General features: G+C 66.1%; 11 protein-coding genes across 19 annotated transcripts; 7 read left to right on the forward strand and 4 right to left on the reverse strand.

Moving 5' to 3' along the window:
- The first annotated feature begins 4,646 nt into the window (after positions 1-4,646).
- On the forward strand, positions 4,647-8,656 carry LOC121160424 (myocyte-specific enhancer factor 2B-like). The gene is made up of 8 exons (XM_040986211.1): positions 4,647-4,714; positions 6,152-6,355; positions 7,032-7,166; positions 7,403-7,553; positions 7,692-7,846; positions 7,948-8,041; positions 8,144-8,252; positions 8,449-8,656. The coding sequence occupies exons 1-8, from the start codon at positions 4,661-4,663 to the stop codon at positions 8,654-8,656; spliced, it is 1,110 nt and encodes a 369-aa protein (XP_040842145.1). The 5' UTR covers positions 4,647-4,660.
- Positions 8,657-9,990: 1,334 nt separating this feature from the next.
- TMEM161A (transmembrane protein 161A) lies at positions 9,991-17,760 on the forward strand. Its single transcript, XM_040986212.1, has 12 exons — positions 9,991-10,010; positions 11,950-12,053; positions 12,792-12,872; positions 13,094-13,194; positions 13,271-13,427; positions 14,534-14,685; positions 15,207-15,267; positions 15,432-15,575; positions 15,676-15,789; positions 15,888-16,062; positions 16,882-16,978; positions 17,261-17,760. The coding sequence occupies exons 1-12, from the start codon at positions 10,008-10,010 to the stop codon at positions 17,509-17,511; spliced, it is 1,440 nt and encodes a 479-aa protein (XP_040842146.1). The 5' UTR covers positions 9,991-10,007; the 3' UTR covers positions 17,512-17,760.
- A 416-nt stretch (positions 17,761-18,176) lies between these two features.
- SLC25A42 (solute carrier family 25 member 42) lies at positions 18,177-31,481 on the reverse strand. The gene is made up of 8 exons (XM_040986213.1): positions 31,442-31,481; positions 25,123-25,237; positions 24,386-24,491; positions 23,434-23,459; positions 22,118-22,284; positions 21,593-21,709; positions 20,759-20,910; positions 18,177-19,173 (listed from the first exon to the last, which is right to left on the reverse strand). Exons 2-8 carry the CDS (start codon positions 25,201-25,203, stop codon positions 18,866-18,868), a joined length of 957 nt encoding a protein of 318 aa, XP_040842147.1. The 5' UTR covers positions 25,204-25,237; positions 31,442-31,481; the 3' UTR covers positions 18,177-18,865.
- A 3,846-nt stretch (positions 31,482-35,327) lies between these two features.
- Positions 35,328-41,939, reverse strand: ARMC6 (armadillo repeat containing 6). 2 transcript variants are annotated; one of them, XM_040986214.1, is made up of 7 exons: positions 41,425-41,939; positions 40,862-40,944; positions 38,801-39,371; positions 37,080-37,238; positions 36,646-36,803; positions 36,347-36,484; positions 35,328-35,980 (listed from the first exon to the last, which is right to left on the reverse strand). In XM_040986214.1, exons 1-7 carry the CDS (start codon positions 41,543-41,545, stop codon positions 35,768-35,770), a joined length of 1,443 nt encoding a protein of 480 aa, XP_040842148.1. In that variant the 5' UTR covers positions 41,546-41,939; the 3' UTR covers positions 35,328-35,767. The 2 variants fall into 2 exon arrangements, with proteins under 2 accessions (XP_040842148.1, XP_040842149.1); XM_040986215.1 differs by having other exon boundaries at positions 36,646-36,777; positions 37,093-37,238; positions 41,425-41,935.
- A 1,548-nt stretch (positions 41,940-43,487) lies between these two features.
- SUGP2 (SURP and G-patch domain containing 2) lies at positions 43,488-55,003 on the forward strand. The gene is made up of 9 exons (XM_040986217.1): positions 43,488-43,822; positions 44,999-46,489; positions 47,741-47,861; positions 48,510-48,940; positions 49,622-49,733; positions 51,093-51,535; positions 53,109-53,170; positions 54,402-54,538; positions 54,889-55,003. Exons 1-9 carry the CDS (start codon positions 43,702-43,704, stop codon positions 55,001-55,003), a joined length of 3,033 nt encoding a protein of 1,010 aa, XP_040842151.1. The 5' UTR covers positions 43,488-43,701.
- A 10,437-nt stretch (positions 55,004-65,440) lies between these two features.
- On the forward strand, positions 65,441-70,354 carry HOMER3 (homer scaffold protein 3). Of its 3 annotated transcripts, none has more exons than XM_040986218.1 (9): positions 65,509-65,522; positions 65,619-65,775; positions 65,888-66,019; positions 67,779-67,886; positions 68,155-68,276; positions 69,045-69,201; positions 69,313-69,423; positions 69,632-69,718; positions 69,888-70,354. In XM_040986218.1, the coding sequence occupies exons 1-9, from the start codon at positions 65,509-65,511 to the stop codon at positions 70,077-70,079; spliced, it is 1,080 nt and encodes a 359-aa protein (XP_040842152.1). In that variant the 3' UTR covers positions 70,080-70,354. The 3 variants fall into 3 exon arrangements, with proteins under 3 accessions (XP_040842154.1, XP_040842152.1, XP_040842153.1); XM_040986219.1 differs by having other exon boundaries at positions 69,641-69,718; XM_040986220.1 differs by lacking the exon at positions 67,779-67,886 and having other exon boundaries at positions 65,441-65,522.
- A 419-nt stretch (positions 70,355-70,773) lies between these two features.
- On the reverse strand, positions 70,774-75,060 carry DDX49 (DEAD-box helicase 49). Its single transcript, XM_040986377.1, has 13 exons — positions 74,880-75,060; positions 74,669-74,792; positions 74,329-74,414; positions 73,984-74,105; positions 73,522-73,709; positions 73,288-73,428; positions 73,115-73,190; positions 72,864-72,940; positions 72,671-72,768; positions 72,171-72,245; positions 71,425-71,513; positions 71,261-71,332; positions 70,774-71,168 (listed from the first exon to the last, which is right to left on the reverse strand). The coding sequence occupies exons 1-13, from the start codon at positions 74,992-74,994 to the stop codon at positions 71,001-71,003; spliced, it is 1,431 nt and encodes a 476-aa protein (XP_040842311.1). The 5' UTR covers positions 74,995-75,060; the 3' UTR covers positions 70,774-71,000.
- A 213-nt stretch (positions 75,061-75,273) lies between these two features.
- COPE (COPI coat complex subunit epsilon) lies at positions 75,274-82,355 on the forward strand. 3 transcript variants are annotated; one of them, XM_040986378.1, is made up of 10 exons: positions 75,274-75,428; positions 76,230-76,292; positions 77,407-77,507; positions 77,910-78,062; positions 79,251-79,304; positions 79,676-79,757; positions 80,310-80,465; positions 81,303-81,371; positions 81,945-82,019; positions 82,234-82,355. In XM_040986378.1, exons 1-10 carry the CDS (start codon positions 75,309-75,311, stop codon positions 82,279-82,281), a joined length of 921 nt encoding a protein of 306 aa, XP_040842312.1. In that variant the 5' UTR covers positions 75,274-75,308; the 3' UTR covers positions 82,282-82,355. The 3 variants fall into 3 exon arrangements, with proteins under 3 accessions (XP_040842312.1, XP_040842314.1, XP_040842313.1); XM_040986380.1 differs by lacking the exon at positions 80,310-80,465; XM_040986379.1 differs by lacking the exon at positions 77,910-78,062.
- Positions 82,356-84,416: 2,061 nt separating this feature from the next.
- Positions 84,417-91,546, forward strand: CERS1 (ceramide synthase 1). Of its 3 annotated transcripts, XM_040986221.1 has the most exons (7): positions 84,495-84,743; positions 86,739-86,898; positions 88,416-88,596; positions 89,410-89,571; positions 90,028-90,175; positions 90,505-90,614; positions 91,504-91,546. In XM_040986221.1, the coding sequence occupies exons 1-7, from the start codon at positions 84,495-84,497 to the stop codon at positions 91,544-91,546; spliced, it is 1,053 nt and encodes a 350-aa protein (XP_040842155.1). The 3 variants fall into 3 exon arrangements, with proteins under 3 accessions (XP_040842156.1, XP_040842157.1, XP_040842155.1); XM_040986222.1 differs by lacking the exon at positions 91,504-91,546 and having other exon boundaries at positions 84,417-84,743; positions 90,505-90,623; XM_040986223.1 differs by lacking the exon at positions 91,504-91,546 and having other exon boundaries at positions 84,417-84,743; positions 89,455-89,571; positions 90,505-90,623.
- A 328-nt stretch (positions 91,547-91,874) lies between these two features.
- GDF1 (growth differentiation factor 1) lies at positions 91,875-93,310 on the forward strand. The gene is made up of 4 exons (XM_040986234.1): positions 91,875-91,992; positions 92,041-92,319; positions 92,406-92,852; positions 92,997-93,310. The coding sequence occupies exons 1-4, from the start codon at positions 91,875-91,877 to the stop codon at positions 93,308-93,310; spliced, it is 1,158 nt and encodes a 385-aa protein (XP_040842168.1).
- A 900-nt stretch (positions 93,311-94,210) lies between these two features.
- Positions 94,211-107,157, reverse strand: UPF1 (UPF1 RNA helicase and ATPase). 2 transcript variants are annotated; one of them, XM_040986382.1, is made up of 23 exons: positions 106,777-107,157; positions 101,333-101,472; positions 100,862-100,951; positions 99,718-99,885; positions 99,457-99,637; positions 99,054-99,215; positions 98,887-98,971; positions 98,687-98,785; positions 98,394-98,502; positions 98,039-98,317; positions 97,800-97,964; positions 97,614-97,728; positions 97,370-97,513; positions 97,074-97,287; positions 96,452-96,569; positions 96,174-96,330; positions 95,958-96,100; positions 95,546-95,720; positions 95,371-95,452; positions 95,028-95,189; positions 94,707-94,924; positions 94,510-94,632; positions 94,211-94,311 (listed from the first exon to the last, which is right to left on the reverse strand). In XM_040986382.1, exons 1-22 carry the CDS (start codon positions 106,999-107,001, stop codon positions 94,513-94,515), a joined length of 3,351 nt encoding a protein of 1,116 aa, XP_040842316.1. In that variant the 5' UTR covers positions 107,002-107,157; the 3' UTR covers positions 94,211-94,311; positions 94,510-94,512. The 2 variants fall into 2 exon arrangements, with proteins under 2 accessions (XP_040842316.1, XP_040842315.1); XM_040986381.1 differs by having other exon boundaries at positions 98,394-98,520; positions 106,777-107,032.
- Positions 107,158-110,259: the final 3,102 nt, after the last annotated feature.

Here is a 110,259-nt window from a genome sequence, read left to right on the forward strand (position 1 = left end):
TGGACGCCTGCCCGGCGAGGCCCGCCCACCCCAGCGCGGGTTCCCACCTCTGCAGCTGGCACCCTGGCACCTAGGCGCGGGTGGGGTGGGCAGAGACCTGCAGGAGGCCAGGCTGCAGGTGGGGGTGGTCGGGCACCGTCCACCCCTGCACTGCGCAGGCGGAGGGTGGGCCGCGCTGCGGGGGTACCGCGTGCGTCATGGCTAGGGCCATTTGGGGTATATATGCAGGGTTTGGGGGAGCGCTGGGTGCCTTGGCTTTCTGTGTTTTAAAGAGTTCTACATCCAGGGTCCTCATGCGTTTCGGGGTGCACATGTGTCTGAGGGGCCCGTGTCCCCCATTCTGGCTGTGTGAGGGTGGGCACAGGGCTTTCAGCTGGGCCCACTAAGGAGAGGTGACCCCCACTCCCATTCTCTACAGCAGGAAACCAAGGCAGAGAGAGAATGGGGGGCCCTGTGACCAAACCCCCCTCCAATTCCCCACTCCTCAGAAGCAGGTGCAGGGCCCCACGGGAGCCACAACCCCAAGTCCCCCTCAGCACCCCAACCTGGTCAGCACCTCACCGGGGAGGGAGGAGGGTCAGAGCCCCCCAGAGAGGGCAGGGGTCCCTGGCTTTCCAAGGGGCGCTTCCCGGCACGCTTAATGAGGTACTTGGGGAGCCAGTGATGAAATTACAGCCGAGGTTGCGTGAGGCGGGACGCCAGCCCGCCTTGCTGTGCGCATGGGAGCCGCGACGCCCCTCCCCGCTAGGCAGGGTCACCCACCTGCCTCCCATTTGTCACTTCCAAGCCCGGGTCCCCCACCGCCTCTTCCAGCTCCTCCGCCCCGGGTAGGGGGAGGGTGGCGGTGGGAAGATTTGCTGCTGAACTTGGCTCGGGGAGGAAGTGGGGACGTGGTGTGTCGGAGTGTGGCGCCGCCGTGGTCTGCAAGGGGGGCATGCTGACTCAGCGTCCGCCAGTCCCAACGCCTCCCTCCCCCAGCTCCCCTCCCCCCGCCTGCCCCCCCACCTGGCTTATAGGAAGTGAAAAAATCAAGCTCTATAGATGAGGCATATCTCCCCCACCCCAGCCTGGCTCCCCCAGCGAGCCCCTCTTGTCCTCTCAGAAGGGTTTGTTGATCGACTTACTGTTCACAGAAACCCTGATCTGGTACCTGGGCCTTGGACTGGCACCCCTTCCCACTGCACACAAGCACCAGCCCCCACTCTCCCCTAGGGTCAGCCAGCGGTTTCTCCCTCCCCCCCACCTCCCCAGCTGCACACTTTCTGGCCTGGGGGTGGGGAAGTAGTATTCCCATCTTGGCGACTGACCAGGACCCTGTGGGCCCAGAGGAGACCGCAGGAGCCGGAACCACCTCGGGTCCCCTGGCCCCCCACGCCCCGCGCTGCTCCAGGGCCCCACCCGGCCGTGCACGCCGTCTGTTCAGGTCACCCAGGACACCCATTATAAGCAAGTTTATTTTTGAAAGAATTATTTTTCATTAGAAAGGTAGATTTACAGAAAGAAAGAGAAGAATCTTCCATCTGCTGGTTTACTCTCCAAGTGGCTGCAACAGCCGGAGCTGAAGCCAGGAGCCAGGAGCTTCTTCTGGGTCTCCCACGCGGGTACAGGGTCCCCAGGCTTTGGGCCGTCCTCCACTGCTTTCCCAGGCCACAGGCAGGGAGCTGGGTGGGAAGTGGAGCAGCCGGGATTAGAACCCACACCCTTTGGGAGGCTGGTGCATGCAAGGCAAGGGCTTTAATCACTAGGCTACCACATTGAGTCTCGAATCAATATTAAAAAGAAGAAATTGGGGGAGATGCTAGCCGCTTGCCTGCAGACACCCACTTGCTTCGGGCACCTCCCTGAACACCGTTTAGCTCCCCTGACATCAGGCCCAGGGCCTGACTTCCTCCTCCGGTGTGATCTCCTGGGTTTCCCCTGCACCTCTGTCTCTGCCGGATGCACCCCAGGGGCAGGGCTAGGTGGGTAGGGAAGAGGCCTCCCCCACCGCAGCCGACTCCCTCCCACGTGCCCGGCACATGCAGTGGCCTGCGGCCTGGCCCTCCCCAGCGGCCTGCCCCGGCAGTTCCCAGCACGCGGCCATCTGGGGCAGGGACGCCCGGGCAGTCTGCGGCCTGGCCCGGCATTTGCATGTGAGGACAAATATATGTGAAGCAGCCAGGGCCGCCGCCTCCGCGCTCGCGGCTGCCCCTTCGCACCTGGCCCGCGACACGGTCACTGCGGAACAGCTGCATTTGCATGCGCGTGTATTTCTGGGCAGCCGGGAGCTGGGGGCATCTAAGAGGAAGTTGTTGAGGGAAGGTGGGCCCGGGCGGCGGCGACGGCGGTGGTGTCACCCGGTCTGCCTTGACCACATCTTTCTGACCCCGCCCGGATCAGACGGAGGCTCAGGGGGACAGCGAGGGCTCCCCATTACCACCACCACCACCACCGAGTCCCACCATCAGAGCTGGAAGGGACGGCTGAGGATGACAGGAGATCCATGGGGTCTTCCAGACGGGTTTTGCAGTGTGCATAGGAGTTGGCCAAGTGAAGATGTTGGCCAAGGAGTTCCTGGGTTTATTTAAGGGAATGTCCTCAAGGGTCGGAGGCTGGGCCAGTGCAAAGCCAGGAGCCAGGAGCTTCTTCCGGGTCTCCCACGAGGGTGCAGGTCCTAAGGCTTTGGGCCGTCCTCCACTGCTTTCCCAGGCCACAGGCAGAGAGCTGGATGGGAAGCGGGGCCGCTGGGATTAGAACTGGAGCGCATATGGGATCCTGGTGGATGTAAGGCAAAGACTTCAGCCACTAGGCCATCGCACTGCAATGGCTGGAGCTGGGTCAGGAGCCAGGAGCCTCTTCCAGGTCTCCCACGCGGGTGCAGGGTCCCCAGGCTCTGGGCCGTCCTCCACTGCATTCCCAGGCCACAGGCAGGGAGCTGGGTGGGAAGTGGAATGGCCGGGAAATGACCCAGTGCTCCTATGGGATCCCGGGCTTGCAAGTGGCCTAGCCACTGAGCCATCACGCTGGGCTCCCTCCACTGAGTTTTAAGGTGAGAAACCAGTGGTTAATCCCAAGCCCTGCTCCGAGGGACTGGGTTCCAGTCTGGCAGGCAACAGGTGTCAGCTTGAGTGCCTTGGGCCTCTGCCACCCGCGAGGGCGACCCAGACGGAGCTCCTGGCACCTGGCCCAGTTGTTGTGGGCACTTAAAAAAATAGTTGGGTTTCGAAACTTTTTCCATGTTTCAGAGAAAAATCGCTTTAACTGGAAATTGGCCTGGTCCCATGAATGGCTCCGAACCTGCTGCCTTTGGCTCAGGCCGCCCTGGGGTGGGGGCGCCTGGCGCGCGGCTGTGGCTGCTGGCCCTCCTCTCTCCCCTCTCACACCTGCTGCTCCCCCGGCCCGGAGCTCACTTCCTCTCTCAACTCTCGGTTCAGCATGAGTCTGCTGCTCCCCAACCCCCTAACCCCATCCTGGGGGGGCCTGCCCAACCCTGGGACCGCTGAGTCCAGCCCCAGCCTGCGTGTCTAGAATGAGGACAGCCTGGGAAGGGGGCGCAGAGAGCTCTGTCCGGCCACAGTGCCCCAGCCCTTCGTCCCCCGTCTCCCCTGGGATCCCAGGGCGTCAGTGGCAGGGCAGCAGGGCTGGGGGCAACTGCCCAAATCATGTTGGCATGGAGTGTGGGAAGGGCCCTCCGGACCAGCAACACGCCCCCTTCACTCCCCTAAGGAGCTGCTAGCCTGGGGTCAACCTCTCCAAGCCCGTGGGAGCGTACCCGATTCTGGTGGCTGCAAGTTGAGTGCAGCTGTGAGAGTGAGCCCCACGGCCTGGGCTTTCCCGTGACAGCCCCGAGACCTGACCCAGAAGCCCACGTTGTACGGCCTGCTGGGGACCCTGGGGCCTCCCTCCTCTGCCCTGCCAGTGCCAGGAGATGAGAGCCAGCAGGCTGACGTCTGGGCGGTTCAGCTGCTCTGAGAAACACTTGGAACTCATTTAAAATAAAAGAAAATGAGTTGTCGGGGGCAGAGTGGTGGCACAGCGTGTTCAGCCACTGATGCCAGCATTCCTGCAGCTGAGTCCCAGCTGCTCCACTTCCCGTCCAGCTCCCCGCTCATGTGTGCACCCGGGGAAGCAGTGGATGGCTCAAGGGCTTGGGGCCCTGCCACGTGTGTGGGGAGCCGGCCGGAGCTCCTGGCCTGGCCCTGGCTTCCCCTAGCATCTGTGGAGTGACCGAGCACGGGGGAGATTTCTGTGCTTCGCAGATAGGGCATCTATTGTCAAAGGCAAATGGACTTTTTTTGGGGGGGGGGGGCTGTATTTCCCACAGCCCTCCTGCTTGCTGGCAATGGCTGGCAGAACCCCAAGTGTGGAGGTCCAGCCCAGCTGGGCATGGAGTCTGGCGGCTCTTGGGCACCACTGTTCCTGCACGCTGGCCAGTGGGGGGCTCCAGGCCTGGGGTTTTCCACACCTCCCCTTCCCGCCCTGGCTCCTACAAGGTGATTGATCCTTAAACAAGGGGGGAAGGCGGGCCAAGGCCCCTCAGCACCTGGGAGAGGTGGGGAGTGGGCAGGAGGCGCAGGGCGGGGATGGGTTTCCCCTGCCCGCCCTGCACCTGCCACTCACCCTCCACCCGCACCTGCTCGCACTCAGATCCACCTCGGGTCGCTCCGCCCAGCCTGGCAGCATGGGGAGGAAGAAAATTCAGATCTCGCGCATTCTGGACCAGAGGAATCGACAGGTGAGCGAGCGGCGGGCGGGCCAGCAGAGGTGACCGCAGCGGGCAGGGCGGGCGCGTGGCATGGCTGTTCTGGAAGCTCTCAGAGGGTCGGGAAACACCAGGACTTTGAGATCAAACCCTCCATCATTATTTATGGGAAAAGCAGAGCAGCATAGAGAGGAGTGACAGAAAGATGTTTCATGCGTAGGTTCCCCCCCCACCAGATGGCCACCTGCCAGGCTGCAGCCAGGAGCCTGGAACTCCATCCGGGTCTCCCCCAGAGGTGGCAGGAGCCCCAAGCACTTGGGCCATCTTTGGTCACTTCCCCAGGCTGGCCGCCGGGATTCGAACTGGTGCCCACGTGGGTAGCTGGTGACGCAGCAGGACCTGCTGTACCATAGCTGGCCCCAGCGCCTTTTTAAAGATTTATTTATTTTCATTTTGTCCGCAAAGGTTCATTCCAAGCCAGGGAGCATCATCCGGGTCTCCCACGTGGCTGTGGGGGTCCGGGCGCCTGGACCAGCCTGTGCAGCCTTTCCAGACACAACGGCAGAGAGCTGGGCCAGAAGAAGCCGGGATTTAACCTGAGCCCTCTTGGGATGCCAACGCCACAGGTGGTTGCTTAAGCTACTATGCCACTGTGCTGCCAGTTCCTCCAGGCCCGTTTTAATTCAGTTATCTTCCCTGATGGCTAGAGTTCAAAGAAAACAGGCATGGGCCTAGTGCAATAGCCTAGTGCCTAAATCCTCACCTTACACATGCCGGGATTCCATAAGGATGCTGGTTCAAGTCCCAGCTGCTCCACTTCCCGTCCAGCTCCCTACCTGTGGCCTGGGAAAGCAGTGGAGGACGGCCCAAAGCCTTGGGACCCTGCACCCGTGTGGGAGACCCGGAAGAAGCTCCTGGCTCCTGGCTTCAGATCGGCTCAGCTCTGGCCGTTGTGACCACTTGGGGAGTGAGTCAGCAGATGGAAGATCTTCTTTCCTGTCTCCACTCCTCTCTGTATATCAGCCTTTCCAAGAAAAACAAACAAATCGTTAATAAGCAAATCTTGAAAAAGAAATAAAGAAAACAGACACAGCAGGCATGGGGGAAGCCGGGAGAGTAATCCATCCACACTCCAGGGGGCATGTGAGCCGGGTGTGGGCGCAGGCATAGGAGTTTGCCCCTTGGGACAGGGAGAGCAGCCGCCCCGTGCAGGCAGGAACACGGAGTGGGGTGAGGGACCCTCATCCTCATCCCCCGTGAGGGACCCCCATCCTCATCCCGCCCCCGTGAGGGACCCCCATCCTCATCCCCCGTGAGGGACCCTCATCCTCATCCCGCCCCCGTGAGGGACCCCCATCCTCATCCCCCGTGAGGGACCCCCGTCCTCATCCCCCGTGAGGGACCCCCATCCTCATCCCCCGTGAGGGACCCCCGTCCTCATCCGCCCCCTCTCCGCTCCCCTGCGCGCAGGTGACCTTCACCAAGCGCAAGTTCGGGCTGATGAAGAAGGCGTACGAGCTGAGCGTGCTGTGCGACTGCGAGATCGCCCTCATCATCTTCAACAGCGCCAACCGCCTGTTCCAGTACGCCAGCACCGACATGGACCGCGTGCTGCTCAAGTACACGGAGTACAGCGAGCCGCACGAGAGCCGCACCAACAGCGACATCCTGCAGGTGGGGGCGGGGCCGGGGCGGGGCCACGAGGGTGGGCGGGGCCGGAGTACAGCGAGCCGCACCAACAGCGACATCCTGCAGGTGGGGGCGGGGCCGGGGCGTGGGCGGGGCTGGGAGGGCGGGGTCACGAGGGTGGGCGGGGCCGGAGTACAGCGAGCCGCACCTACAGCGACATCCTGCAGGTGTGGGCGGGGCCGGGGCGTGGGCGGGGCTGGGAGGGCGGGGCCACGAGGGTGGGCGGGGCCGTGGAGTGAGGGGCGGGGCTGGGGAGGGCGGGGCCAGCACAGCTGAGCAGGCGCTGTAGGGGCCAGGGGACCGGGCGACACCCCGTGACCAGGGGACCGGCCTGACCCCGTGACCAGGGGAGCCACGCGTGCCCCCAAGTCCCCCGTGCCCCGGTGCCCGGGAACCAGCCTGACCTGCGGCTGTGCCCTGCAGAGTTAGGGTACAGGGTTATGGAGCGTTAGACACAGTGCAGACAGAAGGAGGGGACGCAGCGTGGGGGTCGGCCTGGAGCGAACCATGCCTGCACTCCACGCCCCGCAACACACTGGCTGGTTAGGTGTGACTGCTGCTGTCCCCCACCGCCCCGTGACCCCCAGCACCGGGCTCCCTCCTGGGCTCCCTCCTGGGGTCCCTCATGCTGCTCTGCCTCCTCCCCCCGTCCCCACCCCAGACGCTGAAACGCAGGGGAGTGGGCCTCGACGGAGCAGAACCGGAGCCCGAGGAGGGGTCTGATGCGTCCAGGGAGAAGCTACGGAGGCTGGCGGGCGACGGGGGCGACCCGACCTTGCCCAGGCCCCGGCTCTATGTAAGTGACCCTTGGGAATGGAGCCCTGAGCCCCCCGCCTAGGCCCACGGGAGAGGGGCCCGAGATGGGGAGATCCTAGAAGGGTGGGGGGCATGTGGCTGGGGCTTTGAAGGACGCAGAGGACTTCGGTAAGTCCTAGCCCTCAAGGAATGACCTGGGGAGGCAGAGGGGACACAGCAGCCAGAGGGGTGCCCAGCTCTGGCACCCCCACCCATGCACCCCACTTCACCCTGCAGCCGGTGGCCCCTGCCATGCCCAGCCCAGATATGGTCTACGGGGCCCTGCCGCCGCCCGGTTGCGACCCCTGCGGGCTCGGGGAGGCCCTGCCGGTGGCCCAGAGCCGGCCATCTCCCTTCAGGCCCGCAGCCCCCAAAGCGGGGCCCCCAGGTGAGCATGGGGCAAAGGTGGGTGGTGCCCGGTGGAGGGGGCTGTGGGCGCTATGCCCGGTGGCCCGGTGGAGGGGGCTGTGGGCGTGAGGCCCAGTGGCCTGGCATGACACCGTGTCCCCCACCTCCCCTTCCCCAGGACTGCCTCACCCTCTGCTCGCATCCTCAAGCCTCCTGGCCCCCAAGACGCCCCCACCCCCGCCCCCAGCACCGCTGTACTTGGCGGCAGCGGACAGCAGGCGGCCAGACCTGCCCGGGGGCCTGGCGGGGAACCGAGGGACCCTGAACACCCCGGTAAGCGGTGGGCGGACGTGCGGGAGTGGGTGAGGGGGCCGTGGGGTCTGCTGGGCACGGCCTCCGTGTCCCCCAACACCCCCGGGCCTTCGTTTCCACAGAGAAACCTCTACAGCAGCCTGCAGAACCCAAACTCGGCCACGCCGCCTGCAGCCCCACTGGGCAACTTCCCCTTTCTCCAGGCAGGCCCCCCAGGTGAGGCCATGCCCCCTCCTCACCTGGGCCATGGCAGTGGGGTGGGCGTAGCGTGGGCATCCCCGTCCACCTGGCCCTGCCTCTCCCTCCTCTCCCCTGCAGAGTACAGCTTGGGAGATCCCCCGCCACCCCCTGGCTTGCTGCAGCCCCCGGCCCTGGTCCCGTGGCAGGCGAGAGGGGATGGGCCTCCCGTGGCCCCTGCCCCGCATAGGTGAGTGACCGGGTCGGGGGTGTGGAGCTGGGCACGGGTGAGGGCCGTGGGTACCTCCTCCCCGACACCTGGGCACAGGTGAGGGCCGTCCCCCCTCCCTCACACCTGGGGACAGGTGAGGGCCGTCCCCCCTGCCAAACCTCTCCCTTCTTGGCGTTCTTCCGTCCTCCACCTCCCCTTCTCTCTCGTCCTACAGTGGGGGCCGCAGCCTGGGCGAGGAGGGACCCCCGGCCCGCAGCGCCTCCCCGCCGCCGCCTCAGGTCAACATAAAATCCGAGCGCCTGTCCCCTGTGCCCCCCGGCGGCCCCGGCGACTTCCACAAGGCCTTCTCCTACCCGCTGCTCCTGGGCCGGCCCGGGCCCTCGCTGCGCCGGCTGCCGTCGGCAGAGGGCTGGCCCCGGTAGGGCTGTCCCCCGGAGGGATGGTCCCTGGAGGACTGGCCCCTGGAGGGATGGCCCTGGGAGGACTGTCCCCCGGTAGGACTGTCCCCGGGAGGGCTGTCCCCGGTAGGACTGTCCCCGGGAGGGCTGTCCCCGGGAGGGATGGCCCCCGGAGGGATGGCCCCTGGAGGACTGTCCCCGGGAGGGCTGTCCCCGGGAGGGCTGGCCCCGGGAGGGTTGTCCCCTGGAGGACTGTCCCCCGTAGGACTGTCCCCGGGAGGGATGGCCCCGGGAGGGTTGTCCCCTGGAGGACTGTCCCCCGTAGGACTGTCCCCGGGAGGACTGGCCCCAGGAGGGCTGGCCCGGTAGGGGGACCTCCCCAGGCCAGGGGGGCCTTCCAGGACAGCCCTGCGCCTCGGGGACCTGGAGGGGCGGGCAGCACCTGCATCCCGGACTGTGGTTTGGGGTCCCTTACCCCCTTCCCGTGTGCGCCCCCCAATAAAGGACAAAGCTGTCGCGCTGTCGGAGTCTCCTGCTGGAAGTGTGGGGTGCACCCTGTGCACGGCCGACCTGCAGCGGGGTGGGGTGGGGGCCTGCAGGTGCGGCGTGGGCGGGGCCTGCAGGTGCGGCGTGGGCGGGGCCTGCAGGTGCCGCTGGGCGGGGCTTTGCTCTCCGCCGTCCCCGCCGTGTGTGGGGTGAAGAGTCGCCGCACCCCACGGTGTCACACCCAGCTAGCTTGCTGTCGGGGAGCAGAGTGGCCAAGGCGGTGGTGGGTGGGCTGGGGAGTGAGGCCCGGCCGGGGCGCCGCTCGTGGGGTGCATGGAGGTGCAGGCTCCCGTTTGGGGTTCAGGGGTGCCCAGGGGCATGGGGGAAGCAAAGCTCGGCTTTCTCCAGCTGGGGGGAGGCTGCGCTTTCTCCGCCGGCCCAGAGGAGGCGGCGACACCTCCAGCGCCCCAGGAATCTGCTCCAGCCCAGGGGAACCCTGCTCTAAATCGGGGGACCCCTATTCTAAATCGGGGGTGGGGGCGTTGCATCCCCCTCCCTCCGCCGACAGCGAGGGAGCGGATGGGCCTGAGCGCGGCGAGCCTGTGGGGAAAGCGCAGGGACCTGGGCCGCCCCCTCACCCCGCGCCCCGACACGCAGCCTTCTCCCACTGAACCCCAACTCTGCACGCGCCCCGCCCGTTCGAACTACAACTCCCGGCATGCGCCGCGGATGGCGGCGGCGCTCTCCTGAGCGAGTAGGCCGCTTCCTGTGTGTTGATTGGGCGCCGTGTATGCTCGTCACAGCAGCGAGGGCTCTGATTGGTGGACAGCCCCGGGGCGGCCTGGGCGCGCAGGTTCCCGGGTGCGCGCGCGGCGCTCCCGCCGGCGACATGGTGAGCTTGCGTCTCCCCGTGAACCCCGGGGTTAGGAGGGTCGGGGGGTCCCGCCGAGGGCCCTGCGGGGCTGAGCAGTGCTAGTCGGGGGCTGGGGCCGGGCCGGGGGTGGCCCGGAGCTGCGCTGTCCCAGGTTGGGTTGTCCTGGAGTTGCGGTGTCCCTGGGTTGCGGTGTCCCTGGGTTAGGGTGTTCCTGGGTTGGGGTGTCCCTGGGTTGGGGTGTCCCTGGGTTGCGGTGTCCCCGTGCTGGGATGTCCCTCCAGCTGGGAGGTCCCTGGAGTTGGGGTGTCCCCGTGCAGGGAGGTCCCTGGAGTTGGGGTGTCCCCGTGCTGGGAGGTCCCTGGAGTTGGGGTGTCCCCGTGCTGGGAGGTCCCTGGAGTTGGGGTGTCCCCAAGTTGGACTTGGGACTGAAGTGGGGAGCGCTCTTGCTGGATGGGTCGGTGAAAAAGGGGGGCCGAGCTTGCAGGCTGGGGTGCAGGCGCAGAACGGCACCCCCAGACCCCAGTGGGACAACTGGGCTCGGTTTAGGGAGGGGGGTTCGTAGGTCCAAAGGAGGGAGGAATCTGTGGGTTGCTTGGAAGGTTCCGGAAGACCGCTGCCCCCAGGCAGGGGGTGCACAGGGAGGCAGGGTGGCCTCCAGCCGGGCCCCCCATTTGGCTTTGCAAACTGCTCAATCCCAGGGAGGGATGGGCTGGCGTTGGGGGGCGGCTTCCGCGCTGGGGGTGTAGGGCCAGGCAGGGGGTGCACAGTGAGGCATCGAGCTGTTTGGGGTACCCCCAGGTGCTGAGGTCTGGTCTGTGGGAGATTCCTGCACTCCCCCCCACCCCGGGTTAGCAGGGCAAGCAGGGGCACGTCATGAGAATTTAGGGGTTCGTACTTGGCACCTGCAAACCTCATTTTATAAATAAATAAATAAATAAACTAGATTTGTGACTTCTGTGTGCAAATCACAGACACGGTTTCACGAATCAGTACTATATTTTTAAAATTCTGAGTATATTTCAAAGGCAGAGAGGAAGTGCGATTGTCCACTAGCTTGCCCCAAATGCCCGCAACAGCTGGGGGCTGGGCCAGGAGCCAGGAGCCTCCTCCGGGTCTTCCACGCGGGTGCAGGGTCCCAAGGCTGTGGGCCGTCCTCCACTGCTTTCCCAGGCCACAGGCAGGGAGCTGAGTGGGAAGTGGAGCTGCTGGGACACGAACTGATGCTCCTATGGGATGCTGGCAAGTGCAAGGCGAGGACTTTAGCCACTAGGCTACGGCACCAGGCCCTCAAGCCTTGTTCTACAAAATCTCTCTGTCTCCGAGACATCTTGATTTCTGGGTAGCCGCTGGTTGTCCCCCTCATGCTTCGGGCTGTTTCCTCCTAAACTGTTTGAGAAGCTGTGGCCCGTCAGCCGGCCAGCTGTGAGGTCACGCTGGGAGACGGGAATTCCTGGTACCAACGGTGTTTGCCAGAGAGGTCGATTTCAAAGGCAGAGGGAGGACGAAGGAGTGAGCCATGGAGGATCGTTTCACGGGGCCTTAGCCTCGGCACCCAGCGGGGCTGAACCATTGCCGGGGACCCCAACATCCCGTCTGAGTAGTTCCAGTCCCAGCTACTGCACGAAGGTCGCGCGCCCTGCTCATGTGCCTGGGGAGGCAGCGGGAGGACGGCCGCAGTGCGAGGGCCCCGTCCCCACGAAGGGGGCACCTGGCGGAGGTGCTGCTTGTCAATAAGCACCCCAGGAAAGCTGGGCCCCGGGAGCCTCACTTCCTTGATGTGGGTGCTGGGCCACGGGGTGCTCGGTCAGCGTTGGCGTCCGGCTCCGCTGGACGTGCGGGAAGCAGGGACAAGTGGCCTTTCTATAAATAGCCTGGCTGCTGGGGAGGGAGAGAGCTGAGCGAGCGAGCCAGCATGCGTGTGACCTTCTGGCCAGCACTGCCCCGTCCGTCCCCGCAGGCCGTCCTGGGAGTGCAGCTGCTCGTGACGCTGTTCACGGCCACGCTCATGTACCGCCTGGCGCCCCACTGCTCCTTCGCGCGCTGGCTGCTCTGTAATGGCAGGTGAGCTGGGCAGCGGGACAGGTGAAGACAGGACCTCCACCAGGGAGGGGAGGTGGGAGGAGCCTGCACCAGGGGGGGAGGAGCCTGCACCAGGGAGGGAGGAGCCTGTACCAGGGAGGGAGGAGCCTGCACCAGGTCTGGGAGGAGCCTGCGCCAGGGGTGGGAGGAGCCTGCACCAGGGAGGGAGGAGCCTGCACCAGGGGGTGGGAGGAGCCTGCACCACGGAGGGAGGAGCCTGCACCAGGGAGGGAGGAGTCTGCACCAGGGAGGGGGGAGCCTCATGGGCCGTCCCCCCTTCTCCCAGCCCTGCGTCCACGTGGCATGTGGTGTTTCGTGTGTATTTGTGTTTTTGCTCTGGCCCCCGTGGGAGCCCAGCACGCTGCGTTTATGTGGCATGAGCGTCGTCCGCCCCCGTCATGTCCCTGCTTGCCCCAGCTGCCTTCTCACCCGTTATGTCTCAGAACTTGTCCCCTTTGCCTGCTTCAAGTTTTGTTTTGTTTTGTGTCTCTGACACTTTCTAAGAATCCGTTGAAAAGATGAATTTGTCTCCCTGCAAACATACACCTGTTTCTCCTGGGAGAGTGAGCCGGCCATCTCGGGGGGTTCTGGGAAGCCCCAGAGTCCCCCCTGGTTAAGGGACCCCAGGCCAGACCTGTCCCTTCAGCTCCCTGGATTTGGGTGGCTACCTCGAGCGCCCCCTGCTGGAATTTCTCTAACTGTCCACATCTTTGTGTCCAGTTTATTCCGGTACAAGCATCCATCCGAGGAGGAGCTGCGGGCTCTGGCCGGGAAGGCAAGGCCCAAGGGCCGCAGGGAGCGGTGAGTGGCGCCCCTGTAATGCCAGGCCTGCCCCTCCGCCCCGGGAGGCTGCAGGGGGACGGGGCCCCGGGCAGGGTCAGGTTGGCAGCCAGTGCTGCTGGCAGGGTGGGCAGGGCGGTCCCCTCGTTCTGGGGTGCACAGATTATCAGCTGGGACCCGAGTGCCTTCGGGGGAGCCAGGAGGGTGGGCTTAGCCCTGAGTGACAGATGCCATGCCCCCAGGTGGGCCAGCAATGGCCTCAGTGAGGAGAAGCCTCTGTCGGTGCCCCGGGACGCCCCGTTGCAGCTGGAGACCTGCCCGCTCACGGCCGTGGACGCCCTGGGTAACCGCCCCGCCCGGTGGGGGTGGGAGGGGAGGGCGCTCGTGGCCAGGGGCTGAGCGGGTGGCGTGCCACGCAGTCCTGCGCTTCTTCCTGGAGTACCAGTGGTTCGTGGACTTCGCCGTGTACTCGGGCGGCGTGTATGTCTTCACCGAGGCCTACTACCACCTGCTGGGCCCCGGCAGGGAGACCAACCTGGCCGTGTGCTGGTGTCTGCTCACCGTGGCCTTCTCCATGTATCCTGCCTGGGGGAGGGCCGCGGGGGGCAGTGGGGGCCCTGGTGTCTGAGGACAGGCTGGAGGTGGCGCCCTGGCGGGGGGGGGGTAGGCAAAAAGTACCCGGGAAACACATAGTTATAAACACACCGTGTGAACGTCACAAAGGCTTTTTTCCCCCAAAATAAACCTGTGAAAACTTTTGGGCCAGGTGCACAGCGCAGTGGGCTTAAGCCGCCCCCTTGCAACACAACCTCAGGCTGGCCTCCACTGCTTTCCCAGGCTTGTTGCAAGCAGGGAGCTGGATGGGAAGTGGAGCAGCCGGGACTCGAACCGGCGCCCCTCTGATATGCTCCTATGGCAGGCAGTGGCTCGCCTGCTGCACCACAGCCCCGTCTCCTACATAATGCTTTATAGGGTTTTAAAAAAGTGTTTGAGAGGCGAGAGAGAGGGAAAGACAAAGATCGCCAGCCACGGCTTCACTCCATGTGTGCTGGGCCGGCAAGCTGCTGTGGCTTTGGTGTGGCGGTCCCTGGGTTCGAGTGCGCCAGCTCCCTGCTGCTACGCACACCGTGAGGCAGCAAGCACGGCTCCACTAACTGGGTCCCTCCCACCCCCAGGGGGGCCCGCATCGAGTGGCGGCTTTACAGGGAGTGAACCAGTGGGTGGGAGGTCCTCTCTCCCCACTTACTTCCTGTCCACCCCGCGTTTCAAACGTAAAACAAAACTAGTGTGGACCGGGTCAGGGACCCAGAACTCCGTCCGGGGCTCCCTGGGTGGGTGGGAGCGGCCCCCGCCGCCCCCCAGGGTGCCCGTGAGCAGGGAGGGCAGCCGAGCTGGGCACTGACGGCATCCCCACTCCTGTGCCACACACCTGCTCCCCAGACTTCCCGCGGCTCTGACGGTCCGCACAGCTATGTGCACGTAGCCAGCGTGTCAGGGCTACCTTGCCGGGGAGCGGCCGCTCTGAGCGGGGTCTGATTGTCTGCCAACACGCTGAGCTGTCCCCTGGAGGGAGGCCGGGCTCGAGCAGGCCGGCACTGGGAGAGGGGAGAGTGTGTGTGTGTGTGTGTGTGTGTGCAGGGTCGCCTGCTGTGCATGCCGGGTTTCCTTAGCTCCACTCCCAGCAAGATGTTCCTGACCGTGACCCGCCTGTACTTCAGCGCCGAGGAGGGCGGCGAGCGCTCCGTCTGCCTCGCCTTCGCCTTCCTCTTCCTGATCCTGGCCATGCTGGTGCAGGTGGTGCGGGAGGAGACGCTGGAGCTGGGCCTGGAGCCGGGTGGGTGTGGCCTGCGGGTGGGCGGGGTCGTGGTGGGTGTGGCCGCCGCTGGGTGGGGCCTGCGGGTGGGTGGGGCCCTGGTGGGCATGTCTCCGTGTGGTGGGTGGGGCCACCGGTGGGTGTGCCTCCTTGTGGTGGGTGTGGCCTGCGGGTGGGTGGGGCCCTGGTGGGCATGTCTCCGTGTGGTGGGTGGGGCCACCGGTGGGTGTGCCTCCTTGTGGTGGGTGTGGCCTGCTGGGTGGGTGTGGCCTGCTGGGTGGGTGGGGCGCTGTGGGCGTGTCTCCTTGTGGTGGGTGTGGCCACCGCTGGGTGTGGTCTCTGGGTGGGCGTGTCTCCGTGTGGCCACTTGGGGAGTGAACCAGTGGATGGAAGATCTTTTGTCTCTCTGCACTCGCCCTGCGGCCTGGCATAGGACCCGGCCCCCATGAGTGCGTCCCAGCTGGAAAGCAGGGTGTGTGTCAGGGTGACTCGGGCACCGTGCAGTCCACTCCAACCCCTCCATGTCCCCCCGTTTTCCCCAGGCCTGGCCAGTGTGACCCAGCGTCTGGAGCCGCTTCTGAAAGACCAAGGCTGGGACTGGGCGTGAGTCAGGGTCGGGGAGCTGGGACGGGGGTCCCCCTGGCCGGGGGAGCTGGGATGGGGGTCTCCCTGGCCGGGGGAGCTGGGACGGGGGTCTCCCTGGCCAGGCTGCGGGCCAGGCTGCAGGGCCTCTCCGACCGCGGCCTCCCCTGCCCTGCCTTCCCCAGGATCCCCGTGGCCAAGCTGAGCGTCCGAGTGGGGCTGGCAGCGGCGGGCTCAGTGCTGGGCGCGTTCCTCACCTTCCCGGGCCTGCGGCTGGCCCAGACACACCGGGACGCGCTGACCCTGTCGGAGGACCGGCCCCTGCTGCAGTTACGAGGGTGCTACCCGGTGGGGGCGTGGAGGGCTGGCGGGGTGCCCCGGCCTCACTGAGCCCCCAGCCTCACTGTGCCCCTGCCCTCGGCCGCCCAGGTTCCTGCTGCACACCAGCTTCGTGTCTCCCCTGTTCGTTCTGTGGCTCTGGACCAAGCCCGTGGCACGGGACTTCCTGCAGCAGGCGCCTCTGGGCGGGACCTCGGTCTCCCTGTGCGTGTGGGGCTGGCCGGGAGGGCGAGCAGTGAGGGGACCCCAGCCCGCCATGCTGCCCCTCGGAGACCCCACCAACCTCCAGCCCTGCCCCCCAGGCTGTCGGACGCGGCCTTCGACTCGGTGCGCCTGTGGGTGCTGGTGGCGCTGTGCCTGCTGCGTCTGGCCGTCACGAGGCCCCACCTGCAGGCCTACCTGTGCCTGGCCAAGGCCCGTGTGGAGCAACTGCGCAAGGAAGCGGGCCGCATCGAGGCCCGGGAGATCCAGCAGCGGGTAAGGGGGATTGGGGTGCCCCCCAGCGCCCCGCTCCCTGCCCCCAGGTGGTGGGACACAGGGAGAGGGGTGCCCCCTGGGAGAGGGGTGCCCCCAACGCCCGCTCCCTGCCCCCAGGTGGTGGGACCCCGGGAGAGGGGTGCCCCCCAATGCCCCGCTCCTTCCCCCAGGTGGTGGAACCCTGGGAGAGGGGTGCCCCCAACGCCCACTCCCTGCCCACAGGTGGTGGGATTCTGGGAGAGGGGTGCCGCCAACGCCCGCCCCCTGCCCCCAGGTGGTGGGACCCCGGGAGAGGGGTGCCCCCAACGCCCGCCCCCTGCCCGCAGGTGGTGGGACCCAGCCCAGGGAGAGGGGTGCCCCCAACGCCCGTCCACTCCCCCAGGTGGTGGGACCCAGGGAGAGGGGTGCCCCCAACGCCCTGCTCCCTGCCCCCAGGTGGTGGGACCCCGGGAGAGGGGTGCCCCCAATGACCTGCTCCCTGCCCCCAGGTGGTGGGACCCCGGGAGAGGGGTGCCCCCAATGACCTGCTCCCTGCCCCCAGGTGGTGGGACCCAGGGAGAGGGGTGCCCCCTGGTAGAGGGGTGCCCCCAACGCCCGCCCCCTGCCCCCAGGTGGTGGGACCCCGGGAGAGGGGTGCCCCCAACACCCTGCTCCCTGTCCCCAGGTGGTGGGATCCTGGGAGAGGGGTGCCCCCAACGCCCTGCTCCCTGCCCCCAGGTGGTGGGACCCCGGGAGAGGGGTGCCCCCAACGCCCGCCCCCTCCCCCAGGTGGTGGGACCCTGGGAGAGGGGTGCCCCCAACGCCCGCCCCCTCCCCCAGGTGGTCCGCGTGTACTGCTATGTGACCGTGGTCAGCCTGCAGTACCTGACCCCGCTCATCCTCACGCTCAACTTCACACTGCTGCTCAAGTCGCTGGGTGAGGGGGCGGGGCCTGGGTGGGTGGAGCCTCTTCTAGGGGGCGGGGCCTCGGGTGCAGTCACGAGGGGCGGGGTCTGAGCGTAGTGGGGGCGTGGTCAGCACTTGAGGGGTGGAACTGAAGGCTGGGCAGGTGGCAGGGGCCCAGCCTCTGCTGGAGGCCGACTGGAGCAGGATTAGGGGACGGGGAGGTGGACCCTGGATTCTGGGGGTGTCCAGGCAGGTGGTTACAGAACCGGGCCCCGCAGGCCCCACCCTGAGGCTCCATTCGCACCTTCTGCAGGTGGCTACTCCTGGGGCCTGGGCCCGGCTCCCCCACTCTCCCCCGCCACGCCTTCCCTCACTGACCCGGTCAGCCCCGGGGAGGACTCGGCTCAGGAGACGGCGGCCCGCATCGCGGGGGTCCTGGGTGGCCTGCTCACGCCGCTCTTCCTGCGCGGGGTCCTGGCCTACCTCATCTGGTGGACGGCTGCCTGCCAGCTGCTGGCCAGCCTGTTCGGCCTCTACTTCCACCAGCACCTGGCCGGCTCCTAGCCGCCTGCAGTGCTCCTGGACCTGCCCTTGTGTGCGTGCCTCAGGGTCCCCCGCAGGTCAGTGCCTGAGCCACTCCGCCCCGGATCCTGGGGGCTGCATGGAGGTCTGTCGGACTCAACCTCGGGCCCTGCAGCGTGTGGGGACAGCTTGGACTGGAGAGATTTGGGGAGCAATGGGGTGCTGAGCCCTAGCAAGTTCATGTGGCACATGTTTGGGCAGGAGGGAGGGGAGGCAGAGGGAGAGGGCCAGGACTGGCATGGCAGGCCAAGCTACTCATGGCTGCTTTGAGTCCCGGCTGCTCCACTTCCCACGGGCCCTCGTGCTGGCGCCCGTGTCCCCCCTGTGGGAGAGGCCTGGCTGGAGGTCCTGGCTGCTGGGGATGGGAGCACCTGGGGTCCGTCGCTCCGCCGTGCCCCTGGGACCACGTGGCAGCCGATGGCGGCCCCTTGGGTGCTGTGCAGGGCGGCTGGAAGTTCAGAGGCAGGGGTGCGAGTGGCAGAAGTGATTCGGGTTTTTATTAAATATACTCTCTTGGCACAAATCTTTAAAATATATAAACATTATATATAACAAAGTGTCTTTATGGCATCAAAATAGAACTCAGGACCAGGCTGGGAGCCAGCAGGGCAGGGCAGTCAGCAGAGCTGGGAGCCAGCAGGGCTGGGCGGTCAGCAGGCCCTAGGGGCCTTGGCAGACCCCCACACTTGCTTGGGGTGCTCACCAGAGCCCCTGCAGGTAGTGGGGGGCCCTGGGAGGGGTCTCCACCCACACCCCTGGGCTGTGAGGCAAGAAGTGCAGCTGAGATAGGTGGGGATGGGGGGGTCCCTGGGCAGGTCTGCAAGGTGGCCAGGGCCAGGAGCAGACCACGGGGTCAGCCAGGTTGGGAAACGCCACCCAGCTACCTCCAGGAACCCCAGGCAGGGGGTGCATCATGGGCAGGGTTAGTCTCCGCAGCCTTGGGGAGCCCCCCCACCATCCTGCATGGAGGCCTTCAGCCCAGGACCCTGCCAAGCCTGGGGACCTCAGGGCGTGTGGATGGGCCAGGGTGCTGTCCCCTGGGCCCGCTGCTGGGGGCTGCATTCGGAGCTGAAGCTGAGCCCGAGGCTCCTGCCGTGGTGGGCAGAGTCCGGCTGCTGCAGGGAGCGGTGCCCGGCCACCTGGAGGCCAGGCAGGAGGAGGGAAGGAAGAGGCGGCTCTGAGCCGGCTGGACCAGGGGCACTTAGCAGCAGAAGCGTTCTGGGTCCTGGAGCCGGGGGCAGGGCTGACCTTGCAGGCCGTGCCCCACTCTCCATCCACCCACATTGCACGATCCGGGCCGGGCGGGCCCTGCGTTCCACCGAGGGTCCCCGACCCCCTAGCTCTGCAGGCGCCTCAGCAGGATCTGCGTGAGGTCGAAGGTGGTGAAGCTGATGCCCACGGCGATGGGGCCCTTGAGCCAGTTCATGCTCAGGCCCTTGTACAGGCCGCGCACCGCGCCCTCCTCCCGCACAATGCTGCGCAGCGTGCCCACGATGGAGGCGCGCGGGTGGCCCGTGACGCCCGCCGTCTGCATGCGCCGCCGCACCACGTCCAGCGGGTAGGACGCGGACTGCCCGATGAGGCCCGCGCACGCCCCGAAGATCATACGCTCGACCGGGTAGGGCTGCGGCCGGCCGCTGTACTCTGCGGGACGGGGCGGGGGCGGTGAGGGCAAGGGGCGGCGCCAGGGACGCCCCCGGGGCGCGCAGCTGCATGGCCAGCTTGGGGACGGTGCGAACCCCCACCTGGGCTAGCGGGAGGCACGCGGGCAGGCAGCGGGGTGCGAGGCACGCCGTGGGGGCTTTAATTCCTCCAGCCCCTCATGTCCCCAAGCCATCGGGCAGCAAGTGCGGCTGAGCCCCCACCCACCCTGCACCCTGGGCAGCTGCGGCTGAGCCCCCACCCACCCTGCACCCTGGGCAGCTGCGGCTGAGCCCCCACCCACCCTGCACCCTGGGCAGCTGCGGCTGAGCCCCCACCCTGCACCCTGGGCAGCTGCGGCTGAGCCCCCACCCACCCTGCACCCTGGGCAGCTGCGGCTGAGCCCCCACCCACCCTGCACCCTGGGCAGCTGCGGCTGAGCCCCCACCCTGCACCCTGGGCAGGTCCGGCTGAGCCCCCACCCACCCTGCACCCTGGGCAGGTCCGGCTCAGCCCCCACCCTGCACCCTGGGCAGCTGCGGCTGAGCCCCCACCCTGCACCCTGGGCAGGTCCGGCTCAGCCCCCACCCTGCACCCTGGGCAGCTGCGGCTGAGCCCCCACCCACCCTGCACCCTGGGCAGGTCCGGCTGAGCCCCCACCCACCCTGCACCCTGGGCAGGTCCGGCTGAGCCCCCACCCACCCTGCACCCTGGGCAGGTCCGGCTGAGCCCCCACCCACCCTGCACCCTGGGCAGCTGCGGCTGAGCCCCCACCCTGCACCCTGGACAGCTGCGGCTGAGCCCCCACCCACCCTGCACCCTGGGCAGGTCCGGCTGAGCCCCCACCCACCCTGCACCCTGGGCAGGTCCGGCTGAGCCCCCACCCACCCTGCACCCTGGGCAGGTCCGGCTGAGCCCCCACCCTGCACCCTGGGCAGCTGCGGCTGAGCCCCCACCCTGCACCCTGGACAGCTGCGGCTGAGCCCCCACCCACCCTGCACCCTGGGCAGGTCCGGCTGAGCCCCCACCCACCCTGCACCCTGGGCAGGTCCGGCTGAGCCCCCACCCACCCTGCACCCTGGGCAGCTGCGGCTGAGCCCCCACCCTGCACCCTGGGCAGGTCTGGCTGAGCCCCCACCCACCCTGCACCCTGGGCAGGTCCGGCTGAGCCCCCACCCTGCACCCTGGGCAGGTCCGGCTGAGCCCCCACCCTGCACCCTGGGCAGCTGCGGCTGAGCCCCCACCCTGCACCCTGGGCAGCTGCAGCACTGTGGCACCACGTCCTTCCCTTTTCTCGGCTCCCCCACATCCCCCAGGTGCCTCCTCTCTGCCAGGTTGGACCTGGGTGTTTTGTGCCCATAGCCCTGTCCCTTTGCCTGGACCCTGCGTCCCCTGGCCCCATCGGCCTCCCCTGGCCTCTCTGGACCCTGCGTCCCCTGGCCCCTCCGGCCTCCCTGGACCCTGCATCCCCTGGCCCCTCCAGCCTCCCCTGGCCTCCCTGGACCCTGCGTCCCCTGGCCCCTCCGGGCTCCCCTGGCCTCTCTGGACCCTGCGTCCCCTGGCCCCTCCGGTCTCCGCTGCCCCTCACCTCGGTGCAGGGTCTTGAGCGTCTCGTAGGTGAAGAAGCTGAGCCCGGCATACGGGATGACGCCGAGCACCGTGGGTGTGAAGCCGTGGTACAGCGTCTTGAGGCCCTCCTCACGCGAGATGCGGATGAAGACGTGGAAGATGTTGCTGTACCTGCGGCCCGGCCAGCCATGGTGTCAGTCCACAGCTCCTGGGTCCTCCCTGGCGGATGTGCCTAACGCCGGGGACCCCAGGACCCTGCCCCGGGCCCAGCTTACCCGTGCACTGGGCCTGCTCCCCGCGGGCCTGGCCCCTCACTGCCCGGTGCCCAGCTGCACCCGTGGGCCTGGCCCCCCACTGCCCGATGCCCAGCTGCACCCCGTGGGCCTGGCCCCTCACTGCCTGATGCCCAGCTGCACCCGCGGGCCTGGCCACCACTGCCTGATGCCCAGCTGCACCCCGTGGGCCTGGCCCCTCACTACACAATGCCCAGCTGCACCCGCGGGCCTGGCCCCCCACTGCCCGATGCCCAGCTGCACCCCGCGGGCCTGGCCCCCCACTACACAATGCCCAGCTGCACCCCGCGGGCCTGGCCGCCCACTGCCCGATGCCCAGCTGCACCCGTGGGCCTGGCCACCCACTGCCCGATGCCCAGCTGCACCCTGTGGGCCTGGCCACCCACTGCCCGATGCCCAGCTGCACCCTGTGGGCCTGGACCCTCACTACCCGGTGCCCAGCTGCACCCGTGGGCACTCCCTCTGTGGCCAGGGTGGGATGAAGGACAGCTGGGCAGAGATGCTCCGACCCCAGGCCCCGGGTGGGGGACCCACGGCCCCCAGGGCGGCTCAGGACTCACATTTCCTTGGGGGTTACGGCCATCCGGGCTCTGACCAGGTCCAGGGGGTAGGTGAGGGACGCGGCTGTGGTTCCAGCCAGGGCGCCGGCCAGCAGGCGAGGCCAAGGCGGCAGGGCCCTGCGGGAGGGGGAGCAAGCTGAGGGGCTGCAGGGGGCGGGGCCAGGGGCGGGGCGAGGGACAGGAGTGGGCGTGTCCCCGTCACAGGGGGCGGGGCCAGGGGCGGGGCGAGGGACAGGAGTGGGCGTGTCCCCATCACAGGGGGCGGGAGTGGGCGTGTCCCCGCCCAGAGGGTGGGGCCGGGAGTGGGCGTGTCCCTGTCCTGAGGGGCGGGGACAGGGTGGGCGTGTCCCCGTCACGGGGCGGAGCCGGGAGTGGGCGTGTCCCTGTGCGAGGGGGCGGAGCCAGGGTGGGTGTGTCCCCATCGCGGGGGTGGGGTCGGAATGGGCGTGTCCCTGTCCAAGGGGCGGGGCCAGGGTGGGTGTGTCTCCGCCGGGGCGGGGCTAGCGGGGCGGGGCGGGGCCTCACTCTCCCCGGAAGCCGTAGTAGCGGCCCAGGACCCGCTTGTACTCCTCGTGCGCGCTGAACTGGATGGCGGCGTAGGGCACCACGCGCACCATGGTGGCCGAGTTACCGCGCCACAGGCTCAGGAAGCCCTCGTTGAGGTAGGTGAAGTAGAGGAGCCGCAGGGCCTCCTGAGGGAAGGGAGGTCGGGTCAGTGCACCTGCCTGGGGCCCCAGCAGGGCACCCCGGGACGGGCTGAGGCCGGGCACCCCAGGACAGGATGAGGCCAGGCACCCCGGGACGGGCTGAGGCCGGGCACCCCGGGACGGGATGAGGCCGGGCACCCCGGGACGGGCTGAGGCCGGGCACCCCAGGACAGGATGCCAGGCACCCCAGGACAGGATGAGGCCAGGCACCCCAGGACAGGATGAGGCCGGGCACCCCAGGACAGGATGCCAGGCACCCCAGGACAGGATGCCAGGCACCCCAGGACAGGATGAGGCCAGGCACCCCGGGACAGGATGAGGCCGGGCACCCCAGGACAGGATGAGGCCGGGCACCCCAGGACAGGATGCCAGGCACCCCAGGACAGGATGAGGCCGGGCACCCCAGGACAGGATGAGGCCGGGCACCCCAGGACAGGATGAGGCCGGGCACCCCGGGACGGGATGAGGCCGGGCACCCCAGGACAGGATGAGGCCGGGCACCCCAGGACAGGATGAGGCCAGGCACCCCGGGACGGGCTGAGGCCGGGCACCCCAGGACAGGATGAGGCCGGGCACCCCGGGACAGGATGAGGCCGGGCACCCCAGGACAGGATGAGGCCGGGCACCCCAGGACAGGATGAGGCCGGGCACCCCAGGACAGGATGAGGCCGGGCACCCCAGGACAGGATGAGGCCGGGCACCCCAGGACAGGATGCCAGGCGCCCTGGGAAGGGCTGAGGTCGGGTCCCCATGCCCTCTAGCGTGTATCCTGCCTCATTCTGTCGAGGAAGTCCTAAGTTCTGACTGGGGCCAGCGCAGGGAGCCCAGCTTCATGGGGCCCAGGTCTGTGGGGGCCCAGGAACACGGGGAGCCCAGCTTCATGGGGGCCCAGGAACACGGGGAGCCCAGCTTCATGGGGCCCAGGTCTGGGTGTGTGGCCACTGACCCTGGACTGAAGAGTGCCCCTCTCCAGTTGTCATTTTTCGTCTCCCCCAGGGGCTTTACTCAACAAGAAGCCCACCTGGAAATGACCGCCTGCCCTCACCCCCACCACCCCAAAGCCAATGGGGTGTCCCCGTGTGGACTCTGCCCCTGCCCTCCCCAAGTCCTGGGGGTCAGGTGGCCCTGGCTTACCTTGGCAGAAAACCTTTTCGAAGACACTGCAAAGGCGAGATGAGACTTTCAGAGGCAGAGTGGAGCACCGGGGGACTGCGTGCCTGCCCTGTCCCCCTCCAGCTGCCATGTGTCCCCACAAAGGAGCCCCCAGCGGTCACCCGAGGCTGCGGTCTGCTGAGTAGCCCCTCAGGACCCCCCTGGTGCTGCCCTCCAGGGTACCCCATCCCCACAGGCCTTGAGGGGTCTCACAGAGCACCCCACCCCCCCATGCCTCATCTGGACATGGGGCCTTCCCTGCGGGGCACAGCTTTACCCCAAGGGCCTGACCTTGCCCGTCTCAGCCCCCTGGGATTCTCATGCCCCCTGCAGCCCTGTGGCCTGGGTGAGGGCACCGAGGCACGGACAGGCCTGTGGCTGGGCCGGGCTCGGACGGGCCTCGGTCCCCATCAAGGCTTGACCAACAAGGCTTCTGTTGTGGGGTCAGGGTGGGGTGTCTCCCGGCACCCCGATTATGGCTACATTCTTGCCTCCACCAAGACCCTGTCTGCCTGCAGGGTCAAGGGCAAGCTGCAGTGGATTCAGGGTTTCCTATCCACAGACAGGTGGGGCACAAGGCCATGGCCAGGAGACGCCAGGAGCTGCAGGCCCCACCCTTGCACCCCCAGAGGGGCCTGCAGCTGTTCTCTTTTAAAGATTCATCTGGGAGCCCAGCGCAGTAGCCTAGTGGCTACCATCCTTAGGACCCTGCATCCACATGGGAGACCCGGAAGAAGCTCCTGGCTCCTGGCTTCGGATCAGCTCAGCTCCGGCCATTGTGGCCACTTGGGGAGTGAGGCAGTGGATGGAAGATCTTTCTCTGTGTCTCTCCTCTCTGTAGATTTGACTTTCCAATAAAAGCTTTGCAGTAGCCTGGAGGCGGGGCCTGGCACTCCTGCGTCGGTCTGCACAGACCGGGGGGGGGCACGTTTACCTTGGAAGATGATCTTCGTACGGTCCAAGGGGGCTACCGCTGTCTTGGCGAGCGCGCCCGCCAGGGCCCCGGACAGCAGGGAGTTGAGCACTTCCCTGTGGTCAGTCTGGAACAGAACCACAGGGTCAAGGCCATCAGGGAGGGGTGGGGGTCTGCAGGGGCTCAGGTCTCTGGAGGTGCCCCCCACTTCCGCGCAGCATCCAAGCTTATGACAAGTACGGTGGCCCTGAGGGGGTGCGGGGAGGGTCCAGCAGGTGCGGGCTGACAGCCTTGCCTGCGCGCACCAGGGCAGGGGTGGTGGCGGTCAGAGGTAACGGGGCGGCCAGCAGCGCCCCACAGCCCAAAGGCTGGCTTCCCTTGGCCCTGCCCCAAGCCACGCCCCGTGCCACCTGCAATTTGGGAGAAAGGTCAAGAGGCCCGGAGGGCGACAGTCGCCACCGCCGCCGTGGCCTTTCCCCCAGTGGACTTTGAGAGGAGCCCGGTGAGGGCCCGGGGGCGTGGACGGTGGCACTGTGCCCCACTGCTGCTCAGGTTCAGCTGGGAGAAGGTGGGGCGACTGGTGGATGCTGGGGTTCCTGCGGGGAGCTGGCACGGGGCACCTCGGCCCCTGTCCGTCAGGCGAGGGACTTGGGGAACTAGGAAGGCACCAGGGAGTGTTAAGGTCCCCCTGCCCACCTGCATTTTGGGCGAGGCCTGGCTTGGAGACGTGCAGGCGTGACACAGAGCAGGGTACTTGCCTTGGAGGACACGGGCGAGGGCAGGACAGCCTGGGCATTGTCTCGCAGCCCCACCGAGCTCTCCTTCACACCATTACCCATCCCAGGCCTGCTCGGGAGGGTGGGGAACCCGGACCTGGGGAGATGTGAGATGACGGTGAGGCGGGGCGGGGCAGGTGCGGTGTCCCACGTCCACCGGTCTTTCCAATACAAATCCCGAGAAGCCGTGCTGGGCCAAGGCGTGGGGGAGTGGAGTCTGCTCATGCTGTGTGTGGGGTCAGCTGCTGTGGAGATGGGTCTGGCCATCCCACAACCAGGGCTCGGTGGGCTCGGAGCTCCCTGACGGCCTGCGGGACGCGGGGAGCGAGCGGACAGCTAGGGAGCAGTCATCAGGGTTATCAGCTATTGGCTGAGTGGATCTGCAGTGAGAGGCGGAAATGGGTCCTCCAGTCTCGGCAAGCAGATGCCGTGCAGGGCACAACCGCGCTGCCCGGCTACGTCCCTTAACCTTGAGTGGTTCCCATCCCTCCCTGAGGACACGCCTTCTGCCCTCACTGCAAAGGACGATGTGGCCTTTCGGCGGGAGAGGGGGCTGTGGGGAACGAGACACGCCATGTTCTGGAAAGTTCCAGATCATTCTAGTGGGTCAGCATCTTTCAACACGCCATGGGCATTCGAGGGTCCTCCCCACCCAGTCTTCTGACTCAGGGAGGCCGTTCCCAAGATGTGCCATGTCGGGCTCGGCCGACAGCTTGTCCCCACGGCCGGCAGACTCCTTAGAGACCATTAAAGCCAACTCGAAGTGCCCCAGCTTTACCAGATGGCCGCCCGTTGACCTCGGACCCATGGGACCATGAGCCAGAACAGACTCCCTTTTCCTGGTGAGTTTAATGGAAGCCTCCCGTTGGCTCAGTGCAGCAAGAACACTAAGGCTTCCTTCTACTGTAAGAGACAGGGCAGGGCCTGGCGCGATAGCATAGCAGCTAAAGTCCTCGCCTTGAACCCGCCAGATCCCATATGGACACGGATTCTAATCCGGCAGACTTGCTTCCCACCCGGCTCCCTGCCTGTGGCCTGGGAAAGCAGTGGAGGACGGCCCACAGCCTTGGGGCCCAGCGCAGAGAGAGATCTTGTGCCCCCTGGCTCACCCAGCATAGGGCTGTAATGCTGGGCTGGACTGAAGCCAGGGCATTCATCCCGGATCTCCCACGTGGGTGCCAGGGCCCCCAGGATCATTTCCAAGGCTGCTGTTTGGAAACTGCATCGCAGGTAGAGCTGCGGGGACTCAAGCCCGGATGCTCCCTTAAGCGTTGAGAGTTGTACACTGGTTCTTCCCCCCACACCACCACTGCTGGTTGCGGGGCCAGCATGGTAGCACTGCCGGTTAAACTGCTCCCTGCCACACGGCGCCCCCATCAAACAGCCAAGGAGAGTATCCAGCTTCCTGCAGGTGCAACTTGGAAAGCTCCAGGCACTTGGACCCCTGCCCCCATGGGGGAGAGCCAGGAGTTCCTGGCTCCCCCTGACTTCAGCCTGGCCCGACCTAGCTGTGGCAGCTGAGGTCTCTATGCCCCACTCTCCCTTTCAAATAAATATTTAAATTCGAAGCCCCAGGGAATTCACCTCCAAGCTTTGGAGAGAAAGAATCTACATTGTTTCCAAATGTAGAAGAGCCTGGGCCGGCTCCTGGGCAGCCATCCTGGGGACAGACACAAGGTTTCTTTCCCCTTATCTGATGGCATCAGCCTGACACTTGCAACACCTCAGCTGGCCCTGCGGGCAGGAAACAGGACTTCCAGTTTGATGAATAGTAGGAAAGCCATGACCCCTGGCGTTGCCCCAGGACCTTCAGGACAAGCAGTGCTGGCGCTGTCTAGGCAGCGGCTAGAGCCTGCACCTGCTCTCTTCTGGGCTGACCACCACATCTGCCTGCTGCCATGGCCGGCTGACACAGCCACCGGTGAGAAACTGGCAGATTCTCCAGTGGCTTGAAAGGGCGTGGGGTGGGCACCCTGGCATGGACCTGTGGTGCCATCATCCCATATGGGTACAGGGTCTTGTCCCGGTGGCCCCACTTCCCATCCAGCTCCCTGCCTGTGGCCTGGGAAAGCAGTGGAGGACGGCCCAAAGCCTTGGGACCCTGCACCCGCGTGGGAGACCCGGGACAGGCTCCTGGCTCCTGGCTTGGGATCGGCTCAGCTGCAACTATTGGAGCTATCTCTTTCTCTCTCTGTGACTCTTAGAAATTAAATAAATAAATCTTTTTAAAAAATTAAAAGTGGTAAAATATAAGGGATCAGTTAAGCATACCCCCCATAATAACCTCCAAATTATTTTTGAAAAATCTCTTTTTATTGGAGAGGTATGTTTACAGAGTCACAGAGAAAGATCTTCTATCTGCTGGTTCCCTTCCCAAGTGGTCACTATTACGGGGTGTGACCAGGCATGTCTCAGGAGTCTTTATTAACCAAGCCTGGTGATAAGACAGCACGCTAGAAATAGCAAATCACGGCACACAGCAATCCAGCCAATCGTGACCCAGCCAATCACAATCCGGCAATCCTGACCCAGCCAATCACAATCCGGCAATCCTGACCCAGCCAATCACAATCCGGCAATCCTGACCCAGCCAATCACAATCCGGCAATCCTGACCCAGCCAATCACAATCCGGCAATCCTGACCCAGCCAATCACAATCCGGCAATCCTGACCCAGCCAATCATAATCCAGCCTATCGTGACCCCGCCAATCACAATCCGGCAATCCTGACCCAGCCAATCACAATCCGGCAATCCTGACCCAGCCAAACCCAAACCCAGGAGGAACAAATGGTCATTCCCCTCAAGTCCATCTGTTAGCTGAAGGCCTGTGTGCCAGTCTCCCCAACAATGTAAGTTATCTTAACAAACATGCAATGAATAACCTGGACACACTTCCAAAGCCGCAGTCACCTCTCCCTGGCTTCCCTGCCTGCATCCATCACCGCCAGGCCTCTCCTCTCCCGGAACTGCTGACAGCACACGGACCAGAAGCAACTGCTATATCCACCGTCCCAGCTAAGCGGTACACAGGGACCGTGCTCAGGGGTTACCCGTCCCGGGTCAGCCAGGAGTGGAGGTGCCACACAAATGCAAGAGCCCCAGCTTCACGGACCTTTCAAAGGGGCTTGTGAGGGGAGCGCTTCCACAGGAATGTAATACCGCCCCTCTCAGACGACAGGTGAGTCACAGGTGGGCGGGGGGAGGGCTGAGGATGGAACTGACATTGGGCCCACCTTCGGGACAGCGGCTGGGGCACCCAGCACACTTCATTTGCCGGCTGTCAATGGGTGCTGGCTGTCACTGGCTGAACCCCGTAACAGTCACACTGGCCAGAACTGAGTCGCCCCACTTCTGACTCTGCTCTCAGATACTACACTTGGGAAACCAGTGGAATGTGGCCCTACCACCCACGCGGGAGACCCCGACGGAACTCCTGGCTCCTGGTTTCAGCCTGGCCCAGTTGCGGCCATGGTGGCCAACTGGGGAGTGAGCCAATGGGCAGAAGATGAATCTTTCTCTGCCTTTCAAATAAATCACTCTTAAAATTAATGGAAGTTATTGGAAAATAGATAAAAAGCTATTTATGGGCCCAGCACCAGGCCTAGCAGCTAAAGTCCTGGCCTTGAATGTGCCAGGATTTCATATGAGCGCCAGTTCTAATCCCAGCTGCCCCACTTCCCACCCAGCCCCTGCCTGTGGACCGGGAAAGCAGTGGAGGACGGCCCAAAGCCTTGGGACCCTGCACCCGCGTGGGAGACCCGGAAGCAGTTCCTGGCTCCTGGCTCCGGATCGGCACAGCAGTGGCCGTTGCGCTCACTTGGGGAGTGACTCATCGGATCTGTCTCTCCTCCTCTCTGTACATCTGACTTTCCAATAAATAAATAAATCTTTAAAAAAAAGTTTCAAACCCAGGCATAGGGTTTTTTTTTAATACACATTTTTTTGGGGGGGAGTTTTTTTTTTTTAAAGACTCTAATCCAAAAAACTGCATGAAAATTAATTTATCTTGGAATTGCATTTCCAAGTCCTTGTGGAGTCCCGCGTACACACATATAGGACATACATGCACAGCATACATGAAGTGGCAACACACACAGTTTCCAAGTTGAACAGAAACCACCACTGGCTTCCATTCACACCACGACAGGACCCCTTCAGAACGTTCTAGCACTATTTTTTTTTTTTTTTTTGGAGGGAGAGGCAGTATGCCAAGTTTGCACCAAGCAACACCTCACTCAGTTTCTGCAGGACACTGTGATTCTAGGAAGTACAGGATTACAACCGCACATACCTTCTGTATAACCCTGTGTAACCGGTTGGATATTATTTGTATAACAACTGAATGGATAGCATTTGAATGAAAACACTTGGTGGCAGATACAAAACAGGCGTTCCAAACAGGGGTGTGGAAACAATTGCTGGGTTCTGTAGATAAGCTCAATACCTCCTCCCTTATCCGATAAGCCCCTCTGTGGAGTCGGATGCCGTTATTAAACGGGCTATTGACCACCCGTCAACAGTCCACCTGTGTTATGGTCACTCAGTGCGCCAAGTACCGGGATCACCTTTCCAACGACCAAACCCTCCGGCCCCCTGCTACGCCACGCGTTGAAGGAGAAACTTGCAAAATTCCAGAACCGTCCTTCTGGCCAGGCAGCCTGCTGCCAGCGGCTGCAACCTGAACCCCTCTCACGCGCAAGAGACGGTTTCTTTATTACGTGCCTTCCAAGGCATAGGGCACACAGCTCTGCAAAGGCCAGGGTCCAGCCAGCGCCCAGCGGTGCCCAGATGTTGCACCGCCCACGGTCCCCACCCCCAGCTCCTGCAGCGCCCCACCCTGCCGCCCCTTCCAGTTAAGCCAGGAAGGCTGCAGGCTTGAGCTGGGGTTGGGGGGCAGAGTTCCCCTCCGGTGGAGGGTCGGGGGCTCGGGGCACGTGGCTGCAGCCGGCTGTGGGCTGTGTGGCCTGTTCAACAACAACAATGCAGCGACACCTGGCTCCTTAACACTCCGGAAATCACTTGATCGATCGCCAAGCACTGATCACACACATTACCAGATAAACTCGAGTGTGTGGGGTTTTTCCAGGAGGGGAGGATGAGGGATCAGTGCAGGGGGAGGGTGCCCAAACAGGCGCACGTGTAAGCCAGCCCAGTGCGCAAGGGTGCGGAGGGGAGCGAGAAGGCAGGATGGGGGCTTCTGGGGGGAGGGCGGGTGAAGGCACAGCGGGGTGTGGGAAGGGGACGGACTGGAGGGCTTGCTCCGGGTTGTTTCCAAGGGGGCAGGCACGGGTCAGGGTGGCGGGGATGGGAGCAGGTCCAGGTGGGTGAGGGGTCAGGGGTCAGGGGTTCCCGGGGTGGGAATGGGGGCGGGGAGGGGGTGCCCGAGTCAGGTGTTAAAAGAGATGAGGCTCAAGCAATGTCAGACCTCCCCATACACAGTGTAGGGGCGCCAGAGGTTACGGGGAGCCCCGGCCCTGGGGTACTGGGGAGGGGGTGTCAACATGAAGGGACGTGAAGTAGGTGCATTGGGGGGAGGGGGATCCCGGTCCTTGGAGCGGACAGGGAGTGGGGTGTGGGTGTCTGTAGGGTGTCGGGTGTCAGGGGTATGTAGGGTATAGGGGTGTGGGGTGTAGGGGGTCAGGGCGTGGGGTGTCTGCAGGGTATAGGACATAGGGGCCTGGGTGTCTGTGGGGTATAGGGGTGTGGGTGTCTGTGGGGTATAGGGGTGTGGTGTCTGTGGGGTGTGGGTGTCTGTAGGGTGTAGGGGCGCGGGGTGTCTGCAGGGTATAGGACATAGGGGCGTGGGTGTCTGTAGGGTACAGGGGCGTGGGTGTCTGTAGGGTGTAGGGGTGTGGTGTCTGTGGGGTGTGGGTGTCTGTGGGTGTAGGGGCGCGGGGTGTCTGCAGGGTATAGGACATAGGGGCGTGGGTGTCTGTAGGGTGTAGGGGTGTGGGTGTCTGTAGGGTACAGGGGTGTGGGTGTCTGTAGGGTACAGGGGTGTGGGTGTCTGTAGGGTACAGGGGTGTGGGTGTCTGTAGGGTGTAGGGGTGTGGGTGTCTGTAGGGTACAGGGGCGTGGGTGTCTGTAGGGTGTAGGGGTGTGGGTGTCTGTGGGTGTAGGGGCGCGGGGTGTCTGCAGGGCGTCGGGGTGTCAGGGTGTAGGGTACAGGCGTGGAGGGTGTCTGTAGGGTGCCGGGGTCCTCCGGCCTGCCTCTGCTCCCCGGGACGCGGCTGTCACGCCCGCCCGGCCGCCGCCATCCCCCGAGCCCCGCGCCGGTCGCCCCCCGCGTTCCCCTCACCTGCCCGGCGCGCCGCCGCCTCCGGCCACCACAGCCCCGCCTCGCGCAGCCCGGCGCGCGCGCGCCAAGGGACGGCCCACGCCGCCAGCCCATTGGCCGCTCTCTGGCGGAGACGCTCGGGATTGGCCAACACGCCGTCGACGGGCAGCCTCGCCAGCCAACTGCTGAGAAGGAGAGGCGGGATTTGACCAGGAGCCCCCGGCATAGGGGCGGACCTTGCGAGGTCCCGGGAGGCAGAGACCTAGAGGCGGGATCGGATTGGAGCGCGGGTGGGAAACGGACAGCTCTGCCGACCAATCGCTGACGGGAAGGAAGGCGGTGCTTGGGGGGCGGCGCTGAAGCGAAAGGAACGGAGGGAGTAGCCCGGGGAGCCTCGATGATTGGCTGCGACGTCCGAGACGGACAGGCAGGAGGGCGAATCGCAGCAGCCGTTGGGCTGGAGCGCGCAAGGTGCAGTTTGGCCGCTTTGGTGCAGGAGGCTCCGGACGTGGCCTCGGCCGCCTGGTCACAACCTGCCCTTTAGCACGCTGACCATGAACTTGGCCCGCCACGGCTGGACTCTTGGCTAATGTTCCATCCCCGTCCTCCCAACCTCTGGCCCTCCTGTGAAGTGACAGCGAGAGCAGGGGGCAGGTCCTGGCCTCTCCCTGAGGACAGGGCAAGGGGCACTGCCCCTCCAGGCGTGGATCGAAGGCAGGGGGGCAGCCTCGGGGCGCGTGCCCAGTGTCCCCGGCTGGTCACTGGTTCAAGCAAAGTGGGGCCCATCCGCCTTGGGTAAAGGCTGCTTTCCTTAGCGGGGTGGGAATTCACAGCCCAGCTGTCCTGCGTCCCAGGCGGCCTGCGGGGCGCGGTGCCCCGGCCTTGCTGCTCGGGTCTGTGCTGTGCCCACCCCAGCAACCGCCACCCCGTTGTCGGACATGCCGGGTGCCCTCCCTTTATCTTCACCGAGGGCAGTAGGTGGCAAGAGTGGGTTGAGATGTTCCCAGTACAGGCCAGTTGGGGCTGGTGCAGATCAAGTTAAGCTGAGGGAGGGCAGGACGGGGCTGAGCCAGGCTCACATTTCAGGACGGTGCAAACCGCGCCACCCCCACCCCTTCCTCCAGCCCCAGGACTCTGCTTGATCCAGCTTTGCACCCTGAGAGTCACCGGACTTCTTGGGCTCCCACGGGACCCCCCCAGCCCTACACCCTCCCCCACAGCAACGTGTCCGGATCCCCTTTATGCCCTTCAGAGACTGGGAACCCGAGAGCCATACCCACTGCACAGACGGGCAAGCTGAGTCTCTCCTGGTGGAAGGGCCCCACGCAGGGCTGGGCAACTTGCAACCCACTAGCTCTTGCCTGCTGCTGGACACACACACACACACACACACACACACACACACGCACACACCCCTTCCCAGGCACAACAGGTGTGTTCATGAAACAAACAGCACGCGTACCATGTGGTAAGCGGCTTGGCTCAGCAGTGAAGATCCGGCTCTGAGATTACACACGGCACACCCTGAGCGGGGTCTGCGGTGGGCGACCCCAGGGGAGCTCCTGGCTTCAGCCAGGCCACTGTGGGGCATGGGCGGAGGGCACCGGCTAGCGGGCACGCTCTGTCCTTCTCTCTCGCAAGCTCTAGGACACTTTTCACAGTCGTGTTACGCCTGGACAAGGACCAGCTTCAGGCGCGGGGGCACCTGTGAGGCCCCAGGGCAGGGGAGGGCCCTTTAGCCTCGGGAAGGCGCTGCTGTGCTCCGTGTGGGCAGTGCCAACTGGGGCAGGGGTCAGGCGGATGCTGGGCTGCTGCACCCGGTAGTGCCAGAGGCGCAGGCCGGGCTCTGGCTCCTGTTGGCTGGTCAAGCAGGCTGGCACCGGCCAGCTGCCTACCAGCAATGCCAGGAGCGAAGCTCTGTGGGTGGGCGGGCCTGGGATTTGGGCTTTCCTCCACGAAGCATGTGACCCTGACTGACCCTGCTGGGGGCGGGGAGGACAGGCAGAGACAAAGGTGCCAGCAGAGAGGCCAGCACGCCGTTGGGCCTGGGGGGGGTCAAGGTCGACGAGGCTGGGGTCTCAAGAGAAGGGCAACGGTGACCCCTCTGCCAAGCCTCAGGTCGGGGTGGTCTTCCTCGGCTTCCAAGGCCTCCCGGGTCTGCACGCTCCCCGTCCCCGTGGGCTCCCAACCCCCCATGTCATCCACAGGGAGCTTCCAAGAAGATGGCAAGCGTCCCGCGAGCCAGATCCCACGCAGCAGCAGGTGCCACCGCGTCCAGATGGCACAGCTCCCAGCAGGGGGAGGGCATGCGAGCGGGGGAGTGACATGGGCCGAGCCTGAGGCCCCACGCAGCCCGCGGCTCCCATACGCTGGGGTGGGCAGCAACGATAAGGCAGGGCTGCCCAGCAGAGCTGGCTGCTGGCTGGGAGCCCGGGGCTGATGCGCAGCAGCTGTGAGACTGACAGCTGCCACGCTAAGCTCGGGCAGGAATGCTGGCGGGGGCTAGAAGCCAGCCTGCAGGGGTGTACCCTTTGGGTGGGGTCAGGGGGCCGAGGTGGCAAAGACAGGGGGAACCCCTTGAGATGAGCTAAGGCCTGAGCCTTGGGGGGGACAGCCGGGAGCAGGTGCTCCCAGCAAGGCCCTGGGGGTCAGGGTGCGCTGGGAGGCCAGTGCGATTGGAACAGGCAGTGTGGGGAGCTGTGGGGGGGAAGGGCAGGCCAGGTCTGGATGGCAGGGAGAGGCAGGGTGAGGCGAGGCCAGGGACTGTCTGGGCCTGCTCCTCCAGCTTCCCTGGAGACAGCCCAGAGTACCCAATCCCTGGGTGACGGACGGCTGAAGATACCCAGGAGGAGTGCCCAAGGACACACACACACACACGGGGGACCCAGCTCTCCAGGCAGGAGACCACCCCACATCTGCCCCAGCGGCCCCTGCAGGGCCAGGGGAGCGGGTCAGAGGTTTGCACACCCTCTGGTCTGGCAGGGAGGGTGGCGCTTGCAGAAGCCGCCCCCTGCCCTGCGTCCCCTCGCAGGGGAGTCAGGCAAGAGCACGGCCAGCGCCCCCTGCAGGGCCAGCCGAGACAGGAGAGGACTCCAGGCACGGGCGGCTGGGGACGGCCCCACCAGGGACGCCGAGGCGGCTGTGACGGGGACTGAAGTGGGACAGCTGGGGTCTACACTGCCGCCGCCGCTGAGGGGGCGGGCGAGTGAAGTGAGGAACAGGGGGTCAGCGGAGGAGACCCATGCTACACGTGGGGGACCGGAAGAGGCTCTGAGATTTCCCTGAGCAGGCCCAGCTTTTACAGCTACTTGGGGAGTGAATCGATGAATAGAAAATCTCTAAGTCTTTCTAAATCTTAAAAAAAAAGGAAAAAAAGGGGGGGGATTTATGTAGGGATTTCTGTGTTTTTTTTTTTTTTTTTTTACAAAAAAGCCACTTTTAAAAAAGAGTATTTTTTAGTATATATATTTGTTTTTTTGAACATTACAGTTGGGGTGGGGAGAGACTGAAGTTTTCTACCCATCGGTTCAGGCCCAAATTGCCCCATGGGCCACAGCCAGGGGCTGGCCAGGAGCCAGGAGCCTCTCCCAGTCTCCCACGCGGGTGCAGGGTCCCCAGGCTTTGGGCCGTCCTCCACTGCTTTCCCAGGCCACAGGCAGGGAGCTGGGTGGGAAGTGGAGCAGCCGGGACTCGAACTAGTGCTTGCATGACATACCACCAAAGCAAGTGGCAGTTTAACCTACTAGACCACAATTCTGACCCTCAATCTTGTCACTACGTTTTGCATAAACTTCCCACAGTCCCAAGGTCCATCGCAGACATGTCCAAAGCCGCCCGACTTCCCACGGCCACCCCGCAACCTCCCCCAGTGTCCGCCTTGGGCCCACGGCCAAGCACGCCTCCACTGTCCATCCTGTGGTCTTTTATTATCAGGCCCTGCGGCCTGCCTGGTCCCCAGAAACACACAGCCCGTGTGCCTGGTTTCCTGGCCGGCACAACAACCCGTGTGCCGGAGAGGCGTGGAGGTCTGAATGGCTGTGTGGGGAGCAGGTGCCGGGACCCCAGTCCAGCCAGCCGGCCAGCCGGCCCTGCTCCAAGACTGGCCCACAACAGGCTGAACTCGGTAGAGTGGCAGGGCAGCGGCGGGGGTGCCCTCTGCCTGCAGAAAAGGAGGAGCAGGGCCCTGGGGGAGGAGGTGGGTGGCTGCTTCCGCCCCAGAGACGCCCCCAAAATGCTGTTACCTGCTTCCTGCCAGGGCACCTTGCGCCACGCAAGGGGCAGAGTTAGTGGATCCCTTGTGGTCCCACCCCGAGCCAGGGTCGGGGCTGGGGTTGGGGGTGGCGCCGGTCACTGCGCCAGGTCCCCCTTCTGGCCGGTCCACAGCTCGCGCAGCTCCACGCGGCAGCCCAGGTCCCGCAGGGCGGCCTTGGCCACGTCCTCGCAGTCACGGTGGGCCGCCCGGGCCTGCGCGATGAGAGCCTCGGCGCCCAGCTCCAGGATGGGCTTGCAGAAGGCCTGGCTGCGGGCCACCAGGTTGCGGATCAGCATACAGGCCTGTTTCTGCAGCAGTGTGTGAAAGTGGGGGGTCAGACGTTGGGAACCCGCACCCTGACAGCCTAACGCCAAGGGCGTAGGGACAGGGGTGCCCAGGGGAGGCCCCCTGCTCCCACGCCAAGTTCTCAGCAGCCCTGGAGGGAGACAAGCTCAGGCAGCACCCGGGGCTGCCCCATCCAGCCTGACACCAGCTGTGCGGCAAGCCCGGGGGGGGGGCCCTGTGGGCCACGGCTGAGCTGCCGCAGGGCCTTGGGGTCCACAGTCAAAGGCCACTGTCCTCTGGAATGGGCCCAGCATTCATCCCGGCCAGGGAAGAGACTCAGGTGACCACCTGAGGCGCCAATGCCCCCCTTGAGCCGAGGCCAGACGCACCTGCACGCCGACCTCCTGGGGGTGCGTCTTCATGGCCCGCAGGGCCGCCAGGGCCCCGCCGCCCTCCACAATGACCCGACAGTTCTCCGGCTTGCGCAGGGCCAGGACGCACAGGGCCGCACAGCTCTGCTCACACACCTGAGGCAGGGCCGGGGACAGGGCACAGCTGAGGCCTCCGCCTCCTCGGAGTGTCAAACCCCAGAACAGCCCGACGGCACCATTCCCGGGACACCCAAGGCCACGGCCGGCCTGACGGAGGGGAAGTGTGCCATCCACCCCAGCCCCGCCAAGGCTGGTACCTGGGGGCTGGCCAGGTGCCGGGTCATGGCAGCCACGATGGAGTCGGTGCCGCCCGCACGGACAATGGCGTCCTTCACGTCATCGTTGCCCGCAATGGCCCGCAGTGCACTCAGCACCTGCTTCACCAGGTCCTGCGCACAGGCCAGGGCGCGGTCAGCTGCAGGTGGCGGGGGCACCCTTCCCCGTGGCTTGCTGGGTGCTGGGTTGGGAGGGGAGCTCAAAGGGCAGGGGTCGCGAGTCATGACCGTGGGGTGACGACTCGCTGCGCAGAGGGAGGCAGGCGTGGTGTGGAGGTGGACCCAGGGCCGTTTGGACCATCTGACTGCCCCCGTTGTGCTTGCTGGGGGCACGTAGGGTGGGCTTGTCGGGTTGCTGGCCAGGACTGGGGCAGAGAAAGGACAGGTGGAATTGGGGCGGGGAGTGGGGTATGAACGGGGAGGCCCCACCTGGTGCTCGCTGCAGTTGGCCAGCAGGGTGACCAGCACGGCCAGGCCCCCGAGGTCCACGATCTCCTGGCAGAACTCGTTGCGGACGGCCAGGCGGGCCAGGGTACTGCACAGCTCGCCCAGGACGCCAGGGTTGTCAGGGAACGCTGGGGGGCACAGGGGCACTCACTGCTGAAGCAGCTGTCTCCTGGGGGGGAGCTGGAGGGGTGGTCTACGACAGCACGGGGGAAGACGCCAGGGACCACTGGGGGCTGCCAGGAGGCGTGGGGTCCTGCTCCTCACCGGGGTGTTAGCAGGGAGCTGGACTGGAAGCGGCACGGCCAGCACACCAACCAGCATACTGTGGGACGCCGGGTGGCAAGCGGCAGCTTTACGTGCAATGCCACAGCATCCAGCCCCAGCTGTCTCAGGTCCAGCTTCCGGCCCCTGACCAAGGCTGTGGTGGCCATGCGGCCATTTAGAACGCGAGCCAGTGCATGGACGATCCCCAGCTTTCGTTTTCTTACGGCAATTCTGCCTTTCAAATCAATCAATCGGCAGGTGAAAGCTGGCGAAACGAAGGCCCGTGCCTCCGGCCGCACTCAGCTGCTGGTGGACACGGGCGGGGGGCGGGATACTGGGGAGTCCATCACGAACCTGGGGGGACGTGCCGTGGGATCATGGGTCATCGGGGGTCACTGTCCACTACGGCCTTCACGTCAACATGGCCGAGGACAGGGGGTGGGGTCTCTGGTGAGCTGATGGCCTGCAGGGCGGAGCCCGAGAGAACGCCCATGGGGTCTGGCGGGTGGGAGAGGCGAGTGAGGACCTGCCCTGCAGCCCCTTCAGAGGGGGAGACAGAGAGCAAGATCTTCCACCCACTGCTTCACTCCCCAAGTGACCACACGGCCGGAGCTGAGCTGATCCGAAGCCAGGAGCCAGGAGCCTCCTCTGAGTCTCCCACACGGGTGCAGGGTCCCCAGGCTTTGGGCCATCCTCCACTGCTTTCCCAGGCCACAGGCAGGGAGCTGGATGGGAAGCAGGGCTGCTGGGATTAGAACCAGAGCCCACATGGGATCCCGGCATGTGTAAGGCAAGGACTTTGGCTGCCAGGCTACTGTGCCAGGGACCCACCCGATGTTAAGAGCCACGTCCCCAGTCTGGGCATGGTGATGTGGCACAGCACATGAAGCTGCTGCCCCTGACCCTGGCGTCTCATGGCTGCTGGTTCAAGTCCCGGCGGCTGTACTTCCTAACCAGCTCCCTGCTAAGGCACTGGGAGAGCCAAAACAAGAGACCCCAAGTGTTTGGACCCCTGAGCCCCCATGGAAGACCCGGATGAGGCTCCAACTCTGGCCTGGCCCAGGGTGGCCAGGGTGGCCATTGGGGAAGTGAACCAGTGGATGGAAGATGGCAAAAAAAAAAAAACCCACTGTGCAGTTTTTCTTGTTTGATTTTTAAAGCCTTCGTCCACATGTGCACACTTCATCGCACACGTTCTGTGAGCTGAACCTTGGCCAGGCCTTCTCGGTCGGCTGCGCTGGACAGAGCAGGCAGTTCCAGAGCCTTCGGCCAGTAGGGGGGCCACGCAAGTTAGACTAGGCAGGGAAGGGAGTGGGGGCTGGAGCCAGCTGTGCCTGAAGCAGTCTCACATCCTGACTCACTTGTGCCAGGCTCACCCGCCGACGCCCCCGTTTCCCAGGCCGCCTTCCCGGCTGCCCCCTCCTACCTTTAGCGGCCTCGATGAGGACCTTCAAGCCCTGGTTCTCCTGCACGATCATCTTGGCGTGGTCGTGGGCGTGGCCGAAGGGCACCCGGATGTCGTCGTCGAAGGTCATGACACGCAGGGCCCAGCAGGCCTCCCTGACCACGTCGGCGTGGCGGCCGTGCCGGGCGACGGCCTCGGTGAGCAGGGGCAGCACGCCGGCCTTCACCAGGCCCTGCCGGTTGTGCTCGTGTTTGAGGCAGGCGTGGCGCACGCAGCGGAGCCCGGAGCACGTCAGGTCGGCCGCGTCGGCGTGCCGGGCCAGCGTGGTCACCAGCAGCTGCAGACCCTGGGGGTCCAGCAGGTCGGGCTGGCCGTCGGTCAGGGACGAGAGGGCGTTGAGGGCCGGGAGCACGAGGCCGGGGTCGCCGGCAGCCAGCTTCCAGGCGGCCAGGATGACGGGGTACGCCCCGTGCTGGGCTGCCAAGAAGTGGCTACCCTTGTGCGCTCTGCAGTGCTCACAGAAACGGGCGAGCTGGGCTGCCGCCTCCTGTGGCCGCGAGAGGGTCACCGACTCCTGCAGGTCGTCCAGGGCCTGCGACACACGGGACAGACCTCGGCATTACTCGGTGCGCGGAATAATGGCGGCCAGCTCCAGCCCGGCCCCTGTGCCTTTCGGAGCCTCGGACGTCAGAGGCCACAGAGGCGGTGGGGAAAGAAGGGACCACCGATTTCAGCGTCTACGAGCACCAGGGGCAGAACAGCGTCCCTGCGGAGCCCAGCCAGCCAGGCCGACTCGAGCTGGGCGCACCTCTGCTCGTCAGCACGTGGGCGTCACCAGCCGACACTCGAGAAGGACGCACGAGGCCGCCTCCCTCATACCTCATCCTTCACAAGTCTGCTCTTCACAAATATTTACACAGCAACCCCCAAACCAGACCCCCCGATGCTGCTGACGGAGCCCCAGTCCCAGCTCTAAGCCACAGGCGAGAAAAGCAGTGCAGTGGAGGCTTGGGAACGGACATGGCTGCGGCAGACCAGTCCAGCGTGGGCACGTTCAAGCGCATGACGCTGGCACTAACCAGGAACCAGAGAAGCCCCTAGCCTGGAGCCCAGGCGCCTGTGTGTGGGCTGGCACCCCCTGGGAAGGGTGGGGTGTCACGAGGAGTGCTATCAGCTTGAATGACCGGGATCTGTGGTTCTAACCGAGCAACCGCTAAGGCACAGACCAACGACATACGCCGTGCTCTATCGGGCAAATGCGCTGTCTGGTGCCGGCATCCCATTGTGGGCGCTAGTTCGAGTCCCGGCTGCCCCACTTCCCATCCAGCTCCCTGCCTGTGGCCTGGGAAAGCAGTGGAGGACGGCCCACAGCCTTGGGACCCTGCACCCGCGTGGGAGACCGGGGGGAGGCTCCGGGCTCAACCCTGGCTACTGTGGCTATGTGGAGAGTGAACCAGCAGACGGAAGATCTCTCTGTCTCTCCCCTTCTCATTAACTTTTCCAATTAAATACATCTTTCTAATTTTTTTTTCTTTCTTTTCTTTCTGTAATTTCCATCGTCAACCCTGGGAGGCAGCAAGCCGTGGCCAATCGGCGCTTGGGGCTCTGTGACCCGGGTGGGAGCCCCGTTTGTTGCTTCCGGCTTCTGCATCTGCCTTTCACGCCAGCAGAAAATGCTCTTTAACTTTCACTTTTGTCTGGCACCAACCCCCCACCTCCTGACTGCCACCCACCCGTCTCCAGCAGGAGTCCTTAGACCCTGGCCCCCCAGCATCAAGTGAACCTGGAGGGCAGAGCCTGCTCCGGTCACAGGGTGAACGGGTGTGGTGGTCAGAGCCCTCTGACCCATGTCCCCCAAAAAGCTGTGCCACCCTCGGATGTGGGCTCAACGGTGGGGACATGCGGCAACCTCAAGCAGCAGGGCTGACACCTGCCCCTGCCAGGCTCTGCCCCCATCGCCCTGCTCTGCCCTGCCAGGCCCCACCCCACCACGCCCGTGCCCTGCCCACCCTCATGTAACACCCCGCCCCTGCCCTGCCCCTCTGGGATCCGAGGACCCCCCTCTGGCCCCAAAGCTCCCACCTTCAGGACATCGTGGGTGGGTTCCGTGAGCCCGTCCGCTGACACCTTGGGCGCCACCTTCACAATGTTGCTCAGGTCCACCCCTGCAGGGGACGAGGGGACAGCCACCTGCTGGGGTTGTGTCTTCTCCCCCACTGTAGGGGCCCCCACCAGCGCCCCTCACACCTGGGCTGGGCTGGGGCTGGCAGCTGCGTGCGGGGTGAGCCCATCCAGGATGTGGGGGTGCATTCTGCCTTGGGGGCGCAGAGAGGGGGACACCCCCTAGCCCATCAGGTACCTCCCACTGCCCAACAGCCCAGCCGCAGACTGGGGGTACAGGGAGGGCGTGGTTGGGGGGTGTGCACGCCCACTTCCCTGCCTGCTGAGGAGCCCCTTGGCTTTTCTGACACTGTGCCCGCACCCTGCAGGCGGCCCCCTCACAGCTGCTGTACTCCACCCGAGAAACATGGAGGCCCAGACAGGACAGGGTGGCCAAGCTGTCCAGGGCAGGGAGGGGATGAGGACCCCTCCTGGGCACCCAGCTGCTGTGCTGCCCACAGAAGGGCCCACCCTCACGGCCCTACCTTGGGATTCGAACTGCTCCACCGCCTCCCTCACGGCCTCCTCCGGCTCCATCTCGAATTCCTGGATGTTTTCACGCACGGCGGCGTCAAACGTCTCCTGGGCGATCCGCTTGGAGGCCATGGTGGCCGGCACCACGCGCGGGCGTCGGGCGCGCCGGCCGCCCCTCCACAGAGAACTTTCCCTCTCCGGAAATCTACCTTTCCAAGGAAAATTTAAAAAGAAATTTCAGCTACCTACCTGCCACACCCACCTTGGTTCTTCCATTCTTTCTCCCTCAGGGTGGGCAGGGGTCCCCCAGAGCAGTCAGGAGGTGGACCCCGGGGCTCAGGCACTTGGGGTGGGGTCCCTCGGTACCCCCACGCAGGAGAGCCGGGAAGACTTGCAGATGCTGTGGGCACAGCCAGCCAAAAAAAGAGCTTTTTTCCCTCTCTTTCCTTTCAAATCAAGAATCGACTCAAAGCCCACCGGCTTGTTCGCAGGGCGGAGGCCTCGGCGTCCATTCATTCATTTGCAACGTACACACACCCTGGCCGTCCTAGCCCCGGCTCCCCAACAGGCAGGCAGGTCACCCAAGTGATGGAATGCATGATACGTAAATAAACAAATGAATAAAATAAATACATAAAACGGACGCCGGGCAAACAGGGAGGGCACTTTGTATTCCCACGCCACCCGTTCCCCAAACGCAAGGGCGGCCGCCGGGCACGCGAGCCCGACGCCTGCGGCGCCCACCTTCTCCCCCTGGACACTGGGGTGAGGGGCGTCCACCTCACCTGGCCGCCACGTGGGGCGGGGGGACAAGCTGTCACGGCCGCCGCAGGACCCTTCCCGGCCGCCGTCGGCGCGCAGGCGCAGGGACGCCGCCGCACTCGGGGCGCCCCTGCTGCCCGCCTCGACCCCCGAGCTGAGGTCACTCCAAGCGCCTTCAAAACGTGAGCGAGGACAGCGAGGGCAGCGAGGGCAGCGAGGGCAGCGGGCTCGGGGTGCCCGGTTTCCCGCGCCGAGGAGGAAAAGGACCCGCCCCGAGCGCAGCAGGAAGCGGGGCCGCCCCGAGTGCGGAGCGGCGTGCGCCTGCGCGGCGGCAGGCAGCAGCGGCGCCGGCGTGCGCATGCGCCGCGCGGCGCTGCGGAGACGGTTGGCGTGCGGCCGTGCGCGGGCCCCGCCTCCCGGGGCGGCGGCGGCGGAGGCGCCCGAGGCGGCCGGGGTGGGGAGGCCGGGCCCGGCGGCCGGCGTGGGCGTCGGGGTGGTGTGCCCGGTCCCCTCGACCCCCGTCCCCCGACCCCCGTCCCCCGATCCCCGAACCCCGATCACCGATCCCCGACCCCCGACCCCCGACCCCCTGACAGGCAGGCTGGGCGAGGGGCCTGGCATGGCGGCACGGGGGGCTTGCGGACCGGGGAGCTTTTCCTTCTCGAAGGCCGGGGTGTGCGGGTCGTCCCCTTCGGGGTGACCTCCCCCCCAGGGACCCCAGCCCGGCACCCTGCTCTGACCCCCTCCTGCCATGTCACCTCCCCCCTGGGTGCAGAGCGACGACCCAGCCCGGGAGTCCGCCTGCCCGCTGCATCCCCAGCCCCATTGTGGGTGGAGTGACCCCCGGGTACCTGGGACCACCCTTTTCTTTAAAAAAAAAAATATTTTAGAGATCCCCAGCGAAGTAGTCCTTGCCTTACAGGCATCAGGATCCTACAAGGGCACTGGTTCTAATCCCGGCTGCTCCACTTCCCACCCTGTGCCTGGGAAAGCCGTGGAGGACGGCCCACAGCCTGGGGACCCTGCACCCACATGTCTGACTTTCTAATAAAAAAAAAAAAAAGACCAATTAAAAAGATTACTTGAATTGGAAAGACAGACTTACAGAGAGAGGAAGACAGATCTTCAATCTGCTGGTTCACTCCCCAAGTGGCCACAGCAGCTGGAGCTGAGTTGATCTGAAGCCAGGAGCCAGGAGCCTCTTCCGGGTCTCCCACGCAGGTGCAGGGTCCCCAGGCTGTGGGCCGTCCTCCACTGCTTTCCCAGGCCACAGGCAGGGAGCTGGGTGGGAAGTGGGGCAGCCGGGACTAGAACTGGCGCCCCTATGGGATGCTGGCGGTTACGGGCAGAGGTTTAGCCTCCTTGCTCCCACCTCTCCGGTTAGATTCCAGGCTGAGCGCTCCCGGAAGGTTCCTCGGCCCCCCACGTCTCACCCCAGGGCTCCCACACACAGTAGGCTGAGCGAGCAGAGCGTGGCTCCTCTCACTGTGTCCGTGTCTCCTCCCCTGTCGGCAGGCACGGAAGGCATGACAGCCAGACGAATGACGCCGGGCAGCCTGGACACGGTGCTGCAGGAGAAAGCCCGGCGGTACCACGCGGACCCCGGCGGCGAGGCTGGCGGCGAGACGATGCCGTTCAAACCACAAGGTAGACGGAGGAGGCGTGGGGAGCGGGCTGGGCAGGAGGGACAGATGAGCTGCGTGGACAGCAGGGCAGCTGGGACGTGAACTGGTGCCCATGTGGGATCCCGGTGCGTGCAATGCGAGGACTTTTGCCACTAGGCTACTGCGCTGGACCCTCCCCACGTCCTTTCATCAAGGGAGGAGAGTAACCGCGGGTCAGTGTGCAGCGTAGCCTCCCCCCGCCCTTTTTCTTCTCTCTCTGCCTGTCTAGCACTGGCTGCCCTGCCCCTCCACCCGCCTCAGTCTGTCCTTTCCTGACAGAGGCGGCTGGGCCGCTCTGGGCAGCCGTGGGGCAGCCGAGGTGAGCGTGGCGTCGCGCACGGCCGTGGCCTCCCGGGTGCCCCCGCACAGGGACTGCGCCTCCGGCCCGCGAGCTAGCAGACAGGAACAGAAACATGGAATGTCCTGGACACGCTTCAACAAGTCCAGGTCACTCGAGGCCCAAGCACCTTGTCCTTGCTCTTGGGGGACTCAAGCCCAGATGCCACCAGGGCTGTGTGACTGTGGGGCGGGTTGGCTCGGGGTAGGGTGGACGACCTGGGGCAGCTCCGGTGCCTCTCAGGAAGTGCCCAGTGTTGGCATCCGACTTGTACTTGTCCTTCTACGTACCAAGTTTAGTATCAAGAGAATGGGGCACCCGATTTTTCAAAACTTTTATTTTAAATTTGGGAGGCAGCGAGAGGTTAACGACCCCCCACAGTGGCTCCAGCAGCTTAAACTAGGCCAGGCCGAAGCCAGGGGTCCAAACGCAGTGCGGCCTCTCCACGTGGCTGGCAGGAATCCCATCGTGGGTTCAACCTTGGCAGGTCGCTGGAGTCCCAAGCTGAAGCTGGGCGTCGAACCCAGGCCCTTGAGGGTGGTACCGGAGCGTTTAGACTGACACCTGCTCTAGGCTGCGTGCCCCCGCCCCCTCCCAGGGTGGGTGACCTGTGCCCAGTGCAACAGAAATGCTGTGTACATAGGGGGCTGGATGGGAAGTGGAGCAGCCCACGTGGGTCCGGAGTCGCAGGCAGTGGCTTGACCCGCAGTGCCCATCGCGTCAGTGCCAAGCACGCATGGGATCTTAGAGAAGGTGCCAGCTGGCTACGCACAGGCCGTCGTTGGCAGCGTCTGGTCCGCTGAGGTGTTCTGTGTTTTTCAGATATCTTGCGGACGCTCCCGAGACCCAGGGCGGAGGTGTACCAGGGCCTCCACGGCGGCTTCCTGGGCCCCTCCAGCGAGGCGGGCCGCGGAGGCGTGTTCCCAGGGCCCGCCTTTAGGCCCGGCACCCCAGCCTGCGGCGGTGACAGCTGCTTCCACCAAGAAGGTGCCCGCACCCTGGAACTGTCGCACCCTGACGCCCAGGAGCAGGTGTTGGGCCCCCAGAAGGCGGGGACATTGCGCCTCCAGGACCGGCAGTTTGCCTTGCGTGGCTCCTGGGAGCACGTGGCGGCCCAGCAGGCCTGGCCGCAGGCGTGTGGCCTCGGGCCGACCCGCGGCCTGGGGCCCTTCAGCCTCCCCAGGGTGCTGGAGAAGGAGGCTTTGGAGAAAGAAAGTCGGGGCGAGACCGAGGCGCTGCTCAGGGCCGCCAGTGGCCAGGGCCAGCCCAGAGGCCACGAGCTGGGCCTCCTGGAGGCGCGGGGCCTGCTCCCTGCGGACGCGGGCGCCGGAAAGCTGGGCTCTCTGAGGAATGTCAGCTCCAAAAAAGGACCCTCAGTCAGTCGGGTGAGCCCCAAAGCTCAGGGCACGAGCCAAAGCCAGAAAAACAGCCCCAGCCCAGATGTGCCAGGACCGGAAGAGCTCCAGTTCCCCGCGCAGCAGGTGCCGCCGGGGCTGGAGCTGAAGGGCGCTCGCTTCCGGCGCAGGAGGACGCGCTGCGAGGCCGCGGACAAGGCCGACGTGTTCTCCCACTTCGGCCTGGAGATCATCAGGTGGGCGGGCTTCCACACCGTCAAGGACGACCTCAAGTTCTCGCAGCTCTTCCACACCCTGTTTGAACTTGAGACGGAGACCTGCGCCAAAACCCTGGCCTCCTTCAAATGCTCCCTGCGGCCCGAGCACCGCGACTTCTGCTTTTTCACCGTCAAGTTCTTAAAGCACGCGGCCCTCAAGACGCCTCGGGTGGACAATGAGTTTTTGAACCTGCTCCTGGACAGAGGTGCCGTGAAGACCAAAAATTGCTTTTTTGAGGTCGTCAAGCCCTTCGACAAGTACATGATGCGGCTGCAGGACCGGCTGCTGAAGAGCGCCACGCCGCTGCTCATGGCCTGCAACGCCTACGAGCTCAGCGTCAAGATGAAGACCCTCACCAGCCCCCTGGACTTGGCCGTGGCCCTGGAGACCACCAACTCCCTCTGCCGCAAGTCTCTGGCCCTCCTGGGCCAGACCTTCTCCCTGGCCTCGTCTTTCCGCCAGGAGAAAATTCTGGAAGCGGTGGGGCTGCAAGACATAGCCCCCTCCCCGGCCGCCTTCCCCAACTTCGAGGACTCCATGCTGTTTGGACGCGAGTACGTAGAGCATCTGAAGGCCTGGCTGCTCGCCAGCGGCTGCCCGCTGCGGGTCAAGAAGGCCCCGGCCGAGCCCACGCCAGAGGAGGTGGTTCTTCCCACCACGCCCCAAGTCCAGGTCGCGGCTCCGCAGCGCGCGAGCAGCGGTAAGGGCGCGGTGCGCGGCCGGGGCTGCCCGTGTGGGTGCCTGGCGCATCGCCCTTTTCTGGGATGTCTCCTGTTGTTTTGTTTACGTTTTGATTGGAAAGACAGATTTACAGAGAGGAGGAGAGACAGAAAAAGATCTTCCACCTGCTGGTTCACTCCCCAAGTGGCCGCAGCGGCCGGAGCTGAGCCGATCCAGAGCCAGGAGCCAGGAGCCTCTCCCAGGTCTCCCACATGGGTGCAGGGTCCCAAGGCTGTGGGCCGTCCTCCACTGCTTTCCCAGGCCACAGGCAGGGAGCTGGGTGGGAAGCAGCGCCTGTCTGGGGTGCCAGGGCTGCAAGTGGAGGCTTGGCCTGTTGAGCCACTGTGCTGGCTGCTCGCAGGTTTCACACGTGTGCTTCGGCTTTGAGCAGAAAGCACGGCGACCAGAGAAGGTCAGGGCTCGGCACCCCACCTCTGTTTTGGAACTGAGACCTGGTCCAGTCCCCTCAGACACAGCCAAGTCCCCGAATGCTCAGGGACCTTGTCCAGGACGGATCCACTCCCCTCCTCCAGTAGAGCTGGGCTCCTGCAGGCCAGCCCTCAGCTGACGCACTGCCAGGAGCTGCCACGTGGCGCTGCCAGGGCGGCATGGGGCACCAGCGGTCCACACCGTGTCGATGGTCAGTGCAGCTGGCAACCTTCCTCACTGATGTTCCACTGCCATGGGTTCAGGGTGGCACCCGCACCCTGGGAGCTGAGCGTGCCCGTCTGTATTTTTGGAGAGTGACAGGACTCCTGTGCCCCGGGGACCCTCAGACGCCCCTCTGGGAATGAGACGGAAGGGCGTGTCCTTGCACTGTGGGGGCTTTGTACTCTCCTGGGCCCTTTGTCAGCCCCGGCTGAGGTTCCCTTCTCCCCTGCCCTGCAGCCCCGGTGCACGTACCCAGCCCCGCAGCCCCGGTACACGTACCCAGCCCAGACCACGAGCCGTGCCCAGGAAGGAAGGCCCACTCGCTACCCCTAGCCCCTGTTAGCTTCTCCGGGGGCCCAGGGAGAGGTCTGGGTCGCCCCAACTTTCTCAGCTCCCCCACTGTGTCTCTCCCTGTGACCACCTCTCTCTGATAAGTTGGCCTTGACCCTCACGTGCCATCCTGGCCCGCGCGTTGTGGTGGCCAGCGACAGTGTGCAGGCCCTTCTCGCTCCTGCAGCCACCCCTCGGCGGCACGGTGTGTGGTGAGCTTGTCCACAAAGCCACCGTGTGTGTGTTGCAGCCGTCCCCCAGCGAGCAGACCACCAGGTGGCGGCCACCATCGAGCAGCTTGTGGCACGGGTCGTCGAGGGCAGCCTGTCCCCCAAGGAGAGAGCCGAGCTGCAGGAGGACCCTGCCTACTGGTAGGTCCCCGCTCACTCCTGCCTGGGGCCGCTGCCGTGCTGTGGGGGCTGCCCCACGTCTGTTCCTGCGTCGTGGGGGCCCCGGGCCTGGGCTTCCTGTGGGAGATGAGCCCCCCAGGATGCAGAGCACCGAGCTGTCTTTGACTCTCCTTCTCTCTGTAAGTCAGAAACCAAACATCTTTTCCACCTTGTCTTTTCCTTTTTTTTTAAGATTTACTTATTTTTATTGGAAAGGCAGATCTACAGAGGGAAGGAGAGACAGAGAGAAAGATCTTCCATCTGCTGGTTCACTCCCCAAGTGACTGCACCAGTCCCAAGCCAGGAGCCAGGAGCCTCCTCTGAGTCTCCCACACGGGTGCAGGGTCCCCAGGCTTTGGGCCGTCCTGCACTGCTTTCCCAAGCTGCAGGCAGGGAGCTGATGGGAAGTGGAGCTGCCAGGACATGAACCCACATTCGTGTGTGGTGCCGGCTTGCACCCCATGTGGTGGTTTTGCCCACTGTGCCACAGCCCCGGCCCCGATGCCTTTGGCTGGAGTCCTTGTTTCTTGCAAGCCTCGAGTGCTCCAGGAGGCACCGCTTCAGCTTGCAGCCTCGGTCCCTGCTTGGTGGCGGTGTCACCCGGGCCCCACTGTGCCCTCTGTGCCCTAGGTTTCTCTCGGATGAAGACAGCCTGGAGTATAAGTATTACAAGCTGAAGTTGGCAGAAACACAGCGCCTGAGCCAGACCCTGCGAGGAGCGGGCGGCGGGCAGAAGCCCACAGCGGTGGAGTGTGCAGTGCGGGCCATGCTGTACGCGCGGGCGGTGCGCAGCCTCAAGAAGAAGCTGCAGCCCTGGCAACGCCGGGGACCCCTGCGGCCGCAGGGGCTCCGCGGCTGGAAGGCCAAGCGGGTGACCGCCGGGACTCAGACCCCCGTGGCCTCGGGCCTCAAGCCCCCCGGCCGGCAGGCCCCGGGCACCTCCCCGGCAAAACTCGATACCCACGATGCCGCCCAGGGCTGCCCGCCCGGCCCAGCCGCGGGGCCGACCCCCGAGCCGGCTGGAGTCCCCCGAGCTTCCTCTCCTTGCCTCTCCGCCGACGGTGCGTGTTCCCTCCTAGGTCCCAATCTTGACATCCCCGGGGTCTCTCCGGAACCCGAGGGAGAGGTGGCAGGCGTGGCGACAGGGCCCAGACAGACCTGGCACACCCGTCTCCCCTGGCAGGCTGTGTGTGTGCTCCCCGTGCAGGCGGCCAGGGCAGCTGTGGGCCACGCTGGGTCCTCCCGCAAGGACTCGGTGCCAGCACCTCACTGTGTCACACCGAGTCGCCTGGGGAGAGATGACAGACAAGGGGTTCTTAACGTCCGCATCCCGCTAGGAGCCTCCCCATCTTCTGCCTCCTCCAAGGCCTGTCTTTCTCATGTTCTCTGCAAAGTGTCTCCTGAGCTCAGCGACTTGGCGCGTCTCCCCCTCCTGGCGCCATTCCTGTGACCAGCGTGCCCCCCCCACATGTCCCCAGCACCTGCCTGGTGACTGCCCTGTCCCAGGCCACCCTGCCCGCGCCTCCGGGGTCACCCCGAGGCTGTGTGTGCTGAGCCCAGGGGGTGGCCAGGCTCCCAGAGCGGAGGCCACAGCTGCCGGCCAGCCTTCCCCGCAGCCAGCCTCAGCAGAGCGTCCCCTGCAGGCCCCGGATGCAGGTCGGGCCACACGCAGGACCTCTGCAGTGGGTGTACGCAGCCTGGCTCCGTGCCCGCACCTGTAACACAGGCCTTCTGCTCCGCAGTGGACCTCAAGACGCTGCAGACTGCCGAGAAACTGGCCAGGTTCGTGGCTCAGGTGGGACCGGAAATCGAACAGTTCAGCATAGAAAACAGCGCCGACAACCCCGACCTGTGGTACGTGGTGCCTTCCGCCACCCACTCCTCCCCGCCTGCTGGCTTGGTTTATTTGTTTGCTTGCTGGTTTTTCCTGAGAGACAGAGGGCCTGTCCGTGTGTCCCACCCCAGAAGCCTGTGACAGCCAGGGCTGGACAAGGCCAGAGAGCTGGGAGGGTGGCCTCAGCATGTCACCCGAGCATCCCAGCGTTGGCAGGGGCGGGGAGCCAGATACCAACCCTCAGTGCCAGCTGGCCCCAGTGCCTGCTCCTCACCCCGCGTTTCTGTTCTGACCACACGCATGGGTGCGTGGAGCCCTCGGGGCGGCCTAGCCAGCGCCCCCCTGCAGCAGCTCCGAGTCCCCAGAGCATGTGTTTTGTGGGCCAGGGTGTCGGGGAAGGCCTCTCGGAAGGGGCTGAGCAGGTGTCAGCTCAGGAAAGCAGAGCAGTGACAGCGTAACCCTTCCCCAGGCGGACCTAGGTGACGGGCACTGCCGTTGGCCTTGGTTGAGTTGGGAGCCCCATGGAGGGGCAGGCACTCGGCCTGGCAGCTGCAGAGCCTATGTGAGACAAAAAGTTACACCTCTTCTCGGACAGGAATCGAGCCCACTCCACTGTGTGGCACCCAGATGTATGAGCTGAGCTTTGCCCCCCACACTCACAGCCTGGACCCCCAACTGGGGCCACCACGGTGTTGGAAGGACCCTGGGCTTGGGCGTGGGGTGTGGGCGTCCTGAGCGGTGCCTTTTAGTGCTTTTGTTTAAAAGAGTAAGAATCTCTTCTCTGCTAGTTGACCCCTTAAATGCCTGCAGCAGCCACGGCCAGGCAGGAGTGGAGAACTGGGGCTCCCCACGGAGGGCCTGCCACGCAGCACTCGGTCCAGCACCCTGCCGGCCGCAGCCCCCTCTGAGCACCTTTGTTCTGTCACTCAGCACCACATATAGAAGTTTCCCGTCTTCTGTCCCATCACAGCTGCTTTTGTCTGGGGGTGGTCTCTGTCCTCCCTGGGGGTGGTCTCTGTCCTGCCCCGGGAGGCAGTGGTCCTGTTGCCCTTAAAGCTGAGCCCTCCTAATGGCCTTGGGAACCCTGGTGGGCGACTGGCCTCTAGGGGGCTCCGCCCAACTGTGGAAGGACCAGCCTGGACACAGTCCACCCTGGGAGTGTGAGGGGCCAGAGAGCCAGTGTGCAGCTGGAAGCCCGGCCGTCCACACCCTTGCTCCTCCACCCCCTGCCGGACACGGCCCCCAGATTGACCCCCACTCGGCCCGTCTCACAGGAGCTCCCGAGCCTGCCCTGGCTGTACTGGGGGGTACACGCTGCACGCTGCCTCATGTCTCCTGCACCCAGCCCCGGCTAACCCGTGTGCTTCCCTCCTGGCCAGGTTCCTACGTGACCCAGACAGCTCCGCTTTCAAGTTCTACCGCAAGAAAGTGTTTGAACTGTGCCCGTCCATGCGCTTCACCTCCTCTCCCACCGCCCTCCACGCTGACACTGACCACAAGAGCATGGAGACTCTGGCGGACCCCGAGGCCGCCCAGCAGGAGGCTGGACCCAGGAGCCCCACGGCGGCGCTGGAGGAGGGGGACGAGGACGAGGAGGAGGAGGAGGCCCCTGGTCGCCAAGGAAGGGCCGAGGGCTCGGAGGGTAGCCCCTGTGCCGACGGCCTCCCGGGAGCGGCCGCTGAGGGTGAGCCGGCCGCGGGGCCCGGCCAGTCCCAGCCCGCCTTGGGCAGCTGCTTCCCCCGGAAGAGGATGAGCAGCAAGTCCCTGCGGGTCGGCCTGATCCCGGCCCCCAAGAGGGTGTGCCTCGTGCAGGAACCAAAGGGTGAGTGCCCGCCGGCTGGGGATGACAGAGACCCTCTGACAGCCTCACTGTCCCTAAGGAGCCTGCCAGCGTCCCTGCTGACCTGGGATGGCACCCACCGCTGCCTCCAGGGTGGCCGGCACAGCGTGAGGGCCACTGGCCTTGGGTGTCCCATCTGAGATGGTTCTGCTGGGTGTGTGCACCTGGGGAGTCCCCATGGGGCCGTGGGTGCTGCCGGCCTCGGGCCCAGCCCTTGGGAGCCCCCGTGGGGCCGTGGGTGCTGCCGGCCTCAGGCCCAGCCCTGGGGAGCCACAGTACACTGGTGTGGGGGCTTCTGGGTCTGCACGTGCTGACAGGTGTGCCCGCTCTAGCTGCACCCAGTTGAGCCAGCCTGTGCCCTGGGGGTGGGGCCTCTGAGCCCCCAGAGAAGGCCCCGAATGGTGACTCCAGCTTTCTGTCATGGCAGTGAGGCAGGGAAGCCTTGGGCTGTAGCTGAGCTCTCCGCCAGGGCCGCTGCTCTGCCCGCTGGGGCCTGGCAGGGCCTCCTGCCCTGCGATGGGAGCTGCCCCTTCTCGTAGGCAGGGCACAGCGTATCCCAGCTCCCACTGAGGGTGAGGCCGCTTCTGAGGGTGCGTGGGCATCCAGTGCTCCTACCTGTGGTCAGTTCCGGGCTCTCCTCCGCCCCGCCTTCCTCGCCTCCCTTCCCGCACATGTAGCATTCTCCCTCAGAAAGAAAACTTGAAAACAATGTATTTCATCATGCTGCGGTCCAGGCCGAGTTGGTCAAGGTCCGAGTTCACGTGAAGGCTTTCGGTCCGTGTCTCATGGCGGAGCGGTTGTGGCTTTGGAAGCCCTGAGTTTGTTTGCTGCGTGGGCAGTGAGGCAGAGCCAGGCCGGCCGAGCGCACCAGCGTCTTGCAGCCCCGTGCCTGGACGTGGCGGACAAGCCGCCTGGTGCTCTGAGCTAGAAAGTTGCAGCCTGGACTTGAGTCTCGAGCCCACTGCGCAGTCGCGGGCAGCAGGTGGGCACAGCACGGCTGCCAGTTCACACTGAATAAAACTCCCTCCTTGTTGCTGGGAGCGTCCTGAGGCCTTGTGCCAGAGCCAGGGGTCCGCCTGCGCGCTGCTGCGCCGCCCAAGTGCCTGAACAGCCAGCGGGGCCAGGCTGGGAGCTCCACCCGGGTCTCCCGCCTGGGGGTGGCAGGGCCCGAGGCCCTGGGCCGTCTTCCAGTGCCTTGCCAGGAGCCAGGGTTGGGGACACGTCGTGCCTCACTCCTTCACCGCGCCCCGCGTGACCAAGTCCCGTGTTGCAGCGTACTCTCCCAGGGCGAGGCAGCCCACAGGGAGCCCGGCCCTGGGGTTTGGCTGCTGGCCGGGCGCAGGACACGGGCGCAGAGGGTGCCTTCTGTGAGGCGGTGGGGAACTGGGAGGCACCCCTCCAGTCACGGCCTGTGGCCACAGCATCGCTGACCTTGCAGCAGGCTCACTTCCCAGTGGGTCGTCTCCCTGACCTGTGCATGACCTTGCAACTCCCCGCCCGGCCCAGCAGGAGGAAGTGCACCCCTGGGTGCACACGCGTGTCCTTTGTCTTCCAGTGCACGAGCCCGTGCGCATCGCCTACGACAGGCCACGGGGCCGGCCCGCCGCCAGGAAGAAGGTGAGTCGAGGCCCCGCGAGGGGCAGCCATCCCCTGGGTGCCGGGACGGGGTTACGGGAAGGGCCAGTGGCATGGGGGGCCGTGTCCACACTCCACACAGCACCTGCTCTGTGCCAGGCCCCCGCTGGCCAGCCCGAGGCAGGGTGAGCACAGCCCACAGCAGTGGCCCTGGGGAGGGCGCAGCCGAGTTGGGGGACCCGGGCCGGGAGGAGAGAGCGTGGGCAGAGGCCCAGGGCAGCCCCCGTCAGCAGCAGACCATGTGGACAGAAGCAGAAGGCAGCCCTGCATCCCTTTACGGAGAGAAGGTCTCCCACTGCTGGTTCACTCCCCAGATGGCTGCAGCAGCTAGAGCTGAGCCGATAGGAGCCAGGAGCCCTGCTGCACTGCTTCCCCAGGCCACAGGCAGGGAGCTGCGTGGGAAGTGGAGCAGCAGGCTCTCGAACTGGCACCCATATGGGATGTCAGCTTTGCAGACTGTGGCTTAACTTGCTAGGCCAGTGCGCCAGCCCTGAGGCCAGCTTAGACTGCAGTGGGACAGCAGCGGCCGGGGGAAGGTGGGCTGCATGCGATCGAGCTGAAGGGCACCCCATGCGAGGCCGGGGTGTCAGGAACGGGGAGCGGTGTGAGGGCCAGTTGCAGGTGGCTGTGCCGGCGTCAGGCTGGCGTGAGGCAGTGTGGGCGTCCCACCCGGTCACAGCTTCCGGGGGACGCCGCTGTGTTCCCTGAGGTGTTCTTGCTGAGCCGGCGTGCCCGGGCTGAGGGCCAGGCCCTGGGCCTTAGGCCATGGCCATGCTTCGTGTCTGTGGAGTGGGCTGCTCTGCAGTTGCTGGGGCCAGAGGTGGAGGTCACACGCAACCCTCACGGCTGTGGCCTCCACGTGCTGGCTTCTCCCTCACCTGCTGCCCGCCTCGGGCTGTGCCCACCGGGTCACCGCAGGACCACCTTGCCCTCCCAGGTGCCCGCTCTGCATCACCCCCGCTGACCCTGTGGTGGGGGCTTCCACCTTTTGTGGTTCTGCTCCCAGGGCCTGCGCTGGGCTGCTGGGCAGCAGCCTGTGAGCTCTGACTGGTAGCAAGCGAGCGTGCCGCCCCACTCAGGGATCCTGCAGCAAACTGTGGCTGCGGGGGGCTAGGGATCAGAGCATCTCGGGGGGCGCCCAGTCCTGGCCCGGAGGAGACCTGATGGCCGGCCCTTCCTGGGGGCCGCATGCACGGCTGTCCTGTCTCCACAGAAACCCAAGGACCTTGAGTTTGTCCAGCAGAAGCTGACCGACAAGAACCTCGGCTTCCAGATGTTACAGAAGATGGGCTGGCAGGAGGGCCGGGGGCTGGGCTCCTGCGGGAAGGGCATCCAGGAGCCCGTGAGCATGTACGCGGGGGCCGGGCATCCCGCGCTGCGTAACACACACACACACACACACACACACGTCTGCCGTCTGCCTGGCGTTTCAGCCGCATGGGTGGGTCACCCTTGTAGAGGCCGTAGGACCCTGGCCCGTTTCCGGAAGCGCACAGCAGGCAGGAGAGCAGCTGGGAGATACATGCCCAGTGTTCCTGCCCCCCACCCTCCCTCAGCCTCCACAGCGGGCACTCCTTTCCCCTGCACGCCTCCTGCCCCTCGGGGGCCAGCACCGCTGTGGGTGGTGCCCCGCACTCCCCGTCCGTCGGGAGCCCCGTGTCTGGGCTCAGGGGCACAGCTCACTGCTGCTTTCCTTGCAGGGGCACGGCCTCGGGAGGGGAGGGCCTGGGGGCCGACGGGCAGCAGCAGGACACGTTCGACGTGTTCCGCCAGCGCATGATGCAAATGTATCGCCACAAGCGGGCCGGCAAGTAGGTGCGTGGACGCAGGGAGTCCGCCCGCGTTGTCCACCAGGGGTGCGTGGACCCCTCCGCAGGGAGTCCGCCCGCGTTGTCCACCAGGGGTGCGTAGACCCCTCCGCAGGGAGTCCTTCCGAATCAGCACGGGACCCAAGGTGGTGGTGCCACGCGTGTGCTCCACTGCCAAGCTCCAGAACTTTCTGTGAGGGAGGGACTTGAGGGTCCCTGAGCCGCCGTGGAGAGCGCCTGCTGGGCCAGTGCCACCCGCCTGGCCTGGGAGGCACCGAGGAGGACTTGGTACACACTGCAGACGCCGGGCAACGCTCCACAGACATGCCACCCACCACCCTGCCCGGCACCGCACACGGCGCTGGCGCCTGGAGGCAGGTGCCGTCCTGGGCTGCCCTGCGGCCCTGCTCGCTCCTGGACGCCCTGTGCCGTGGCGTAGCAGGTGCAGGGCCTCGGGGCGGTCACTGAGTTTCCTGTCATTGCCTCTGCAGGGCCTCCCCCCGCGAGGACGGCAGTGGGGACGGCGCTCGGCCGTCGGCCACTGCGCACGCGCACGTCCCAGCGCTCGGAGTGGCCCACTCGGGTGTTCGTGTTCGGTGCTCCGTGGGACCTAAAGGACATTCCGTTCCTGTGTGAAGAAGGCTCTTGTGTTTCTTAAGTTGTGACTTGTTACTTGTTGCAATAAATGTCCAGGAACCCAAGTTCCCTGTGTCTGTCCTCATCCGGCTTTGTCTTTGGGTCTCTGAAGGGCAGGGTGAGAGGTGTGCCCACTGTCCCAGCCGCAGAGTGCCGCGTGGCCAGGGCCTCCATCCGGGTCTCCCACTGCTTTCTCAGGCTCATGAGCAGGGAGCATTGTCCTGGTGCGTGTAAGGCGAGGATCTAACCACTAGGCTACCACACCAGGCCCGGAAGCACTGTCTAGTCCGTTAGCGTGGTGGGAGTGAGAGCAGCTTCCGCACGGAGGGCAGACCTCGTGTGCTGGGCACCTGCGGTGACCTCAGTAGGAGCGTGTGGGGAGGCAGCCGGAGCTGCGCCAGGACAGTGGTGCCCGCTGCCCAGGGAAGGCCCCTGGTCCCTGCCACATCCTGCGGGGCTGTCGGAGTGCCAGGTCACATGACTGCTGAGCAACACGACTGCCCCAAGCCCGACCCTGACCCCGACCCCCCTGCAAATGCCTCGTGCCGGCTTTCCCCGCGCGTCCCAGGCACAGGGCGAGGCAGCTCCCGCGGCAGCCCCAGCCTCAGTGCCCCCGGCTGGAGGGCGGCCTGTGGCCTGGCAGGTTAAGCTGCTGGAGATCGCCCACCCCTCCCCGGGTGCCACATGGGATCACCTGCTTGGGGTGCCCTGGGTCCCTCTTGCCAGCCGGCTCCCCCAGCATCCCTGGGAGACAGCAGGGGAGGGCTCCAGCGCTGGGTCCTCTGCCATCTGCCTGGGACACCCAGCTGGGGCTCCGGACTCGCGGCTCCAGGCTGGCCCAGCCCTGGGTCCTCTGCCATCTGCCTGGGACACCCAGCTGGGGCTCCGGACTCGCGGCTCCAGGCTGGCCCAGCCCTGGGTCCTGTGGCCGTTAGGGAAGTGGAGCAGAAGGAAACGAAGGCGAGAGCGTCTCTCTAAATGAGCGTCTCTCTCTGCCGCGTCCTTCAGGCCCCAGGAGGGGGCACTCAGGAGCTGAACTTTCTGGAAAGACTTGACTCCTCACCCCCAGCCCCTGTGACCCTGGGGTGGGCCGTGTCCTGAGCCGCTGCTCTCCATATCTATCACTCAACAGAACAGCAGTGGATCCGCAGAGGTAGCCTAGCAGCTTAAGTCCTCGTCTTGCAAGTGCCAGGATCCCAACATGGGTATCAGTTTGTGTCCTGGCAGCCCACTTCCCATCCAGCTCCCTGCCTGTGGCCTGGGAAAGCAGTGGAGGACGGCTCACAGCCTGGGGACCCTGCGCCCACGTGGGAGACCCGGAAGAGGCTCCTCTTTCCTGGCTTCAGATCAGCTCAGCTCTGGCCGTTGCTGACGCTTGGGGAGTGAATCATCGGACAGAAGATCTTCCTCTCTGTCTCTGCTCCTCTCTGTATATCTAACAGTCCAATAAAAATAAATAAATATATATTTTTTAAAAAGTGCAACAGCCAGGACTCTAACCAGGTAACTGCAACGTGATGTGTGTCCCTGCTCCCAGCTTTAGTCCAGCGCAGCCCTGGCTGGCGCGGGCAGCTGGCGAGTGCGCCAGTGGCCTGGAAGATTCTCTCTCTGCTTCTCTAATAATTAAATAATACATCTAAAAGGAGCGTGAACGGGCGGGCAAGTGGCGAGGGGCGGAAGTGCCTGTGCCACACGGCTCCTGGCTCTTCCCGAGTGGCGCGGGTTGGGTGGCAGCGGGGGTGGCGCAGGAACTGCCACTTCGGCCCACGGCCCCGTCCCTCTGGTGGGATCTCCTGGCCGTCTTTGTGCATCTGTGCATCCGTCTATTCCTTCCTGCTCACCGCACCTCGGGCCACACCACGCCTCTCCTCGCGGGCAAGGCTTCCCGACCGGCCGGGAGAAGCCGCGGGGGCAGCCCTGGGGGCGCTCCGATGCCTGGGCCTCGGCCACCTGCACAGGACACCCCAAGTCCTGGCTGCATTCATGCCTTCTCACTTCCAAATCACCCACAAGCGGACCCTGGCGAGGGGCCCCTCCTCTCCCCCACCCCCACACCCTCCTGAGTACTTACTGAAACTCAATTTCCCCATCTTTAAAATGGGTCCAGCAACTGCTCGACCCCGCTCCTCAGGGCTGTGCCGGACACGCTCCCCAACCAAATGGCTATAAGGACCCAGGGCTGTGCCGGACACAAGAACCAAGAGCCAACACCTTCTCCTGGGTCTCTCCGGGGGTCCAGGCGTCCCACTGCTTTCCCAGGTGCAGCAGCGGAAAACGAAGGGAAGTGGAGCAGCCGGGATTCGAACCTGCGATCGTGCAAGATGCTGGTGTCTATGGCAGCAACTTGAGCTACTCACAACTCCAGCCCCTTAAAGAAAGAGGGAGTGAGGGGAACCCTCAGCAGTATTTACACTTGGGGGGCGGCTAAGGGGTCTCACAGTCTGCGAACCTCCAACCCAGACCGGCTGCTGCTGGGGTGCGTGCTCGAGGGGAGGCGCCGGACACAGGGGTCAGGAACAGCTTGCAGGCCCATCAGGAGCAGCTGGGCAAAAGTGGAGCAGCCCTGGGGCCGCAGGCGCCAGCTCCGCGTGGTGGCGGGGAGGGGGCCGGGCGCCTGTGACAGCCACATCCGTCATCCCCAGGAGCCCGGCCCCCTCGCCCTCCCTCGCCCAGTTTTGTGTTTACTTGTTTGGGGCCATCCTTCATGTGCCAGATTCCAGAGGTGCGACTTCCCAGCCCCCTGCCAGGAGCAGCCAGCCACACACGGAGAGCAAAGGAGGAAAAGCAGCTGGTGTGGCTCTCAGGTGACAGAACAGAGTCCTGGGGTGGGCAGGGCCAGGCCTGGCCTCAGACTTTCTGCTTTTGCTTACAGAAAGCAGCAGCCCCAGGTTTTTTTATTCGTTTATTTACTTACTTTTTAACATTTATTATTTTTGGGCCCAGCACAGTAGCCTAGTGGCTAAAGTCCCTACTTTGCAGCCACCAGGATCCCATAAGGGCACCGGTTCGTGTCCTGGCTGCTCCCACTTCCCACCCAGCTCCCTGCCTGTGGCCTGGGAAAGCAGTGGAGGACGGCCCAAAGCCTGGGGACCCTACACCCGCGTGGGAGACCCGGGAGAGGCTCCTGGCTTCGGATCGGCTCAGCCCCAGCCGTTGTAGATGCTTGGGGAGTGAATCATGGGATGGAAGATCTCTCTGTCTCTCCTCTCTGTATATCTGTCTTTCCAATAAAAAATAAGTAACTTTAAAAAAAATAAGATTATTTTTAAAAATCTAGTGGAAAGTGAGAATTCAGGAAATAAACTGGGAGTTTGTTCCCTGGTTCACTCCCCCCAATGGCCGTAGCGGTTGGGACTGGCCAGGCCACAGCCAGGAGCCAGGAAGCTCCTCCAGGTCTCCCACGTGGGTGACAGGGGCAGCTCTGGACTGTCCCAGCAGACGAAAGGCGCGTCTATACGCAGGAAGTCCGAAGCCACAGTGCCCTGTGTTGTGCGAGGCGGCTGTGGCGAGTGGTACCCACGCCCGTCCCATCTTGGGGGCCATTTCCGAGCGGGATAGCTGCTCCAGAGGGTGGAACTGTGGCTGCCGCCTCCCTCTGACTCAGCCCATGCCTGCATGCTCTCCCAGCCCCGCTGGACCTGTCCCGGCCCGTGGAGGGCAGCTGGGCGAGCTGGGCAAGCTGGGTCTGGTCCCTGCGTTACCAGGCCCTCAGCAGGTGGGTGCGGTCCTGGCCCAGGCACACTTCCTTCCTCGTCCCCGCCGGCCCACCTTCCATTTCATCCGTTTCCTGTCTTCTGCTCTGGGCAGAGGCCAGCCAGCTACCCCCACCACCACCACGGGAAAGGGCCCAGCTCTCGGCACAGGCCCCAGTCAGGCGCCCCCTCCACCTGCTTGCCCCAAAGGGTCATGATGTCCTGGTGTGGTGGCCCTGCCCAGGCACAGCCACATCGTCCAGGAAGTGCCCCCATCACCACCTCGCCCCAGACCTCCATGTCTCCTTCACTCCAGAACATTCCTCCACTCAGCCACCCCATGTTCAAATGCCAGGTGTTGTCCCAGCTGCCCCACTTCCCATCCAGCTCCTTGCACAGCCTCTGGGAGGCCCAGGGCCTGGGTCCCCCCTTGCGCAGTCCTCACGCGGGGGCCCAGGCTCCTGGCTCAACCCCGGCTGTCATGGCCATGGGAAGAGTAACCCAGCAGGGGGAACTTTCTGTTTTTCTGGGTGGTGCTTTGTTTTTGAAGCCGTCATTCATTCCACAACCCTGCTGTGTGCCAGCCCTGGCCAGGGGGCATCGGCGCTGAGCTAGCTCAGACTAGGGCGCCTGAATTCACCAGCGAGGGCCGGGCGAGCAGGGAGCCACGCGTCTGTGGCTGCGGGAAGAGGGAGGGATGGCTTGGGAGGCCCAGGCACAGCCAGTTAAAGACGCTCACACATCCCCACATCAGAGCACCCCGGGGGGGCCTGACTCCAGCTCCTGGCAGCTGCACACCCTCGGCAAGCTGTGGTTCAAGGGCTTGGGCCCCCGCCGCCCCAACACGTGACACCCTGGCAGAGTTTGGGATTTCAGCCGGGACACGAACCAGCGCCCATATGGGATCCTGGTGGTTGCAAGAAGATGACTTTAGCCACTAGGCTACGGCACCGGGCCCAGGGTCTCCACTTTGACACACTTTCTGCTCCCCGTGCCAAGGTCCTGGAAGCAGCTGTGTTCCCTGCTGCTGGAGGTGGGGATGGCTGCGAGAAGATCCTGGCGCTGGCGCCTCTGGCTTTGGGAGGCAAACAGGAAGGCAGGACAGGGCAGGAAGGGGGCTGACGAGACCGGCTTCCTGTGAGTCCTCGCCAGGGGGCCTGCTCGTCCTCCCCGATGGCCGGTCCTGCCGGGGCTCGTCCAGCGTGGTGGTCTGCCCCTCGGTCAGCTGCATCGACGCCTCTGCTGCTCACGACCTTGCTAGAACAAACGCTGCGCTTTACAAAATAAACAGGCTACAGCACGATGGCTCAACTGGCTGATCCTCCACCTGCAAGCACCAGCATCCCATGGGGCACTGGTTCTAATCCCGGCTGCTCCACTTCCCACCCAGCTCCCTGCCTGTGGCCTGGAAAAGCAGTGGAGAACAGCCCACAGCCTGGGGACCCTGCACCCGCGTGGGAGACCTGGAAGAGGCTCCTGGCTCCTGGTTTCAGATTGGTTCAGTTTTGGCCATTAAAGCCACTTGGGGAGTGAATCCTCAGATGGAAGATCTTCCTCTCTGTGCCTCCTCCTCTCTGTACATCTGACTTTCTAATTAAATAAAAAAAATGTCAAAATAAATAAATAAGTAAATAAACAAGGGGGTTGCGAGCAGTTCATGCAGGCCTGGTTTTACGGCTGCCTTGAAACCATCTTCCCGTCCCGGACTCCCCACGCTCCTGCTCGGGCCCGGGGGAAGCTGGGAGAGGAGGGAGCGCCAGGCCCAGACGCCTGGCGTCCTGGGGTCTGATGGAGTCAAGTGGAGGAACGGCTCGGAGGACTTCCTGGAGCAGGAGGCCTCTGTGCTGCACTTCCAGGCCCCAAGTGCTTGTCTCTCTTTTTAGGATTCTAGTAGGAGCCCCCTGCAGCCGCAGCCGCCTTCCCCGCGGCCTCCCGCACTCTGTTCCCGCACAGCTGCTCCCTGGGAACTGGCAGAAGGACTGTGGGAGGGTGGGGGGAACGGGGTGCGGGACAGCCAGTGCTGCAGGGCTGAGGGTGGGGGCAGGGCTGCGTGCCCAGGGAGGGAAGTTGAGGCACTGCCCCCACGTCCTCGGCTGAGAGCTGGCCCCTCCTGCAGCCCTGGCTGGGGTCATCCTGTGACCAGCCACCTCAGGGCTCAGCAGCAATGCCCTTTCCATGTTCCCCCAAGCCACCCCCACCTGCTCCTCCGGACGCGGTGGCCGCAATTCGCCCGGCCCAGTTTCTGTCCTTCTCTTGGACCATGGAGCAGGCTTCAAGGACAACGAGGCAGCCAAAAATAATTGGGGCCCCAACCTGCCTCCTGGAAATGGGGCGGCCCCGCCCCCAGCCACCTGCCACCCTGGAGTAATTAGGGCACGTGGCAAATGAGGGTACAAGGCCTGAAGGGACCGAACCAGCCGGGGTCGTGGGGGTGCAGAGAGGGAGGGCTGGGGCTCGGCCTCTTCCCACCACACCCCTCAACCTGCAGCCCTGGACCCAGTGCTGGGCACACCCCCACCCACCACCTTGCCACCGCGTGTTAACCCTTTCTAGCCTGGCCCTCGGGGGGGCCTGGACCACTGCTTCCTGGGAAAGTGGGGAAGGCATGCTTGTGCTGTGTGCGTGCTCACTTTGGCCTTCTCAGAGGTCAAGCTGTAATTTTTTCTTTAAAGATTTTTCATTTTTATTACAAAGTCAGATTTACAGAGAGGAAGAGAGACAGAGAGGAAGATCTTCCGTCCGATGATTCACTCCCCAAGTGGCCGCAACGTTCAGAACTGAGCCATTTCGAAGCCAGGAGCCAGGAGCTTCCCCCAGGTCTCCCACGCAGGTGCAGGGTACCCAGGCTTTGGGCCGTCCTCCACTGCTCAGAGGCCCTGCTCAGTATAACCTTCCCCACCCAGCTGCCACCACCACCTCTGCTCCCAGGCCTGCCGGCATACGCCCATTTTCCAGATGAGCAAACTACAACCCACAGTGCAGAAGAGGGCCCTTCCCCGCCGCCTGGGACACCTTCGGGCCAAGGCCACATCCCAGCCCTTGGAGGAGCCACAAAGGGGACTTGGGGAGCACGTGAGCTCTCTGCTTTCTGCCTACGCCAGGAATGATGCCAGCTTGGGCCCCTTGCCCAGCTGTTTGCCTCCCGCGCCCCCCATCAGTGGTTCCATTGGCCTGCCTGCCCAGCAGACCCTCAGCGGCTTCTAGAAGCCCAAGACTCCACCAACAGCTCTCATACATTCTCCTTTTTCATTCATTTATTTTAAAAAAACATGTTCACAAGGAGACGTCGCCCAGTGAACAGAACAGGCCATATTCTCCCAGTTCTCGCGTTGGAGTATCGTGCCTGCGATGCGAGCCAAGTTGGTGGCTGGTACAGACGCCTGTCAAAGACTGTGTGTGTGTGTGTGTGTGTGTGCGCGCGTGTGTTGGGGGGTAACTGGGTCTGGCCCCAAGCCAGGAACAATCCCACTCTCCCTCCGTGCCTCAGGGAGGCCGGGCGTGCCCCATCCCTGGAGCAGAAGGAGGGCTGAGACGGCGAGGTTGTAGCCACCAGATCAGGCTTTGGGAAAGGAAATGGACATCTTGGAAAGAAAAGGGGGGGGGGGGAGGAAAGGCGGTGCAGGGGGACAAGAAAATCAGGGAGGCTTGCTGGAGGAGGCGGCGGACCACGGCAGAGCTGCCACTGGGACGAAGAGGGCGCCCCCTCCCAGAGAGCTGCACCCCCGTGGCGGGACATCCCGGTGGCAGTGGTCACTGGGAAAGGTGGCTAGCTAGCGGCTACACTGTGGAGAGAGAGAGATCTGGGGGAAAAAAATCTATAAAACTATGCAAAAAAACTCGAGAGAGAAGTGTGGGGACCTTGGTGGGGAGTGGGGGTTGCTGAGTGGTGGCCAGGAACCTCAAAGCCGTGTATGTGCGTCTGTGTTGCTCGTGGCGGTGTGGGGGGTGGCAGGACTTTGGAGAAAGTTCCAAAAAAAAAAAAAAAAAAAGTAGGAATTGAGGGTGGGGCTGGTGGGGGCGCCGAGGGAGGAGTCATTCACCAGGGTGTGACCTTAACCCTTGGCCTTCAAGCCTCTGGTCACCCAGGGGTGTCTCCCTCCTCTCAGCCTGCCTCCAGGCCCTCCGCCACGGCACCCCTCCATCCGCAGACCCCCGGGGCGGTGAGGTCCAGCGCAGGTCCAGCTGTGTCCACCTGCTGCCCCTCCCCCGGCGCCGGGCACCGGCAGAGGGCGCAGCGGGCCGGCCCCGGGGAGGCGGGGCGGGCGGTGGCCGCGTCGGGACCGGCCGCGATGGGACCGCAGGCGGCGGCGGCGCAGACAAAGACGCGGCCGGTGCGCAGGGCAGCGCGGAGGGCGCGGGCCCCGGAGCCTGGCAGCGAGCGGGGCGCAGAGCCGGCAGGGTGCGTGAGGAGCCCTGTGCGCCCAGGGCGCACGGCAGCCAGGGCCGCCGGGGTGGGGTGGGGTGCTGCTGCTGGAGGAGGAGGCGGTGCGGGGGTGCCGGTGTGTACAGGGGGAGAAGCCCCAAGTTCTGGACTCAGAGACTGGGGTAAGCCGGCGCGAGAAGTCGGGGGGGGGGGTCCGAACTCCTGGATCTGCGTTTGGAGACGTGGCAGAGTGTGTGTGTGTGTGTGTGTGTGTGTGTGTGTGTGTGTGTGTGTGTGTGTGTGTGTGTGTGTGTGTTTGGGGGTGGGGTGTCCCCAAAGTTCGGAAGTCGGGGATCTGGGAAGGGACACGCGGCTTGGCATCGGAGATCTGCCCGAAGTTTCCAAGCTCGCGTTGGAGGAGGGGAGGCGGCGGCGCGTGCCAGGTGCGGTGGTGTGTCTGTTTTGTGCAGTGAGGGACGGGGGGCTCCCTGAAGTTTTGGATGCAAAGTTAGAGAGGTGTCAGGGAGAGAGCCAACAGGGCGTCCCCAAAGTTACAGACCTGGGGCTACAGGAGGCAGGGGGCGTGGGAGGGGGCCCAAGTTCTGCATCTGCGGGGCTGGAGGGGGCAGGGAAGCGGGGTAGGGGGGATCTCTGACATTGTACAACTCCTCAGGAGTCCCAGGGTTGGGGTGCGGCGTCTGAAGTCTGGGGCGTGCCTGGGGTGTCCTCCTGTTCAGGGCTGGGGACTGAGCCCTCCAGGAATCCTGGGGGGCGCCTCTATTCCGGAGCGCAGAGGTGGGGGTGCGGGCCGCACCGAGACGGACGACTGGGGATCCGCGCGCACTGGGAGGTGGCGAACCCCACCCCGCACCCCCACCCCGGCCGCCCCGGGGCTTGGCGGCGTCCGCATGACCAGAAGTGAGTAACTCACTTCATCGCACGCCCAAGTCTGAGCAGGAGGGAGCAGGCAGGCAGTCCGGCCCGGGAACACCCCCTAACCCCTGTGGCGCCTGGGACCGCCCCCCAACCGACCCTGGCCAGGCCCAGGCCAGCGCCGTCCCCTCCCCTATGCCCCCATCCCACCACTCCGCAGGGGCTCGGGTTTCAGACCTTTAGGACCCGGAGGACCTCTGATCTTACCCCCCCCACACACACTCCGGGGTTGGGGGCGGTGCGCTTCCCCTCCCCCAAAGTCCTCTGAGTTGCCCCTACACACCAGAGCCCGGGCGGGTCTGAAGGGGCACTGCGCGAGGGCCAGGAAGTCTCCTCCCAGCAGCTTCCTGGTGTGGCGGCCACAGGAAGAAGCAATAGGGAGAATGGGGGTCCCTCTTCTCCCCAGCCCCCCATCCTAGATCCTGCCCTGCTTCCCCTACCCCACCCCAGATCGGCTCGCGTGAGGGGAGTTACGGAGAAGAGGACCCTGCGAGTTCGGACTTGGAGGGGTGGGTGCCCAGGGGCTCCCCCTCTGGGAGTCGAGTTGAAAAGTGGCCCCCACTGCCACCCTCTTGCTTTGGTGGAAAACCCTGCTTTGGGGGATGGACAGGTATGGTCAAAATACAATGAAGTGTTCTGGTCTGTGTACAGGCACTGGGCCACGGAACCCCAGGGTGTGCAGGGTGTTTCCCACAGAAACAGAGACAGACAGACAGAACAGGACAGGTCCGCTGCCCTGCCATGCTCACTTGCCCCGGGCCCTGCGTGTCTGACGGCCTAAGGGACACCCAGGCCACCCCCCACCCCATCTCGCTCACAGGGGCCGGGCCAGCAGCTCCTGCCACGCGCCTGGCTGCCCCCGGGAGCGCCCCCAGCCCAGCCTGACCAATGTCCACAACCAGGTGAGCTTGCAGCAGCCTCTGGCCTGACCCTGAGCCCTGCAGCCAGCCCCCCACTCCCGCCCGCTGAGCCTCATCCTCCGACCGCCCTGTGCGCAGGGAACAGCCCATTTTCAGCACTCGGGCCCACGTGTTCCAGATCGACCCGGCCACCAAACGCAACTGGATTCCCGCGGGCAAACATGCGCTCACCGTGTCCTATTTCTACGATGCCAGCCGCAACGTGTACCGTATCATCAGCATCGGAGGTGCCAAGGTAGGGGCCAGGCTGGTGCCCCCCTCACCCCCAGCCACCACCGTGTGACCCCTGGAAGGGCGAGCGGGGGAGGGGCTTCCAGGACCCCTTGCTGCCAACCCCTTCTTTGCAGGCCATTATCAACAGCACCGTGACCCCTAACATGACCTTCACCAAAACCTCCCAGAAGTTCGGGCAGTGGGCGGACAGCCGTGCCAACACCGTCTACGGCCTCGGCTTCGCGTCCGAACAGCAGCTGACTCAGGTAGGAGGGGAGAGAGGAGGGTCTCCCACGCAGGTGCAGGAGCCCACGCCCCTGGGCCACCCTCTCCCTGCACTGCCGTGGGGAGCTGCGTGGGAAGTGGAACAGCGGCTGCAGTGGGGCTGGCGTCTCCTGCTGCTGTCTGTAACGGCTCCTCCGCCCCGACAAGGCCAGTCAGTTGTTTTATGGCTGGTTTTTTTTTTGGTGGGAAACGCAAGACCTTGAACTGTTGGTTTCAGGCCTTCCACACCAACGCAGGGCCGGTGGGTCTGTTAACAGCTTTGGTTATTATTTTTTTTTAACGATTCATTTATATTTATTCAAAAGGCAGATTTAAAGAGGGGAGGAGAGACAGAGAGGATCTGTCTGCCGGTTCACTCCCCAAGTGGCCACAATGGCCGCAGCTGAGCCGATCCAAAGCCAGGAGCCAGGAGCCTCTTCCAGGTCTCCCACGCGGGTGCAGGGTCCCCAGGCTGTGGGCCGTCCTCCACTGCTTTCCCAGGCCACAGGCAGGGAGCCGGGAAATGGCATTGCCTGGATATCAACCGGTGGCCATATGGTCTCCTGGTGCATACAAGGCGAGGACCTTAGCCACTAGGCTGCCACGCCGGGCCCTTTTGTCTTTCCATAAAAAATTATTTTTCCACTAAGGACAATGATTAAAAAAATATTCCTTGCTTTCCTGGAATACAAAGGTTGCTTGCACGAATAACCTAGGTGTTAATATTAAACACACAGAAAGCAAAGATGAATTACTGCTTTCTTAGAGCCCGCCCCACCCTACTCTCTATTGAAAGGGCCGGCCTGCCGCACAGGAAGGTTCGAGTCCCAGTGGCTCCTCTTCCCACGTGCCTGGGAAGGTTGCCAAAGTTGACCCAAACATGGGGGTCCCCACCGCGCCTGTGGGAGACCCAGCCTTGGTGTCTGTGGGCTTTGGGGCGTGAGCCAGTGGATGGAAGCGCCCCCCTCGTTCTGTCTCTCAGTACGTCTTAACAGCGACGGCTACAACAAAATGCAAGGCGTAGCACCAGGCCTTAGCGATGAAGGACGGCGCTCTGTGTGTGTGTGCGCCGTCTGTCTGCCTCTCACATGAAAAGCAAGGAAATCATAGGAGAGGGACTGGCTCAACTGGCTAATCCTCCACCTGCAAGTGCCAAGACCCCACAGGGCGCCGGTTCTAATCCCGGCAGCTCCCACTTCCCATCCAGCTCCCTGCCTGTGGCCTGGGAAAGCAGTGGAGGATGGCCCACAGCCTTGGGACCCTGCTCCCGTGTGGGAGACCTGGAAGAGGCTCCTGGCTCCTGGCTTCAGATCGGCTCAGCTCTGGCTGCTGCGGTTACTTGGGGAGTGAATCAGTGGACAGATCTTTTTTTTTTTTCTATAAACGTGCCTTTCCAATAAAAATTAAATAGATCCTGAAAACGAAGAAGAGGGAATCCCCCACTGGGTTAATTAATGCCGCGTCTCTCGTCTACTACGAGCCCGACTCCGCTGTGGGGACAGCATTTTCTAGAACCTTCTCTCCCCTTCCTTCCGGTTAACAGGCTCGGGGGTGGGGTGGGACACCGTGCCTTGGGGCCGTGCCACAGTGACAGCACTGGCAGCGGATGGATGGATGGACGGGCATGACGTGATGGGGTGTGTGTGTGTGTGTGTGTGTGTGTGTGTGTGCGCGCGCGGAGGCTTGGGGGGAGGGCTCGGAGTTGGCAGTTCAGCTGATGTCTGTGTCTTCCTTCTCGCCCGCCCCCACGCCCTCCTCCAGTTCGCTGAGAAGTTCCAGGAAGTGAAGGAAGCAGCGAGATTGGCACGGGAAAAATCCCAGGATGCCAGCGACCTTACCAGCCCAGCGCTGGGACTGGCGTCTCACCAGGTCCTGCCTCCGTTCCTGTCCCACTGGCTCCTAGCAGGGCATCCGTTCCTTGCCCTGGTCTCCAGGAAGGACTGATGCCCACCTGCCCTCCTGCCCGGGGACAAGCCAATCACCCAGACCAGCAACGCTGGCTGTTGCAGTGGGGCGTCTGAGCTCTGCCTGCCTCCCCACCAATCCGTTTCACACCATCATTCATCCTGACCTGCTGGTGCGTGTCCCCGGGAGGTCAGCCCTAACATAACACACACACTCCCTCGCCCACCCGCAGGTGCCTCCCAGCCCGCTGGTCAGCGCCAATGGCCCCGGCGAGGACAAACTGTTCCGCAGCCAGAGCGCAGACGCCCCTGGCCCCACAGAGCGGGAGCGTCTCAAGAAGATGCTATCTGAGGGGTGAGGGCAGCGAGGGGGTGGACACAGGCTGGGGTGGGGTGAAGGTGCAGCCGCATAGGGTCAAGGAGGACCGGCCCCTCCACATCCATGCCTCCCCGACGCCCAGCAACCCCACTGACCTCCTGGCACCCTTTTCTGGCCATGCCTCCATGAGACGGGGTCGGGCTGGGCTGAATGAAGCCTTTTTGGAACTGGCCCAGCTCTTTTCGCTGGGGTGGGGCTATTTTGGCAGAACTACGCCTACCCTGGTCCCAACCCCTCAACCCAGTGCCACTTTGGCCGCACTCAGGGCCTGATGACAGCCTGCCCCCAACTAGGACATCCCTGCCCTGGCTCTGCCCCGCCCTGACACACCTGCCCTGGCCCCGCCCCGCCCTGACACACCTGCCCTGGCCCCGCCCCGCCCTGACACACCTGCCCTGGCCCCGCCCCTCCCGGACACACCTGCCCTGGCCCCGCCCCTCCCTGACACACCTGCTCTGGCCCCGCCCCTCCTGGACACACCTGCCCTGCCCCTTCCTGACACACCTGCCCTGGCCCCGCCCCTCCCTGACACACCTGCCCTGGCCCCGCCCTCCCTGACACACCTGCCCTGGCCCCGCCCCTCCCTGACACACCTGCTCTGCCCCTTCCTGACACACCTGCCCTGGCCCCGCCCTCCCGGACACACCTGCCCTGGCCCCGCCCTCCCTGACACACCTGCCCTGGCCCCGCCCCTCCCTGACACACCTGCTCTGGCCCCGCCCCATGTGACCCGTGTCCCCACAGCTCTGTGGGCGAAGTGCAGTGGGAGGCCGAGTTCTTCGCGTTGCAAGACAGCAACAACAAGCTGGCCAGCGCCCTGCGAGAGGCCAACGCTGCGGCGGCCCAGTGGAGGCAGCAGCTGGAGACCCAGCGAGCCGAGGCCGAGCGCCTGAGGCAACGGGTGAGGCCAGCCACCCTGTGCCAGCTTGGTCCAGGTCCCAGCTGTCCCAGAGCTGGCCCTTAGGGAGCATTGTGCTGGGTGGCAAGGGGACCTGACTTCCTGCCCGTGCAGGTAGCTGAGCTAGAGGCCCAGGCAGCTGCCGAGCCCACTCCGGTCAGTGAGAAGGAGGGACAGGGCCAGTCGTTGGAGCAACTGGAGGCCCTGGTGCAAACCAAGGACCAGGTGGGTGACGAGGGGTCCCTGGGCCAACCGCTCCCGGGGTCTGGCAGGGGGGCGGCAGGTGGGTGTGTACTGGTTGGGGGCAAGGTCAGTGGGCGTGTCCTGGCCGGGGGCGGGGCCGGTGGGCATGTCCTGTGGCAGGTGGAGCGACTGTTGTTAACGGGCATGGCCACAGTGGAAGGAGCCAGCCCGAGCTTCCTGTTCTTTCTAGGAGATCCAGACCCTGAAGAGCCAGACTGGGGGGCCGCCCGAGGCCCCCGATGCTACTCCGCGGGAGGAGACCCAGCAGAAAGTTCAGGTGTGTCTGCACAGGGTACCTGGCCCCGGAGCCTGGGGTCTGGCTGGCTGAACCCCCGGGCCTGAGGTTGGGGTGCTTGCTGGTGGACGGCTGTTGACACGCAGCCTGTACCTTCCTGTACGTTGAGACATCCTGCCAGTCTTGCGTCTCCCCCCACCCCCCCACTCAGGACCTGGAAACGCGCAATGCCGAGTTGGAGTATCAACTGCGGGCTACGGAGCGCAGCCTGGAGGAGGCGCGGGCCGAGCGGGAGCGGGCGCGGGCCGAGGTGGGCAGGGCAGCCCAGCTGCTGGACGTCCGGCTCTTTGAGCTGAGAGAGCTACGGGAGGGCCTGGCCCGGCTGGCCGAGCCTGCGCCCTGAGACCCCCGCTTCCCAACCCCGACCCCTGCCGTGGCCCTGCAGGGCTGGGGTTACAGGGTCGGTCCTCAGCCCCCGGGGTGGAGACCACAGGCGGTCCCCGTTGGGCCTGTTCGCCCTGGCAGGGACCAGGGGCCCCCCCGACTTGGCCCTGAGGTGGCAGCGGCTTGGCCATGGTTTTCTGGCCAACTGGCTGATCACAGCTCAGGGGCCTCGGAGCTTCTCTGTTGTATAGAAATTTCTAGACTTTGCTCAGGCCATGTGCTGGTGTCAATTACATTTCTAAGCAAGGCTGTGGTGTGGTGTGTGTGTGGGTCCCTGGTCAGCTGGCACTGTCCCTGAGAACAGGTGTCTGGGGACTCGTCCAGGGCTGGCTGTTCTCTGCCTCCTGGAGCTCAGCCTGTGCTGTCCGGCCCAGGTGGGACTTGGGGGCCCCCGGCGAAGCACCCCTCTCCCCGCCGTGTGGCCTGGTGGGTGGCCAGATCTTAGCTGAGGCCGCCAGCCCCTGGCTCCCTGTGGCCTGCTGGGGAGTGGAGTTGGTGTTGTGCCCATTTTCCCAGGTTGGGAGACTGAGGCCCAGGCTGGAGCGGGTGACGTGATCGGCTGGGAGGACGATTCTGGGGTGGGGTTGGGGTACCTCGGATGACAAGGTGTTGTTTTGTTTGGGGGGGTTCCCAGTTCCTCCCCTGAGTCAGACTGAGCAACTCAGAAGCTGCATTTATTAAGCACCGCCTGCATGCCAGGCACAGTCCCTCGAGGTTTCTGCAGGAGGGGACCCTGGGCCGGGTGCCAAAGCCGCTGGGGGCAAGGTCAAAGGCCGGACCCTGAGAAGGAGCCGGCGGGGTCCCCGTAGCGTGGGTGAGCAGGAGTCCGACCCGAACCTCGGGACCCTCCTCCGAGGGCTTGAGACCACCGGGCCGGCGCTCAGGCTGGGTCCTGCGTGGCCGTGGGCGCCCTGTGGCCGGCCCCCGCGGCCCTGTGCCGCCGCTGCTGCTGCTGCTGCAGAGTCCGTTCCACCTTCTCCTTGAAGCGCTGGTTCTGCTGCTTGATTTTAAGCAGCTCAGCCTTGCGTTTGGCCTCCAGGTCGGGGTCCTGCGGCGGGGACACACACGCGGTCGGTCAGGGGTGTCGAGGAGGGGGTCGCCCCGCTTCCCGCCAGCGCTGTCGGGGTGCAGGGGTCTCACCCTCCCCTGCAGGATCAGCTGTTTCCTCTTGTTGATTTCTTTCTTCTGGTCGAAGTTGGCCGCCTCCAGTTTCTGTGGGCGGGAGGGGCGGGAGGGGCGCGGTCAGGACCGGTGGCGGGCGGGTCCCACAGGGGCGTCCCGGGAGGGGGCACCTCCAGACTCACGATCTCGCACTCCCGGCGCACCACGTTGACCTGCGTGAGGATCTGCAAGACCTCGGCCTCCTCCACCGAGAACTCCTCCAGGGTCTTCTCTGCGGGGCATGCGGGGCACGCAGGGGCTTGGCCTCGTGCAGTGAGCACCCCCCCGGCCAGGCCCTCACCCAGGCTGCTCTGGGGGCACGCGGGGGCTTGGCCTCGTGCAGTAAGCACCCCCCTGGCCGGGCCCTCACCCAGGCTGCTCTGGGGGCACGCGGGGGCTTCACCGAGTTCTCAGGGAAGCAGGTGCTCCGTGCTGCGTGGGCCGGCTGCAGCCCGGTGCTTGGAGCGGGGAGGCAGGGGGAGGTCCGGTGCCCGCTGTGCGCCCCCCACCCCATTTCAGCTCCCTGCTCACACGGTGGCCTGGGAAGGTGCTCAGATATGGGGGGCAGAGGACTCTCCCCCACCCGGGGCCTCTGGCCTGTGAGCTCACTCACTCACTTGCCCCCAGCTCAGCGGCTCACCCCCGTTCCCACGCGTGTTTCCACGCATCTCCACATCTGTCCCGTGCCACCGTCGCCCTCCGAAGGGGAGGAAGGCCCGGGCTGACTCAGCCCCACACCAACCGCCCTGCACCTGCCTGGGCCACCCCGGCCCCCGGCCATGACGTCAGGGGCAGGACCTGGGCTGCGTGGCGGGTGAGGCTGGGGGTGGGGTACGGAAGGCACCTGCTGGGTGTGGGCCACCCCACGCACCCTCCCCGCCCCACTCACTGATCTGCTCCTCGATGGCGTGTACCAGGTGGATGTCGTATTGCGTCACCAGCGTGATGGCCTGTCCTTGCCGCCCTGGGGGACGCACCGGGTCACCTGCTGTGACCCCTCCCCCAGCCCCCAGCTGGCCGGGTCTCTGCCCCTCCTCCCCGTCTCTCCATTCTCCGTTTCTGCTTTGTGATATGAGCCACAGGCTGGCAGGACTGGAACCCCTGCCACTTTAACAAGCTGCCTGTTCCTGTCACTGGCAAGGCACTGGGGCCCGGGGAGCAGCCAGGACCACCTCAGCCCTGCGGGGGTCACGGCTTAACTGGGACGCCAAGACCCCAGAGGCACAACTGCTTGTTCTCGCTGCTGCGCCCCGGACGGGGGGCCTGATGGGACAAGCTGGGGGCCGGGGGGGAGGGGAGGCGATAGGGAGTGGTGGGGACTAGGGCAGCGCACCCCGCAACCCAGGGACGGCCGCCCACCCTGGACGACCCTCGGGGTCGCGGGCTCACCTGCACGGGCCGTGCGGCCCACTCGGTGGATGTAGATCTTGGGCAGGCCTGGCGTGTTGTGGTTTATAACCACCTGCACGGCGGGGATGTCCAGGCCCCTGCGTGGGGCAGAGCTCGGTCAGGGCCGCGTGTCCGGGTGTGGAACCGAGGCGGGCCGGAAGTCACCCCCAGGCGCACACGGCCGGGCACTCACCGGGAGGCCACGTCCGTGGCAATGAGGATCCGGTAGATGCTGGACTTGAACTTGGCCAGGGCAGCGAAGCGTTCTTTCTGCTCCGGGCCACACATTGAGTCGGGAGCGCGTTGGGACAAGGGCTTAGCGGGACGGGGAAGGCGGCCAGGAGCGGGCCAGGGGAGGGTCCAGCTGGGCAGTGAGCGGCAGGTAGGGGCAGGTAGGGGACGTCTGGGCCAGGCAGGTGCCGGGGCGGGGCGGGGCCACCTCACCTGCTTCATCATGGAGTGCAGGGCCACGGCGGGGAAGTTGAATTTACGCAGCATCATACACAGGACCTGGCAGGTCCTGGCGGTCGGGGGAGGAGGGAACGGCCCTGGTGAGCCCTGCGGTGCCCACGTGCCCGGGCGGGCTGCTCGCGCTCTCGCCAGCCCCCCTCACTCACTTGCAGGTGTTGGTGAAGATGATAACAGACCAGTCCTCGTGTTCATCCTGGAACTTCTGCACGAGGTGGACCAGGTAGGCGTCCTTGACCTTCTCGGGCACCAGCAGGTAGCGCTGGTCCAGCTGCTCCACGGTGCGCACACTGCGAGGGGAACCCGCCAGTCGGTCAGCTCTCCCTGCCTGTCCGCCCGCCGGGCCTCGCCCCTCCTCTAGCCCGCCCACCCAGCCCACTCACGGGGCCTGCGCCTCCCAGAAGAAGGGCTGGTTGGTGGCCAGGCCCTGCAGCTCCCGGAGCGTGTCGGTCAGCGTGGCGCTGAACAGCAGCGTCTGCCTGCGGGCCGGCACGGCCGCCAGGATGGTCTCCAGGTCCGTGGTGAAGTCGGTGCAGCCCTGCTCCAGGAGCCGGTCGGCCTCGTCCATCACCTGGCATGGGTGCGAGGGAAGGGGCCGGTGAAGGGGCCGGCCAGGGAGCGGGGCCTGCACGGGGCCGGCCAGGGAGCGGGGCTGCACGGGGCCGGCCAGGGAGCGGGGCTGCACGGGGCCGGCCAGGGAGCGGGCCTGCACGGGGCCCACCACCACACACCTAGTCCGGCCCCTGCTGCGACGGGCGGGGCCTGGCCTGGCAGGTGGACCCTGGGAACACTCCCTCTCCCCTGAGCTTCCTCCTGAGCTCCTGCCCAGGTCCGGGTTGGCTCACCAGGAACTGGATCTTGTTGATGCTGAACGTGTTGGAACTCCTCAAGTGGTCGGCCAGGCGACCCGGGGTGGCAATGACCACGTGTGGCTTCCGCGACAGCTCCAGCGCCTGCGTCACCATGTCTGGTGGGGATGAGGTGGGAGACAGGGACAGGGGGCGGTGAGGGAGGGGGCTGTGAGGCTCAGGCCAGCCCTCCCGCCCAGGCCCGTTACCCCAAGCCACTTACCCCAGGTCCCCTCCCCAGGCCCCCTCTCCAGGCCCCTTACACGAGGCCCCCTCCCCAGGCCCGTTACCCCAGGCCCCCTCCCCAGGCCCGTTACCCCAGCCCCCTCTCCAGGCACCTACCCATGCCGCCCACGATGATGCAGTCCTTCAGACCCAGAGGTTTGCCCAGCACACGGAACTGCTCCGCGATCTGATAGGCCAGTTCGCTGTGGGGGGTGCAGAGGGACTCACAGCTGGCTGCACCCTCAAACCTCTCCCTTCCCACCCGACTCTAACAAGCCTGGCCCCTGCCTCTGCATGCGGCCTCTGCTTAGGATCCCCTCCCCTAACGTTGGTTCATGTCCCGGCTGCTCCACTTCCCCTCCAGCTCCCTGCTCGTGGCCTGGGAACGCAGCAGAGGACGGCCCAGAGCCTTGGCACCCTGCACCCAGGCTCCTGGCTGCAGCCAGCGGGGGCTCACCGGGTGGGCGTCAGGACGAGGCCGAAGATGCCGTAGGGGTCCTCTGACAGCTTCTGGAGGATGGGCAGCACAAACGCCGCCGTCTTGCCGCTGCCCGTCTTGGCACAGCCCAGGCAGTCCCGACCTGGCCAAGGGCGCAGTGGCATTAACGGGGGCAGCGGGGACCCCCACGACCCCCCTCGCCCTCCCGCACCTGCCCCACCACGCTCACCCTCCAAGATGGCGGGGATGCAGCCGAGCTGCACCGGCGTGGGCTGCTTCAACCCCAGCTGCCGACATTGTTCCACCAGCCACGACGACAGCCCGAGCTCCCCGAAACCCGCCATGCCTCCCCCACACAAAAACAGTGAGCACTCGGCCACACGGGAGATACCCGGTGAGAAACAGCCGCGTTTCCGGTGCGCTCCGATGACGTCGGAAGCCTTGCCCACGCCCTCATCTTCTGACTCCCCTCCAAGAGAACTACAACTCCCAAACAGCCTTGCGAGTGTGTCCCGCCTACTTTCCATGCGTAAGCTCATAGCACTCTCCCATTGGCTAATTTGCACGTCGCTCAGGCTACGGAGACTACATTTCCCAGCATGCCGTGTTCCGGTCGACGTGTCTCCCCGGAAGAAGGAAGGGTGAGAGGAGCAGGAACATGGCGCCCCCCGGCCCAACCCCCGGCGGCTCCGGCGAGGTGGACGAGCTGTTTGACGTGAAGAACGCCTTCTATATCGGCAGCTACCAGCAGTGCATCAACGAGGCGCAGCGGGTGAAGGTGCGGCCTCGCCCTGGTGGGGGGCTGTCCTCTCGGCTTGCTTTCCAAACTCGGCTTTTTTCTGCTCTCGGCGGTTCCTTGGACTTGTCGGGGTTCGGAGCGTTCCCGGGACGAGCTTCTGCCGCCTGCCACGTGCCTGGGCTGGCAGGGTCGTGGGGTCCCTCCTTCCAGCACCCCGAGCCCCCCGTGTCTTCATGCAACGCCTGGTGGACAGACCCCACGCTGTGCTGCAGGCCCCTTAGCCACGGGGAGGCAGCGGGGCACGGCCCAAGACGAAGGGCTGGGACCCCTGGGTCTGCAAGCTGACCGACGGCAGAGCTTTTGTGCCATTCCGCTCTTCAAATTAAAAGGAAAAAGGAAGTTGATGTATTTATGCTGGTGGCCTCTGACACCCGCCCCTCCTCCCCTAGCCTCTGGGATGCCATTACCCCCTGTGGGTTTGTAACCCGGGGTCCCGGGCCTGCCGTGTCCCTGTGGAGGGGTGGAAGCTCGTGGAGCTGCCACCAGTGGCTGCTGGTGGCCATCGGGAAGGGGTGCTACCCAGAGCAGTGCCCAGCGGCCCAGTGCTGGGGCGCCCATCCCCAGGGGGCAAGTGGCCGGTGTCACAGGCTCTGGGGTCGCTGCCCACCCTCCCCAGGATGATAACAGGGCACCTGGCAGGGTGTCACTCCAAGGTGGCCTCTGCCAGGCCCTCCCGCCTTGCCAGCCCTGCCTACCTGTCCCAGGTCCTGGGGGGCACGCTCCTGACCGCCCGGGGCCCCACGTGGGCTGCTGCATCACGCCTTGACCTTGCTCCCGCAGCTGTCCAGCCCCGAGCGAGAGGTGGAGAGAGACGTCTTCCTGTATAGGGCGTACCTGGCCCAGGTGAGCGTTGGCCCCTGGGAGCGGGGGCTGTGGGTGCGTGGGGCTGGGAAGACGGCCACGAACAGCGGGGGCTGTAAGTCCAAGCGGGAGGCCTGCAGGGTCCAGTGACTGCCAGCAGACGTGGCCAGCACAGTTGCCATGCCCACATCGCCACGGCCACTGATTTTTTCATAAATTATTATTTGAGAGAGAACGTTAGCCACTGGGTCAGGCCTCCGATGCCCACGCGTGTCTGTGGTGAAGAAGCTCATGGAACCAGAGGGGGGTGGCTGTCACAGTACCAGGACAGACGCCAGGAGGCAGTGGGGGGCGGCAGCGGCTCAAGCCAGCAATTGGGTGTCTGCCCACCTTGGCCGCTCGTGGTCGGGGACCTGCACTGCGTGGCCGGCTCCCAGCTGCGGCCCGAGCCGGGGACCGGTGCCCGCCTTACTGGGAGTGAGCCCGCTGCGTAGCTCCCAAAGATATATGACAGAGTTTCCAAATTATGTTAGGACTTGGCACAAGTGGCTCAGTTGGCTGATCTTTCCCATTGAAGTGCTGGCATCCCATAAGGGCGCTGGTTCGTGTCCCGGCTGCCCCACTTCCAACCCCAGGTCCCTGCTTTACCACCTGGGAAAGCAGCAAAGGACGGCCCAAAGCCGGGGGACCCTGCACCCTCGTGGGTTAAAATCAGTTCAGCTCTAGCTGTTGTGGCCCCTTGGAGTGTGAACCAGCAGGTGGAGGATCTGTCTTTCCTCTGTAAATCTGCTTTTGCAATTAAAAAAGAAAAAGGGAAAGAATTGAATCAGAGAGCGGCCCCCGGAAGTGGCCAGTAGTATGGGGCTTGGGGGTGCACCTTGCATTGTAGAAGCACAACCCCGGATCCTGTCCCCCCAGGACAACACGCCCACCTCCCTCCCACCCCTCTCCCCTCGCCACCAGTGCTGGACAGGCCGGGCAGGGTCAGTGACCCGTCAGGGCCTGCAGCTAGAGCCACACACAGTGAGGGGCCCCCGTGAAGGCGCACACGGCTGCCTTCCCAGGCCAGGTGACCCCCGTACCCTTGGGGGTGGAGTTCTGGAGAGGGGCTTCCTGGAGGGGGTGCGCTGCTGACACGCATCTGTCCCGCCCGCAGCGCAAGTTTGGCGTGGTCCTGGACGAGATCAAGGCCTCGTCGGCCCCCGAGCTGCAGGCCACGCGCGTGCTGGCCGAGTACCTCGCCAGTGAGAGCCGGCGGTAAGCCTGGGGGGCAGGAGGCAGAGCGGAAGGGCCTCCCTGGGCCGCACAGGCTCAGGCGGATGGGCAGCCAGCGACCCCGCTGGGAGGCTCTGAGGAGGGTCAGCAGATGGCCGTGTTCGTGCAAGTGGCCTGGGGCCTCTAGGCGCCTGTGAAACCTGCCTCTTTGGGCACTGACTGGGCTCTATGCTCCAGGAGGGGCTGGCTGGGGTCACGGCGCTGTCTGACCGTGGCTGCTGTGTCCCCAGAAGGGTGGCCCAGCCTGCATGTTGGGAGAGGTGGGAAGGCAGTGTGAGGTTCCGCCCACTGCCGCTGCGTGCCTGCCCGGGTTCCTCCGTGAGCAAAGGCTGCCCGGTGCCCTCCAGGCCCCGGCCGCGGGCCCTGAGCAGTCCCATCTTGCAGGGATGCCATCGTGGCTGAGCTGGACCGAGAGATGGCCAAGAGCGTGGACGTGGCCAACACCACCTTCCTCCTCATGGCCGCCTCGGTCTACTTGCACGACCAGAACCCGGACGCGGCCCTGCGCGCCTTGCATCAGGGCGACAGCCTCGAGTGGTGAGTGGCTGCCTGGCCTTCCTGGTCGGGGGCCTGTGCTGAGCGCCAGGGCGCCCCGTGCTGCTAGGGGACACGCGTGTGAGATGGGCGGCTGACTGTCTCACATCCCAGAGGGAGTTTGGGGGGGCCACATTATGGCTGCAGGAACGGCCTGGACCGGTCCCCAGGCTGTACACAGCCACGGTTGTCATGGGAACTGTGAATGAGGCAGCTCCAGGGGGCCCAGGGCCACTGTTGACAGGGGCTCCTTTCCCAGCCTGGAGGCGCTGCCACCCACAGGGCCCGGCCAGCGCGCCAAGGACACGGTGCCCTCTGTTCCCGGGGAGTGGGGCTGAGCAAAAAGCACCTTTGTCTCCGCAATGCTGTCCCCATAGTCCCCAGCCCCTGGCCCTGCTGTCCCCAGCCCCCAGCCCCTGGCCCTGCTGTCCCCATAGTCCCCAGCCCCTGCTGTCCCACCAGCCCTACTGGCCCTGCCGTACCCTGGCCCTGCTGTCTCCATGGTCCCCAGCCCCTGCTGTCCCACCAGCCCTACTGGCCCTGCTGTCTTCATGGTCCCCAGCCCATGGTCCCACCATCTCTATGGTTCCCGGCCCCGCTGTCCCTGCCGTCCTGGCCCCCCACTCAAGGCTGGCATTCCCCCAGCACACTGCGGGGTGCAGCCATGGCTCCCCCAGAGCTGCCCCTCTGCTGCCTGCCTGCCGGCCAGCCTGCTTACTGCAGGTCCTTTCCTGTCCCAGCCTTGCAAGCGACAGCCTGGGGCCCGGGCAGTGCCTGGTTTGACAAGTCAGCTGTTCACACCTCGCGCTGGCTCCCTGCCCGCAGCGGGAAAACCCTGGCGCTTGCAGCCCCATCAGGAAGCGGTGGGCCTGGCGCCTGAGGCCGCACTGGGGTCCTGGGGCCCTGGCATTGGCCGGTGCAGACTCGAGACCAGCTCGCGTCCCCCTTGGCAGGATTTGTGTCTTGAACTCCCCACCCCGGCCACGTCCCTGGGTCCAGCTTAGGGGTCCCCACTGAGGGTGCATTTAGATGGGGGTGCAGGGAGTCGGCTCCAGGCTGAGCCGGCACAGCAGTGAACTGTGGGTGGGAACTTTCTGGAAGGGGCTACCCACACATGGTGAGTCCATGGCTGAGGTGGGGAACCACGCGCATCCGGCTGCCCACCCATGTTCCCCCCGTTCCTGTCCACAGCATGGCCATGACGGTGCAGATCTTGCTGAAGCTAGACCGCCTGGACCTTGCCCGGTGAGCCTCAGCTGGCTCCGCCCTGTGGGGGCTCCCCGATCCCGTGTGCCCCACAACCCGCCCGGAGCCTCATGTCACGGGAAACCCCCCGTCCTCCAGCCTCCGAGCCTCGGCTGCCCTCCGTGGGCCCGGTCCTGCAGGGCCTGGGGGGGCCGGCCACCCAGGACCGCGTGCCCTGGCTCACCCGTGCCGGACGCCGTGCAGGCAGCAGGCAGGGCCGCTCCTGCCTTCCCAGGCCAGGGCGTAGCCAGAAGCCAGCTCTGCGACCCGGCCTAACCCTGGGCTTCTGGGCGGGGGGAGGCGGGCCCTGGAGCAGGGACCGGGTTTTGGGGGCACTGGACAGCTCAGCGCCCCCCGTTCATCCCCTCAAGGAAGGAGCTGAAGAAAATGCAGGACCAGGATGAAGATGCTACGCTCACGCAGCTGGCCACCGCCTGGGTCAACTTGGCTGTGGTGAGCCCGGATGCCCGGGGGGTGAGGGGCGCCTGCCCCGCCAGCAGGGTCCTCCAGCCAGCTCCCACCCATTCCTGGCCGCTGGCTGCTCCTGTGGGAACCCCACCTTTGCCTTCCATGGCTCCTGCCCTCCCGGCTGGGTCCCTTTCCTGCTGGGCAGCTGAGTGGCCCACGCTGGCGTGGGAGGGCCAGCGCTCCTGGAGCTCTGTCCTTCGGGAGCCTGAAGCCACGTGTGGCTCTTCGCCCGCCTTCGCCCAGCCTGGGCACTGGTGCCCGGGCACAGCCTTCTGGGACTTGGCCGCTTTCCCAAGCGTGTCCAATCACACATCTCCCCACCCTCCCGTGGCGTGCGACCCACCAGGATGGAGCGCGAGGGCCAGCCGACTTGGTCTCTGGCTCCTGTGTCCTTGGCCAGTGGACAGGACACGGCTGCTGGTGGGGGAGTACCTGCTAGCCCTGCCAGGCGCGGTGCCCAGCCAATCCTGACAGCTCAGCACGTGGGGCGGGCCAGGCCCCAGGGACCCCAGCAGTGACAGCGGCGCCTCCTTGCAGGGCGGCGAGAAGCTGCAGGACGCATACTACATATTCCAGGAGCTGGCCGACAAGTGCTCCTCCACCCTGCTGCTGCTCAACGGCCAGGCGGCCTGCCACATGGCCCAGGGCCGCTGGGAGGCCGCCGAGGGCGTGCTGCGGGAGGCACTCGACAAGGTAGGGCGCGGGCGGGGGGTCAGCGACGGGGTTACCACTGCGTGCCGGCCGGGCCTGCCTGGCCCGCATGCAGAGCCGACAGCCCACGTGTGTGCTTTGGGTTTTGTGTTAGTCTGAAATGCAGCATTAGAGAGAGACAGAGTGAGAGGGGAGGAGATCTTCCACCCACTGGCTCCCTCCCTCCCCCGGCCAGGCCAGAGCCAGGAGCCGGGGTGTCTGCTGGGTCTCCGTCACGGGGGCAGGGACCCACATCCCTGGCCATCTTCCACTGCCTTCGCAGGTACACTGTTAGGGCGCTGGGTTGGATCCCAGAGAGGGCAGGGAGCAGCACCCCAAGGGGCAGCTGTGTGCTGTAACAGCAGGGGGCTTCGGCCGACATCCCACTCGCGTGGCAGGAACCCCGGGCCCTGCCGCTTCCCCATGGGGAGTGGGCCGTGTCGGGGAAACTGGCTCTGAGGGCCGGAGGGAGCAGCTGGGACTCCTCCCCCAGCACTCTCCATCAGGGGTTGTGGGGTCCCTCACAGCAGCCTAACCGCAGCTGCGCCCATCAGCCAAGGAGCTCGTGTCCCTCCTCCCCACCCCGTCACCCCCACCCTTCCTACCTTGTGGGAGGGACCGGAGTCTGGAGCTGAGGTGCCCACGGTGGCTCCCGGCCAGCCAGGGGCCTGACTGCCCACACCCCCACCCGGAGACGCTTCTGCTTTCCTCCTGGGGGGGAGTGGCCAGTGAAGCCTTGCCCCCTCGTCCCCGCCAGCCCAGGCTCCCTGGTGGTGGTGGTGGGGTGGCCCGGAGGTGCTGGCCCGGTGACCCCAGCCCGTGTCTGGCCCGTGTTTGCAGGACAGCGGCCACCCGGAGACGCTGATCAACCTGATCGTCCTGTCGCAGCACCTGGGCAAGCCGCCAGAGGTAGGCTGCCTGTGCCCCGTCAGCCGCGCACACGTGTGCCCGGGCGTGGCCGTCTCCGCTCAGGGTCCCAGAGGACTCGGCTCACCAGCTCCCTGCCAGCGGGCAGCAGCAGGCAGGCGTCGCCTATCCCCACCAACCAAGGCCACGTGGGGGCCCTGACCTGTGCCACCTTAGGGAAGGGGTGGGCACGTGTGGGACACCCAATATTGCAGGGAGCAACCCAACTGGGGGTAGAGGAGGAGCAGGGCCTGCTTTGGGGAGGTGGTTACCCAGCCCCTGGCACCCCAGGGTGTCACCCTGGCCAGCCGCAGGGACAGTGTGGTCCCCAGTCCTGCCAGCCGAGCCCGGAGGCAAGCGTGGCAGACCGTCCAGAGCCCCAGCTCCCACCCCTGGCTTCCCTCCCCGGGGACCCCTGGGCCTCCCTCGGGGGGTGCCCCTCTGGCCTTCCTGCTGGAACTTATTCCAAGGCATGGGCTGTGATGAAGGTCCGGGGCGGGGCTCTCACTGCGCCCCGAGGTTGCCTTGCCAGTCGGGGAGCTCAACTGGGTTTGGTTCACCCCACCTCCCCCACAGGTGACAAACCGCTACCTGTCACAACTGAAGGACGCTCACAGGACCCACCCCTTCATCAAGGAGTACCAGGCCAAGGTGGGCCCCCGTGGGCAGCTGGGCAGAGGCCGGGCTGGGGTCTGTGAGCCCCCGTGGGTGGCTGGGCAGAGGCTACGCTGGGGTCTAAGCTCCCGTGGGCGGCCGGGCAGAGGCCAGGCTGGGGTCTGAGCTCCCGTGGGCGGCCGGGCAGAGGCCGGGCTGGGGTCTGTGCTGACCCCGGCTCTCTCTCCCTGCACCGGCCTCGGCGCTGAAGGAACATGACTTTGACCGACTGGTGCTGCAGTACGCGCCCAGCGCCTGAGGCCTGGAGCCCCGGTGGCCTTCACCCCAGCCCCGTCTCCCCGTCTGCAATAAACGCCTCGATGCTGTGTCCTCGCCTCTGCTGGACCTGAAGCTGCCCGCACACGCTCACTCACACACACAGTGCCTAAATGCAGGGGGTCCTGCCGGGGCCCGTGGCACCCAGAGGTCACACACACCTCGTGTGGGATGCAGGGACCCAGACCCATGCCGCTCAGGTGACTTGGGTGGTAAGGGCACATGGGGGCTAGGAGCGTGAGGCCTGGCCCCCCAAAGCAAGGAGTCTCTGTGTGGGCCGACTGTTCCCCCTGGGCGCTGGGCTTTCCGGGCAGTGGGCACAGTGGGCACAGCTGGTAGGTGCCGACACCCCGCAGGGCTCTGGGCTTGCTGACGGCGAGCTGGCCAGGGCCGCCTGCCTCTCACTGGGGCCCAGGCCTGCTCTGCGGGCCTGGCTGGGGAGGGCGCGCCCTGGGCAGGAATGTTGGGGTTGGGGGCTGCGGAGTGTGGGAGAGACCCCGGTGGACCTCACCTAGGGTCCGGAAGCCAGCTGCGGGAGCCGGTTTCCATGCGCGCCTGGCCCCCGTCACGGCAGAGTGCAAAGGAAACTGGAGGCCGGGCTGGAGCCAGGGGCTCCTGCATCGCCAAGGCTGCTGTGGTCAGCACTGAGGGGGAGGCGTGGCTGGGTGCCCCCCACAGCCACACGCAGCATCATTCACCTGGGCCGACTGTTGACCGAGCCTCGAGTCCCCACACCCCCACAGGACCCGTCACCTTGCTGTCCGAGCCGCTGGCCAGCCAGTGCACGTGGCAGGATTCGGGTCTGGGTGGGCCGCAGAAGAGGCTGTCGTGTGCTGACGGCTGCTGACAGGGAGGGCTGGGGGTGGGGGATAGGGTGGTAGGGTGGGGGGCTCTGGAGGGGGAGTGGCAGGGCTGGGGCTGGAGGCCGTGGGAAATGGGGCCGGGTCAGGCCGGGCTGCACGTGAGGCCCCGGTGCCCACGCCCGGGCCTCGCCTGTGCACCTGTGCCCATCCGCCCTCCTCCGCGTCCTGCCGCAGGTGCATGTCAGCACAGGCCGCAGCAGGCGCACCTGGTGAGAGACGGGACGCCAGTGAGGGTGTGACGGCTCCCTGAGACCCTGCCTGTGTGCCCGAGGGTGCCACGGCGGGCCCAAAGTCCCCTCACCTCACGATGGGGTGAGGGTTCAACACCTGCTGAAGGTCAGGCGCAGGCGGGGAGCCCCGTGGCCTTGGCCCGGGGCCAGCTCCCGTGAGGCAATGACCCGTGAGGTGCTGAGGTGACCTGTGAGGGCTGTTGTCTGGCTGGGTACATGTGGGCGGTAGCAGAGGTGGGTCTTACAAAAGATTTATTTATTTGAAAGAGATCATGGGCCCGGCACGGTAGCCCAGTGGCTAAGGTCCTTGCTTTGCACACGCCAGGATCCCATAGGGGTGCTGGTTCTAATCCCACCTAGCTCCCTGCCTGTGGCCTGGGAAAGCAGTGGAGGACGGCCCAAAGCCTTGGGACCCTGTACCCGCGTGGGAGACCCAGGAGAGGCTCCTGGCTCCTGGCTTCAGATCAGCTCAGCTCTGGCCATGGTGGCCGCTTGAGTGAATCAGCTGACAGGTTTTTCTCTCTGTCTCTCCTCTGCACATCTGACGCTCCAATTGAAAAATAAATAAATCTTAAAGGCGTACTGTGCCCATTGGCCGGCTCCAGGTGTGGTCACAGCAGCCAGGGCTGGACGCAGACCCGAGCCAGGGGCCGCCGTCTCCTGTGGGTCCTCTCCGTGGGCTCCCCGGTCACTGCCGCGTTACCCCGCTGGGTTCCCAGGGTCAAGGCGGTAGGTGAGGGTCGGGTAGAGGCCACCCCTTTCCTGCGAGAGCCCCCTCGTAGCCATGGGGTCCCCGGCAGCCAGCCAGCTGCAGGGCGCGGCCCCGTGGGCCGACGGGACGGACCCAGGGCCCGGAGGCAGGCTGCAGGGCCCGAAGTGGGTCGGTCCGGCTACAGCAACAAACAGCAGGTGCCTGGCCAGCTCCATCCACTGCGCGCTGGGAAAGCTAGCAGAGCGCGGGCGGGCGCGTGGTGGCCGCGCCCCCGCCGGGGCGGAGCTCGCGCCGGTCCGCGCGCCCACGGCCCAGCTGCGGCGCGTGACGCGGGGCGCGCGGCTCCGGCGGCCACCTCGGGCGGGTGCAGGCGGCGAGGCCGGAGGGCGGCATGGCGGCGGTGGCAGCAGCGGCGGGGCCCTCGGGGCCCGAGCCCATGCCCAGCTACGCGCAGCTGGTGCAGCGCGGCTGGGGCACCATGCTGGCGGCCGCGCGGGGCTGCGCCGACTGCGGCTGGGGGCTGGCGCGCCGCGGCCTGGCCGAGAACGCGCACCTGGCGCCGCCCGAGCTGCTGCTGCTGGCGCTGGGTGCGCTCGGCTGGACAGCGCTGCGCTCCGCGGCCACCACGCGCCTCTTCCAGGTCAGTGGGGCCGCCGGTCTGGACGTGGGGACCCCGACTTTGAGGAGGAGGGGAGGCCCCCAGACTGTGCTTTGCGCCCTTTCTCACAGTGCTGGTTGGGGACGAGGTGGGGACGGTGTCACTGCGACGTGGACACCTGGAGCTCCGGGCTGGGCCCTCCGGAGCCACCGCGCTCACGTCAGCGCACGCAGGGTGCGGGTGGATGCGGGGGTGTGGCCAGGCCAAGGTGAGCCCCGAGACAGTGAAGAGGTTGCCCTGTGCTTGCGGGGAACGTTCCAGACACGGGTGCGGAGGACCGCGGCAGGACCCTTTTACTGAGACAAAGGGTAGGGCGGGGGGCTCACAGGCTCAGGACGCGTTGCCAAGGGCTCGGTGCCAGGGGGCTCCCCGGCCATGCTGCGTGCTATCTGACGTCAGCACCACCCTGCCGGGCGCTGGGCCCCAGCAGGGGTCGCTCCCTTGGAGGGGACGGCCTCTGGGGGGGCTCCTGGAGCAGCATGCCCTCAGCCGGAGAAAGCCACCGCCCCATTCGGATGGTGGCCGTGCTGGTGACACTGTCCCCTGACCGCTCCTCCTCCATCCCCGCCTGCCGTGTCTGGGGAGGGGGTCGCTGTTGCAGGAGCTAGTGGGCAGACGGTGCCTGGCTGGACTGTGACCCGGTCAGCCGCCCCAGTGTGGCTGGAGAAGCTGGAGGGTGAGGGGACAGAGCCGGGATCAACAAAGGGGCCTTTCTCTGCAGCCTGGCAAGAGGCGGACCCTTGTTGGTGCCAAACGGGATGGTGTGTTCTGGCGGCCCGCTGAGCCCATGTCCCCCACTCACCAGGGCCGAGGACCCCTGCTCACCTCTCCCCACCCCTACCCGGCTCGCTGCGGAGGGGAGGCGGGATGACCGGGTCAGCCCTGGTCCTTCCCCATCGAGCTGGGGCAGGGAGGGCGAGGGGAGGCCTGGGGTGGGGATGCTGTGGGAGGCCGCGGCCTCTCCGGGGCTGGCAGGGAAGAGGGCAGCAGTGGTTCCCTGCCCGAGCTGCCGGGGGAACCTGCCGGGAGGGACAGCACAATTTCCCTCCGCAGAAATGAGCCCCTGGCTCCCCGGCCCTCCCTGGCCTGGGTGAGGCCGTTCCCAAGAAGTGGGCGGAGGGCCGTCCGGGCTCCCAGTGCGCATCTTCTTGGCAGCAGCCTGGTTGCCAGGGGTTACAGGAGCTGGCTCTGGCTGTCTCCATGACAACCCCGGGGTGCTCTGGGCACCCGGCCCCCTCAGCCTTGGAGCAGAGCAAAGGGGCGGGGCCGCGGCCTGGCCACGCGGCTCTGGAGCCCCGCCCCTGGCCACACCCACCCGGCCCCGCCTGACACACCTGGACAGGTGCGCCTCACCCTGGCGTGCCACGACCTCGCCAATATTCCTTCCTTGGGCCTCGGGCGCCTTCCCACTCCCATCCCGCGCTCGCCCCCACATCCTAGCACCTTGCTCGTGCTTACTGCTGTCCCCCAGCACCCCTCTTCATGACTCCCCAACTTGCCCCTCTCAGGATCCCCCACCTATCTTTCCTGCTCCCCCAAGCTCCATGTTGCCTTCGTGGACCACCGGTGGCCCCTCCCACCTTCTCCTTCAGCCTCTGCCGTCCCTGACCGTGGCACCCCCTCACCACCACCACGGGGAGGCCTGTTGGCCGACCCCACGGAGGTCCCTTGCTGTCAGCCCCCTCCTGGTAGGGGGCTTCCTTCTCTCTTGCCACTCACAGTCTGTCCTCCCGCCCTGCCCCGCGGTGGGGGTGGGGGCCGCCTCCGAGGCCCGACAGCTGGTGTCTAACTTTAGCCCTTGGCACCTGCTGCTAAGATTCTGGGCTCTGGTGACGCTCCAGTTGGCCCTGGAGGCCGGGCGCTCCTGGGGGACACCTGGCCTGCGAGGTGGGTGTCTTCCGCACCCTGGAAGGGACAGCCCTTAGTCCTCGCCCGCCTTTTCCAACCGGCTGCCTCCCCCCACACCCCTCCCTGCAGCCCCTGGCTGAGCGGTGCCGCCTCCAGCCCAGAGATGCCGCCAGGATGCCCGAGAGTGCCTGGAAGTTTCTCTTCTACCTGGCGTCCTGGACTTACAACACCTACCTGCTCTTTGGCACGGAGTACCCCTTCTTCCACGACCCGCCCTCTGTCTTCCACGGTAGGGGCCCTTTGGGGTAAGGGTGGAGGGCCGCACATCCCAGCAGCCGGTTCAAGTCCCGGCTGCTCCACTTCCAATCCTGTGCCTGGGAAAGCCCACGTGTTTGGGTCCCTGCCGCCCACAGGGGCAGCCGCTGCTGGAGCTCCTGGCTCGGGCCCGGCTGTTGTAGCCATGCAGGGAATGCAGCCATGAATGCAAGGTCTCCCTCCATCCCAGAGACACAAGCGTGGAGCTGTCAGACCAACACCTGCCTTGCACTCTGATCTCTTTGAGAGAACCCCCACCTGCTGGGCCACTTCCCAAATGGCAGTAACAGCCAGGAGCCAGGAGCCTCTTCCAGGTCTCCCACGCGGGTGCAGGGTCCCAAGGCTGTGGGCCGTCCTCCACTGCTTTCCCAGGCCCCAGGCAGGGAGCTGGATGGGAAGTGGGGCAGCTGGGACATGAGTCAGTGCCCGTGTGGGATGCCAGTGCCAGAGGCAGCAGCTTCACCCACTAGGCATGGCGCTGGCTCCTCCACCAATTCTGATTGAAAGGGCGAGTGTGCTGTGGGCACAGCCGTGGGACCAGGAGGTGGCCCGGGTCGGAGAGGCGGCATGTGAGGGTTCCACGCTGCTGGGTGGCGTGGCTCTGGCAGCAGCTGGTCAATACCTTGCCCCCTGGGTCTAAGGAAGGTGAGAGTAGGGGAGCAGAACTCGGGGGACCCTGAGCCCGTCCCCCTTCATGGATGCCAGGGGCGGTCCCCAGGGGTTTCAGCACAGAAAGCGCCTGCAGCAGGAGCTGGGCGCGAGGCTGGGTGAGCTCAGGCGGAACGGGATCGGGGTGGCCCCAGGGTGCTGTGACGAGCGAGGGGAGCTGGGGCCTGGGAGCCTGCTCTGTAAGCGGACAGCCTGCCCTCGGGGCCGGGAGCAGCCCCAGGGTCTCACTGGGTGGGTTCAGGGCTGGGTGGGGACGGGAGTCGGTGGTTTGGTAGTTCGGAATTGTGAATATGGCGTAGCCATGTTCCTCCTGGAGTGGTGAGGGTGCTGACTCAACAGGCAGAGTTTAGTTTTCTTTTTGTAAAGATTTATTTATTTTTATTGTAAAGTCAGAGATATAGAGAGAAGAGGAGAGACAGAGAGGAAGATCTTCCATCCACTGGTTCACTCCACCAAGTGGTCACAACGGCCGGAGCTGAGCCGATCTGAAGCCAGGATCCAGGAGCCTCTTCTGGGTCTCCCATGTGGGTGCAGGGTCCCAAGGCTTTGGGCCGTCCTCCACTGCTTTTTCAGGGAGCTGCCCAGCTGGGACTCGAACCGGTGCCCGCATGGGATGTGGCCTCTGCAGGTGGAGACTGCACTTGCTAAATTTTGGCTCCCCCCCCCCTATTTTTTTAAATAAAAATAACAGTTGCTTGTGACAACTGCCAGGTGGAGAATGGAGAATGGACGGGAGCAGAGGCCACACTGGCACTCGGAGGTGGCGCTGGGGGCAACACCTAGGCTGCCGGACACAGTCTGACCCCATGTGCCTTCCTCCAGGCTGGACGCCGGGCATGGCCGTGCCCCGGGACATCGCGCTCATCTACCTGCTTCAGAGCAGCTTCTACGGCCACTCCATCTACGCCACGCTCTACATGGACGCCTGGCGCAGGGACTCGGTGGTCATGGTGCTGCACCACGTGGTCACCCTCCTGCTCCTCGTGTCCTCCTACGCCTTCCGGTGAGCGGCACACGGCCAGGGCGGGGAAAGGCCATGGGCGGACAGTCCCGGTCAGCCACGGGCTCTCCGGCTGCCTGCAGGCGTGCCCAGGCGTGGGGAGGCAGGCCGGGCCTGGCAGGTGCACGCCCTGGGCAAGCTGGGGTCTGGGCAGGGGGTCGTCCCTGCGGGGAGGGGGCAGTGGTCCAGGTCCCGTGTGAGGGTCCCGTGTGGGGTCCCCGTGTGAGGGTCCCGTGTGGGGTCCCGTGTGAGGGTCCCGTGTGAGGGTCCCGTGTGAGGGCCCCGTGTGAGGGTCCCCGTGTGAGGGTCCCGTGTGAGGGCCCCGTGTGAGGGTCCCGTGTGAGGGTCCCCATGTGAGGGTCCCCGTGTGAGGGTCCCCGTGTGAGGGTCCCCGTGTGAGTGTCCCGTGTGAGGGTCCCCGTGTGAGTGTCCCGTGTGAGGGTCCCCGTGTGAGTGTCCCGTGTGGGGTCCCCGTGTGAGAGTCCCGTGTGGGGTCCCCGTGTGAGGGTCCCCGTGTGAGGGTCCCCGTGTGAGGGCCCCGTGTGGGGTCCCCGTGTGAGGGTCCCTGTGTGGGGTCCCGTGTGAGGGTCCCATGTGAGGGTCCCGTGTGAGGGCCCCGTGTGAGGGTCCCGTGTGAGGGTCCCGTGTGAGGTTCCCGTGTGAGGGTCCCCGTGTGAGGGTCCCCGTGTGAGGGTCCCAGTGTGAGGGTCCCCGTGTGAGGGTCCCGTGTGGGGTCCCTGTGTGAGGGTCCCGTGTGAGGGTCCCGTGTGAGGGTCCCTGTGTGGGGTCCCCGTGTGAGGGTCGCTGTTCCCCCAGGTACCACAACGTGGGCGTCCTGGTGCTCTTCCTGCACGACATCAGCGACGTGCAGTTCGAGTTCACCAAGCTCAACATCTACTTCAAGTCGCGCGGCGGATCCTACCACCGGCTGCACGCGCTGCTGGCGCTCGTGGGCTGCGTGAGCTTCAGCGTGGGCTGGTGAGGGCGGGGCCTGCGGGAGGGCGGGGCCTGGCAGAATGGGCGGGGCCATTTCGTTCAAGTGGGCGGGGTCTTCCTTTGCTCACCAACCTGACAGCAGGGAAGGGGAGGCTGAGTGTGTGTGTGTGTGTGTGTGTCCATCCCGTGTGTGTCCATCCCGTGTGTGTGTGTCCATCCCGTGTGTGTCCATCCCGTGTGTGTGTATCCATCCCGTGTGTGTCCATCCCGTGTGTGTGTCCATCCCGTGTGTGTCCATCCCGTGTGTGTGTGTCCATCCCGTGTGTGTCCATCCCGTGTGTGTGTGTCCATCCCGTGTGTGTCCATCCCGTGTGTGTGTGTCCATCCCGTGTTGTCCATCCCGTGTGTGTGTGTCCATCCCGTGTTGTCCATCCCGTGTGTGTGTGTCCATCCCGTGTTGTCCATCCCGTGTGAGCCCGTGGCCCGCCCTGCCCGCAGGTTCTGGTTCCGGCTCTACTGGTTCCCGCTCAAGGTGCTGTACGCCACGGCGCACTGCAGCCTGCGCGCGGTGCCCGGCATCCCTTTCTACTTCTTCTTCAACGGCCTGCTGCTGCTGCTCACCCTCATGAATCTCTACTGGTTCCTGGTGCGTGCCCCCGTCCCCGTGCCCGTCCCCGTGCCCCCTGTGCCCCCGTCCCCGTGCCCCCTGTGCCCCTGTCCCCGTGCCCCCTGTCCCCGTGCCCCCCGCCCCTGTGCCCGTCCCCGTGCCCCCTGTGCCCCCGTCCCCGTGCCGCCCACCCTGTGCCTGCCCCCGGGCCCCCCATGTCGCCCGCCCCCATCCCCCCATCCCTGTGCCCCCCGTCCCCGTGCCCGTCCCCGTGCCCCCCGTGCCCCCCGTGCCCCGTCCCCCGTCCCCGTGCAGGGCCTGCGGGCTGGGTGCCTGTGTCTCACCCGCGCCCCTCTCGCACCCCGCAGTACATCCTGGCCTTTGCCGCCAAGGTGCTGACAGGCCAGCTGCGGGAGCTGCAGGACCTGCGTGAGTACGAGCCCACGGAAGCACGGAGCCCCAAGCCCAGCAAGGCCGAGTGAGTGTGCCCGGGGAGGCAGGGGAGGCAGGGGAGGCAGGCACGCTGCAGGAGGGCGGGCAAGCCCAGGAATATTCTGGAAGGTGTTGATAAGGCAGCCCCGCCCCCGCAGCTCCGCCAGTCTTGACGGGATGGGGTGAGGCGAACATGAGGTGCGTGGATTCTGAGACTCGGCCAGGCGGGTTAGGTCACTGCGCATGCCACGTCAGAGCCCGGGGTTCGAGTTCCGGCAGCTCCCTTCCCTGCTCGTGGCCCCTGTCCCCACACGGAGACCGGCGGGAGCTCCGGCTGCAGCCCTGGCTGGTGCAGGCGCTCGGCAGCTGATCCCTGTGCGCCTGCACGGCCGGCGGTGGCAAGGATGACATGCCATGCGCACCCCTGCGCTGGCCCTTGGGGGGCGTTGACCCCCAACTTTCTGAGGCCTCCTTGCACTAAAATACATGTATATATTGGGAAGGCAGAGTTCCAGAGGAGCGGAGAGCGCTCCCCGAGCCGCTGGCTCCCGCCTCTGCACCTGCCTCTCGGGTCTCCCCTGTGGGTGGCGGGGGTCCGAGCCACAGGGACCCCCACTTGCGGCCTTGCGCAGAGCTGGGCTGGGAGCCGAGCTGGCTCCCTGTGGGACGGTGCAGGCCTGAGTCCAGCGTGCCCGGCACCAGGTGGTCCGTCTCCACCAGCCCCGTGCGCACAGCTCGCGTCTGCAGAGCGATGCAGCCTCCGGGTGCTTGCTGGTCCGCATGGCGGGCAGCAGGCAGGGGTGGCTCACCCGGGCCGGGGAGCCCCTGCACGGTGGTCTGGGGTCCCAGGGGTGGGGGGCAGGTCACGACCCCGGCCCCGGGCGGGAGGAGCCGCGCTGCGCCTCCTGGGCTGAGCTGCCCGGTGCCCCCTGCAGGAAGCCCCTCAAGAACGGCTTGGTGAAGGACAAGCGCTTCTGAGGCTCCGCCCACCGCCGGCCCCACCCACGGCCCCGGCCACGCCCACCGCAGGGCCGGACCACGCCCACCGCCCTGACCAAGGCCAACAACCGGCCTAGGTCACGCCCACGGTCCTGACCACGCCCCCCAAGACAAGGTCACGCCCACAGGCCTGACCTGGAGACTAGGGCGCAGGCCACGCCCCAGGATTCCCGGCCACGCCCCTCGGCGGCTCTCGCACACCCTCGGCCCCGCCCCCGCAGGCTCCGCCCCGGTGGGCCCCGCCCCCGCAGGGGTCCCAGGCGCGGTCAGCGCTGCCCACTCCGGCCGCGCGTCGCCAGCGGGGAGGATGCTGCTGCCCGCTCCCAGCCGCGCCCGGGGCCTGCTCCTGCTGCTGGCGTTGCTGCTGCGCTCGCCGGCCCCCGCGGGCGCCCCCGGCCCCGACCCCGGCCCCGACCCCGGCCCCGGCCCCGACCCCGGCCCCGACCCCGGCCCCGACCCCGACCCCGGACCAGATCCCGGCCCCGGCCTCGACCCCGGCCCCGACCCTGAGCCAGACCCCAGCCCCGAGCCAGACCCCGGCCCCCGCCCCGGCCCCGCAGCCCTGCTCCGCGCCCTCGGGCTCCGCGACGCGCCCCGCGCCGCCCCCACGCGCCGGCCCGTCCCCCCGATCATGTGGCGCCTCTTCCGCCGCCGGGCCCCCCGGGAGGCCGGGGCCAGCACCCCGCGGCGGCCGTGCCACGTGGACGAGCTGGGGGTCGCCGGCAACATCGTGCGCCACATCGCGGACCCCGGTGAGTGGGGAGCGGGGGTCCCCGTCCTGGCCAGCCCGCGCCCCGCCGGGGTCCCCACGTCACCCCGTCCGTGCCTTCCCCGCCAGGTGCACCGGCGCGGACCGCGTGGCCCGCCGCGCCCGCGGGGCCGTGTCCCGAGTGGACCGTGCTCTTCGACCTGGCGGCCGTGGACCCCGCCGAGCGGCTGAGCCGCGCCCGCCTGGACCTGCGCTTCGCGGCGGCGACCCCGGCCCTGGCCCCGGCGGGCGGCTGGGAGCTGAGCGTGGCCGGGCCCGCCTCCCCGCCGCTGCGCCAGCCGGTGTCCGGCCTGGAGCGCCCGGTGCGCGCCGAGCTGCCCGCCGCCTGGGCCCGCAACGCCTCGGCGCCCCGCAGCCTGCGCCTGGGGCTGGCCCTGCGCGCCCGGGAGCCCGCGGCCTGCGCGCGCCTGGCCGAGGCGGCGCTGCTGCTGGTGAGCCTGGACGCGCGCCGCTGTCCCGCGCCGGGCCGGGCCAGGCGCCAGGCGGAGCCCGGGGGAGCCGGGGGGCCCGGGGGACACGGGGGGCACGGGGGAGCCGGGGGGCACGGGGGAGCCGAGGGGCCCGGGGGACACGGGGGAGCCGGGGGAGCCGGGGGACACGGGGGAGCCGGGGGAGCCGGGGGTCCCGGAGTGCCCGAGGGGCGCGGGGGTCCCGGGGCCGGCTGCCGCGCGCGCCGCCTCTACCTGAGCTTCCGCGAGGTGGGCTGGCACCGCTGGGTCATCGCGCCGCGCGGCTTCCTGGCCAACTTCTGCCAGGGCGGCTGCGCGCTGCCCGCGCCCGGGGGCCCGCCGGCGCTCAACCACGCGGTGCTGCGGGCGCTCATGCTGCACGCGGCGCCCGGCGGTGCGGGCGGCCCGGCCTGCTGCGTGCCCGCGCGCCTCTCGCCCATCTCCGTGCTCTTCTTCGACAACAGCGACAACGTGGTGCTGCGCCACTACGAGGACATGGTGGTGGACGAGTGCGGCTGCCGCTGAGCCGGCCCGACACCCCGACACCCCGAAACCCTGACACCCCGTCCCCGCTGAGCCCCGACACCCCGACACCCTGACACCCCGTCCCCGCTGAGCCCGACACCGACCCCCGACCCCGCTGAGCCCCGACCCCAACACCCCGGGGCGCCCCGACACTCCCGCCCCCTCCCCCGCGGAACCCCGACCCGAGCGAGCGCGAGAAAGCAGCCCGTGTTTGTTGTTAACATTTTATTGGTGACAAAGAGCTTAAAACAAATGGACCAGAAACCAAGTGCCGTGGCCTCCGTGCAGCCGCCCTCCTCGACCGGCCGCGGGCGGGGTGCGGGACATGCTGGACAGTCGGGGCCGCGAGGGGCTGGGGGCCGCTCCGACGGGGCCCACGGGGTCCACGCGCCCCGCTCGCTCCTCTCCCCCGCGCCGGGAGCCCCTCCGGCCGCGCCCCTCGTGGTCCGCGCTCCGCGGCGCCGTCCACACTCGCTGCACACGGGTCTCGGAGACAAACTCGGCAAAGTGTGGCTTTTTTTTTCTTAGCACTTCTTGAAAGAATCTCTCGGAAAAAAAGAAAGAAGGCAAAAGAAAAAGAAAAACAAAAAAAGCAAAACGAACCAAAAAACAAACGGAAACCCCCCTGAACCCCCTAGTTTGCTTCAAATGAGCCCGGGAGGCCCCGCTCCTCCGGGCCGCCTGCGCGTGGCGGGGGGCTCGCCGGCTCCTGCTAAAACGTAGTCCCTTCCGTGCAAGAGGAAGCACAGAGCACGGAGCACTCGCTCCCGGGCCGGCTCCTCCGCCGCGGCCTCCGGGCTGCGCGCCGGGCCGCCTGCCGTCTCCCTCTCCTCTGGCGCGGGCTGCGCGCTCGCTCCGCCGCGGCTCTCCTGCTCCTGCCGCCCGCACGGCCGCGCTCAGTTTTAGCAGTGGAGAACAGGTATCCGTTTATTTTTATTGTTTATTACCCAGAAGACGACGCCGATGGACTAAGCCTCGCAGCTCAGCTCTTCCGCTGCCACCTGTGGGCCGGGCGAGGGGCGCCGGTCAGGGTGCTCGCCGCCCGTCAGGGGTGCTCCCGCCCGTCAGGGGTGTCCCCGCCCGTCAGGGGTGCTCGCCGCCCGTCAGGGGTGCTCCCGCCCGTCAGGGGTGTCCCCGCCCGTCAGGGGTGTCCCCGCCCGTCACGGGTGCTCCCGGCCCGCCCTGGGCGCCCCGCTTGCCTTCTAGTACTGGGACAGCCCCGTCACCCCGCCGTGCTGGTAGGCGCGCTCCCCCTGGTAGGTGGAGTCTTGCGACAGCGCCACATCGATCTGAGATTTAAATTCGTCACCGAGGTAGCTGTCCTGGAAGACGAGGGGGGTGAGCGGCGGAATGTTCTGGACCCGCTCCCGGCAGGCGCGGGTGGCCGGGGACTCACCTGGGACAGCTCCGGCTGCGAGAGGCCGGGCTGGCTCATCTGGGAGGGCTGGCTCATGGAGATGTAGCCCTGCGTGAGCGCGCCCTGCGAGAAGGGCTGCGACGCCACGTCCTGGCTGGCCTGGCTGCTGGGCAGGGTGGGCTGGCTGGGCCCCGGCAGCCCAAAGCGGTTCTTCTGGCGCCCCCCACGGCCGACCTTCCCTTTGGGGGTGCCCCGGCCTGCAAGAAACAGCCCCGTGTGACCTGGAGGGCGTCCGGGCGATCACAGCGCAGGGCCCAGCTGGACACAGGGCGCTGCCGGGCCTGCGGGCACGCGGCTCACCTGCGGCCGGCCCGTTGGCCTGCCCGAAGTAGCCCGGCGGCGGCATGGGCGGCATGACCAGGTTGAAGGGGATGGGGATGTTCATGGCGGCCACGTGGCTGGGCCCCGCGCTGATCATGCCGATCTGGTCGTGCGTCTGGAAGTACATGTTGGAGGGCCGGCCTGCGGGACGGCGGGTGCGTGAGCCGGAGGAGCAGCGGGAGGAGCCGGAGGAGCAGCGGGAGGAGCGGGAGGAGCTGGTGGGCGGGGCGGGCCCTCCCCTGGGGTCAAGCAGGGCTCAGAGCAGAGAGATGGAAGGTTCTAGGCCCGCAGCAGGGGGCCGGGCGGGCGTGGGAACGCTCACCCTGGCTGCTGCGGTCGTACACGGAGCCCGGGATGATGGCCTCGCGGGCGTCGTACATGGCCGTGCTCATGAAGCGGGCGCCCTGCGGGGCGGCAGGCGGGGAATGTGTCACCTCCGTGTCGCCCGGCAGGGCTCCGGGCCAGGCCCGCCCGTGCCCCCGTGCCCGCACGCCCACCGGGTTGATGGTGTTGACCAGCTTGCGCGGCTTGCTGAACTGCATGAGGCTCTCGCGTAGGTTGTTGAGTGGCCCCTCCACCAGCACCTTCTGCTCCTTGTAGTAGTTGAGCAGGTGGTTCCACAGCGGCTGCTTCGACAGCGCCTTCGGGTTGCCCACGATGATCACGCCGTACCTGCCCGGCCCCGGGCGTGAGTGCGCACACCCAGCACCCCACGGGGCACACACACACAGGCCCCCCGAAAGCCCTGCTGGGAGCCCCTTTGCCCCACCACTGACCGGAGACTAAAGGCTGGGGTGGCACCCAGGACCCAGCGTGGCATGTGCGGGGCGGTCGGCACTGCCGTGGCCCGCGGGCACCCCAGCCTGCCGGCCTCTTGCTCTGTCACCCCGGGGGCCGCGCGGGACGCACCTGGCTCTCGTCAGGGCCACGTTGAGGCGCCGCGGGTCGTTGAGGAAGCCGATGCCCTGGTGCTCGTTGGCGCGCACGCACGACAGGATGATGAAGTCCTTCTCGCGGCCCTGGAAGGCGTCCACGCTCGCGATCTCCACCTCCTGCAGGGCGCAGCCGCGTTAGGGGGCGCCAGGGGCCGGCCATGCCCCCCAGGCCCGGGCCCAGCCTGCCCACCTGGTAGAGCTTGGTGTGCAGTGAGCCGCTGAACTGCATGTACTGCACCAGGTAGGAGCGCTGGCCCTCGTACGGCGTGATGATGCCGATCTGGTCCGGCTTGGCGCCCGCCTTCAGCAGCTTCGTGGTGATCTTCTCCACGTTGGCCGCCTCCGTCCTGCCAACACGAGGCCACAGCGCTGGGCCGTGCGCCTCGGGGCGGCCCCACGACACCAACGCGCTGCCTGGCATGCCCTGCCCTCGGCGAGCACCCGTGCCCAGCCCTGGCTCTCACTCACCTGTTGAGATAGGAGGTGCCGGAGCTGGCGATCTCCTCCTGGCCCTGGGTCACGTAGAAGAACATGGGCTTGTCCGGCTGTGGCCACTGGAAGTCAAAGCCCTTCTTCACACGGTCAGCTGTCCCGGGCAGAGGAGAGCGTCACTCAGGGCTTTCCCGTCGCCCTTCTCTGCCCTGCGCCCGGCAGGGACAGCAGCTTCCGCTGGAACTGTGCCGGGCAGGAAGCAGCACGCCCTCTAGCCTTTCTAGAAGTTCCCTGCCACCTCAAAGAACCCTTCCCGTCCTGCACCTGCTCCAGGAGCGGAGTGCGGTGCCTGCCCAACACCCATCAGGACCTGCTGCGCGGCCAGGACAGCACAGCCGCGCGTGGGGGCTCCAGCCGGTTCAGCCAGTCACTTGGAGCCTCCCCAAGGCCGCCCCGCATCCGCTCAGCCCTGTCAACCCCCACTGTGAACCCTGACGCTGTGCGCTTGCCAGAAACAAAGGCCCTCCACGTCGTACGGCGGGTGACGTTCCTCTGCTGACAGCAGGGCCCGCCGACCCCTAGCGTCTGCCCCAGCCCACCCCGCTGGGTCTGCTGCCTCCCGGTGCCCACCCTGCCCCAGGCCGGCCTGGCACGGCACCTGCGGTGACTCCATTCTGCAGCGAGCCCTCGTAGAAGATGTTGGACGGGAAGGCGCTGAGCGCGGGGTGCATCCGGTACTGCACCTGCAGGCGGATGGGCCGGATGCCCAGCACCACCAGGCGCTCGAACAGGGACTGAGAGAGCCCGGCCTTGGCCGCCTTCTTGCACATCACCACCGGGCCCAGCTGGCAGTGGTCGCCCACGAGGATCAGCTGTGTGGGAGACGAAGGCCTCAGCGCCCGCAGCACCCGCAGCGCCCCGGCCAGCAGGGGCCCACTCCCGGGCCGGGCCTACCTGCTTGGCGCCGAGCACCACGGGCACCATGCACTCGGGCTCCGTGGCCTGCGTGCTCTCGTCAATCAGGATGGAACGGAACTGCATCTTGGCCAGCCGGGGGTCGCCGGCGCCCACGCAGGTGCAGCAGATGACGTCAGCATTCTGGGGGGGAGGGCGGTCAGGGGCAAGCGGGGCCTCACCCCCTCGCGTGCCCGGACTAGGGGACAGGACACGCGTGCATTTCCACGCTCCGCGCACTCACCATGAGCAGCTCGCGCTCGGCCGTGCGCTTGAGGGCGCGGTAGCGCTTCTCGTCGGCCGACGACAGCTCCCCGGTCTCGTCCTTCAGCTGCTGCAGCTTCTGCAGCTCGGGCATGCTGCGGGGCGCGCGGGGTCAGACGGTGCCCCGCCCCCTCGTGCCCGCCCGCCCCTGCCCGCCCGCGCCCACCTGTCCATGTTCCTGATCTGGTTGTGCAGCGCCAGGAAGGACACGGGCGAGTCGATGGCCTCGCGGCTCTTGGCGCACAGGCGCACCACCTTCAGGCCCGTCTGGTGGATCTTCTCCGTCAGCTGGTCCACGGCGATGTTGCTCGGGGCACACACCAGCACGGGCCTGAAGGACGCGGGGCTCAGGGTCTGCCGGGGGGCCCCGCGCCCCTCCTCCCCCAGCTCGGGGCGAGCACCCACCCGTTGCCCTGGCGGGCCAGGTGGTAGACGATGGTGGCCGACGTGACCGTCTTGCCAGTGCCGGGCGGGCCCTGGATGAGGCTGAGCGGCCGCTGCAGCACCGTCTTCACGGCGTACACCTGCGAGTGGTTGAGGTCCGGGAGCCCCTGCGCCGTGAAGCGCTTGGGCAGCTGGCACTTGACGATCACGTCCTCCACCTCGTGGCCCAGCAGCTTGTGGTAGATGTAGCCGGACACGGAGGTCTCGTCCACGGCGAACGTCTTGAGCGCGCTCTGCATCCTGCGGGCCGAGCAGGGCTCAGGCTCGGGGGCGGCGGGGTCCCACCGCACCCCGCCCCGGGGGCGCCAGCCCCTACCTGTCGAAGGAGGTGGACTTCCACACGAAGTCCACCTGGAAGTTGTGAGTCACCTCCACGGGCGCGCCCACGCTGCTGCGCAGCTCGATGGCGATCTCGTCGCCGTAATCTGGGCGCTGAGTCAAGTCCGCGTGCTTGTCAAGAACCGACAGCCTTCCTGAGGCGCCCACGCCTCGACCCGCGCGACACAAGCACACGCGTGGGCACACACGCTCGCACGCACACACGCGGCCACGGCAGAGCAGGGGAGAGCGCGTGGGGACCCCCGGGACCCCCGGGCACGGGAAGGATACTGTCAGGGACCTTGATCACGTGGCCGATGCCCTTCCACAGGGGCGCCAGGTCGCCTTTGTAGCGCAGGCAGATCTCGTCCCCCTGCATGAGCCGCATGTCTGGGGCCGGGAGGGAGGGAGGGGGTGGTTAGCGCCGCCACCGCGCCGGCTGCGGTCCCGGGCAGCAAGCGGGCAGAGGCGACCGGGTCGGGCCGCGTTACCAGAGTCGGTCTTGGGCAGAGTGAAGTAGGCGATCCTCTTCTTGTTGAGGCCCAGGTCCCACCTCACCGTGATGTTGTCCTGAGTCTGAACACGCAAGACGGGAGCCCCGGTCAGCCACGCCTCGGCCCACGGGCGGGACGGGCGCTCGCGGCCGCCCCCAGCTCACCTGGGACTCCTTCAGCTTCTTGTCGTAGTCGGCCTCCAGCTTGACGAGCGGCCCGAAGATGTTCTGGTACTGGTAGGCGTCCTCGTAGCGCAGTAGCACGTGCTGCGGCTCCTCGTCCACACCCGGCTTCTCCAGGTCCTCCAAGGTGGCCGAGGGGTTCTCCTGCGGGCGACGCGCCAGCCCCGCTCAGCCTCCAGCGCCCCGACTCGCAGCCAGCAGCACTTCCACACCAGGCCGCAGCCCCTCACTAGCCCCTGCTCTACCCGGGGACCCCAAGGGGGTGGCAGGGTGAGGAGGGCAGCCTGTGGCTGGCTGGGAGGTAGGACTCCAACAGCCAAAGGCCGCCGCTAGGGGCCCAGCCTGTGGACGGGGGCTCCCCCGGGCCGCTAGGGGCTCCCCGCACCTTCCACAGCTCCTCCAGCTTGTTGATCTGCTGTGCCGTGATCTGGCGTGCCCGCAGCTGCTCCTGCTCCGAGGGGATCTTGACCAACCAGGACAGGAAGCAGCGGTCCTGGATGAGCGGCTGCCACTGCGAGCTGTCCCAGTTGATGTCTTTTAGGCTGCTCTGGCTGGCGCACGGCTGCCTGTGGGGGTGGGCACAGAGGCCCGTGAGCCCGGTCTCCGGCTTGGGCGCCGCCCGCCGCCCGCCCGCCGCCCCACTCACCGGCAAAGCAGCACCACCACCGAGTCAGCCTTGGCCGGGATGAAGCCCAGCAGGAAGACGTTGCGGCAGCCGCAGTTGTAGCATTCGAGCACCGTCTCCCCGAGCGGCCCGTCCTTGTGCAGGGTCACCTCCTTGCACTTGGCCCGCACCAGGTGGTTCACGATGTGGCTGTGACAGGCAGCGGGCAGTGAGCGCGGCCCCCTGGCCTCAGCACGCAGGCTCACACCTCAGCACCCCTGGGACCAGGGGAAGCTCCCCATGCCTTCCACGGGGCACAGGGCTCCCCCAGTTGCGACTCCATGTCCCACGGCCTCTGCCCCTCCTGCCCTGGGCTTCCAGGGACTCAGGATTGTCGTCTCTAGAACCTTCCAGCCCAGCACGGCTGCCCTGTGGCCGCCTCACGTGGGACCAGGAGCTGGGGCTGGCCTGGGACGGGTTTTAAGTAACAGCTTTCTCAGGCTTAAGGCCGCTGCAATCACTAAAAACATTCTGGAAACAGAACAGGAATGTCTGCTACCGTGAAGACACTAGTCTTGTACAATCTTTGAAGTGGACCACAAGCCCCCGGGGCAGGCACTTGGCTTGGCAGCCCACACTCTACAGGACAGCTTGGGGTCAGTCCCTGGCCCAGCTCCCCCGGCAAGCACCCCCGGTGGCAGACGACACAGCTCCCGGACGTGGGGCCCTGCTGGGGAGTGACCCAGCGACGGGAGGAACCGGTCCCTCTCCGGCTCCATGTTAACCAGGCCGGCTCAGCCTGCATTTCTCCCAACCACCTACACAGGGCGCCGCCAGCACCCCAACTTGCCATCAGGGACCCCGGCCGGCCGTCCCCACCGTCCACCCCATCCCAGCAGCCGCTGGTGGCAGGTGTGCTCCTGTGGGTTCCGCGCCGTGACTCAGAGCTGGCCTGCGTCCGCCTCCGAGGCACCAGGGCCAATGTGCCCCAGCAGGGTGGCAGACAGCCCCCAGCTCCCGGCAGGACCCACGGAGGATGGGGACGGGGAAGCCGCTCGCACAGCCCGTCTGCTTCAGGCTGGGCCAGTTGTGGCCGAGAGCGGCAAGGTTTGTCAGCGGCGCTGAGATGGGACTGCCCCTCACAGGACACCCTGGGCGCCCCCCAACTGGTGGAAGACCTCCCTACCTGCCGGAGGTGTTCCCGCGGCCATTGCAGAACCACTTCTTGCTGGTGTTGCAGTAGACCACACAGGCCGGGTCGTGGATGCCGCAGTAACTGCAAAGGCCCCGGCCGGCTCACAGCCCGCTCCAAGCGCCTAACTTCTCAAACCCCACAACCCAGGAACAGAACCGCGCCCAGTCCCTGCACAGACCCCCAGCCTCAGCCCCGTGAGCCAGGGCATAGCCCCCCAGGAGCAGGCAGCCCTCTCGGGAAAGCCCCCCACCCGGGCTCCTAAAACACCAACGAATAAACGAAACAGACCAACCCCCTGTGTGCGGGGGGCGGCCTGCGATCTCCAACAGCAGAGACCCCCGGCTGCAGCGAGCTGCGGGTGGGCTCAGGCCACGCACGGGGGCCGAGAGTCCCAAGGGAAATCCTGCCACAGCCCTGGTCCCACCGCGGAGACACGACGGCAGGCGGCCAGCGCGCGCTCACCTGCAGGCGTGCACGGGCAGGTCCTTGGTATAGTACGAGTCCTCCTCGTCCTCCTCGAAGTTGAGCTCGGCCAGCAGCTGGCTGGTCTTGGCCACGCTGTCGTCCACAGCGCCATTCTGCAGGATGCCCTCAGGGCCGACCTGCGGAGGAGCCAGCTCAGCCAGGGCGGCCGCTCCACACCCCGTGGGCTGGCCTGCCACCACTCTCCTCCACAGCACACCCGCCTCAGGCCGGGGATGCCCACCCAGCGGGTCGCAGACCCACAGCTCCAAACACAGAAAGCAGTAACTCCTGGGGGGCCGGCACAGACACAGTAAGCGGGCCCTCCACCTGCAGTGTCAGCATCCTACAGGGGCGCAGGTTCTAATCCCGGCTGCCCCACTTCCCATCCAGCTCCCTGCCTGTGGCCTGGGAAAGCAGTGGAGGACGGGACCCTGCACCCGCGTGGGAAGCTCCTGCCGTCGGCCTGGCCCAGCCCTGGCTGTTATCATGGGGGAGCGAACCAGCAGACAGCAGATCTGACTCGGCCATTCAGACAATAACCAAGTTTTTAGAAACTTGGGCAGCAGTACTCCACAGATTTGCTTCACAACCCTGCCGGCGAACAGGAGAACCTCCCGGCCACTCCACGGAGGAGAGGGCACAGGGCTGGCCATCCCCTGCCCGACCATCGGCAGGACAGTGACAGGGTCACCTGGAGGTTAGCCCTACGCAGGCACTGCCCATGGCCCTGGCGGGTCCTCAGGTGCCAGGCCGGGCCAGTGGCTCTCAGGCCCCACTGAACACTGTACACAGGGCACGAGGACCTGCCACCGGGCACACAGGGTGCCCAGCCCTGCTTACGGCGGGGAGGGGAAGGCGGATCCACTTCCCCAGGCCACAAGCAGGGAGCTGGATGGGAAGTGGGGCAGCTGGGACATGAACCGGCGCCCACATGGGCTCCCGACGCCTGCAAGGGGCGGGATTAGCCAACGGAGCCATCGCACTGGGCCCAGAATTCCCCTGTCCAGGCGCAAGGCTTGCAGTTCTGACGAGCAGTGGAGGCCACACCCCGACTCCCCCACACGGCAGCCCTGGGCTCTGGGCCCCTCAAACCTCCCCTGGTTCTATCTCCATAGAAAACTCATGCAACCATCGCATGGGCTGTCCCCCCACAGACATTCCCAGCAGGGCAGGCCGGGCCCGGCACCCCAGGAAACCATACCAGCTCAGGGCTGCCTGAGCAGGGCCAGGTGCTAGCTCCCGGCTGGCACCAGTGGGCACACACAGCCTGGACCTCCACTCAGCTCCCCTGCCCTCTGGCCAGCCCCTGCACCTGTGGGGTGCACCCGCTTTCTCATCAAGCCGCTGCAAGGGGCAGAGGTCCAGGGCCAGCCAAGTAGGGCCCTGGTACTCCCACGGGCCACCCAGGGTCAGGGCCCCTGGCAGGACTGGCCAGTCTGAGGACGGGGTCAGACTCAGGGAACCTCTGTACTCTGCAGAGGAGGGAGAGCACCAGGAGTCAGACCCGGGGAGCTGGCTGGGCGCCCGCTGCACACCACAGCCCCGCCCCCAGCTGGGCACCTGCACGGAAGCAGGGTCAGGTGTGTGCGTGGCCACTCCAGGGCAGGGCAGGTGCCAGGGTCACTGGGGCACAGGAGACAAAGTCCCAGGGCCAGAAGGGGCCTCCCGGCAAAGGCTGACAGGGCAACACAGCTGTCCACACCCGGCGGGGAGCAGGAAGTGCCACAGCAGGGGTCTGAGCAGGCACACAGTGCAGCGAAGGCCAGGCCGGGACACCTGCCACTGCCAGCTGGGCCTCTTGGCTCAGTGGCACCGGGTGCAGGCCTGCCCTGAACACATGGCCGCAGACCCCGAAGCCTCTCCCCCTGCAGCCCAGCTCGGGAACACCACATCCGCCTCCACACTAGGGGGGCACAGGGTGAGCATGGCAGACCACAGCCACATTCTGCACACAGACACCTGGGGCACCTGCCCACGGCCAGGCTGGCTACACAGACACCTGCTCCCTCCGGCTTCTCCCGCGGCCAGCGACACTCCTGGGCCTTAGGAAGAGCTGCTGGGGTGGACAGGCAGAGGGGGACTCATGTGCGGTTTCTCCTTCGCAAGTCCCACGGGGGACAGAAAGTAAGAGCAAGCTAGCAGAAGGTGGGGCGTGTCCGACCCTCGTCACAGCGGGGACATGGCACTTCCCAGCCCTGCCCATTCGGCGGCTTCCTGCGCCGCGTCCCCGCCCCCACCTCCCCTGCGGTCCCAGCCAGGACGTGGCCGGTGGGGCCTCCCAGGCCGGGGTGCAGGGCACTCTGGGAGCCACCGGACCCACATCTGCAGGGCACGGGCAGCACAGTGCGACAGCTTCCCGTCCTGGGGCCCCCGAGGGCTTACGGGCAGCCAGCCCGAGCACGGCCGGGCCGAGCCAGGGCACATGAAACCTGGGCCGGCGGCTGCCCCCAGGGTTAGACGGGACCCCGCCAGCCCCAGCCCCCCCGCCAGCCGAGCGAGCACTCAGCGAACGCCCCCAAGACAGTCCGCACTTCATACACAAACACGCCGGGGCACTCCGGGATAGGCACCACGCCACCTGCACGGTCACCGCGGTGACTGCCAGCCGACTAAAGTCCCGGGGACTGTGGGCCAGCTCGCCCATGCCCAGGGACCAGCACACCTCCGGGGGGCACCTGGCCCTCCATGTAAGACACAGCATGAGAGCTTGGCAACATGGCTCACTGGCGACGGCCTCAACTTGCAGCCACCAGGATCCCACAGGGGCACCAGTTCGAGTCCCGGCTGCTCCACTTCCCACCCAGCTCCCTGCCTGGGGACCCTGCACCCGCGTGGGAGACCCGGGAGAGGCTCCTGGCTCTGGATCAGCTCAGCCCCTCGCAGCCACTTGGGGAGTTAACAGTAGACAGAAGATCCTCCTCTGTGCCTCTCCTCCTCTCTCCCTATATACATATCTGACTTTCCAATAAGATAAGTATTTAAAAAGGAGATAGCTGGAGGAGTGGTAGGCCGACCATGGTGCTGCTCCCCGACGGGTCCAGCTCCCCGCCTGGGCTGCGGGGAAGGCAGCACAGGATGCTCGTGCCCCGAGCAGAGAGACCCGCAGCAGCTCCAGACCCCCTTTCGGGGACTTAATTCCCTCAGAGTCTGCTCGCAAATATCAATCTTTAAACACCAAAACAAGACCCCACTTGGGAGCCCTGCCAAGGCACCCACCCCGGGCACCCCGGCCAGGCATCGGGCACGAACCAGCACAGACCTCTCCCTTCCTGCCTTTCAAATAAGAAAAGTCAGGGGCCCATGCTGCGGGTTAGCCAGTTAAGGCTCTCCCCATGGTGCCAGCATCCCCCAGGGGCGCGGCTCCACTTCCCACCCAGCTCCCCGACAAGGGGCCTGGCGAGGCAGCGGAGGCCGGGGGGCCTGGGCCCTGCTCCCGCTGGGAGGCCATCCTGGGAGCCGGCCAGCAGCTGCACCATGTCTCTCTCTTCTAATTCTGCCTTTCCAACTAAAGCAACCCGAACCTCCGGCCTGCCTCGGCGGCCAGTCCCACCAGCAGAGCCCAGCAAGGCCCAGGGCCGTGCACGGGAACTCCTGGGCAGCCACAGCCACTCCACACGGGGCCTGGTGGGCACGCCTCTCACCGGCATCCCCAGCGGCCCCCCAGCCCTGGGCACACAGCATCACTCACACTCGGTGGCCCCCCATGTCCAGGCGGGGACCAGCCTGCACGGAGGACCATCCCTCGCAGAGCGGACACAGCGGGAACCCGGCCGCACACCTGCCCGCCAGCCCCACCCCCTGGCGCCTTCAAGGAAGCCGGCTACAGTGAGTCAAGGCTCGCCTCGCCTAGCAGCCACTGCGAGCAGAGCGGGTGGGCGAGCACCCACGAGTGACTCACCCACGCCCCCAGGACGCAGGGCGAGCAGCGCCCCAGCATGCACTCCCACACCTGGCACCGGTGGAGAATTCTGGAAGATCCACTGCATGCAGAGGATGGACAGCACGCCGGGCAGCAGCCCCCAACTCTGCCACCACCCCCCCAGGCACCACAGGCCGCTACAACCCCACAATTCCACCCGCGACAGCCGCGCGCCCGGGCACCCCTCCCCAAACAAACTCAGACCCCAACTTTCCGGGGCAGGACGGCGTGGTTACGTAACAGGTTGGTTTCAGGAGGAAACGGCAGCTCGGGCAGGCCGTGCACCTGCCTGGGCCTGCAGCCAGCCCCCCAGGGCGCGGGGACCCCGGCCAGGGGCCAACTGCCCAGGGCTCCCGGAGGCCCCACGGCCCAGGGCAGCCGGGCACACAGCCACAAGACGGGTGGACCCCGGAAACAGCCTGAACCCTTGAAAAGTGGGACTCGGGCCAGACCCGCCGGAGCAGATGGAACCAAGCAGGGGCGCTCGGGGTCCGGCCTGGGGTGCGGATACAGGTTGGGGCTGGGATTAGGGGTGGGGTCCGGGTTGGGGTTCAGGCCGGGGTTGGACTGGGATTAGCTTGAGGTCCAGGTCCGGATCTGGGTTACGGTTAGGATGGGGATCAGGGTCAGGGTCGGGGTTAGGGTTGGAATTAAAAGTCGGGGCTTGGGATGGGTTTAGGGTTGAGATTAGGGTCCAGGTCCGGGTTAGGGATTAGGGTTTGGGTCCAGGTTAGGGGTTAGGGTTAGGGTGGGGATAAGGGTCCAGCAGGAGTCTGGGTTAGGGCTGGGATTAGGGCCCAGGTTGGGAATAGGGTCGGGGTCAGGATTACGACCAGGGCCGGGGTCAGCAATAGGGTTGGGGTCCAGGTTCAGTGTCGGGGTTTAGGATTAGAGCCGGGGTCCGGGGTGAGCAGTGGGGTCGGGGTCCGGGTTCGGGGTTCAGGTCCGGGGTGAGCAGTGGGGTCGGGGCCCGGGTTCGGGGTTCGGGTCCAGGGTGAGCAGTGGGGTCGGGGTCTGGGTTCAGGGTTCAGGTCCGGGATCAGCAGTGGGGTCGGGGTTCAGGTCTGGGTCCGGGTCCAGGGGTCAGCATTGGGGTCTGGGTCCGGGTCCGGGGTCAGCAGTGGGGACGGGGTTCAGGTCCGGGGTGAGCAATAGGGTCGGGGTCCGGGGTCAGCAGTGGGGTCAGCATGGGGTCGGGGTCCAGGTCCCGGCCCGGGGTCAGCAGTGGGGTCGGGGTCCAGGGTCAGCAGTGGGGTCAGCAGTGGGGTCGGGGTCCAGGGTCAGCAGTGGGGTCGGGGTTCAGGTCCGGGGTGAGTAATAGGGTCGGGGTCCGGGGTCAGCAGTGGGGTCAGCATGGGGTCGGGGTCTGGGTCCGGGTCCGGGTCAGCAGTGGGGTCAGCATGGGGTCGGGGTCCAGGTCCCGGCCCGGGGTCCCCGCCTCAGGCCCGCACCCCGCCCGGCCCGACGCGCCCCGGCCCACCTGCGCTTCCGGCGGCGTCCGCCATGTGCCGGGCCCCCTCACCTGCGCGTCCAGCTGTCCGGCCGCGCCGCCCGCGCCCGCTCCGCCGGGGCCGCCCGCTCCTCCCGCGCCGCCGGGGCCCCCGGGGGGCGTCTGCGTCTGACTCGGGAGGGTGAAGTCGGTGAACTCGAACTCGGAGCCCTGCGTGTCGGCGCCCAGCAGCTCGGCCTCCTCCGTGTCCAGGAAGGTGAGCGTCTGCGAGCTGGGGCCGTACGCCTCCACGCTCATGGCGCCGGTGGGCGGCCGGCCGGGCCGGGCCTCCGCGTCCCCCGCGCCGGCTCCGCGCCGCACTCGAGCCCGCCGCCTCGCCGAGGCCTAGGCCGCGAGGCCTCCTGGCTCGGCCCGCCGCGCGCGCCCGGGCCCGGCCCGCAGCCGCCGCCCGCCTCGGAGCGGAGCCCCGGCCGCCCGAGGACCGCGAGCGCCCCGCCGCCGCCGCCGCCGCCGCCGCCCCGAGTCCCGGCCCCGCGTCCCCCGACGACCCGGGGAGCCGCCCGCCGCCAACTCCGACAACCCCGGCCAGGAACCGCCGCTCCGCCGGCCGCCCTGCGCGTGCGCGTGCGCGACTCCGGCCTCGCCGGCGCCACGGCGCGTGCGCGAGCCCGCCGCTGCGCGCAGGCGCGCCGGGCCTCCGAAGTCGCCCTCCCGCCCTCAGAGACGCCCGGAGCCGCGAGGCGAGGCCCACGGGAGCGGCGCGGGGACGCCGTCTGCGCACGCGCGCGGCGAGGCCGAGGCGGAGGAGGCGGGGCTTGCAAACGGACGGCGTTCGAGAACTTGACGCGACCGCAAACCGCTGGTCGGCGACGCCCGTGAGGGGGGCGTCCCGCGGGGGTGCCCACGTCACTCCGGGGGCCCCACGTCACCTCAGGGTCCCCCACACCTCTTAGGAGGGTCCCCACGTCACTCCGGGGCCCCCACGGCTCTTAGGAGGGTCCCCGCGTCACTTTTGGGGGCCCCACGTCACTTTAGGGGACCCCCACGGCGCTTAGGAGGGTCCCCATGTCACTCCGGGGGCCCCATGTCACCTCAGGGTCCCCACACCTCTTAGGAGGATCCCCCAGGCCTCTTCAGGGGGTCCCCACGCCGGCTTCGGAGGGTCCACAGCCCACCCCGTAGCCCCTCAGAGCTGGTCCTCGCCAACACGCTCCCCGTGCCTCAGTTTCCCCGTGTGTAAAAGGCAGTGAGGACGCCCTGGCGTCTGTTTGGGGACACGTGCAGACCCCGAGCCCCCAAACCCCGCACTCACACACTGGGGTCAGATGCACCCCGACCACCAGTATGGCATCCGGGCAAGTTCAAGGCAAGCACTTGGCCCTCTAGGCCACCACACCAGGCTCTAAAAAACGTGTTTATAATGTTTACATCCTGTAAAAAGTATGTGTTTAAAGCAAACAAATGTGGATTATTTCTAAGTAAATTATTAGGATTTTTTGTAATTATTTTGGTCATCTTTACATAGCTGATTAGGGCCCAGAGGGCCGAGGGTTTCAGGAAAGTGGGTAAGACCATGGTTTCCACATTATGATTTTTCCTCTGTATCTGGGGGAAGTGGGAGATACAGGGAGAATGCCCCCTCCCACCCACCCCCGGCCCCCGACGTGGGCATGCTCCGAGGGCACTGCTCAGGTGGTTTCGACAGTTCAGCAGCTCTGAAATGCTGCCAGTCTCGCCACGCCACGCACGGTGAAATCTCCAGAATCCACTGGCTGGCACAGTCCACCTTAGCGTCGCGGCTTGCCAGCGCATGGCTGGGGCAGATGATCGGTTCCTTCTGCCCCTGTGGTGGCACCAGGTGCCCTCTGCAGGTTCCGATGGGCCGCCATGTCCTCCGTGTGCACCTGGACGTGCTGCTCGGGCCGAGCCTCTGGGGAGCCCCGGCTCACACGTGCACCCCACGGTCAGACCCCGGCACCTGCGCTTCTCTCCGTGCTCGGGGTTCTGGGGTCGGCCGCTCAGCTGGAGGGATCCCCAAAGAAACTTTGAGGTGATCCCAGACCTGGTTCTTGTGTGTGCTTGCCAGTACAGGGTCGGGCAGAGTCCGTCGCCCCAATCAGCTTATGCACATGCTGGTCATTGCAATTGCTGCGTCCGTTCTGTTTCCAGCCCTGTCTTCCACGCGAACCTATGGGTGTTGCGGTCCAGCCCGATTCGCACACTCAGCCCTCGCACAAACCAGTGGGAGCTGCAGCCTAGCCAGAGCAACCCGCAGTAACCCCCACCAGGCCCACCCCTGCCCTGGTGCCCGTGCCTGCCAGTGTGTACGGCAGAATGGTCCAGTCTGCCCCACATGCCATTCAGTTCTCTACTGTCAGTGGGCACTGAAGCCTGGCTCAACCCAACCTGCCCCGCTATGCAGCCCACACACGTGCTGGCAGGCGCTCTTCCGTCCAGCCACCCCGCCCCAGTCCTGGTTTTCCTGCTGTCCTGTGGGAGTGATAACCCAGGAGGGAGGTGCCCACCATGTCCCTGCTGGGCCCCCTACCAACCCAGAACATGCATTCTCCAGGTGGTTCTGCAGTTTAACTAGACAGAATTAGCCCCCAGTGCCAGCCTCTGCCAGCTGATGCTGCGGCAAAGCCCCACCAACATTCACCCATTCTGATTTATGCTTGCAGCAGGAGGAACAGTCAGCCAGCCTGGCCCTTCCCTGACCCAGCTCACATGAGGCCCACAGGTGCTGTAGCCTTGCCTGGTCTGGTCTCCCATCCCAGCTCACGCTCTCCAGTGGGAGTGGCGGTCCAGCAGGGAAGCCTACATTCCCCCTGCCGGCTTTGCCTCCTCCCTCCCTGGTGCTCACGTGTGCTGCTCGGGCGCTGTGGCCCAGTCTGGTACGGCCACTTCACCTTGGCATTTGCCAGTGGGTGTTGTTGCCCGGCCCACGCCCAATTCCAGCCCCTGCTGGTGAGGGTGACTGTCTAGCCCATTCGTAACGCGCACGGGTGTTGCTGCGACCGAACCTGGCCGACCCACACTCTGTTCTGGTGCTCAGATTTGCCTGTGGGTGATGTGAACTGGTTCAGCCTGGTCCGCCCCGGCCTGTGTCCCGCCCCTGGCCCGGGCTGGGCTGTTCCCTATAGAGGTTCTTCCACTCACCTGTAGGGACCGTGTCCTGCCAGAGGAGTTTCCCAGGCTCCTCCATCAGAACCCCTCCCAATGTCAGATCTCACACACACCAGTGGGTCCATGGGCCAGCCCTACTTCGTCCACCTGCTGGCCTGGCAGGAACAGTGGCCTTTCCTGACTGGCCTTCAACCCATTCCGGTTCTTACTGCTGGATGTTTCAGCCCAGCCACGGCTCGTCCGTACCCAGATACAGCTCACACACGGCTCGGTAGGGGCAGAGACCTAGCCTAGTCCGTCCCACATCTACCCTGGTCCTCCGGATGGTGCTGGAGTCTTGCCCGGCTTGGTGCGTCCAGTCCCAGTTCACACTTGGGGCACTGCAGTCATATCCAGACCAGAACGCAGACCCCACTCTGGCCCCTGCGC

The sequence above is a fragment of the Ochotona curzoniae genome, unplaced genomic scaffold, assembly GCF_017591425.1.
Source record: "Ochotona curzoniae isolate NIBS_2020 unplaced genomic scaffold, NIBS_Ocur_1.0 contig_4502, whole genome shotgun sequence".
NCBI classification, from domain to species: Eukaryota; Metazoa; Chordata; class Mammalia; order Lagomorpha; family Ochotonidae; genus Ochotona; species Ochotona curzoniae.

What these genes read in the sequence shown, in the direction of transcription:
- LOC121160424 (XM_040986211.1), top strand. Translation starts at nt 4,661, where the DNA reads ATGGGGAGGAAGAAAATTCAGATCTCGCGCATTCTGGACCAGAGGAAT. An exon ending in TGGACCAGAGGAATCGACAG is followed by an intron (nt 4,715 to 6,151) that starts GTGAGCGAGCGG and finishes CCCTGCGCGCAG; the next exon opens with GTGACCTTCACCAAGCGCAA. An exon ending in GTGGCCCCTGCCCCGCATAG is followed by an intron (nt 8,253 to 8,448) that starts GTGAGTGACCGG and finishes CTCGTCCTACAG; the next exon opens with TGGGGGCCGCAGCCTGGGCG.
- TMEM161A (XM_040986212.1), top strand. An exon ending in GACCAAGGCTGGGACTGGGC is followed by an intron (nt 15,268 to 15,431) that starts GTGAGTCAGGGT and finishes TGCCTTCCCCAG; the next exon opens with GATCCCCGTGGCCAAGCTGA. An exon ending in GAGGACCGGCCCCTGCTGCA is followed by an intron (nt 15,576 to 15,675) that starts GTTACGAGGGTG and finishes TCGGCCGCCCAG; the next exon opens with GTTCCTGCTGCACACCAGCT.
- SLC25A42 (XM_040986213.1), bottom strand. Translation starts at nt 25,203, where the DNA reads ATGGGTAATGGTGTGAAGGAGAGCTCGGTGGGGCTGCGAGACAATGCC. An exon ending in TACTACGGCTTCCGGGGAGA is followed by an intron (nt 21,710 to 22,117) that starts GTGAGGCCCCGC and finishes CCCCTCCCGCAG; the next exon opens with GGCCCTGCCGCCTTGGCCTC. An exon ending in GCTCAAGACCCTGCACCGAG is followed by an intron (nt 19,174 to 20,758) that starts GTGAGGGGCAGC and finishes CCCGTCCCGCAG; the next exon opens with AGTACAGCGGCCGGCCGCAG.
- ARMC6 (XM_040986214.1), bottom strand. Translation starts at nt 41,545, where the DNA reads ATGGCCTCCAAGCGGATCGCCCAGGAGACGTTTGACGCCGCCGTGCGT. An exon ending in CCACCCACGATGTCCTGAAG is followed by an intron (nt 39,372 to 40,861) that starts GTGGGAGCTTTG and finishes CGTGTGTCGCAG; the next exon opens with GCCCTGGACGACCTGCAGGA. An exon ending in GGCACCTGGCCAGCCCCCAG is followed by an intron (nt 36,485 to 36,645) that starts GTACCAGCCTTG and finishes GCCCTGCCTCAG; the next exon opens with GTGTGTGAGCAGAGCTGTGC.
- SUGP2 (XM_040986217.1), top strand. Translation starts at nt 43,702, where the DNA reads ATGACAGCCAGACGAATGACGCCGGGCAGCCTGGACACGGTGCTGCAG. An exon ending in GATGCCGTTCAAACCACAAG is followed by an intron (nt 43,823 to 44,998) that starts GTAGACGGAGGA and finishes TGTGTTTTTCAG; the next exon opens with ATATCTTGCGGACGCTCCCG. An exon ending in CAGGAGGACCCTGCCTACTG is followed by an intron (nt 47,862 to 48,509) that starts GTAGGTCCCCGC and finishes TCTGTGCCCTAG; the next exon opens with GTTTCTCTCGGATGAAGACA.
- HOMER3 (XM_040986218.1), top strand. An exon ending in TGGGACTGGCGTCTCACCAG is followed by an intron (nt 67,887 to 68,154) that starts GTCCTGCCTCCG and finishes GCCCACCCGCAG; the next exon opens with GTGCCTCCCAGCCCGCTGGT. An exon ending in CCGAGCGCCTGAGGCAACGG is followed by an intron (nt 69,202 to 69,312) that starts GTGAGGCCAGCC and finishes CTGCCCGTGCAG; the next exon opens with GTAGCTGAGCTAGAGGCCCA.
- DDX49 (XM_040986377.1), bottom strand. Translation starts at nt 74,994, where the DNA reads ATGGCGGGTTTCGGGGAGCTCGGGCTGTCGTCGTGGCTGGTGGAACAA. An exon ending in CATCCCCGCCATCTTGGAGG is followed by an intron (nt 74,793 to 74,879) that starts GTGAGCGTGGTG and finishes GCCCTTGGCCAG; the next exon opens with GTCGGGACTGCCTGGGCTGT. An exon ending in GCCACGGACGTGGCCTCCCG is followed by an intron (nt 72,769 to 72,863) that starts GTGAGTGCCCGG and finishes TGCCCCACGCAG; the next exon opens with GGGCCTGGACATCCCCGCCG.
- COPE (XM_040986378.1), top strand. Translation starts at nt 75,309, where the DNA reads ATGGCGCCCCCCGGCCCAACCCCCGGCGGCTCCGGCGAGGTGGACGAG. An exon ending in GACCGCCTGGACCTTGCCCG is followed by an intron (nt 79,305 to 79,675) that starts GTGAGCCTCAGC and finishes CATCCCCTCAAG; the next exon opens with GAAGGAGCTGAAGAAAATGC. An exon ending in CCTGGGTCAACTTGGCTGTG is followed by an intron (nt 79,758 to 80,309) that starts GTGAGCCCGGAT and finishes GCCTCCTTGCAG; the next exon opens with GGCGGCGAGAAGCTGCAGGA.
- CERS1 (XM_040986221.1), top strand. Translation starts at nt 84,495, where the DNA reads ATGGCGGCGGTGGCAGCAGCGGCGGGGCCCTCGGGGCCCGAGCCCATG. An exon ending in GTGTCCTCCTACGCCTTCCG is followed by an intron (nt 88,597 to 89,409) that starts GTGAGCGGCACA and finishes CTGTTCCCCCAG; the next exon opens with GTACCACAACGTGGGCGTCC. An exon ending in GTGAGCTTCAGCGTGGGCTG is followed by an intron (nt 89,572 to 90,027) that starts GTGAGGGCGGGG and finishes CCCTGCCCGCAG; the next exon opens with GTTCTGGTTCCGGCTCTACT.
- GDF1 (XM_040986234.1), top strand. Translation starts at nt 91,875, where the DNA reads ATGCTGCTGCCCGCTCCCAGCCGCGCCCGGGGCCTGCTCCTGCTGCTG. An exon ending in CGGCCCCGACCCCGGCCCCG is followed by an intron (nt 91,993 to 92,040) that starts GCCCCGACCCCG and finishes ACCCCGGACCAG; the next exon opens with ATCCCGGCCCCGGCCTCGAC. An exon ending in GCGCCACATCGCGGACCCCG is followed by an intron (nt 92,320 to 92,405) that starts GTGAGTGGGGAG and finishes CTTCCCCGCCAG; the next exon opens with GTGCACCGGCGCGGACCGCG.
- UPF1 (XM_040986381.1), bottom strand. Translation starts at nt 107,001, where the DNA reads ATGAGCGTGGAGGCGTACGGCCCCAGCTCGCAGACGCTCACCTTCCTG. An exon ending in AGAAGCTGAAGGAGTCCCAG is followed by an intron (nt 98,972 to 99,053) that starts GTGAGCTGGGGG and finishes TTGCGTGTTCAG; the next exon opens with ACTCAGGACAACATCACGGT. An exon ending in GGCACCTCCTATCTCAACAG is followed by an intron (nt 96,331 to 96,451) that starts GTGAGTGAGAGC and finishes TCGTGTTGGCAG; the next exon opens with GACGGAGGCGGCCAACGTGG.